Source organism: Leuciscus leuciscus, assembly GCF_965113295.1.
Source record: "Leuciscus leuciscus genome assembly, chromosome: 20".
Lineage (NCBI taxonomy): Eukaryota > Metazoa > Chordata > Actinopteri > Cypriniformes > Leuciscidae > Leuciscus > Leuciscus leuciscus.
The window spans coordinates 31,431,024-31,575,202 of NC_138744.1; the positions used below are offsets into that span (position 1 = coordinate 31,431,024).

A 144,179-nucleotide genomic window follows, 5' to 3' on the forward strand; every position below is an offset into this window, starting at 1 on the left:
AGTGATTGCAAAACGCTATTGCTTTTTGCAATTGTTTAAATATGCAGAAAAAGCTGCAGCAGAGGGAAAGATTTTTAGTGAATAATGACTTAAATTTCAGTTTGTTCGTCTACTATATGATAGAGCTTCACAATTACTTGTTAAAAGATCGTGATCTCGATTCAAACAGCCACGTGATCTTATTTCTAAATGACAATGATTCTGAGCAGTTGCCATGTATCGGTACGAAACAGCTTCACCAGCAGTATTTTCAACCACACATTATTAATACTTCTGCTACAATAATTTATATGATCACAGAAGTACTGGGATTAAAGTTTAAAGTTTGGATATATACACTGATGTCTATGGTCGGTAGCAAACTTGATTTATGCTTCAAATAAAGATTGTATTGATTAAATCATTACACCAGAAGGTGGCGACAAATGACTGTTACAACAATGTATTTGTCATTGGATTATTCATTTGTGATTTGTTCAAGTGCAGATTCATCCAGTAATGAAACAAGTGAAGTCTTTATGCGCAAATCATTGAAGCATTCAGTCAAAAAAAAAAAAAAAAAATACAAAAAAATAATAATAATCAATTTAATGAAATATTTTTTAAAAAAGACTACAGCATTTCACATTTTGTCTGATCCTCTAGTAAATTCCATGTTATTTTGTTTAGTTTTCTATTGAGAATCTTGATCTCTATTTTAAACAAATAAATACTGTAAATGTATCCAGAATTGTGCAGCTCTACTATATGAGTTCAGAAATCTTGAAATATAGTATTGTGACATAGCAAATATAGGCTACTTGTATGGTAATTTTATGTTTTTGTTTGTTACTATGAACTGTCATTGAACAGGAAAGAGCTCCTTGAAGAATCTTCCTTTTCTGTTGGATAGGAAAAACAGCGTACAGGTTTTGAACTTAAATTTTCTTTTTTTTTCTTTTTCAGCTTTACTAAGAATCTCATTGCTATTTGTTCTCATGCGGTTTGAAATGGGGTCAGAGAACCAAACGGCAGCTCTATTCTGTGCGAGTGAAATGTGAGTGAATGACCCACTTGCTAAACTGCTCATGTTTCTTCAACACTCGCTGGCTTACAAACCTGGGTCCAGCAGAGAAGGGCACAAACGCATGAGGTGATCTCTTAGCAGAGTTCTCCGGCAGAAATCTCAATGGATCAAATACCTGTGGACAACATAACATTTTAAATACATGTACAGAATTCTAAAGTAGAGTTATATACACAGACTTTAAAAACACATGAAATGTACTTGTTTTGTTCTCTTATATTTATGTTTTCTTTTGATGAAGTAAATATTACAAACTTAAAATGATTAAGGTTAAATATGGTTGTGTTCTGATTGTGAGTATTTTGATTATATTAAAGTGGGGTCCGATAGTATGAGACCAAAATCTGTGATGTAACTCTTAAAAGCCTGTCATTGATCATGTGACTGTTTGTACACAAGATGCATCTTAAATCATGCTGGAGAACATGATCATCAGGTTTTGTTCATCTAGCTCCAGTGCTGCTTTCATTAAAGTCCCCCTGTAGTCTATAATTGTATCCCTTAAAACTCATCTTTGATCACCAAAATTACATATTTAAAAAAAAATGTCCTTGTAAAAATGTCTTCATGCCTTAGGAGTTGTTTACACGACACTGTTGTCAATTAAAAACGGAAAACTTTTGATGCGTTTTAGCCGTTCGTTTACACGACAATGGCGTTTTGGGTGCCCGAAAACGCAAAGTTTGAAAACGGGTTCAAAGTGCAAGTTTTTGAAAACTTCTATTAGATTGCAAATCTCTGAAGACGATGACGTCATGCACATGCATATTACATGTTCAGTCTATAGTGTTTCATAGCCATCTAATGGCCTGGCAGCAGAATACACGGGTTTTATTCGTTTTCGCGGATCCGTGTGAATGAGGATCGTTTTGACAATGGTGTCATCTGTATGTGGAAAACTCAAAGCAAAAAACGTCTCCGTTTTAAGCATATCGTTGTCGTGTAAACGTACCCTTAAAATAGCTTGAATGTAACTCTACACCCTTGCCTCATTTAGTATACGCAGATGAATATGTAAATGAGCCCCGCCTCCACTCCCTCACTCAGCTCAGAGATCCACTCGTTGACGATCACACGTTGATCTGATTGGTTACAAGGTAGTTTGTGACGTCAGAAACACCAGCGATTTCAAACCGTGTTTTTGAGACTGTCTTTGGTTCACTGCAGTTTTAAGGAGAAAATACTCAGCAATGGTGTTGACATGAATTTTCACATGGTTTGTCTTAAAGCATATTAAAAACATGTCTAGACAACATTAAAAAATTTCACCACAGGGGGACTTTAAAACAAAAGACAGGCACACTAGACAGAGACATTCTCAATTAAATTCTTGTCCTTTTTCAACAAATCAGATTATGCTGTTAAAATCATTTGCATTGAAAAATAAAAATGCAAATAGAGCACTTCACGATTTATCTCAAGCATTTGGACCCCATTTAATTTCTCACTCAATATGTTATGTTTTGTAGTGAGCGATGCATTGCATATTTCAGATGTAAAGAAAGCACTCATACATATGGATTCTCCCAAACTGTGGCATTCAAGTGGATCCCATAAATGCTAACTGCAATGGTACAACCTATGGAAGAGTAAACAGTGTTTTAAGGCATGCAGATACTGTATGTATTTAGCCAGTTTTGTGATGAGCTGATAATGTTCAGTGTCATACTGCATATACCAAGCAACTGAACAACAAGCAGCTAGATTAATGTTTGAACAGATGTTCTCTGAGTTAGAGGTCATTGTGTCTGTTTACAAGTGAACTAGGTTTAAAGCAGTAGGCAATTTTTCAACCGTCATACCTACTGTTGGCCAAAACAAGCCATGTCCATGTTGGCTGTTCTTTCTTCACATACAGTGCTGCAGTTTTGTGTCTGTTGCTTTGGCATAACTATTTGGCCTCTTTTTGGACCATTAATAAAATTATTCAACCAAAAATGTAAATATCTTTTGTAAAAAAATGTAAAAAACAAATATCTTCTTGCAATAAAACTGGGTGGTGACCAAGTGACTGGCATGCTTTAAAAGGACAAAAAAAGTACCATAAAATGCCATAAAAGTACTATACAAGTAGTATATGACTTGTGCACTTGCCTTCTTTAGTCTTCTGATAGCCATTGTGTGAGGAACAGACTGAAACATTGGCCATTATTCATTAAAAATCACAGTACTTAGAGGTAATTAATTAGAGGTGCTAAAGACATTGCCTTTCGTGTGCATTGTGAACGTACCAGGTTTAGATCTGTGGAGGTGAATGAGATTTGTATTATGGACACACTAGGAGAGCTGTTATGGCTTTAACAAACTTGGAATCAGGCACACAAGTCATATGGACTACTATGAAGATACCTTTATGGTATTTGGAGTTTGACAGTCACTGGGTGATCACAGAATTACCTTTAGGTACAGTCCGTCCATCAAAGAAAGTCATGGGTTTAGTCAACTTTCGTGAAATTCCCGGCACAGGAGGGCAAAGCCGCAGAGATTCTTTAATACACATTGTGGTATAAGGAATTTTATTGAGGTCTTCCCTGAAACAGAAGGAGAGAGACGCAGTCTCAGAGAAACAGATGGTGTATAATGCATTTCCAAAGAAATTAAGTCATAATAAGGAAATGTAATGAGTTGATTTGCTATGAAAATAGCATAGCTGAGCTAAAGCTGCTAATATCGTATTTGTACTGTAAAATTTTTATTCTTTAAATCTAAATTCTAGCAAAATTCTTGACATATTTGTTACTAGGGGCCATATCATACACCCGGCGCAATGCAGCACCAAGCACGACACAAGTGTGTTTGAAATACATAACTTGTTTCAGCCCGACGCATATATCATTTTCACGTCCTGCACCATGTTGTTTAAATAGCAAATGCATTTGCGCCTATTTATGCGTCCATGGGCTGCTGGTCTGAAAACAAGGTGTGTTCAGGCACATTGTTGTCGCGTTGCTATTTTGAGGCAACTGAAATAGACTGAGCCATTGACCAACAAAAACTTGGTCAAAGGTTAAACGCATTTTTTTTTTGTGGTTTATTTAAAGAGCGCGTTAGTAATGCTTGCGTACACTTTGCTTATTACAGACACAGGGATGCGCAACAACACACAAACATTTTTAAAAATGAAAAATAAAAGGATTACAATGTAAAAGATTCATATTGTGTATATAAAGATATGGTGGGATCCGGCTTGTCCCGTAGATGGTCTGCTTGCGCTTTAACCTTGCGCATGAGCAGATCTGTTTAAGCGTTCAGCCTTTCCGCTTGCAAATTCCACCATGTAAATAGCGAATCCGCCATGGCGCGAGCGCAACTAGCTTTTAAAGGGAATGAGAGATGAGACTTTGATTGGTTTATTTCACGTTACGCCCAGAACACACCCATTACTCATTAAGAGAATAGGGACAACCCTTTAAGACCATGCCCTTGCCGACCATTCTTCCCGTCGTTAAACTAGTGGATTCGGATGCGCCCTCAGTGCACTTGCGCTGTGCGCTATAGACCATGCGCTTAGATCGTTAAAATGGGCCCCATGACTGTTTAATTGAGTGAATTTTTTATTTTAACTTCCAATAATTATGAAAACATTTTAACATTTCATTACTTTATGTAATTTCTGTTGCAGTTAAACAGTATAGCATTACTAGATAGACTTACATGAAAAACTAAAGCGTTGCTTATTTCATTTGTATCTTTTTTCTATTGTGTTTGTCATATTGTGTGTAATTTTCTTCTTTGTTTTTTATTGTTATGACTGACTTTTCATTTGTCTTCAAAAACGGAGGACTTTTTTACCTACATTAGTTGGCCTAGTATTAGTTTCTGCTCTGATATAGAATTTTTTTATTAGGTTGCTTGTGAGCGTCCTGCTACTGGTTGCCTACTAACTAACGTTTAAGAGATAACATTCACAGATGTTACTCGATGTTGTAGACAACAAATCAGTTTTCTTGCAAAAGTCCAGATTTTTGCCAAAATGGAGCAGCCCTTTTTGTTACTGTGACAGACCTACATTTCCAATCATACCACTATTAACAAACCAGGATCCAACTCTTCCTACACTTGACTCAACATGAGTCGAGTGATGACAGTATGACAGTACCAATCCAGCGTGTCTTTTCCATCCAGAGCTTGTAAGATCTCCTCCCGGCATTTCTCCTGGTGCTCAGGGTTACATGCCAGATTGTAGAAGATCCAAGATATTCCACTGGCTGTAGTGTCATGGCCTTCAAACATGAATGTGTCCACTTCAGCCCTGATATCCTCATCTGACAAACCCTGCTGATACTCATCCTGAGACCGACACACAACATGACAATCTGTTATAATAATAATACAACGGTACTATGCAATAGGTAACAACATTTCAGCCATGAAGGATTTTGATTAAGTCAGAATATAAGAATTGTGTAAGTGCTTGGGAATATCATACTCGGGCAGACAGAAGAATATCCAAAAAGTCCAAATATCGTTTGTTTTTAACAATGCCCTGTTCCTTCTCAATCTTCAAAACTTCCTTCCTCTTTCTGATAACTTCCGCTAAAAAAAAAATGATAGGAAATTGATAAGACATTAGAGTTTTGCTCGTTTAAGTCCTACACTTCCTTTCAAAAGTTTAAGGCTGCATTTATTTGATCAAAAATACAGTAATATTGTGAAATATTTTTACAATTTAAAATAACTGTTTTTAATTTGAATATATTTGAATTTTCAGCATCGTTACTCCAGCTTTTAGTGTCACATAATCTTTCAGAAATCATTCTAATATGATGATTTGCTGCTTAAGAAACATTTCTGATTATTATCAATGTTAAAAACAGTTGTGCTGCCTTATATAAATGTGGAAACTGTGGTACTTTTTTCAGAATTCTTTGACAACAAAAAGAATCTTTTTGTAGCATTATAAATGTCTTTTCTGTCACTTTTGATCAATTTAATGCATCCTTGCAGCATAAAAGTTTTTTTTTTTTAAATAATATAATAAAAAAATAACTTTTGTTTGAACATTAAGGCCCCGATATACGAAATCAAAGATCAAACAGGTGAAGTTCGAACTTCTTTTTACCCCAAAGCGAAGAAGGAAAAATAACTTTGTTGTGAGTATATCGGGGCCTGTAGTGTATATTTTGGTTTATCTAAGATATATAGCAGGTATGGACAAAAAAATAGCCCATGAGCAGGCACATTCTGAGAAATGGATCTGTTTCAAACAGGTTTCCTGAACTGGTTTCCCAGTCTTTCATTAGTTAGCCAAACAGATGGACTGGCAAGACTGCTCAAATCAACAAGCAAGTTTTGAAGGAAGGGTGTAGTGTAGCACTAAATGTTGAGCCCCCTATAGTCCATTTGGGTCAGAGAGAAAATGCATAATGTTTTTTCTTTTCTTTTTTTTAGACAGTAATGCAAAGCCATATTATAAAATTTCCAGAGCCTCATAAAATTCAGAGGAACAGTTACGATAATGGTTTCAGATTCAAATGTAAATATTACATTACATCTGCTGTGGGGTTCCTGCGGGCCTGCTCATGATGGACATGACTGTAGCTTGTCAAAGAAACAACACCTGTATGATTGTGTGCTATGCCAGCTGCCTTCCTGAATTTGTATCCATGTGGACTGAGATGAAATATGGCCTTGCTGTGGTATGGAAAAACTCTGAACCTGAGGTTCACCAGGTGGCAGAGGTCAAACACTGCCTGGGTGTACGGGTTGGTTCCACTGCAATGAGATCAGGGAGATTTTACTAAAAGGAATTGGATACGTACAAACGGACGAGGTAAAAGAGTATTTACTCACCTGTCTGTCTGACAGTTGCTGTTACAGCTGAACGCACATTTCATGATGCTGTCCAGGGTCATGAGACTTACATGCTTAAACAGTTCAAATGACTCTTCTGATTTGGCATAACCTTCAAACTTATCCTAAAAAACAGAAAATTTTATTTTCATTTAAAGTGTATCATTCTATGTCACTAGTATCACCAAACAATAAGGAATTACAAAACGAATTACTGTTATGTTCCAAGAACCATCAAGTTATGAAAATGTTATTTCTGAATGTTCTCTGAATGTTTAAAAAGTAACACTTTATAATAACGTTCAGTTGTAAGTCATTTATAAGTGGTTAGTTAATGATGAACTAATCATTTACAAAACATTCATAAATGATTAGCAAGTGATATACTAACATTTTATGTATGTTTTGTAAATTCCGTTACAAGTCATTTACAAGTGATTAGTAAATGATTAACTAATAATTTACGAAACATGACTATGTGTTCATAAATGATTAATAAGTGAAGTTAAAGGGTTAGTTCACCCAAAAATGAATAAGAGAATACAATGCTGAATAAAGTCGTAGTTTTTGTTATTTTTGGACCAAAATGTATTTTCGATGCTTCAAATTCTAACTAACCCACTGATGTCACATGGACTACTTTGATGATGTCTGTATTACCTTTCTGGACATGGACAGTATACCATACATACATTTTCAATGGAGGGACAGAAAGCTCTCGGACTAAATCTAAAATGTCTTAAACTGTGTTCCGAAGATGAACGGAGGTCTTACGGGCTTGGAACGACATGAGGGTGAGTCATTAATGACATAATTTTCATTTTTGGGTGAACTAACCCTTTAATTATTGTAGATGTTTTGTAGATTCAGTTATAAGTCATTTACAATTGATTAGTTAATGATAAACTAATCATTTACAAAACATGAATATGCGTTTCATAAATGTTTAATAAATTATGTTGTTTTTTTATATATACATGTAGCAATTAGAGGGTGCAGAAAGTGTTGTAAATGCCTTGTAAACACGTACAGATCATTTGTAACAGGTAAGTAACAGTGTTCAACACAATGATGTGTAAACGCATGAATAAATCATTTACAACACTTTCTGCATCCCCTAATCTAAAGTGTAAACTATTCATCACTTGTAAATGTGTTACACATCATTAGTAGATTACCACTTCAAGAATCAATAAGGCATAAGATCAACGAATCTTATCTACGAATGATGTGTAACACATTTACAAGTGATGAATAGTTTACACTTTAGATTAGGGGATGCAGAAAGTGTTGTAAATGATTTATTCATGCGTTTACACATAATCTATAACAGGTGTTGAACACTGTAGTGTGCACTGCAGTGTAAGTGCTGACTGGTGAGGGTATAGACAGCTGTCTTCTCTGAAACACATGGAGTCTTTAACCACTGTGCACCTGATGTGAGCAAAACATACAAAAAAAAATTAACAATTTATTAAACATTTATGTAATGCAGTCATGTTTTGTAAATGATTAGTTAATCATTAACTAATCAAATGTAAATGACTTATAACTGAATCTGCAAAACATACATAAAATAATGAACATATCACTTAATAATCATTTATTATTATACTATCAAATAATAATTTGACTATCAAAGTCAAAGTCAATTTGACTATCAAAGCATAGTCATGTTTTGTAAATGATTAGTTAATCATTTACTAATCACTTGTAAATGACGTTTTATAACGTTATTATAAAGTTGGTACTAATGTTCTGAGAACATTGTTAATTCGATTCAATTCACTTTTTTTTTATTATGTGTGACACAATACGTATCGTTTCAAAGAAGCTTTACAGAAAATGCATGTAATGTGTCCACATTACAATTTAGAGTGATCTGTTATCAGAGGTGACTGTCCAAGTTATGTATTTCAGAAATGAACATATACAAATCACGCAGTTATCCAACAATGTATTCATTTAAGGCTGAAACCATGAGCTCATGAAGTAAAAATATCAACTTCTAACACACATTCAAATAACATTACTCGAAGAACGTTAGCCAAAGTTCTGAGAACATTCCCTGTTAGCTGGGAAAAAAAACCTTAGTAAATCACCTTGCGTGATTCATTTAAATACTCTCCTCCAATAAATCTTGCATCTGAAAGGAAAACTCCTACAAATGCACGTGTAATAAGGTCAGCCGTAAAAATAACCCTGTCCACGCCTTTTCAGTGCTCATTTTTCACTGCGTGTCTTTAGTAAATCCTAAAAGTAATTTTTTTAACAGCAAAAGAGGGTTTATGCAGGAGCTGTTAGTAAATCTAGCCCAAAAATACACACTCAACAAGTGCCTTAAACGTACAAGCATGACTTCGGTTGAATCAGAAATAAGTTTCACATAAGGCTTCAAAACATCATAATGGAAACCAGGAGTGAGGAGTCGTCTATGCCGAAACCATTTCTGTCCAGCAGACACAAGCAAGCCATCGCCTGAGGAGACAGTGAAGAGTTAAGTGATAACAGGGTGTTTCTTTAACTAAAAGACACTTTTATGTTACTTTATGGGTAGATTCTTATTAAAACTGTTTTTACACTACTTTTCAAAAGCTGTTTATGTATAGATTTCATTGTTTTACCTTTGTTCCAAACCCAGAGACAAAATGTGAAAAATAATCCGTTTTTTTGTTGAATTACAACTATCCTACAGATGTCGCAGAATTTTTGCCACAAGTAATATTTTTTCCTAATAAAGTTTGTTTATTTGTTTGCCAAGGGGACAACATTGTCAGTCAAGTGCTTGATATGGAAAATGCAGTTTTTAAATAAAATCTTTTCACATTTGACAATAAGCATGAACATATTATTTAATTGTGTAAATTTAAGATACATAAAATGGTTAAAATACAAAAAAAATATTTAATGAGACTGCCATTTTATTCTAAAACTAAAACAGAGTGTCTATTTACATCAAATGCAAATAGTCAGCCTTGTTGGCAGAGGCTATTTACACTACTGTAACTCCATCCACCATTGTCTGATTAAGCCAGACAAAATTACAAAAGACATCCCGCTGATAGCAGGATTGGGTGGCGTTGGCTTTTGACTCGATCGACCCGAGTTTGAATCTGCCTTTTTCCAAACTCTTTCTTCTCTCTTGGATTTTCCCATCGCATTTCAGCTCCGAGAGGCGTTTATTTGAAAAAATATATATATTCAAAAAGTGGACATAAAGAGCCAAATGGGTATTTAATAGCGGGATTAAAGTGTTTAACGGGTAGGGTTAGGGGTAGCTTTAGGAACAGTAATGTCCCAATAAGTCTGTTTATGATTTTAATAAATATAATCATATACACTGAATATGTTGTTATTACTGCATACTGTTTTATAATATACTACAATACACTAATGAGAAAATAGTAGGCCTATCTGACACTATATGCACTAAGTATAAATAGCATCTCACAAGTATTTACACTTAGTGCAAAAAAAATATTTAATTTTATACTTATTTAATAAAATGTCATGTCTGCCACAGACTCAATGGTGACTCAATGGTGACTTGAGATGGTGAAAATTACATTTGTTTATGACAGAAAAACTGACAAAAACAGAATTCTAACATGGTATCTGTATATAGACTGTTGGACATTGTTAGTCAATAAAGTAAACTAGTAAAATCCAAGGGTCCCATAATTGAAGAAACACCCAATAATAACCTATTGAACAATGGTCTTTTATGTAAATTATCTTTTGTGTAATCTTACCTAACCAAGGGATGAAAAACTTATATGCATAGTCATCTTTGGGTTCTGTCAAAAAAGCAAAATTAGGTCATATAAAAATGCTTGTTTTGGTTATTAATTAAATCTTAAATGTATCATTCAAACAATCAATCAAAGATCAGCACCTGTTGTGGTGAGAATGGTCTTCGCATATGATGGGTGGTGGATATTCAAAATGGACAGTGATGGGCCAAACCACAGTGGAAAAGCAAATGGATACTGTTTACTCCACCTCATAATCTTTTCCAAATCATGTCCATCCTGGTGAAACTATAAAAAAAAGTTCATACAACTGTTATCAACATTACCCTCTAAAGTTATTAATTTCACGTGAATTCTTCCAATTCCTGCTGAAGAATGTGAGTGCAATACAAGGCTCTTCTGTTTTTTTGCCTTACAATATAACAATGTAATTGTTTAACTGCAGTGAATAGACAACGGCTCAGGCATGAGGTTACCGTCCTCGGAAGATAAGGAGGTCAAATACAGAGGACTTTTTATTCATACATTTTGTAATATTCATGAATTTATCTTTTTAAAATTTAAAATAAACTGGACGTTTTCTGAACGCTCAGAGGACGATCAGAAATAAAGTTTTCAGTAACACTAGTCCGTCTTTAATTAATAACTTCACAGGAACAAATCAGCAACACACTATTAATATTCTAGTATTAACTAATAAGACACTCTGATTAACGAATTAGTAAGTAATAGCACTCAGTTGAATGAGGTAGTTTACTATTAGCTAATCAATAACTACTATTTTGTCATACCTGCCAGATGACTACTAAGAACTAATACAGGTTCATAATTAATGTGAATAATGCATAATTAATTCTAAATTGAAGATCATGGTAACCCACTAGTAATGACTCAAGAAGGAATTAGCCTACTAATGATTTGGATCAGTATTCTAAAGTGAAGATCATGGTAACCCACTACTAATGACTCAAGCCTTACCAAATCCATCAGAAGGAATAACTATTCAAAACATTACAAAAACCTCAAAAGTAGGGCAGCACAGTATATCGAAATATTGCAAATATATATATCACGATATGCATATTGCAACAACAGCTTGTAATAACTGGGGTATGAACAAAAGACAAAGAGAAAATCACTCACTGCTCTTGGCTGAATAACTTTTGTAGCTTTAATAAGAATCAATATTTATTTAATTCATACAGTGAAAACTAAGCAGTGTTTTATTTTTACATTTGATTATTCAGTTTCTGTTGTTAAATAAACCTAATGTAGAATAACCTGAAACCCTAAACCCCTGTGGTTTACACTGATGTTAAAATATAACACTTCTTTACTACAGTAAAACACTGCTGTTCACTTTCAGAAGTTGTAGGGATGTTTTCTTGTCACCAAAAGAATGTGAAACACGTATGTAGGTCATTTAATTTAAAATATATTTTAAAGATTAAGTTTATTTTACACACTTTACTCAAAAGCTTACAATCACTTTAGAATACCGTTCCAAATCATTAGTTATTCCTTCTGAAGAATTTGGTAATACTAACTTGAGTCTATATGATCTTCACATTAGAATGAATTACAAATTGTGCTTTATTCACATTAATAATTAACCTGCAGTGCTTAGTAGTCCTCTGGCAGGTATGAAAAAATTGTTGTTATTGATTAGCTAATAGTGAACTAGCCTACCTCCTTCGACTAAGCACTATAACTAATTCGTTAATCAGAGTTAATAGTTGTTACTAGAGTGTTAATTGCGTTACTCATTTGTTCCTGTGTATTCATTAATGACGGAACAGTATTCTAAAGAGTTCCCAAGATTTAATATCTTAGAAACAACCTTAGAACATATGTTTGTTAGCAAGGTAACGTTAGTTGATGAGATATAGTTATTCATTCATAGCTGTAACGTTAGTTGTTTACCTCCTTGACGTGTCCGAAGAGCCAGTGTGCAGGTGGTCCTGGAAAAGGCTCCATAGTTCGCATCCCCCTTCTCTTCATTAACAATAATCTAACCACTATCACCAAACACACAAGCAATGCGAGTGCAAAGACATGATTCACTGAGAGAGCTTCCAAATTCAACGGGAAAATCCAGTAGAGCTGCATGATATGAGCTGAGCTGTCAGTCAGTCTCGCTCTGGCTCTTCTGTGGTCATTGAACTTGATATGGGAAAGAGGAAGTGATGAGGAAAGAGGGACGGACTTTCTGCTGATGGACACAACAAACAACCTGTATACAACAAATCAACAATTTCATCAGGTTTTCTGATAGCTAGGTGTTGTTACACTGTGAAAAAAATTCAGGCCAAAAACAAAACAAAAAAACACCCAAACATTCAAACAAAAAAAGTGTGTTAGTGTTGTAACAGTTAAACGGTTCATGATCTGAAAAGGTTAAATGGTCCTGAAAAACACACTTTTACTGTTTGTGGTCAAGAATGTGCGCATTGGAAACGAATGGGAAGCGAATTTTATCTAGTGGAAACTTTTGGTACTGCGCCCAAACAAAATCTCACTGAAAGCAATTTTTTTTTTAGATATCATGCTCAAATTTGGAACACAGCTTGTTTAGATTTATGGCTTTGATTTTGTCAAGAAAAGTTTTAAGAAAATATATATTACATATACAAATAGTATTTTTGTGCATTTTTCACAATAATAAAATTCAACTTCTATAACTTTTTTTTGCATTTATGACAGTTTAAGTTGGAAATTTCATTTTCAGGTCTATATATGCTAAAAAAGTGATTAATAATAATAAATGAATCATATAACTAGTCCATAAATGTAATTTAGTTACAGAAAAATCTAAATATAAAAATGCAAAATATGAAATAAAAAAATCGAACTAAAATATAGTACATTCATTTCACTGAAATAAAAAATAAAAATAAAAAATCTGTCATTTTTGATAGCCACGTAAGCAGCACCAGAGGGTTAAGCCATTAACGATTATTATATAACGCTTCTCAGATCAGACCTTCTTATATAATCAAATTGAATGATATTATGGGTGTTACACATTGTACAATTTTATAATGTTTGTTAATACTACTGATTAAAAAGGCAAAGTGTTATCAGAATGAATTGGCAGGTTGTTTAGTTAGTTCATTCGCAGTGGACAGAAGATAAAGATAAAAAGTTTAACAGCGGTGCAAAGAGTAATATTTGGCTTATAAAAAGGCCACTAGAATCTGTGGTGTGTTTCAGCAGGTTCAAACATTTTCTGTAAATGTGTAATATTTTAAAAACCTGATAAATCATCAGTTATGCACGAAAACTTTTGTGCACAGGTTTTATACACAAATATGAGTACCTGAACATCTCATTTTGTGGTCTATAAGAGAAAGTCATGTTTTAAACGACACTTGGATGTGCATTTGTAATTAAAATGTTAAAAGTATATTTAAAAAATAATATTGTTTAATATTTTAATATTTAGCATTTTGTGCTATAACAACTAAATCAGTCCATTTATTTCCTAAAATAACACATTGGCTGATGCATCATCATCGAACACATGCTAAACTTTAAAGTAAATTTCAAGTCATTATGTTTTAATAATCTTTTGTCATGTTTTACAAATGACACTTATTTTGATGTGTTGACTAACATACTAAAAACATTTAAAGTACTTGATTATAATTTTAATAATATTGATATTGTAAGAATTTATTTTCCTTCTAAGACAAAAGCTGAAATAAAACTCACCCTACAATAAAGCAATAAAACGCACCCTGGACAGAAGATCGCAAAGAAAGAGCACAGGACATTGTCTCGTCCAAACTTTTCTCCTTCCTTATCTCTGCATCCCCCTCTCCCTCCTCAAGTCACTAAAAGTTCACTGAAAATGTCTATATATGATGTATCTTGTGAATCTAGTGTTTTTCCTTTTCATGTTTGGTATCATTTTCAATGTCTCAGTGCGATTGGTAAAATGGTCTTAATTTCATTGCAGTCATTGGTATTATGAGAAAGATTGAAAACTTGGGAGAATTCTGTCCTCCTCTTTGGGTGGTGTCTCTTCAAGATATCTGATAATTCTCTCCTCTCCCTCAAAACCAGGTGTTACCCAAGGGGGTACATGAATTGACCCAAAACAACTCTCAAATATCTGTAGCCTACAACCCTTTTGTTCTGGTCTGGGTTTTTAAGGGTAAGTGGCAGAGCAGACTGGGGGAACCTGTAACCAGGAAAACCCCCACACAGTGCTGTGTCAGTGTTTTACCAAGTCACACGTGGAACACACTCACACAACACTGCATGTCTCTGTCAGGAATGCATTGCTTAGGCTACTCTTAGAGTCATGATACATTTTTACCTGACAAATAAAATGTTATATTTGAATTATTCTGCATTATTCTGAAATCATTATTCGTAGTATAGATTAGTCTGGTGTTTTTGCAAAACTATTCCAGGATAGATCAAACCGAAGGCACTAATGAATTGGAGCATGGAGCACATCATTAAGGAGACCTTACGATTTCTGACAATCACTAACTTAAGCACGTTGCATCTTGCGACTATTAAAAAAAATACACCTTTTGTTTTGAGTAAGCATAGGGTGACCGAGGTGTTGTGTGATATCTCTGTGCCCAAGTAGCAGTGCTTCGCCTGTGCTTCATCCCAATATAGTCCCATGTCAATATCTGCCTAGGAAATCACCTAGTCTTAATCTTTATTGTTATTTGTACTCGTTGTGAATACACAGGCCACAAGAAGTAATTCGTTTATTTTTATTTTTTATTTATCACTTTTACTCACGACATGCTAGCTGGCAACAAAGGATTCCATTCATTATGCTAAGCTAAGCTAGCGGCGGCGCTGCCAAACTAAAATAATGCATGAGACAAAAATAAGTTTGCCCACTATCTAAATGTAGGAAAGACGGTGGTGTGTTCCTTTAAGAGTAAAAATGTTTGCACTGCATCCTCTTGACTATTTCAGAAATGGCTACTTTTGTGATCGTGAGCGCACATTCGCGACGTGGCGTCTCAAAGCGATACCGGGTCCATAATGAATGAATAATTGAAAATATGGGATACCCAGAATCAAATATCTAAATTAAATCATAATCAATATTTATGATTATTTTCAAATAAGAAACTTGATCTACATTTGATTATCATTTGAAATTGGAGTCAGATTAAGCAGAGCTAAAGTAATATTGAAATTAAATTATAATAAATTAAGTGAACTTCACTGGAGCGCTGAAAAGACCGTTGGACTCCGTCTTTGGGCCAATGGGTGGTCTTTACAACATTATTCAATTTATGTTGACAAAACATTTAAAGTTAATACATTTTAAATGTACTACATTGCAACTTCATCTTAACAAATGTGTTATTACAAATATGAGTACATCACATACTGTCACATGTATTTTCTGATTGTCCCTGTGTTTTGGTTTGACCTAGTTTCCTTTTTTATCAGTTTTCCCGCCACTTGTTTGTTATTATGGTTCCTGATTAGTCCTCACCTGTCTGTTTTTCTGTTGATTGCCAGCCGTGTGTATTTAATCCCTCAGTCTTGCATTGATGCTGATATTGTTATGCTGGTGTGTTACTCTGTTCCCTTGTTCATAAAAATTCTTTGCTTTCATTTACTTTCGTCTTTTAGATTATATACACAGCAAGTGTGACACATACATGTTTCAACAGAAATGACATTAAAGTATATTTTAGTTTACCATTAATGATTGTCGTCAGTACATTCGTCAGTACACTTTACCCAAAAACAATAGAAGTAATTATGATTATAATTATATTTTATCAGTAATAATTGCTCTTTTTAAAAGTCTCCTGAAGTGTACTTCTTTAAAAGACAGATTGAAAACAGATAACAATTCTTTATTCAGCCTTCAAATAAACATTTCCCCTCCATCTTGTCTGTCCACTGCTCACCGTCGGCATTTCTTGCTCTCTGTTAAGAAAAGAAGAGTGTGAGTTTGTGCATTATCTGACACACGAAAGCAATTCAGAAACCTCCAATATGGCAGAGAATTCAGCTGAACCGTTCAGTTGACCGTCCACTCACATGAAGCAGCACTGAAGTTATCCTCTCTTCTCTCCTTCCAGCTGATGATTTTCTGGATGTTCTGGCGTCCAGGATTCTCTATGATCATGTGATACGTCTGCATCATGCCAAGTGCACGGGCACTGCCCGCACACACCTGAGCCTTCTGCAGCTTGGGCACTGATGCCAGATTACATGCAATCTCATATGCACGTTCAAAATGAACACAAGCTCCATCATACTGCTTCTATGTAAACAAATAAGCACAGACAAACACTTGTTATACGAATACTATAGATCTCGACACACTACAAACACTTCTGTCTAGATAGGCAGCTCACTAGGTTTTAGAGCAGTGTTTATGACTTCTTAACTCATATGTAGATTTAAGCAATTGCAAAATTTCTTAGTTGAAGTTATCAAGCCAAGCTTCTGTCTTACTCTAGAGTTGAGGATGGTTCCTAGACACATGCAGGCTTTCTCGAGGTTTCTGTCCTGTTTGCTGTTTAGAGAAATCTCAGCAAACTTCTCCAAATATTCTGTTGCTTCTGTTAGTTTGCCTTCACTGGAACATACAAACACACTTAAAGGTACAATATGCAAGATTTTTTGCCGCTAGAGGGCGCTACATTCCAAACAACAACAACAACGGCGTAGCTTGATGACGATGTGAAGGAGCGTGGAATGATGGGAACTGTCGTTTTAAATTCCACTGTGGATGTAAATCAGTCAGACAGGAATCAAAAAATCATGTTCATGGATGAGGCTAAGTTCTATTTTTATAAATGTTGCGTTTAATTACATGCTTTTTGTGGCGAGGGGGACGTGGTTCAGCGCGGTCTGAAACGGGAGAGAGAGAGAGAAACGAGACGAGCGTCCAAGTAGGTCAAGTGCAAATGACGAACACCTGTGTCTTATTGCAGTGATCGGCGTGGAGAGACCGCTTATAAGCCGCGCGCTGGAACGAGAAAGAGACTGGAGAGAAAATTGGACGCAGAGGAAGAAAACCGGTGGATCCGAGCTCTCATTTTTTAACTGTTTTGTGCCGTCGCGGTTGCCACAGTGAATGCGCGTTGTGCACGACTTTTGTTTGTTTTGTTTTATTTTAATAAAGTACGAGCCCCAGTCACGTCGACCCCTGTCTTCTTCCTTCCTGGCTCTTCAACCTCATCACACTTTTATTTCATTAAAATGAATGAACTGCAAGAAAAGTATGGTTTAATACTATATTGGTTATCATAGATGTTACTGTATATGTCGAATTCATTGTTGTGATAACGCGGCGCAGTATTACGTGTGTTATGTATAACACATGCTATATTTATTTACATTGCCATAAACACCAGATAAACAATGTCAATAAACTAATGTTAAACACAAATTCCTTACATAAACATAACTATTACCGAATGCTACATGTGGAAAATATCAAATTAAGGATGCTTTGTTGACAGAACCAGCTGCAATCGGTAAAGAATAATTGTGTTCCATAATGACAGCACGAAACAAGCTAACGTTTGTTGCTTGATAGACGCTACAACTACAACTTCCGCATTTGTCCAGGACTCCACGCAGTACGAGCGGAAACCGGGGGTAACGCGGATATGACGCAATTGACTGGCGACTCCCAGCTCCCCCCTGCTCTAACGCCCCGTTTCCTTGGTTAAAATCGCAATTTTCTCACGATTTAAAAATAGTTGGAAACATTTGGGATATTGTAAGTAATCAACTTAACAAAATATATAACACTGGCAATGAGATTTGGGGATATTTTAATGCAAAATTGTTACATATTGTACCTTTAAGTCATAGAAAGAAAAGGGGGCCGATTAGTCATTGTAGATTTATAGATATACACATTCAGCAAGCAAGAACATATAGCTGCAAGCAGCAATTATTAGGGTCCAAGTACCATTAACCGTTTTTAATTGACTAAATACCAGTGACTAACAAGTCAATCAATTAAACCCACATATTTACATTCACCATGCAGTTACATACAGTTTTATTACTGTTTATCACTGTTATACTGCCACCTTCTGGCTAAAGTCCATTCCTTATATATACTAGCAGTCAAAAGCATAGGCACTTTCTCATTCTAAATTCTGCTTTCAATCCCTCCTCTGTTCCTTCTCTGCTAATGTCTCTACTGCTAAAATTACTTACTACCACAACAAAATGAACAATTCCTCTGATTCTCGCATGCTTTTCAAAACCTTCTCCTCTCTTCTTAAACCCTCCTCCTCCTCCTCCTCCATCAAACCTAACAGCTGACGACTTTGCAACATTCTTCATAAATAAAACCACCAGAGATGGGGGACTCGAGTCACATGACTTGACTCGAGTCAGACTCGAGTCGCAAATTTAAGGACTTGAGACTTGCTTGACTAAATTAAGAAAATGACTCGACTTGACTTTGACTTGAGATCCAATGACTCGAGACTTGACTTGACTTGAACTGTATGACTCGAGAATGACTTGATATACATTTTTATATAAATCATCGCAACATCAATTGATGAACAAAATGAAAGCAACGGAACCATTGACGCCAGTCATCAGATTCTGCGCGATTGCGTGACGCTGCACAAGCACAGGAAAAACATACATCACGGTGAGCGCGCTAAATACAATAACATCTCCCAGCATCGTTTCTTTTTGGATATAAACACTAAAATTGACCATATTCATACAAGATGATTTGCTGTACGCATAATAACTGGCAAGGGATATCGGACGACCATCACAACCTCGAACAGTCGAACTTTATTCACCACGTCTAAAAGTAAGCTATGGCTTGTTTAACCTGTTTGTTATAGTTAATTTGACTATCGTTAAATCTAGAGAGAATATTGGTCAAAACAGCATGCCTCTTTATACACAATTATGTTTTCAAATGTAGCTTAATGTTGTCAATATTCAAATGATAATGGCATATGTTTTGTATAACATTTGCCACATTTCTTTCAAATCATGCTTTAAAGCCAAATATGTCGTTCTTTCCAATGACGAAAAACAACATTCAAAACTGTTAATGTTTTGTGTGTTTTATGTTTCTCTTAAAGCAGGGTTAGATGTTATCAGGGGGTTGGGGGCAAAATGCCAGCAGAATTAATATGCACCCAAAATTCAAAATGTGGTGGAAAAATTGCCCTAGTATGAGTTATTTTTATAATTAGCCATTTAGCCTATAACATATGATATTAAAAAATATTTCCAGAATATTGGCTCGATTGCAAATGTGATAATGATTTTATAAAACAGTTCAGTAAACAAAGAGTGAATATTGTGATGTGACATTTTAGACATAATATTCCAAATATTCTCTGTTTTTGCTCTATTCCTCCAATGACAATAGTTCCAAACGAGCCACAGAAAGAGTTATGCGTATTTGTGATTCAGTGACCTATAGTTGCTTAGTTCCAGAACGAATCTGCCGTTTTAAACAAATCAGTTGAATGAATGCTTGTATGACTCGTACATTAAGACGGTGATTTGGCGCCACCTATTGGCGGTTTTAACTTCATAATTAAAAATATATAACTTGTATAAAGGGGATGCCAGTTTGAAGAATGCCATTTGGTGGCATAGGAACCATTATACTTGAATTGTGAATTGTTTAATACATTTTAATGGTCTTCTGCAATGTTTGAGGCATATTTATTTTTTCATGCTTTAATGTTGGCCTAATTTCAGTTACATTTAAATTTTAGGCTATGTAGTTTGATTTTTTTATTTTTATTTTTATTTTTTTTATTGTAGTAACCACTCAGCTGTATGTGGAAATGCATATTTAAAAAAAATGTTGCAAATAAAACCATGGTCCACAACTTCTGTAGTTTTAACTTATTTTAATATATAAATTCAGTGAAATCATCAAACGTTTGTATGACTTGCCAGTGACTTGTGACCCAAGCTATGACTTGACTTGACTTGCTTGACATAAAGCAGTGACTTGACTTGACTTGCTTTTCACAAAATTGACTTGGACTTGCTTGAGACTTGAAGGTTAAAGACTTGAGACTTGCTTGTGACTTGCACATGTGTGACTTACTCCCACCTCTGAAAACCACCATCAGCGGCCAATTCTTTCACGCCACATTTGACACACACATCTTAACAGTAAACACACACATTCTCCCCTCCTTCTCTCCGCTCTCGGAAGCAGAAGTCTCAAAACTCATCCTTTTTTAATCATCCGCTTGATCCTATCCCCCCTCATCTCCTTCAAGCCATTTCTTCTTCAGTTGTACCCACACTCATTCACTTCATCAACACCTCTCTTCACACTGGTACTTTTCCCACAGCATTTCAGCAGGCTCGGATAACCCCACTGCTTAAGAAACCCAATCTAAATCCAGCACATCTATCTATAAATTACAGAAACGTCTGTCTGTCTGTCAGTCAGTGTGTCTGTATGTCTGTTATTCGCATATCTCAGCCCCAAGAAGGTTTGTGGTTTAAAAATAAACATTGTGACATAAACACTCAGTCAGCTACACTGTTTACTTCAGAATATTATTCAAACTGTTTGCTCAAGCGTAGCATTTTTTCGGAGTTCACTGTGTAGCCTGCTCCCTGAATCGTCGCGCTTATTCATTTGTGGATGTTAACTGAATCTGTAAGTCACCTACAATAATAATAATAATAATAATTCATTACATTTTTTATATAGCGCTTTTCTCGGTACTCAAAACGCTTTACATAGAAGGGGGGAATCTCCTCAACCACCACCAATGTGCAGCATCCACTTGGATGATGCGACGGCAGCCATATTGCGCCAGAACGCCCACCACACACCAGCTTACTGGTGGAGAGGAGACAGTAGCCCCGTTTACATGCACACTTTTTTGCTATTCTGATTGAGATTGTTCTGATTGACGGATTCCGGTTGACTGTTTACATGGGATGTTATCTAAACCGATCTGGTGTTTACATGTGCTGACGCTTTCAATCGAAATCATTTTGTGACATGCGCACACAGCTTGTCTGCTGGATCTGGAAGCTCATTATTTCCCACGTTTTCAATCCTGTCAAGATGGTGCATCACTTAATCGTCGCGTTAGTTGTAGGCATTAACCGCGTTTCCACTGTCGGGCCAGGCTAACCGTGCCCAAAATCTGCTGCGTTTCCACTGTCGGGCCAGAAGCTCCACAGCGCTTCACTAAAACACGCCCGTAACACGCCTCTCTGGAACAACGTCACACAAACTCATAATTTCACCAACAAAATGGAAGTTTTATCAGAAAACTGATCAGAAAGAAATCACTGGAAACAGCGTGATCGCAAAACAAGAGCGACCGTTTGCTTATTCAGTCGCGTCTGTTTCTGTTTATTTGGTAGCCTACAGGACATAATTACATCACATTTAGAAAGAATTATCATTTCTACAAATATGCCACCAAAAATATGACCTGAGGAGCTTTAGCACTCTCTCCCAGAAGGATACAGATTTTCAGTCAAAGAAAAAGAGGATAGTCCGAGACATAGGCTACTGACAGATCAAATAAAAACAGGATTATGATAACTTATATGATTTGTCTGATTTCTTCAAGCGTTCATATTTACCATGTTTACTATGGTAATGGTTAGCGTGCATCGTTTTTTTTGCATCGGGTATAAATATTACCTTATAAGGTGATCAGAATCCACATCGAATCACAAACAGAAGGCATTATGTTAGCTGACAGAATTATCTGGCGCAAAACCAGGCATGCGCAGAAAGACGTACACTCAAAGTAATCGGATCAGCTCGTTTACATGGTGTAATCTTTCGTTTGATCGGTTCATGAAAAGGTTTATTCCACCCCCTTCAATCCGACTGAATTTTCAATCGGTTTGAGCATTTTTATTCCGATTGAGGTGTTGACATGGAACATTTTCATTCTGATTGGACTTTTAAACTGGTTATAATCGGAATGCAATGCTACATGTAAACGGGGCTAGTGATGAAGCCAATCAGTATATGAGGATGATTAGGAGGCCATGATGGACAGAGGCCACTGGGCAAATTTGGCCAGGATGCCGGGGTTACACCCCTACTCTTTCGAAAGACATCCTGGGATTTTTAATGACCACAGAGAGTCAGGACCTCGGTTTTACGTCTCATCCGAAGGACGATGCTCTTTTGGCAGTATAGTGTCCCCATCACTATACTGGGGCATTAGGACCCACACAGACCACAGGGTGAGCACCCCCTGCTGGCCTCACTAACACCTCTTCCAGCAGCAACCTGGTTTTCTCAGGAGGCCTCCCATCCAGGTTCTAACCAGGCTCAGCCCTGCTTAGCTTCAGTGGGCAACCAGTCTTGGGCTACAGGGTGACATGGCTGCTGGCTGAATGACCTACGCTGTTTACTTCTGTATATTATAACTATCTATAAATTACGGGAACGTCTTTCTGTCTGTGTGTGTGTGTGTGTGTTATTCACATATCACTCGAACCGTTTGTCAGATGGATTTAAAAATTGGCAGGTGTCTTACTACGGGCATGAGTAAGTGCAGTGCCAAGTTTGACGTTGTTTGGATTAGAAATGCAAATTATATAGTTAAATATATATCGGTAAAAGAAGCACACACTGGCTTTTGCCGCTCTAGCCGCTGGCCACTCCCCCTCTCACACACACACTGAGTGAGCACAGCTGGCCCCTCCCCCTCTCACACACACACTGAGTGAGCACAGCTGGCCCCTCCCCCTCTCACACACAGTGAGCACAGCCCAGGACCAGAGACAGAGAGGGTCAAAGAAAGCAGCGGAGCTCGAATCGTGTAGTTCAATTTTCCACATTTATTGTATGTCATTATGTCAGTATCAGTATGTGCTTTCTACCATGCACAAATAAAAATGTCACTGAACTTTTGCTGTGTAATTGTAACAATGAGCACTCAAATATACCAAACCAACAATTACTAAAAACACACGGGCACTTTGCACTGCTCCCTGAATCGACGCGCTTATTCATTTGTGGATGTTAACTGCATCTGTAAGTCAGCTATGCTGTTTACTTCTGAATATTTTATTTCCTTCTGGTGCGCTTAACGTTATCGCTACTGTGTAATAGTAGCCTATGCTATTCACCAACTAAACATATCCTATTCAATGCGTTCACAGTCTCTTTCACGGGCATCATTTTCAGTAGCCTATTCACAAACTGTTTGCTCAAGCATAGCGTTTTCTCGGAGTTCACTGTGTGCTTTCTACCATGCACAAATAAAAATGTCACTGAACTTTTGCTGTGCAATTGAACACAATGAGCACTCAAACACACCAAACCAACAATTACTAAAAACACACACAAAAACTGATTTTACACGGGCACTTTGCACTTGTCTAGAAAATTACAGACCGGTATCCCTTCTTCCATTCATAGCTAAAACACTTGAACGAGTCGTCTTCAACAAAGTCTCTATCTTTCTCACACAGAACAACCTCCTGAACAACAACCAGTCTGGTTTCAAAAGCGGTCACTCAACTGAGACTGCCCTGCTCTCGGTTACTGAAGCTCTGAGACTGGGAAGAGCAGCTTCTAAATCCTCAGTTCTCATCCTGCTGGATCTGTCTGCTGCGTTTCACACAGTTAACCATCAGATCCTCCTATCAATCCTCAAGACAAAGGGCATCTCAGGAACTGCACTCCAATGTCTATTAATAAAAAAAAAAATTTAAAAAAAAAACACCTTGCTACGTGTCCTGTGTTAGACTAACTGGGACTGGTCACAGCACATGCATATTACTGCTCTATTGTTCGTTTGATTGCTTCTATTGCTCTCCTCATTCGTAAGTCGCATATATACATGGATTTTGCTGACAGCACAATCAACACCATTTTTGAACAAGGAGGGACATAACAACTCTGAACAGCAGCAGATACATTTACATTTTAGATACAAATACATTTGTATTTTTACATTACATTTATTTTTGTAGAAATGTGTTACATGTACACTGAAAATTATTGTCAAGGAAGAACAATAGGATAATGTGTAAGAAGATATGTACTGTATGTGTTAGAGAAATAAGCAATAGAGCATGTAAAAATTAACAAGCAACTGAGAATTTTCAGTTTACATGTAACACATTGATGCAAAAATAAATGTACTGTATAAATACAAATGTTCAATTTCTTTTTGTGTACAACAGTATTGACTTTTCTCAATCAATTTGTACCTACTGTCTGAATCTGTATTTAAAATTCTCAGTGTGAAACACAGACAAAACTGACATTCTTGTATTGTATAGAAAGCAGTTAGTGTCAACAAAAAAGTAGGAAAAAACCCCATGAAATTTGCATAACAAATATTTCCATGGCTCAGGCGATGACAAAAACACTTTTTATTTTGGTGCCATTGGCCAATTTATTGACACAATAAATAGGTTTTGAAGCATGAATTAAATGTTTTGGGTGAGTTACTACATTCAATACTACGTTCTGATCTTCAAGCAAATAGTTGTGACACTTATAGTTTAGAGAATGTTAAGACTGTTTTGAAATAAAAAAAAACAAAAAAAACTGAGCACTACCAGAACAATTCACTGGCCAGGGGTATTGATCTCAAAGTTTAAATCAGGCAAAAAAACAAAACAAAATTTTTTTTTAGTTAATAATATTTATTTATTTAAATATAATATGATGGACATTATTTTGGATAAGATAGATATGTTGACTGGGGCATGCAGCAGTGAATCTGGATATAACACCTAACTACAGTACATGCATGTCTGTACGCGGCACTCTCAACAAAATGGATAAGTACAAAATCAAATTCATGAATATTACATCATTTTAACACTATTAAAACTTTTAGTTACTGAAACAATCGTTGTCAGAATACACTTGTCTGTTAACAATGAGTTGACAGTTTGAACGTTCTTGTTCACTTTTATTTATTCTGAAGATCTGAGGTGAATTGTTGTTTTCAGTACGGCTATAAAAGACACAAAAATTATATTAAAACTCACACAGGCGCTTTTAACATTAAATAAAGCATATAAACAGTAGCCTACCTGAGATTATCATACTTTCTGTTCTCCGCGATGTCGCAGGAATAGAAACCGTTTCTAAAATAGAATCGTCGCGTGTTGCCGTCGTGGCTGGTTAGGACAAAAATTCTGATTAACATAGAAAAGATACATTTTATCGCGTGTCGCGTGTAGTTAGGACACGTTGTAAGGCCGCATTTTCATTACATTGTTCAAGTGACACAATTCAGATTTTTTTTCCTCCCATTATGGCACAGATCAGAAATGACCTGAGAATGTGTAAGCAGAAAAAAAGCACATGGTTTCAGGCCTCATTCATATGTGGAAATAAATTTGATATGAATCGGACACGTGCGTCTGGCATGTAATGCTGGGTACACACCAAAAGATAATCGGGCTGATTTTGGGCCGATTTCCCCCCTTCCGAGAATCCTAGCTATTTCCCGATTATCTTGATGGTTCAACAGATTAGCTAATCAGATTTTCACTTGGTGTGATGTGTGTTAAGAGTGTCCGAACCTGCTCGGAAGAACGTCGGAGCCGCCCCGATCGCAAATCGTAAATATTCAACATGTTTAATACTTACGATCAGAAATCCTGATGTGTGGGGGGTTCAGTAAGGTTCTATAGAGGGATTAAATAACTTTTTCTAAAGAGACAATAAGTCCAATAAAGAATAAATAAAGACAATAAAGAATTAATATATTTCTGTATAAAAGGTTATATATAATGGTGGGAACAATGGGTTTTTTCACGTAAATTTTCGGTGAAAATCATTCCAAACACTATCATCGCAATTTCTTCCTGCATATCATCCGCCATGCTTATTCTGAAGTCTCGCGAGATTTCGCGAGATTTCCTGTGTTCACAGTCGAGACTCTGGTTGAAAATCTGTTTGTGTCTGTTCAAAAATCACACACTATAGGAGCAAAAAGCTTAAATCTAGGATTTTTTGTCCTCATGTTTGTGGTCTAACACATTTTGAAAATCTTATAAGATGTAAAAAAATCTTTTTAAATATTCCTCTGTCAATGCGAGTCATACTGTACGTCATTGAAAAAGCGACATGGGCAAAAAACACAATGGAGGACAAAGTCTCAACCCAATGTTTTGCTGACCTTTAAAGATCAGCAAATACAAAGCTTGTATTATCTACATCCATTGCAAATCACGCCATTTTTACTTCCTTTTCAGCCTAAGCTTTTCCAGGTCGGTGCATCTACCTTGGGTTGTTATATAGTGTAAATGCAGAAATCAGAGTTGAGTTACTTTTAAAAGAAGATGTAAGCTGGTTAGTCATCTAATCGGAATTGGGCATCAAGACCTGCAGTGTAAATGAGGCCTGGTCATGAAATATAATCATAAAAGTCCACATATCTAATTGTCTGCTCTATCACATTCTTCATTTAGGAAGTTTCACATTATACCATTTACATTTCTGCATTCGACTTTTATCCACTGCAAATTTAATCCCATTCTATGTATACAGTACTTGCATTGTGTGATTGTGTATATATGACTACATATGAAAGTGTGTGCATCTACCTCTCCAGAGATTTGGCAATGGCTTCAAATGCTCTTCCCAGGCTGTCTGTATTTTCAAGAGCTGTGGAGATCTCAATACACACGCTAAAAAGCTGACACAAGCAACAAAAACCTCAAAGATCAAATAATTCAGAATGAACAAACAGAGTTTGTGAGTGCTGTAGTCTATACGGACCTGTTTAGCAGTCTTCTGGTCTCCTGTGCTCTGATAAGCCAGGCCCAGTCGATAGGCTGCCTCTCCTTCTGATCCTCGGTCTCCCGCTAGAAGTCAGCAGGAATCGAAACAAAGGGTGTGAGTGAGTCAACTGTGCTTTAAGGGACATGTGCTTTTATTGCTGGAGTTCTGAAGTGACTGTATTGTTGGTTGAAGTGGAAATTAGTGTTGCTGCCCCAACGTTATTCTGGACTGCACAACTGGCCAAACTTTTTATATAAAACACGTCATTCTAATTTTATAAGGAATCGCTAATTATGAACATTCAGAAGGAGGAGTGAAGTGGGTGTGCATACACTCTTTAGCCATCTCATAGGCCTTGTTGAACATCTTAATGGCGTCTGCATAGTGTTGGTCCTGAAGCAGTGTCTGTGCCAGCAGTGTATACACCCTCTGAAGCTCCTCACACGAGCGTGAGTGATGCATGCGCCCGCTGGTGTCCTGCCATGCCCGGCCCATGGTCAGGTGGTAGAGGGCCTCATAATGCTCTCGTGCCGGCTCAAGCTGACCTGCAACACACATGCACAGCATGATACAATTAATCAGTAAAGCATTTGAGAATCGTCAGTCATTTTTTTTATGCCTAGCATTTCCTCTCTTTTTCTTCTGTTTTTCTCTCCACAATCAAAAGAAAGACATAAGAAACTATATTTAGTCTATCTTAGGATCAGAAAGATTTGTTTGCAGTGTGACTTGTAATATTATGTTCATAACAATTTGGGTTGTTTATAACAATCCCCAAATATTTTTTTATTTTATATAAAAAATAAAACTTGCTTATTTTAGTCCTTGTGGACAGACAGACAGACAGACAGACAGACAGACAGACAGACAGATAGATAGATAGATAGATAGATAGACAGACAGACAGACAGACAGACAGACAGACAGACAGACAGACAGACAGATAGATAGAACTTGCACTTTGAAACATTTTTTAAAGTTTGCATTCTAAGGCCATAAAAACACCTTTGTCGTGTAAATGAACAGCCAGAACGCATTAAAAGTTTTCTGTTTTCAGTTAAAAACGGTGTCGTGTAAACGGCCCCTAAATTAACAAGTAATGATTTTTACAACAGAAATGAATCATCACTGAACTTACTTAAACTGGACAATCACTTTCTTCTAGAGCTGCTGTACAGCCAAAACAATCTTTGTTGCATTAATTTCCTGTTATCACTGTAAAGCTGCTTTGAAACAATCTGCATTGTAAAAAGCGCTATATAAATAAAGGTGACTTGACTGCCATATATTGAAGGACTGTTGTGTGTTACCCTTCTCTAAATACACTTGGCCCATGTGTAAGTTGGCCTCAGCCTCTCTTTTGCCAGAGTCCATTTTGAATTTGCAAGCTGAATGGAGAGCCAGCTGAAAGAAATGATGCTTCAGCCATTCGTCCTCCGGCTCAGAGAAAAACCTGGCCAAAAACACATGGTCCTCATACACCTCTGCATACTGTCCTAGAGCAGGAAAGACAGAGATGCAGATGATTTCAGAAAATATCCATATTTTATAGGGGAAGAGAGCCAATGTACATTTACTGATGATATATATTTAGATATAAGCATGCTCAAGAGGATATCTAATATGATATTTTAGCAAAAGTAACAACTGTTACATACTGTTTAGTTGTACTGTTTTAAAGTTAAGAAGATTGAGTAAACTCCCAGCTGTCATCAGATTTTTAAAATTTTTTAGAATAGGCCTATATAAAGTAGGCCTACATCTGATTGAATAAGCCTTTAATGTCATTTATTACCCCTAAATTTAATGCCTCTTTAAAATTATGCATCACATTAATTTGTACATTAAATGAATTACAGTGACTGAACAATCAAATCACATAATCAAAGAAACAGGCTACATTTAAAAATATTGACAATAAATATAAATTCAGAATGACCACTCAAATATAGGTTATGTTTGCAAAGATGTTTCCATTTTTTATTATTAAATTTAGAAATCTATATTACAAAACAGTTACAACTCAACCTAATGATACGTAATTACCGGCTCTTTCTGCGGTCTCAGCCCGGATGAGGTGGTGTTGTATTGTCTGTAGTTTGTGTGGATGTTTCTCCGCTTCCTTCCAGCGCTGCAGAAGCGCAAATAGCTCCGCAAACGAGCGGTGAAAGCCCTCGCGCAGCACCACCACACACACATTCTGACGCAAAGGCTTCCTGAATCTGAAGAGATACGGCAAACGTGAAATCATTAATGAATATTTACAAAAAATGAGGGAAATTTACAAAAAAATGTTTTATTGAAACTAAACAGGGCAGGGGTGGGTATAGCATGAGAGAAGAATTAAACTTTAAAAAGCTTAAAATAAGAACAACTCTAAAAAGTATGTGCATCATGTTTTGTGGGGTGAGGTTGTGGAATGGTTTGGAGCCGGTGTTAAAACATTGTACAAACATTAAACAGTTTAAAAAGTTATATAAAAACACTTTATTAAAATGATTGTGAGTGTGGGTTATAATAATACTGATTGCATTGGGATATGTGAATATAGCGTGAAGGGTTGTTTGGTGCTAAATGTAAAAATTTGGTTGCTGTTAAAAATTACGATTTTTATCTTGCTATGAATATAAAATGATGCATAGAGAGAGACAGAGAGAGAGAGAGAGAGAGAGAGAGAGAGAGATCAGCCACTCTAAAAATGAGCTCCTGAAAAATTATAAAAGATTGAGCCAAAAAGTGAGACAGAGAGTGAGATAACGACAACAAACAAGAACAAACAACAGAGGAACAACTTGGATTCGGGTAAATACAGATTTTTTTTACTAGAAAATACATTTTAATAAAAGAAAGAAGACTTGAACCTGTGGATTAGCATCTGGCTACTGGATCACCACTCTAACAGCTTACTGGAGTTTTCCCTCCAAAACGTGAAAGGCTTTTTTAAAGGAACTACAGCTGAAAAACTTTACACAATTTTTGATCTTCAGCTACTAAACGGAGAGATGAGCTTTATCTGGCAAAAACCTTTAACAAAAACTGTATATCTTGACTTTATTCTGGTAAAATCTCTCATTACAAGCTAAAAGCTAAGTTAGCTGCAGCTTTGGCTCAGTGCCCAGCCCGATCACCATGGCAACCCCAGCGCAGACAGAGTGCAGGGAGGTGCTTTACCCAGAGAAGTGCAGAAGTGTACAGGCCAGAAAAAAACACAAAGAAAAAACTCTCAGAGACAACCCTGATCTTCTGTATGCTGACTACATTCAACTCAATGGGAGAAGAATCAAGATCAACCTTATCATCTACACCACCTTGATAAATGCATGGAAATCAGCCATCTGTGAGGAATTCAAGAACATTTTTAAAGAAGGAATCGGTCGAGGTGGGAGATTAACTATATGCAAAGATGAAATGCTGGACACAGACAACCCAATCCTCACCATAACCTACTATACCAAAGGCACCTTCCTTCTGCAAGGCAATGAGGCAAGCCTGAACTCATTCGAGGAGATCTTCCCCCTGCTGAAGGCCAGAGTAGAGGAGGAGAGAGACGAGCCTCATGCAAACAGCACAGACTCTGAGGAGGAAGGCCCAGCGATTCTTTCACCTTCATCATCGGACCGTCGACTGAGAGACAGTTTAGCTTTGCTGGAACTGGACTTCACTGAATTCAGAGAACACACTCAAGTTAAACTCTCAGACACACGCAACACAAACATCTCCATCCAAGAGCTCAAAGATGAGCTCAGGCAGCTGAAGACAGACACCAACTCCTCCATCACTGAACTCCACAGAGCTCTCAGAGAACTGCAAGGAGAAAACCAGACTCTCCGCGCACAGATATGCAAGCTAGAGGAGGACAACGAGAGAAAAGAAGAGAACTTCTCCAGACAGCTGCAAGAAATGAGAGAGCAGTTCCAGAAAAACACAGAAGACAACACACTTCACCACAGTACAGCTCCTACTACAGACTACACAAACACAGACAGCGAGCCTGCCACACACACACAGACACCTGCTGAAACACAACCCTCCCCCGCCCACCCTCCAGAACCTGATCCAGATGTTCTCCTCCTCATGGACTCTAATGGGAAGTTCTTGGATCCACAGAAACTCTTCCCACATCAGAAAGTCTCTGCAAAACGATGCAGCACAACTGGCCACGCCCTCCAGATCATCAGAGACTTCACAGGACACCCCTCATGTATCATAATCCACACTGGGACCAATGACCTTCACTCGCTGCGCAACAACACTGCTGATGCGGTCAGAAAAATGGCAGAAATCACCAGCAAAAAGTTCCCAGAATCCCGGATCATTATCTCCACACTTCTCCCACGACATGACACACCACCACACATCATCCACAACATCAACACTGAAATCTCCCGTAGATGCTCTGCACTGCCAAACGTGCACCTGGTCCACCACCACCACATCGGCCTCCAACACCTGTACGATGGACTCCACCTGCACAGAGATGCAGTGCGCATTTTTGCAAGGACCCTTAAAGATGCTGCCCTGGGCCGCACCCCATCATCACCAAGACATCTGCTTCCGACTCCAGAACACTACCGGCCCATTCACCACTTCATGCCCAGACACAACCCCCCGACCCCAGCGAGGAATCACCCCTACATGCCCAGACACAACCCCCTGACCCCGGCGAGGAGAGACGTCGACTGGACGAGCTTCTCACATCATCCACCACATCCACACCCACCTATGGCTCACTACACACCTGTAAACCTGCAGTCACCAACCCCACATCCACCTGCTGGCCATCAAGTCCCCATTAGCAAGAAGAAACCAAGAAACCCCCCACACCCGGATAAACCCCTCCATCCGAGAGCACAGAGCTACGCTGAAGCTTTAGCCCGGCCCCCCGCTCCACCCACCACCTCCAGCTCCACACCTGGCAGCGAACTGAGCCAGATCCGAGAGATGCTGCACACACTGTGTAACCAGCTCCTGAACAGATAAGAACACACACAGTGCTCTACTGAGAAAAAAAAAAAAAAGAAAGAAAAAAAAGTGCACTAATGTAAAATGTTTCACATGTATGTTTTCACATGTAGCTTCACCTTATCTTCTCTCTGTCTCACCAAATAGGTTTTTCTTTTAGAATACAAATGCGTTCATTTCAAATAAGTTGCTGGAATATTCAGGGTCTTCACTCTTCAACATTTGGTTCTAAAAGCACAGACCCTGAATTTCTAAAAAATATAGAAGATGTTGATATCATAATCCTCACTGAAACCTGGTGTCGAAATGATGCGCTCACCTACTGTCCCTCAGGCTATTATGAAGTAATTGTGCCCTCAGTCAAGATAAGTACAGTCCATCGTGGACGAGACTCAGGAGGAATCCTGGTGTGGTACAGGGAGGATCTGGCCAAACACATTTCCACCATTACAGTTGGGAAATTTCATTGCTGGTTAAAATTAAACCAAATTGGCATTTCAGCTACAGACACATATCTCTGTGCCATCTACATTCCCCCAGCGGAGTCCCCTTACCATGATGAGGAATACCTCAACAACATCCACACAGAAATCAGCCGTTTCCAGGCCCAGGGAAACGTGCTGCTGTGTGGAGACTTTAATGCCAGAACTGGATCTGAACCTGATGTCACAGATCCAAAGGGCAATGAATATGTCTTTGGCCAAAATCCCCCGAGTCTCACAAGAAAACTTCCACCGAGAAACAACCTTGATCAAACAGTAAATAAAAGCGGTAGAGAGTTGGTGCAGCTCTGCCGAGCTTCAGGCCTGTACATACTGAATGGCCGGATCAGAGGGGACTCTTTAGGGAGGTTCACGTGTTGTTCAGGTCTTGGAGCTAGTGTAGTTGACTATGCCATCACTGACATGGACCCTTCCTCCTTCAATGCATTCACTGTCAAACAGCAAACTCCGCTTTCTGACCATAACCAAACTAACATCTATATAAAAACACATCACACACCAGAACAAAACAGACCGGAAACCTGCCAAATGTATCCGGTCCAGCAGAGATACAGATGGGCTCCAGACAGCGCAGACAAATTTGTGCAAGCCCTCAGCTCTGAAGAACTAAAAAATCGAATAAATACATTTATTAATAAGAAATTCAAAACAACTAAAGATGGTGTTAATTCGGCTACAAACGAAATAAATTACATATTTAAAAAAGCAGCACATAAAAGTGAATTGAAAAAGAAAGGCAAAAAATACACAAAAAATACTCCAAAAGAGGAAAAATGGTTTGACTCAGAATGCAAAACATTAAGAAAACAACTTAGGAAATTATCAAATCTGAAACATAAAGAACCAAACAACACTGAGATAAGAACTGAATACTTTTCTAAACTAAAAATATATAAAGACACAATTAGAGTGAAAAAGCAACACCATCTGACCAAAAGTATAGAAGAATTAGAGCATTCAATAAATCAGAATCAGTTCTGGGATATGTGGAACAATCTGAGCACAACAAAACCACAAGACCTACCAATACAAGATGGAGAAATTTGGACAAATCATTTTGAAAACTTATATAAAGAAATCCCATCAAACCAACTTAATGATAACTATAATCTGATCAAACAAAATCTACAAACTCTTGAAGAGACAATTAAAAATAATCAAAATCCACTTGACTTCCCAATTACACATGAAGAATTGACAAACAAACTCAAAAGCCAAAAAGGAAAGAAATCTTGTGGTCCTGACAGCATTCTAGGAGAGATGCTGAAACACAGCACACCTGAGCTGCAGGCGGCCGTGCTCAAACTGTTCAACATTGTACTTACTTCAGGCTGTTTTCCTGACATCTGGAGCCAAGGACTTATTACCCCAATTCATAAGAGTGGAGATAAATTGGACCCTAATAATTTCAGAGGCATTTGTGTGAGCAGTAATCTGGGGAAGTTATTTAGCAGTATTTTAAACAATAGAATTGTAAGCTTCCTTAACGAACACAATGTCCTGAGCTCGAGTCAGATTGGCTTCGTTCCAAATCACAGAACTACTGACCACATTTACACCCTACACACCCTAATCAATAAACACGTAAAACAGACCAAAAACGGAAAAATATTTGCATGCTTTGTCGATTTCAAAAAAGCATTTGATTCTATTTGGCACAACGGATTATATTATAAACTTTTACAAAGTGGTGTAGGGGGTAAAGTTTATGACACTATAAAATCAATGTATTCGAACAACAAATGTGCAATACGAATTGGCAACAAACACACAGAATTCTTCACCCAGAAAAGGGGAGTGCGGCAGGGCTGTAGCCTGAGTCCAACGCTGTTCAACATCTACATTAATGAACTAGCGGTGCAGCTGGAACAGTCTACAGGCCCTGGACTCACTCTACAGGACAGGAGCATCAAGCTCTTACTGTACGCAGACGACCTGGTGCTGCTATCACCCACTGCACAGGGACTACAGCAGCACCTGGACCTGCTGGAGAACTACTGCCAGAACTGGGCCCTGGCAGTCAACCTCACCAAGACCAATATTATGGTCTTTCAGAAGAAGCCCAGATGTCAGGAACACAGATACCAGTTCAGCCTAGGCAGCACCGCCCTAGAGCACACGATGCAGTACACTTACCTCGGCCTGGTCATCACACACACACACACACACTTACCTCGGCCTGGTCATCACTGCATCGGGGAGTTTCAGTATGGCAGTGAATGCTCTCAAAGATAAAGCTCGAAGAGCTCTGTACGCAATTAAGAAAAAATTCCAAAGAATTGAATTACCGATTCCAATCTGGTGTAAAATCTTCGATAGTGTAATTCAGCCCATTGCGCTGTATGGAAGTGAGGTTTGGGGTCCACTCAGTGATCAGAGCTACACTAGATGGGACAGGCATCCAACAGAAGCCCTACATACTGAATTCTGCAAAATTATTCTAAAACTACAAAGGAAAACACCCAATAATGCATGTAGGGCAGAATTAGGCCGATTCCCATTGATTATTAATATGCAAAAAAGATCCCTCAAATTCTGGATGCATTTAAAATCAAGTCCCACAGAATCGCTACATTTTAAAGCACTACAAACCCAAGAACTGAACCCCGAAAAGAGTCTCCTCAGTCAGCTGGTTCTGAGACTCACTAACCGGACTAACCCTACTAACCCTAACCAGTCTCAGACCAGCACTGCTTCTCACACTAACATCAGAATAAACCAAATTACCAAACAGTCTAAAAATACATATCTGGAACATTGGGATCAGGAAACTAAAACACAAAGTAAATTACAATTCTATCGAAATCTGAAATCAAATTATGAATTGGAAGAATATCTCCAGAGTGTGAGAGACACAAAGCAGAGACGGATCCTGAGCAAGTGCAGGCTGAGTGAACACAGTCTCGCCATTGAGACGGGCAGACACAGGAAGAGCTGGTTACCCCGAGAGCAGAGGGTGTGTGTTCACTGTAGGACAGGAGAGATCGAGACAGAGACGCACTTCCTCCTCCACTGTCACAAATACAGTTCAATAAGAGACCTCTACTTTAGCAAACTCACTAACGTAATACAGAACTTTACAGCCATGACTGAAGTAGATCAGATAAAGATCCTGCTAGGAGAGGGACAGACAGCAGCACTGGCTGCCAGATACGTGTGTGTGTGCCACAGCCTGAGAGACAGCAGGTGAATGTGTGTGTAATATGTGTGTCTGACCTCAGTGTGTTTCCCTACTGTCCACCACAGTGACCCTCAGTGATATGTGTGTGTGTGTATATGTTAAAACACTGTGGTATAAAATGTTTCCGATACTATAATTTGTATATATGTTAAAACACTATGGTGTAAAATGTTTACAGATATTATAATTTGTTACACTGTTAATTTGTACAATTAATTTAAGTAGTACATTTAGATTTAAGTTATGTTGTAAAATTTTATTATTTTGATGTCTTTTACAAGCTTTGGCAATATTGTAACATGTACAGTCATGCCAATAAAGCAATTTTGAATTGAATTGAATTGAGAGAGAGAGAGAGAGAGAGAGAGAGAGAGAGAGAGAGAGAGAGAGAGAGAGAGAGAGAGAGAACATACAGTTATGACGTGATAAATAGCCATGATTATGACTATGAAATAAAAGTAAAAATTATGACAAAAAGTCATAGCCTAATAATGACATACTAAGTCATAAAAATTATGACTTTCTATGTCATATGACTTTTTATGTCATAAGACTTTGTCAGGTTCCGACATTTTATGTAATCATTTAGATAATTTAATGTTATAATTATTACATTTTCAGTACTTTTTTATGTCTTAATTGTGAATACGTCGTAATTGTGAAATTGTGAATTGTCATAATTTCGACTTTTCGTCTCATAAATATAACTTAGTATGTCATAATTTCGATGATCTAATTTCGATTTACTGAATTATTTTATGATTTTTATGTGGTGGAAATGGGCTTCTATAACAATCAGGGTATCTTCCGTCCATTTCATTTCCTATTTGAAATGAAATAAGCAGAAACGAGAAACGGCGCCTTTATTCGTTTTTTCCAAAAAACGGAAAAACGAGATTTTGGCTTGATTTTTCGTCATAACTCTTCTTTTAGACAATACGCTCAGTTTTGGACAAGGGGTGGTTATTGCAAATACTGTAATGCAAAACTGCTGATGGTGGTGGGTACCGCGATGATGGTAAATAAAATTGCACTGTAACTGTAGCTAATCATAGCCTGTTCTTTGGCAGTTGGGTCTGTTCGAGGTCGGATCACGTTCTCACCACAAACGAACCGCTCCAGAGTTCGTTTGAAAGCGTACCGCTTTTGGTGCGCACCCGAGTGCGATTGCTGCATTCACACCTGCCCAAGCGAACCGCACCAAGGGGGAAAACGAACTCTAGTGCGATTCAACAGAACTAAATGAGGCAGGTGTGAAAGAAGTAAGAACCCTTAGATTTTCTAGTTGTTGGAAATACTGTTAACCCTATGGTTTTTTTCTTGATATTTTGTGACTTTCTCATTTATCATGACGAACATGCAAAGTTTCAACATGCTGATGTGTTTTGACATAGCCTATACAAACAAAATTACTATAGTAGCCAATGGCGATTCTAGGGGGTGGCCTGGGGTGGCCGGTGCCACCCCTGAAAGCTCATTGGCCACCCCTGCGGCCACCCCAGATCTGATAGGTAGGTCAAGTTCGTCAACACAAGAAACGAGAAATGTTGTCAATCAGTGATGACAGCTGATCAACTGATTTAGGGCCAGTTTCACATTTTTAACTAACACAGGAACGGTCGTACTGAGACTGTGAGAGCTGATTTCTGCTCAGCGGACGTTTGGCCATGCAGGTCAGATGACCCATGAGATAAGAGCACGCGCGCTGCTGGTCCGTGAAACAAGAGGACGTCACACAGTTGCAACAATACAACAACGATAAAAACGCTGGAATCAGTCGATTGAGAGGTATGGTCGGGACCCAACGCAACAGAGTGCGGCACGGGAATATAGATCTGATGGCCGAGTGCGGGCGCGGGCGGTAATGCACTCGTGTGTCGATTCGCGGGAGTCGGGACTCCCGCAAAATAGAATGATCTATAAATTGAACAAATAAAAACAAATAAATTGTCATTCATCTGTTGCACAAAAGCAACAAGAACAACTAAAACAAAATAGAAACTATTTACAGGCCAGAGTCTCTATTTATAACATGTTTGCAGCGTTGAACAATGTAACCAATCACAGACATATGTGTTGATTTCTTGAACGCAATGGCCAATCAGATGCATTTAAGATAGAATCCCCTCATCGCTCAAAATGGACTTTTTGTTCAGTGCTGAATTCTGCATACTGGCAAATCATCTATTATATCAAACAAAGTGTAGATAATATGAAAGATTAATTATGCTGCCAGTTTCATTGATAATAACAGAGATTTGTGAGATGGCGATGAACTGAGATGTCAGCTTTTTAGGAATTATTAAGTGAGAAATCCGTCCCGCGCAGGTCTCTAATGTAGACTTTAAAAACAAACCACTAACATTATATTTACATTAACAGTAGCCTAGGCTGCAATCTAGTGTATGTAAACCTTTTTGCAGATAAACACAAATGCATTTTCGGACAAGTTAATGGCCAAGTTAATTGAGTAAATAATATCCCCCACTATGGCAATTAATAACAGACTATAGTAAACACATTTCCTAAATAGGCCTGTGACTATATCTTACATTTTATGAAATAGTACCATTATTTAAAAATAAAGTTTGCACTTTGTTACTATTATTAAAATCCTCTATTTCCTCTAATCTAGATCCAACTCCTCCCACCTTACATATAAGAGTTTAAAGGTTTACATAACATTACTTTATAGTATATATGGCCACCCCACTCTAGTTTTGTGTCCCATCTTGGCCACCCCAGTAAAAATGTCCTGGATACGCCACTGATAGTAGCCTAGGCTACGTTCCTGATGTTCACGGGCCAATTTGACCCAAACATTTTAACACTCTAATGCAACTGTAGGCTACTGACCCAAAATAATAAAATTGCTTGGTTATATTTTGTTATTTTGTTTGTTTTTTTACAACCTTATGAAGCTAAAATGAGCTTTTCCACACTTATTTTAATACAGAAAAATATTTTGTCAGCCACAGATGGTAAAAATGAGCCATCATTTATTTTTTCAATCTACCTGAAATAATATTAAACCTTTGTTTGTTGGTATTTTGTGACTTTTTTTCATTTATCATCATGATCATGCATGCAAAGTTTCTACATGCTGATGTGTGTTGACATACAAACAAAATTACTATTACATTTGTGATGTTCCCGCCCGGGTCAATTTGTCCCTCAGCTATTAAAATGCAACTGTACGGACACATGTGTTTGTATGACAGGGCACTTCAACTCCAGTTCTAAAGTGCAAGTGTCTAAAAGTGATCTAACCCTATCCAAACACACTTGAAAAAGCTAAATCACGTTGTTCAGAATTAATTGCAAATTACAGATGAAAATCTTTGTCAGACAAATAAGCTCTCATTTCTATATTCAAGATATCTGAAATACCTAGCTTTTAACCTTTTATGATTTTCAAAGGCAGCTTTACAGAGCCAATAAATGAATAAAAAACATTTATTTGATGTATGTTTTTGTTATGTTTTGTTTCTCACTCCCATGTGAGTGAATAATGAGCTTTCCCACAATTTTGCTTAGTGTGGCACAAGACTTTGACATAGACAGCAGGAAAAATGAGCTCCCAAAAATTGACATTTAAATAAGTAATTTCACAGGTTTTTGATGATACTGATACAGATGAAGATGTTTCCGAGTTAGAGGATGCTTCAGAGATTGAGGAAAATGTTGTTGAAGATACAGAAAATGAATGAAACTAGGGAAACTAGGGAACTATGTCTATAGGAAACTAAAGGGAAAGTTAACTTAGGAAAAGTCAACATTATTTTCATACAGCTACATTGAATTGTTCAGTTATGATGTTATAAGCATAAAATGTATAAGAAAAAATGAAAACGTAAAAAAAAAAAATGATGCAAAAAAAGTCAGTAGGCCTACACTGTTTATAAAAAGAAAACGGTTTTAAAAAATGGTTAAAAAAAACAATTTGACCAAATTTGTCAATTGGACCCGCTCCGTAAGTAGCCTACACGGAAATCGAACAGTGCACGAGGGTAGGCTACGTTCAGCATATAGCGCTTATTTTAGATTTTTTTAATGTTTGACAACATCTTCCTCCACTCTTTGAACAATTTTAATTAACATTAGCCTATTCGTTATTAACAAGGAGAATAAGACGGATGAGATAACACAAGTAAATGAAAGACCTATGGATTAACCTTTCAAACGAATGCGGTTCATTGTTATTTTTTAATGAAAACACAACCACAATAAAATAGTAGGCTACAATAAATAAAAATAAAAAACTCCTGCATAGTATTAAACTTGAATTAACAAAACGATTAAGACAGAATAACAACAGCATAGGCTAACAAATAAATAAAATATATTTGGAAATGTCCCTTTAAAATGAACACTGTTATTAAAACTTTTTGTTGTTGTTTTCAAAGACAAACTCACTTCTTTACTAACAAAATCTTGCGCTTTTTCCTCCGCTATCGTCCTGTCAATCATCTCGCTCTCGCAGCTATGATTAGCTACAGTTACAGTACAATTTTATTTACCATCATCGCGGTACCCACCACCATCAGCAGTTTTGCATTACAGTATTTGCAATAACCACCCCTTGTCCAAAACTGAGCGTATTGTCTAAAAGAAGAGTTATGACTGCTGCATATGTGCTTCACCACACAGATTTAACTCCGCACAGCTAATAAAACCATCTGGGTGCAGATTAATATTTAATATTTCTGATATATAAATATTTCTCTGAAACGCGTTAAGTTGCACATAAGTAAGCCCAGGACCTGCCCTGAACAGTTTAATATGCGGTACGCAGAGCCATAGGACTATTATTTTGTTGAATAAACCTGGGGAACTACCGATGACGTCACATGCTCAGATTTTCTTGACCAATCGGCTGACAGGGGCGCCTCATGACCGTCCACATGTGCAAAACGAATTTTTAAGTCATTTATTCGTTTTTTGCCCGTGAACTAAAAAACGAAAAATCAAGCCGAAATCTCGTTTTTTCGTTTTTTGGAAAAAACGAATAAAGGCGCCGTTTCTCGTTTCTGCTTATTTCATTTCAAATAGGAAATGAAATGGACGGAAGATACCCTGATTTATAACACACATGACTTCTTACTTCATATCAGAAATAAGGTAAAGAAATATCTTTTAAACTCATTCACCGATTTTATCCAGCTAATCATTATTTACAAAAAATTAAAAAAGATATACATTTAAACTGTACTTTCTGAAATAATTATCACAGAACCACCTTGCATTTATTTTGGCATTGTAATTGTTCTGTTATACTGTGTTGTAAGGTACAGAACTTTATTAATGAATATATTCAGTGTTCAAAACCAGTCTCTCTCTTATGGGAAAATGCACTCTTTGGTTTCACAGATTATCCTGAAGAAGATGAAAAATGCTTTTACTTCATTAATTAACTTATACTTTTGACCAAATTTTATATTGATAAATGCAAGTTTACCAATCGGAAACCCAATTTTATGAGTTTGTTGACTGAAGTAAGGCTGTATGTAAACAGTATTAGAGAGTATCTGAATAAGAAAGCTGTCAAGACATCTAAAAATCTATGTAAAAGATTTTTAGGCATGTAAAAATCTGTGAGCTTTACAAAATATTTATTTGATATTTGTATACCTGAATGCACCTTTATTCTGATGTTTATATTATTATCCCATGGCACCCTTTTCTTTTTCTTTTCTTTTTTATATTGCTTTTTTTTATTGTTATTTTTTTCTATTGTATGCATAAGGTTTAATAGGCTACTTATATTTGTACTTAATGTATGTTGCTTTAATAAAAAAAGAAGAAGAAGAAGAAGAAGAAGAAGAAGAAGAAGAAGAAGAAGAAGAAGAAGAAAAGCATCATTAGCATGACTTCTTACTGCGCAATCTCGTGCTCGGTGAGGATCTGTGTTTTCTCTTCAGCAGGATCGATGGGATTCTCCTTCATCCATTCCCGGAAGGACCTAAACTTAATAATAAAAAAAGTCTGCATCTCGTTGGAAGTCAAAACGTGTCAGGTCAGTGAAGTTAATAATCAGAACTTACTTGGATGTTGGTGTTTTCCTGTGTTTATGTGGATTATGAATGTCTGGGAGAAGAGGAGTCCTCGAGCCGCGAGCCACTGCTGAAGACATGCTGCCTGCAGGTTACTATTACACATGTGAAAACAAGTTATAATTACTTACATTCCGCTAATGGCAGTTAACAACAATTCTGTGACAACAAATGATTTAAAACTGACACGAGTAAGTTCACTACGAAAAGTTAGCAGCGATTTACCTCTTTGTCAGATTTGTGACCTCTGTAACTTGTTAACGTTAAGAGAAAGGAGTTCCGTTTCCATGGCGACTAAACTGACTACTTCCGCTCAACTGTCTGTCTATCATTTTTATTTTGTGAGGAAAAATTTAGCACTAAGCATAATTAGAACAATTTATTGACTTGCACTGATTTTGGACGTTGTTGGTTAAGAAACCACAATTTACTTTAAAATTCCCTGACATTGATTTCCAGGTTCCTCATGAGCATAAGAATCCTGAAAATAATGATTTATTCTTCTTATTAAAATTACATAATACACTTAAATAATATCTAAATGTGAAATAATATAGCCTATATAAAAAAATAAATTAAAAAAATCCAGAAAAGCACTAAATGTTTACAAAAGATGGAATGATTTGTGGTCGTTAAATGTAAGTGTAAACACAGAAATGTATAGGCTACAGCATATTGTTTCATAACCATAACTGGACCCAACTTTGTATCCATAAATCTTGAGACTTATATTATTATAGAAGTGCATCCACATTTTCATGAGCCATATTAACAATTTTGGAACTTGGTTACCACACGGGGTCGCTGTATACTCAGTAATAATGCGTGTATGTTTATTCAACTTTTAATTAAAATTTTTTTTTTTTTTTTTTGTTGTTACTGTATGTCTCAGTAATATATCATTAACCCCCTGAGGTCTACGGTATCGCCGGCGATACCAGCTCGCTTTTTTTTTATTAGTGTAAAAGAAACTCATAAATACTCTGTTGACTTTGATTTTCCATAGGAGTTTCATACATCAATCGATTCTGTTAAATGTGTATTATTTTTGTGTATACTCACAATAAAAACAAAGTGTTGTGCTTTTTGCCAAATAAAGAAAAATAAACACGAAGCGAGTTCTGCCTTCTCTCTGCCAGTGAAGTCCATTCTGAAACGCGTCCGAAAATTAACAATAACTCAGCGAATACTCAGTCAAACAGACATACAGACAGACAGGCATGAAGCTTGAATTCTCTTCTTTTAAATGAAGTCATTTATATAAAAAAACAATTATTCTCATCTTGTGAAATCTGTATTAAAAGAGAGCGATTCCAGTCGAGCTCATCTCATCTCATTACGTTATAATCGGCCCCGCCCACGGAGAGCGCGCGCTATTCAAACGCAAATGGCTGGGGCAATCCTGTGAACGCCCCCATCAGCTCGAGAAAACACACACGTTTATTTAGATCATTGTTTACACCGTCTTGCAGCGCTGTGAGGAATAATACTAATCGAAAATGTCCCTCAGAAGTGCGGGTATATCGAGGAGCGAGCTGAGGAATACAAGTAAGTTTTTTCCTTCTCACGTGAATTTCTTCACGTGGGTTTCTGTTTATGAATGAATAAACGGCATGAATGCGCGCTGTTTACCACAGCTGGCAAAGACAGTTTAAATTTAAATCGCGTGTGTGAATGAATGATGATGTTTTAGCAAACTGTATTGCTATACTGAGATAAGTAAACATCGACTGAATGTTGAAATAAAATGTAGGCTATTTGTATAAGCAACGTATTAAACTGCAAATTAACAATATGCCCTAATATTTCATGAAAACAACGTTACAGTCAGACGAAATATGAAAGACAACATTTTGTTTAGTAGATTTGGGTACAGTTTTTACTGTAGAATATACTGCCACATCAAATAAGCTTTTGTTTAGCCATTTCTATATATAAAATACGATTTTTGTCAAAAATAAAGTCATCAACTAAGATGTTAGCTGTGTTCCAATGTTGGTTATATTCAAACTAATGAATACATAGATAAAATGTAGGGCCTATAATCATTTTTTTTTTACAAAGAAAGAGTACACTTGAAATATTGTTGAAATTGTAATTATTGTTGTAATTGTAACCATTTTAATAAAATAGCAAAACATATTTACAAGATAGATGTAAGCAAAATCTTAAATGGTCAATATAAGTCTTCTTCTAAATATATCTTTTGTCCTTTCATTGTGGCTCAGTCAGTGTCACACCTGAGTGAATGGCTCATCATTATGCAGAGTGGGTGTATTCTAAGGTGTAAACCACTCCTCGTTCACGCCCCCTCGCATATTGGCTTTCCAAGCAAAACCTGTTTTACATCAATTTAAATCAATGTATGGTTTTATGTGAACGATAAAGCAAGACTATTTTCACATAATTTTGAAGAAAAAACTATAGGCGACGACATCCATAAGTCAAAAGTCTTATTGCCACATATTTAGTATGTGTTTTGTGGTCTTATTTCAAAAATTTTAATTTTTAGTTTTTTCGATAACCACGCATAAACATTATTCTCTCAAAAATGAAAACATGTACATACATGTGGCTCACATATTATTGTAGTCCTGTTTGTGCTATATAGAGTGAATTTACACCTTTGCCATTAATATGTTTATAAGCAACTGAAAAAAGCACAAATGTCAGGGCATGTCAGAACACCCCCAGGGCCCAAAAAAACGCTCAGACTCCAGAGGGTTAATAGTAATAATGTATAATTATATTAATTAAAATGCCATAGTAATTATATATTACTACATCCGCGCTCGCACCGTATGTCTACTCTTTTGTCGCGCAGGAGACTGACTGGAATATTTACCTCAGAATTGACCTCATGTTTATTTCTGCTTATTCAGGTAGAGGAAGTACACAAACACACATATATGAATGATTAATAGTTAATAGTGTCATCATATATGTTTAAATTAATACTAAACATATTAATGCCTAGATTGCCTACATAAATATACGTTTTTTTTTTATAATGGTGCCATGAACAGGCTAATTGGCTTGGTAATTTTTGAGTAAACAAGACTAACGATTCTTGCTCTTAAGGTGTTGCCACCTAAAACTTGGATTAAATATTCAAATTGTATTAGAGATGTTTTTATGTCGATGTGAAACCAAGCAATAGGCGCTGCCTGTATGGATGGCAGTGCTTTTAACAACAATTGCAACGACAACAACACTAAGCAACACAATATACCATTAGTGATTTTAATGTATCTTTATTTATCTTCTAAAGTAATTAATTTTTTTTCTTTCTTGTATCACAGCTGGACAGGACACCAACATGTTTCAGCGTTTCTGAAAAACATAAGACTTGGTAAGTTTGTTTAATTCCTAGGAATCAAAACGACCTTTTCAATTAATAAGTTCAAATTTTTTCAGGGTTTACATTTGTCTGGATTTGTCATCCAGACCAATTTCTTTTCAGGTAAAGTGAGCCACCTGGTCTGGTTAAGTGGGCCATCCCTGATTTATAAAAACACATGATTTATTAACACATATTAACAAACATTTTCCACAACACATTTAACAAACCCAAAAGCATATGATGAGTAAAATTCATCCGTTCACTTAAATGCATGTGTAAAATTCAAAACATCTGATAGAACATGTTGTTTTGACATCAAATATGATGAAATCTGAATATCAGAGTATTCAGATATCAGACTATGGATGAAAATGAACTCTACACCATATTAAAAGGGGACTACAACACATGCAACTACAAATAGGCTAACAAAAATTCAATAAGAGGAACATCTAAAATGGTAACCATACTGAGAACTTTTTTCTGTCTGTTTTCTCTAAACTCTTTAAATGAACTTAAATTGTGTCCATATTTTAAAGCGTTAGATATTCTGCATCTACATTTTGCTCCTCTCATCTTTTCTTCACTCTACAGATTGAACTTAATGCCTCGTCTTATTTTCTGCTCTTTCTTTTCTTTCTTCCATCTCTGACTTGAATTTCCTAATGACACACTCATTTCTGTTTCCTAAAAAGGTAGATTATACATGTCAACTATAAAATAACCGGTGAATGTCAATTTATTTAATGAATTTGAGTTTAATTACTGAAGGTTAAAGGTCACCCACTTTACCTGAATCCCACTTTACCTGAATCTAACACAATTAGCCAAAGTGGGCCAGCAATATTTAAACACCTTACAAGAAAACGAACACATTTTAAACATTTTATTCTTTGCATTTTATTCCCCTGTTAACTGTAGTAACAAACAAAACAGGAACTGTTACAGTAATATTTGTTTACATTTAGTGAGCAACCTTATAATTTAGAAAATAAAATCTTATGTCAGAGGGTTTTCTACCTTTAACCATTGTCATGCTCTGAAAGTGAAAACCCATTGAGCACAGTACAATCAAACTTAAACGGCCCACTTGACCTGATGGCCCACTTTACCTGCATTCACCCTAACTGTCAAATTTAAAGGCAGGGTAGGTGATCTTCACATCCTGATACCAATCACTAAGTTAAGTGGTCTAAATGTATTGTCTGTGGAAGGCATAGGACCATAAAATGTTCGTCCAATCATTGCATTCAGTCACCGAGCACTGCAACAGAAACAGCAGCCACCTTTTACAGTTCCTCCTGAACCAAAACACAGAGCTTATGCTGTGTGAACGACATACTGTAATTTGAAAGAGATGGAAACCTGTGACGTTATAATCGAAGCGGTTCATGACTCTAATTTATGCGTTTCAATGGCAGCACTATCAACACCGAAATGAAACTGCAGCAGTCAGATGGTACAGGTTAGGGCTCTTTTAGTTCTTTATGTTCATTATTATTGTAATATTATGTACTTTGAGACATGAGGTAGTTTAACGCCGTCTCTCATCTCGTGACGCTTTGCAGACTCTGCTGTGAACGCACTGTGTTCATGTGTTTTGAAGGAGGCATGAGGGTGGGATCTCATGCTTTCAAAGCTAGCTTGCTATTGTTAGCCGCTCTGAAAATTGCCTACCCTACCTTTAATGCATCACATGAATCAAAGAAAGATTTGTCACCATAAAACTAGGGATGGGCATTCGATTAAATTTTCTTAGTCGATCGTCGGGAGAATTAACGATCGACTATCGATTAATCATTAATATTTTTATATTGAAATTAATTATTTCTTTAACTTTTTATAAATTAAAAATGCAATGAAAATACAAAAATACAGTTTGTTTGTCCTCGATGAGATCTTTATTACAAGAAGATCAACTTGTGGCAGTGAAACTGGACGTTCGGTAGACTTGAAGATTCCTGCGGTGCTCTAAACCAGCGGAACCTGCAGCTGCGAGCCGGCGTTCTTAAACAGAGACCCATGGCCACTTCATCCGTTTTCTGTGATCGGATAGCTACCCGGTCGTGAAAAGACCAAATCTAAATGCCCTCCGAAACACATTCGAGACGGATTTAAATCCGATCGCTCACTTCAGGAGGAGATCTGAGACGCATTCCAGACGAAACTGGACAAGAGTAAATGCATCTGGTTGTTGAAACCACATATGTAAATTTGACTTATCCCAAAAATGATAAGAAATAAACGTGTGAGAGCGTGTTATAGGCTATATGTCATGTTATATCCAGATATGACGACGCTACTTCAACACACATCACCACAGATGAGCATCTATTCATCAAGCCAACGTGCTAACTATCGCAAATCAAAGTCATTCATCAACACACAATCATCTTCATTAAAAGTAAAGAACCGAAATGATCTTACCAGGGCTGTTGCCGCAATATCTTGTTGCGGTCTTTGATTTAGAAATTTTCGCTGATGATCAATAAAATGCAGCTCATATCAGTTGCTTTCGATGACGTGCAACAATTTAAATATGCATATAGCGCGGGAATTCAAGATCGTATTTATATCCGTTTTGCAAAAACACATTTATGTGACCAGGTGTAAATGGAATCGTTTTGATAAATCAGATAGCTATCCGATCTGAGAAAATGCATGAAGTTCCCATAGAACTTCTGCACCAGTCTACTGATTTCTGTTGAGAAAGATAAGCATGTTGACATGATCTGGGATCAGACGCGACCGCAACCTGGTGACAGCCAGTCCAGCCGCCGAAAACACCCGCTCTGAGGGGACTGACGTTGCCGGGATGCACAGGTACTTCCGCGCTAAAATTAATTCCATTGCTTCAAGACTCACACTACGCAACGCAACCTGCATTAGTTTAATCGATAACAAATAAACGTGATCGACGAAATTCTTAACGATCAATTATCGATCGTCGATTAATCATGCCCATCCCTACATAAAACCACTCTGTGACAAAGATCACATGCCTGTAAACATCAGATCATCAAGCAAGAAAATGCAATTTAAGAAAACACACAATTACAAGCACAATTTTTGCAGGCCCTGACAATTATACAATCCAGCATATGGTTACCAAAACCATCTTGTCTTTCTTTTCGTGAAGTCATCCACCACTTCATTGAAACTGAACTCTTTTAAGAGTTCGGACTCAATGGCCATAAGCGATAGAGAGTTGAGACGTTCTTGGCACATTCTTGTTCTTAGTTTGTTTTTTAACTCAAGATATTTTAGAAAATGAGTGCTCTCCCTTGCAGTTCGTAACTGGCAGTGTTAGAAAAAGTCTTAACGCAGTGTACTCGTTCAGGAAAAGGGAATTTTTTGTTTATTTTGCATGAATGATCTGAAATGGGCCAGTTTTTCTGCTAGGCTCTTATCCAAATCTAGCAGGTACGAGGCTGAGAGCGAGTCGGCACTTGCCGTAATGTCAAAGTTTTCGGGCATGAAAAGAACACCAAACAGCACCGTCAGGTGTTTGTAAGCCTCCAAACAATGTTGAAGACAGGATGTGAGCATTGTCACGGTATGCAGAGAGAGAGAGAATCCAAAAGGCGAAAAGCAGGTGAAATAACTCTTTAAAGGGTAACTTAACCCTAAACCAACTTGTTTAGTTAATGATCTGTAAGAATGGGGCTTTATTAGTGCTGTTCATTGATTCGAGTAACTTTTTTGACATTTGGGTATAAAGTGTTTTAATTTGACAATATATGGTGTAAAAACGTCTGAGTGCTGCCCTCTTCAGGTTGAACGGTGGCTACTGCAGTTTAATTTTCCTATTGGATGTTTGCGGTGGCAAGTGACGTAAGCGGTGGCAGGTGACGTAAGCAGGTTCCAGCTCACCACGCCCCTGGTACTAGCTCACCACGCCCTTGTTATGAGCTAGCGTTATCTGTATTTAGTAGAGTGGTCAGGAGGGTACGTAGATGTAGTGTTGCTGGTTGCAACAGCACTGCTGGACTGCATAGCTTTCCAGCAGACTTGGAAATTCGGCGCCAGTGTTTACATGCACTTGGCCTGGAAGACCGTGAGTGTGAAACCTGCATTTTACGCGGGATTGCTTCTCCAACGCAATAGAGGTGGAAATGGGCTTCTCCACACAGCTCGCGCTGAAAAGCGACGCAGTGCCAAACGCTGCTAGCTTCTACTCCTGCATGGACTCCACTGCAGCGGCGTCTTGATGTGAGTGATCATATATATTTTAATCACAATTTATGGTTAGGCTAAAGTTAATCCTCTGGGGTCGACAAACGTGTCGGCCATAGCGGCTTTGCCTTATTTCTATTAAAGGGTATTTTGCTGGATTTTTTCACATAGCAGCAAAATATGAATATGCTTACAGAGAGCGCGCGCTATTGACATCAACTCGATAAAACTCATCAGATGCATGTACTTTACGTCGTCTTGCGACCCTGTGAGCAAACTCTCCATTTAAGAGAGTTTGACAGCACATCTCTCAGGTGCTCGCCCTCCCGCTCACGGTTCGTCCTCTCCATCTCCGCTTGGGTCTGCCCACTTTTCTAGCATTTTTCAAATATTGCCAGTGGGTGGAGTCAGGCTCTGACCAGGGGTTTAGTTACCCTTTAATAGAAATAAGGCAAAGCCGCTATGGCCGGTCAACAAAGGATGTTCACAATAAAAATATTCCAGTAGAGACTGTGAGATGCTCAAGCGGCAGGTCAGGAAGGCTTGTGTGAAGCGAGACCAGGAATGCTGGTGAGGCGTCGGACCATCTGCAACTCTCCACGGCAGGAAACTGGGCAAAGCACAAATCAGGTAACATACAACAGATAATAACCAGACAGCGAAGGACAGACAGGACTGGACTGGACTGAACTAATATTCTGTAGATAGAACACAATAGTCAGTAACATACGTGACGGACAATAATAATCCGACGGAGAAGAGGAGGAAGAGAGAGCTAGAAATAGAGAGACTAATGACAGGAGATAGAGAGCAGGTGTGAGGATGAGAGAACGAGGAACAGCTGATGGGGATGAGTGAGTGATAATGGGTGTGTAAGAGAGAGCAGATGAGAGCAAGAGAAATAGGAACAGAGAGAAGCCTGCAGATGGAGACAGAGAGAGAAAAGAGAAAAGAACCAGGATCATGACAAGCATGTCCATGATGACATTGAATGTCTCTACTCTAAATGTATTCCTTGCATCATGCAGCACATCTGGTTCTGCACTTTCGTCTGCCATCGTTTTGTGCTTTGTACACTGAGAAACACATTCATGCCTGAATTAATTGACTGAACAAATTATTATTTTTTTTAAACTACCAGCTACTTTGCAACTATCAACAGTGTTGGTGCCAACCAAATTTAATGAATGGGCTGCACATGGCACAAAATGGATTAAGGGATTTCTCCATGTTAAGGTGTGCTTGAACCCCTTTATACTTCCCCGACATGATAAATCAATGATAAATGTGACAGTGCCCTTTCTCTTCCACCCAAACTTTCTGATATGTTCAGCTAAAAATGGATCACCCAGACCCTACATTTACAACTTTTAAAACTAAATAAACATTAAAATTCTACAAGTTGTTGTTGCCTCACAGGTCATGAATCATATTTCATTTTAGGTTAATAACAATTATAATCTGCAACTGAACAACTGGAACAAAATATTAGCCGATATAAGCTTAATGCAGGTATGATAGGATATAAACAGATATGTTTAACAGAAACTAGTGATGCACCGATGTGAAAATTGTGGCCGATACCGATAACCGATATTAATATTGCTGTTATGGCCGATACCGATATTTACCGATGTCGATATCTCTGTATAGAAAACAAATTTGAATGATTATCAAATAAAGAGCTATTTTCCAAAACACATTTTTTTTTTTTTTAAATGACTGATATTGGGCACCTTTACCTGTGTGCAAAATATGTCACATACGACACGCATGCATTATACTGCATTGCATACAGTAATGTGTGCTGCACTGTCAAAAATGTCTAACCCTCCCAAATCAAAAATTTCAAGTGAGTGATAACATCTAAATTTTTCAATTGGCCCAAGTGAAATTCTTGTTGCAATAGTCTGTTAACATTGGCTCAATGAGAAATAATACGTCAGACTAATTGAAAAATTTAGATGTTATCGGTCACTTGAAATTTTTGACTTGGGGATGTAATTTTTTTTACAGTGTGGTCAACTTGTCTAAAATTAAGAAACCCTTAGAAAACAGTAAAAAAACAAAACAAAACAGGAACATTGTGTAAAATTAAGATAGGCTACTTTATTTATTATTCCAATATCCAAATATGATACTAAAAAATACCACAGGGAAAAGGGCTTCTATTTGTGACGTGCTGTCTTTGCGTTTGAACATTGCACATTTTAAACAGGACACTCATTAACTGAATAAATGTTAGCCAATACAAACATATTTATAGAAAACAGTTGACAATGAATAGACAGGAGTCCAATAATAGCATAACGAATCATTCTAAAAATAATAACAAGTAGCCTAGGCTATAAGACGAATCCGACATGGGCTGTGTTAACAGTAAAACGTCCGTCATTTAACGAATTTTAAAAACACGGATGGATAATACAAAATACTTTCTGATATTTTGACAGAAAAAAAACAAGCAAGAACAAAATTTTAACTTAGCCCGTCAATTTTTCATTTTACAATTATCTTCTCTCTCTGTGTGTGCGCGTGTCCGTGTTTGTGAGAGAGAGAGCTCGCGCAGCACTGATACAACGGTAGCCTACTTTACGAACGCACGCGTTAGTTTTCATACAAAATAAATATGTAACATAATTAGGTAGGCTACTTTAGTTATTATTAATACAATAACGTAACACATGAAGGCTACGTTTCTCAACACTGAGAATGAATCAATAAACGCCTGTTTCTCCACTCGCGCTTATCAGTAATCCACAAATCACACGTGCTGTCACTTTTGAGAAAAATCTAATTCGAACGGGTATCAAATATCAAGCAATATATTCAAATATCTACGAGTCAAAAAACGATCAGTCAAAAATGTGTCATGAAGAGGAAAAAAACATAAGTCGCACTGGACTGCGTTAACAATGTTACGGACGGGACAGTTGACGTGAGCGCTCTGAAAGCGCCACTAAGACTGCTTCAAAACTTTCACAGAGACCTCAAACAGAAAGCACAAAAAGCCTGTCTTTAAATTTAATTTTGTTTTGTATTAATTGTATCTTAATTTTTATAAATGTTTCATCAACCAATTGCCTGGAACCGAAATCTACCTGCCTCACAGACCGGAGACATATATAGAAAGCTTGAAATGTCTATTTTTAAACAGAACAATTCAAAACGAAAGAAAACAGACTGTTCTCTGCTTATGTCATCTGTATGAAATGTGTATTTCTCTCAGGCACGTTCACTACTGCTAAGATCGAGTCAGCATCGTTAACTTCATCTTCAACTTCACACGTCAAATATCGGCCTGTTCACATCGGCCATATTTTGACATCGGAACGATACCGATGTGTAAAAAAATGACCATATCGGCCGATATTATATCGGCGGCCGATATATCGTGCACCACTAACAGAAACAGTTATAACAGAAATGCAGACAAAAAACAAACAAAAAAACTGATCTACTCAAACATCTTCAGCTTCAGCTTTTGGACTCTGTCTGACAGCCTTTGTCCTTCCAGATTCAGAAACAGCTTTTGAAAGACCTTTATGCTGCAGGTTGGATGGGGACCTCAAATCCAGAGCATAAATTATGCCCATAAGCAAAGTGATGGCACACAGCACAGTCTACCTCTACTTCCTCAATTACAGTGGTCACTTCTTTTGGTGGTTGGACCACATAGATCCCTAGGACCCTCTCCTCTTTTGCTTTCTCAGTCTGCTCACAGGCCTTGATGTTACAGAGCACAAGAAACACAAACATTGTGTGTGTGTGATGGTCAAAACATCCCACTAAGCATTGCATCACAAAGAGAAACACTGAGGGCTGGGGCAGAATTAGGGGGTATTTTTCAGGGGCAAGATGTAAGAAGTTCAGAATAGGTATTACACTACCAAACAGAACACTTTGTGAAGACAGCTGACTCCCTATCATGTACATCACAGGTTTTCAAGCCCTGGGTCGTGAGACTTCAAAAATGGGTCGCTGTGATGATTTAAGGATAATGTTCCAAAAATAAATAAATTAAATTGGTAACACTTTACAATAAGGTTCCTTTATTAAACATTAGTTAATGTATTAACTAACATGAACTAACAATGAGCAATACATTTATTACTGTTTTTGTTCATCTTTGTTAATGTTAGTTAATAAAAATAAACCTGTTCATTGTTTGTTCATGTTAGTTCACAGTGCATTAACTAATGTTAACAAGATTTTAATAAAGTATTAGTAAATGTTGAAATTAACATTAACAAAGATGAACAAATGCTGTATAAGTGCAGTTCATTATTAGTTAATGTTAACTAATGTAGTTAACTAATGAACCTTATTGTAAAGTGTTAATTAAATTTTAATTGTAACAACAAATTGGCTAATACTAATAAGAAGAGCAACAACTTTGAATAGAAACGCACTGAAATACGTCATTCAACTAAACGCAAAATAAATGACCTCTGTCACCTGACCCACGTACATGCAATCATTCAACTTTTTTGTGTGTGGTCAAGGGCATCAGTGAAACTATCACAAAACTTCCAAAAGCAGAGGTAATTAACCCTCGCTGTGTACAAAGATGATCAAATACATTTTTCTCTCAATGTTAGGACTATAGTAGTGGATCATCTTGGATCTGTATAAGAAATTATGCGTCTGTTAAAACAAGCACTCTTGACAGTTTTTGAATGGATCACATTGCAATTCAATTTTGATGTGGGATGTAGTTTTTTAGTCTGTTTTAAAAACATTGAGGAGTCCTCATTCGCGCGTGTCGGTGATGTCGCAAGTGTTAGGCTATGTGGTGATGTCGTTATGAATTTAGGCAAGGCAAATTAATTGAAATTTTTTTTGGTGTGGTTAGCTTTCACACTGCCTTTTTTGCAAGTGAACCAAAATTTATAAACAAAACCACACTTGTGCTAAGGTCTTCCATTCATTGGACAAAAATTCTCAAGCAGGGAAAAGCAGAAAGTACAAAAACAGGCAATTTATGAAGAAACTTATGAGCTTCATTATATACGATGTTGTAATTAGTATTTTGCGAAGACGAATATGTGCTGCAAGATGGTTGTGGCGGAGAGAGCATGCTCTTAACTGATAAAGTTAAGAGTGCAGACCAAATTTCTTTGAGGCTCCGCAACTCCTAACAACTCCAATTTTGTCCGCAAGCTGCCATGCCAAAAGTGCAAACTGTCAACAAACATTTGTCCTCATCCCATAATGCACAGCGCAGCTGACTATGGCAGCTGGTTTAGTCCAAAAATGCGCAGTTCTTTGGCAGTTGGGTCTGCTCGAGGTCGGATCACGTTCTCACCACAAATGAACCGCTCCAGAGTTCGTTTGAGAGGTGGTCTCGGTCCGCTTGTTTGGTCCGCTTTTGGTGCACACCAGTGATGCGCGGGTCAATGTATAAACAACCCGCACCCGACCGACGTTTTCAACTAACCCGCCCGAAACTCGGACCGCAAAAAAAGAAACAGAAAATATTGTACCCGACCCGCTTCCTGACCCGCATTTTTTTTAAGTAATGATTATGAATGTGTCTAAATTAGCAAGAAGACATTTAATTGTTTAGTAATAAACTGGTGTTTTCTGTGTCTCTGCAAAGATGAAGTTTGCGATGCGGACTCGCCATGAACGCCAGAGAGAAATGCACATTTCATATGGAAGAGAGTAGCCTATTTATTTTGGTTTGAATATTTTCGTTTAAAAGTAGACATTTCAAGCTTTCTGTAATATATAGCCTATATTTCTCAAATCTGTGAGGCACAAGCTGAGTTTCGGCGCCCTCCAGTTCACATGCAATGCAAGTGATCGTGCCGACGCCTTATTACATTGTCTGCTATATATTTGCTTCTTATGTATTAAATACGGGCAATTGATTGATAAAACATTGATCAAAATTAAGATACAATTTATACAAAACGAAAATCTTTTAAAAAGAGTTTTCTATAAAACAAAACTTAATGAAGTCGTCAAAATCATGTTTTACAAAAAACAGCGCCGTAGGAGGGCGCCAGCGCCTCTGCCTTTCAGCGCCTCTGCCTCGCGAGTGGATGATAGCCCTGAAGACGCCTAGCAATGATATACCTTTAGTGGTAGTATACCTTTAGTTAAGTTATACCTTAAGAGTCTTCGTAGCGCGCTAAGAGACAACGTTATCGGAAAATGCAGCCCAGGTATGATGCGTATGATGCGTAATGGAGATTCCAAAGCGCTCTTCTTTGGTCAGAACCATGGAGAGCGATCGCGGATTTACTTTTAACAATGCAACAAAATATTTAAAGAGCATCAAGCTATTAAAATCTATATTATGTATACGCACATATAACATAACAGTAGGCTATATTAGTCAATATTTTTTATTAGGTTAAGCAGTGATTGGATAACGTTTTTTTATTATTTTATTTTATTTAACGTTTTTAATTGAAGGCCCACCCACAATTGGCCTGGCCCATCCAAAACTGGCGGCCCATCATTTTCCATTTCAGCTGTCTAGATGCATATTATTGATGAATGCGATGTTTGAAGGTCTCACAAGCACAAAATGCAGGCATAGAATATGTTAATAACATTTTTATTAACGCATTTTAGACGAACAAAAACAGGTAGGCTAAGCCAAAGACTGAGGCTACAATATCCATAAATAAATGTTCACAAATACCATTGAAAGTAAAACTGAAAACTGAAACACACAGTAAACTTAACCTGGGCTTAAAAAGAAGGTTAAAGGGTGCCACTTGTTGGTAAAAAAAAAAAAAAAAAAAGTAGCCTAATACAAGATAAACGCAAAATATGCATTTGTATAAGAAAATAAAATGGGCTGCATTGTTTAGCCTACACAAATATACCCATAAAACTAACACAGGAACCTAAATCAGATACAGTAAGCCTAACTTGGGCTTAAAAGGGCTATAAGGTGGCCTAAAACAGAAGATTAGCCTACTTATTTTTAGCTTTCCTCGCGCTGTGTAGAAATAATATTGAATCAACCGTCCCTGGGTTGAGACGGTTTCTTCTTGCCTCTATGACACGACCTGCGGAGCTGAATGTGCGCTCACTGGCTGCACTTGATGCTGGAACGCAGAGGATCCTCCTTGCCAGTGCACGAAGCCTCGGGAAGGTGGGTGCTTGTCTCTCCCAAAATTCAAGCAACCGGTCCTCGTCACAGTCATCCAGCGTAAAGTGTGCAGCACAGTAACGCTCCAATTCGTTCGTCAGGCCCACATCAGCGGCATCATCGGCCCATTCAGCGAAGTCCACTCTAGGTCTTTTCTCTCTCTGACTTTCGTTAGTGACGTCTATGGAAGGTAAAATAGCACTTGTCAATAATGTCATTTACCAGCATTAAATTGAAATATCCCATTCATCATTAATAACGCAGCCACTTACCCTCGCCTGTAGATGTCTGTGGTGCTGTAGTGCTTGAAGTCTCAGGAGAGTCCGCGGCTTCAAGAGACACAGGGTATATGAGGTTGCCAACGACTCTGTGGAGATTTTTCCTTTCAGTCTCGGTCATCATTTTGAGACTTTTGTAGCGGGGGCAGAGGAATAGGGCGATTTTGTGCGTGTCTGTGAGGATTAACTTTTGATGGAGTAGAGAAAGTGCGCGCGTACGGAGCAAAGCCATGTACTCTGGGTCTCCAAAGACTGGTCTGCAGTGTGCGCTCAGATTGTAAAACCACAGCATCACTAAATACAGTGTCGGGTAGTCCTCTCCCTGCAACTCCTCAGATGCTTTCTTGAAAGGCTCCAAGAAATCTATCACGGTTGTGAGCGTGTTTTGATATATGCCTTCCATGCGCTCTGACTGCCCCCTGCTTTCGAGTAGCTCGTTAATTTCCCTGTATTGCTTGCTCACAGATTTAAGCATGTCAATTTTGCTATTCCAACGAGTCTCACAATCTTGGACTAAGCCATATGGGAGAGCTGTGCTTGCACTGGCTTTTTTAAGATATTTGACAATGCCCTTGCACGCGTCAATCATCTCCGTTACCTCCTCAATGTCAGATCCACTGAACGTATGTTTCAGAATTGTGTTCAGAACATGGGCTGCACATGGTATCCAGTGATAATTTTTTAGGGCAGCTTTAATGTTAGAGCCCTGGTCACTCACGAGCACCACTTGATCAAATGAGATCCCGTAAGAACACAGCTGCTCATTAATCTGTTCGTGGATGTTGATTGCTGTTTTGGGCAATGTGGAATCGAATTCCACTGTGCACATAACACGGCTTGCCAGCTTCCAATCCTCTGTGATATAATGGCACGTTAAGACAGTGTAGGACCTTCTGTTAAAATCATCAGTCCACATATCAGTCGTTATTGCAACCCCTCCATTGTCACGCACCGCTGACTTCAGAACCTCGGATAAGGCTTCTTTCTCGACCATGGCCTGTTTTTTAGCTCGATCACAGACTGTCTGCCTATGAGGAAGCACTCCATTTGCGTCGACTGAGCCATAACGTGCTCCAATGTTGATGAGACCCTGGGCCACTTTCGTAAAACCTTCCCCCGAAACAATATCAAAGGGGCGCAGGTCTGTGCAACAAAAGTCCACACAATTATCCACAAATTTACTCTTCACTTGAAGAGGAATTTTCGTGTGGTCAGGGCGCATAAAAGCATCTATAGTTTGTGGCCTGGGTTGGCCTGACGCTGCTCTATTCGGCTGTGATGGCTTACCGGGGCCGCACTTGTGACGCGCCATGTTGGTCGTGCCAGTTTTGTGGCTATCAAATGTGTAGATAGCATCGCAAGAAGTACACATGACAAAGCCAGCACGTTGGTCATCATCTTTTATTACTTCGGCAAATGTCTCCCACACTTTGCTTTTTCTGTTTGTGTATTTGCGGAGCTTCCACTCCCCAGTCTTCACCTTTTCTTTTGCCGCCTCCATCTCTACCTGCAGACTGAGCTCGTGCGTCATCTTCGCGCCAGTTATTCAGCCAATAAAGTGTAGGCCTATGTATTTCAAAATTGTGTCTAGAACTATATAAATTACAAAGGTTTAATTGGCATCTTTATTTCAAACGACCCGACCGACCGCGACCCGAATATCATTAAAAATATTTTTGGATGACTCGTAACCGCGGGTAACCGCGGGTGACCGCAGGCACCCGCTCATTTCGGATCAACCCGCGCATCACTGGTGCACACCCGAGTGCGATTGCTGCATTCACTGCATGCCCAAACGAATCGCACCAAGGGGATCAAACAAACTCTAGTGCGATTCAACTGAACTAAATGAGGCAGGTGTGAAAGCACCCTAACATGTGGTCTATTGGTTTTGTCGTCCTGCTTGTATGGGAAATTCTGGATTAAGGAACTTAGGGTGCCCAGAGTGAAATACTTCTTTGAAATAACAAGATTAAAGCACTTTACTAGCTCCACCGGAACAATACCCTCAAGCAAATCGTGAGCAATATCAGGAGGATAACCTGAATGGGCAAAGCTTTCAGAAAGAATACACCTTCTTTTAACTCAACATGTGCTTTATGAATATTTCTTTTTCGAAGAGGGAAAGTACCAGATTTTACATCTTTACACTGAATCTCGGATTTTTGTGCTGTACAGAATCTGCATATGTAATGCCCAGAAACACTCTCAACAAAGCCAGCTAAGCCATGGGCTCCAGGATTGTCTGCTACCACAGACTGGACTGTGCCTTTGAAAGAGTCACCGAGCTGAGAGATGAAAACACTGACGTGTTCCAATGTATAAGATAGCTAGATAAATGGAAGACACTGCAGAATTTGAACCTGCCAACAAATCATTCAGAATCAAGAAGACGCCACACAGTTTATTTTTTGCATGATGTTCCAAGAGGGTTACAAATCTCAAAATCATCTACATATAGTGTAATTGAAATTCGCAATTCGTCACTAAAGAGAATTTTTTTTTCTTTAAAGTACTGCCCTATAATACTTGTACTCTTGTTAATGTTTTGTGAGATATCCGTTTTTTTGTTCTTGGCCTTTTACAATGTTTGCAAGTGTTAGACAAAATCTGCTGCAAGGACTGGAGTAAAGGAACACACTGAAAGGTCCTTTTTTTTTTTTTTTACATCCAGAATGAACTCAACAGGCTCCACAACACGGAAATGTTCTTTGTAAATATAGCTTTCGCTTAAAGTATTGAAGGGTTACAAATTTTAAGAATCTATTTCAGATATGCTTCCTTACATAACATCACAGTGAAGATTACTGATTTTAGCATTTGAGGTTTTAATTTAGATTCCAATATAAACTGAGAAAGTTTAGCAGCTGTTATGATGATTATATCAAGAGATTTCCTGCCAGTCCTGTTTCTCTAAATGAGTCAATTCCTGAGACTCTCACCCTCACCCTTTGTCCTTATGCATTTCCTGACCAGTAAGCTCAATGTACAGCTGTGCTTTTGTCTCTATGATAATGTTAATGTATGGGCGATCTAGTCAGGCTGATTGGATCACTGTTATGCTGATGAGATCAGAGCTGCGGAAATTCTGGTAACGAGCTGACGCCTATATTGTATTTGCATATTTTGTAAAAAGAAGGTCTCCACCCCCAAAAGTCCCTCCTCCTAAAATGCCTATAAGATACCATGTACCGTTACATACTTTAGATAATGTTGGAAGTACTGCAGCCATGTACAGCGGAGTTCTCAATAAAGAATAACTTCTGTTGAACGCGATCCCAACTGTCTCCTGGTCTCTGCTTCGATAAAAGAAAACTTTCCAACAGTATGTAGCAAGGAGACCTTTCTTTCCTATAGCTTTACCTAATGGATTTAATTCACACACAACAGTAGCAAGCTCACTAATAATCACATCATCAATCTGCAAATTTAGAGAATACACCAGTAATAATACCTTTGGTCACAGGTACAGATGCGGAGCTCAGCAAGTAGTTAATTTCAACTAAAACTTCATCAACAGCCACAGAACATTTGCGAGTCTTAAGATGGAAGCAACTCCCAGCTCTATTAATTTGGGCAGGACCTCAAAAATTTCACTACAATTTGCTGTATCTGAAAGTGTATCATAGCCTACATTTTCTAACCCTTATTAGTAGCACAACCTTCTGAGGGCTCTGGCAGTAAACGTAATAACAGTAAACCAAATAACTTCAGCTTTAAAGTCTTTTAAGGTGTAACTGCTGTGTTTCCTGTTTCTGTGTGAATTATAAGTGCCGCACACATTAGTTTGAAATGTACATCCTACAAATGCACAAGGCACAGTCTCATGTCGCTTCAGATGAGCACGGATATGAAGGAAATATTCTCTTACTGTTGAAAATTCCTTACATTTACAAAGCTGACACTGGAAATTAGATTAATCAGATGACTTTGGAGTACACTGTAAAAAATAAATAGTAAACGTAACAAATCAAATTTGGTTAATTAATAAATGTAAATTTTATTTAAATTGTTCAGGCGCCAGACAAGTCAAAACTTTTCAAGTAAAAAAAAAAAAAAAAATGTAATAAGTTTCAGCTTCCCAGAAAATAGCTCAAACCACCGATTCACAAAATTAATTCCTTCCAATACCCACAATAACACAGAATAGGGTCTTAAATGACACATTCACAAATTGATGGGTTTCATGTCAAAACATTTTTATTTAAGAAAACATTTTATACCAAAAAAAAAAAAACAGTTACACAGTTCACTTTTCACACAGCGTTTGTATTTTTTCTTTCCCTCAAATAACAAAAGAATTCATGAAAACAAACAATAAGGAGATTGCTGCTCAAGTTCAGTTCAAGTTTGATTTCACCCACAAAAACAGAGAGTAGGCCTACTTGATTCACAAATGTCTTAAATAAAAAAAAAATAAAAAAAAAATTTTTTAACTCAGTTTTTCATATTACATTCGTATTACAACCAAAAGAAAGAATGGTAAAAAACAAGAACGAAAAATAAATAATCAAACAAGCGTTTGGCGTGTGGTGTAATGTGTAATGAGTGTGTATGTGTTGACTGCGTGAAGCAGTCTGTGTAGCGGCCCACACCAAAGCAAATTTAATGCCGGGGAAAGAGTTTGGAGACTAGGCGTGGGGTTAAAAGATGATGGACATCAAGACTAATACCTGAGGCATGCGAAACAGGCTGGATTATGTTGCACCAGGCAGGCGAACCATGCAGAGCTCAATTCCTCCGTCATTGGACGATCGCTCCCAGTCAGCGCATACACAGACTCCAGCAACGACTGCCTTTAGGTAGCGTGTGTCCCACTCGGATAACCTACACATTTGTTTTTTCCTGCTCTTCCTCTTCAGTTTCTCTCTCTCTTTTATATTAAATTTCCTCTTAACTTACTCATTGGTTTCTGCCCATTAGGAAAAGTGAAAAAGCCGGTATGGATTTCTTCCAAATCGCCACAAGTTGTCTCAGCAATAATGTTTTAGTTCTTCTCAGTAAAATTAATTTGGTTAGCCAACGTAAATTTGTTCGTTCATGCAATGTTGCAATGATTGTCGTATTTGGCTAATAAATATATTCTTGTCACAGCAACTGAAACAACAATTACTGATGTTGAGGTAATATTTTTTTTTCTGTTTCCTGGATGGAAAAAAATGTAATTTGTAAAATAAAGCGTCACCACACTATCCTTTTTTTAATAGTGATTTTACATCTATACACAAATGACAAACATGGACTTATTCCTTTATCAGTTTATTTCAGTTGTAAACACGTGCAAAACTTCAGTGCTTGTTTGTAACCAACAATAAAATGCAGTATTTTTTTGTGTCCTGACAATGTAAAATCTTAACCTTTTCAAAACATTGAATCAACAGGAAACACTGGTCCAATTATGCCTCACCAACAACCATTTGTTTTTATAAAAGGAAGAACATGCAAGGTGTACCCACACTCCAGATTTGGTATGCAAACTGTTCGTCTTTGTTGGTGACAAGGTACTGTATGCCACCACACTGTTCCATTTTCACTTATAGCAGTTTGTTTTTAAGAGAATGCACACGTTGGGTAGGGGTGCAACGGATCAAAAAACTCACGGTTCGGAACGTTTCTCGGATCAGAGTCACGAATCGGATCATTTTTCGGATCAGAAAAAAAAAAAAGACAAGACAAATAAACATAAGTTCTGTCTTTTTGTTTATTAACACTTTTAAATTATTAAATTAAAATATATAAAATCAACTTAAAGTGCACAAGGCATAATATCTTCTTTTTAACATAATTAATGAAAAACAACTTAAAGTGCAACATAAAAAGGAATATCTCCTTCCTTTAAACATGGACCAATGACCATTAATAAAAAACAACTTAAAGTGCAACATAAGAAGGCACATCATCTTCCTTGAAACATGGATAGTGAAATAAAGCCTATGTCCACATCATCAAAGAAGGATAAAAGAAAGAAAGCAAAGCATACCTGAGCTTATAATAACAAATTCTTTTTCAAAAAGACAAGGATGTCTACATTGTCTGGGGAGAGTGTGGACCTCTTTGCAGTCACTATGTCCCCTGCTGTTGAGAACACTCTCTCGGAAGGAACTGAAGAGCCTGGCACAGATAGATAGCATCTTGCCATCTTGGCAATATGAGGGTATTTACACTCATTACTTTTCCACCATGTCAGTGGATCACCATCCACTGTAATGCCGCTTGCTGCCAGGTAGGATGCCACCTCCTCTTTGATGATGTCAGCAGAAGTCTTGCTGTCCATGTCTTTGCTGGCAAAGGTCTCTCCAAAAAGCTCTGCCATCGCCGACTTCTTTTGTGGAGGAGATGTGTCCAAGTTTGCTCCTGTTGGCTCTGCAGCTTGACCCTGCAGTTGATTAATTAAACCTATTATTTATTTTCATGTTTCACATAGACATGAAAAATGTGGCAATAACATTTAATAAAAGCCATTATTACTGAAAATAAAAAATTTATTTAGATTTAAATTTATCATTTTTAAATAATATTATTTTTCTTTACCTCATCACAGTCTTCAGTGCCCAGACTGCTCACAATCTCAGTGGTGAGGTCACTGTATGTCCTCTGGCGTAGGGCAGGGTCCATGTGAGACAGGGACTTGAACCTCGGATCCAGGGCAGTAGATCTGTGAAGGTAGTCCTGTAGAGTAGGGGGTGAAGTGTATCTGGGCTCCAGGTCCTCTCTAATGGCAATCTTGACATCTCGAGTGATGGTGCTGTCTTCCACACTTGGAGCCATGGATTGTAGAATCCTTGTTTTCAGCGGCAGGATCATTGACACAGATGGTGAAGTTTCAGTGCTCAGCAGAGATGTAACAGTTTTGAGGGGTTTAAGCACCTGGAGGACCTCCTCTGCCACTCTCACATCATCATCAGACAGGGTGATGATGTCTTTGATATTTTTCTTCAGGGTCTTGTCGGTCAATGCAGAGTATATAGCTGCCTGCTGCTCCAGATAACGCTCTAACATATCATAAGTGGAGTTCCACCTTGTTGGGACATCATGTATGAGCTTATGAGTAGGCAGCTTCAGCATTTCTTGCTTTGTCTTAAGCACATGAGCAGCTGTTGTGCTTCGGTGGAAGTAGGAAACCACCTTCCTGATCCTCCCAAGGAGGCGGTCCATCCTATTGACTGAGATTCTCTTCTGTGATGCCAAATTCACTACATGTGCAAAGCACCCTATCTGTGGGCCCAGTCCTGCCTCATTCACTGCATTTATTAGATTTTTGGCATTATCAGTTGTGACTGGGATATTAGTACTGGGCCTCTTTATCTTCCATTCCTCCACTGCTTGTGTCAGTACCTGCGCAAGATGAGTGCCTGTGTGACTCTCGTAGAGGGGGCGTGTCTGCAGCACCGGACTTCTCATCTCCCAGTCTGCTGTGATGAAGTGAGCGGTTATCGTCACATAGCTCTGCGTTCCCCTGGACGTCCACCCGTCTGTCGTGAGCGCAACAGAGGATGCTCGGGATAGTTCATCCACAACTTTTTTCTTCTCCTGCTCATAAAGATCTGGCACAATCTTTTCGCTGAAGTGGGTGCGCGACGGAATGTCGTAACGTGGCTCAAGCACTTTCAGCATGTGTTTAAAGCCCTCGTTTTGCACAACCGAATATGGCCTCATATCTGCACCTATAAACACACCGATAGCGTTTGTGATGGCTTTAGCCCGGTCTGATTGTGCAACAAGGGGCTGCTTAAATGCCGCGGTGATAAGCGGTTGTTGAGCAGCCTTCGTCGTTTTCACTCCTGTCAGTAAAACACCGGGGTGATGTCGCTTCAAATGCGTGGCCATGCTTGATGTGTTTCCACTGTCATATTGCTTTCTTGTGCCACAGTGCCTACACACCGTCACGGTTTTATCCACTAACCTCTTTCCTTCATCATTGTATTTGACAGGGAAGCCAAAATGCTCCCATACAGGTGATTTAAATGACGCGGGGCGTTCAAGCTCCTCCGTTCCTCCGCTCGCCATGATCACACTGTGTGTGGACTGAACATGCGCAGAACTTTTTTTTTTTTTCAGAAATCAATCCGCGGATCACATGTGTGCCGAACCGAAGATATTGATCCGAACGGATCACGGATCAATGATGATCCGTTGCACCACTAACGTTGGGTGCATCCAGACCCTAGCTCCATGAACACAGTCTGAATGGTATCAAAAGTGTACTTAAGGTTTTTAGGATAGGAAAAGTTGAGAGCATAGAGAAGGCCAAACAGGTATGCCAGAGCAGTAGAGGGATCAGGGAGACCTTCCAGAACAACAACCTCCTCCAGTTCAACAGCAATGTTCTGGATCATTGGTGTGGTTGTTTGGGTGTTATCTTCCAACACATAGAGACCCCTTTTTTCCCATCTTCAGTTTCCTGTGAAAAATATATTTTAGTTTAAAATTCAAGTTGTAGTTTTGTAGTGGTAGATAGTTTTATAATGTGAAATCATTAATCAAAAGTGAATATTATAAAAAAAAAACAGACAACACATAAAGAATGGCAAGACCAGATCTAGAACAAGTAAATAATAAGCAGAAAACACCAAATCTGGAAACGGTTTAAACTAGTGGTGTCCAATCCTGCTCTATGGGTCACTGTGCTGCTGAGTTTAGCTTTAACTTCAATTAAATATATCTCAACCAGATAATCAAGATTACTAGAAACTTCCAGGTAGTTTGGAGCTACACTCTGCAGGACATTGACCCTACATGAGCAGGTTTGGACATCCCTGCTTTAAATGGTTAGTTTACCCCAAAATAAAATTTTTCATAATTTACTCACCCTCATGTCGATGCAAACCTGTAAGACCTTCGTTCACCTTCAAAACAGAAATGAAGATATTTTAAATGAAATCAGAGCTTTCTGTCCCTCCATTGACAGCCTATGCCACTACCACTTTCAAGGCCCAGAAAGTAGTAAAGACATCATTAAAGTAACTCATGCTTTTTTTGCATGGGCTTTAAGTATGGCTCAAAAGACTCTTCCATGATGTGAAAGTACATGGGCAGTCTGTGTATATACAAGATCAATATTTACACCCATAATTCCCATGAATTAATCTGATATGTTTTAGCAACTCGTACCTACTAATTCCCACTGATATATCACAATCTGTGCAGGTCCACATTCACATCTCTACAAAACAAGGGAAAAAACAGGTTTCAAAAACTCAATACAAATTAAGGAAATAACAAAAATAATTAATATTCTAGGAATCAATGAGTATCAACACTGAACACCGAACAGAGTCCTGAAACACTAAGACTCATTAAGACTCTTATGGCAGAGCTGTTGTATTGAATAGCATTAAATTGTCAGGTATAGATAATGGAGTGATGACTATGTGTAGCCTGCGAATAATTAAGGTCAAAATTCAGTACAAAGTACCTTTGTTTCTGATCTCTATCAGCTTGCTGTGGTGCTTGTTCAAGGAAGCCAGGAATCACGTTTGAAGTGGAACAGTTGTTATTCTTATAAATTCAGCTTTGATCTTTCAGAATTGATCATAAAAAAAAAAAAAGAATTGTAAGTAAATACAGCTGTGTGGTGTGTGAGTTCTTGAGTTTGACTACAACTCTTCCACTTCTGATTCCTTTGCCACAATGTCCTGTCTTCGCAGTGAAAAAGTCTTGTCCATTTTGGCCTTTACCACTGCACGGTTGTTTCGCTTCTTTACATTTTCTCTCATTTTCCAATTTGTCTGGGGTCTCTAAATATTTGTTTTGTGTTAACCCTCTGAGGTCGAGAAACGCGCCGACGCGTTTTGCTGGATTTTTTTCACATAGCAGCAACATAAACTTAAATTACTCCGTCATTTATGGTTATACAGAAAAAAGAAATCTAAAAAAATTATCTGTGATATTTCTACTTTTGTATGTGTCCACTTACAATCAAATCAAAACATTGTGCTTTTGTAAAATAAAGAAAATAAACAGGGTGTGCGTTCTGCCTCTCCGTCGCGGTGAACTTTTTTTTCTTGAGCACGTCTATAAACTGAAACAAAACTCAGTGAATACTTCTCACACATTTATGAGCCATATACCTTTATACACATTTAAGTGTGTACTTTTAAATGATCAGATTCAAACTGAAAACAAATATTCTCTGTTTAAGTAATTTGTATAAAACCAACAGGATGTCCAGTATCTCAAACGCTTGCTAATTACTTTTTAATTCGACACGCCCACTCGCGCAAAAGAGATTCACATGCAAATCTCCACATGGAACGCGAACGCCCTCGTTACCTCAAACACAAAACACCAAAACACTTCACAAGTCTCTGCTTTTTGTCGAGTTTGGAAGACACGTCTGAGCTTACATTGGATTTACCCCCAGAAGAAGAAGAACGCGATTTGAAGACAAGAAAGATGTAAGGTAAGAAATTCTTACTTATTAGTTTATGGTATTGTTGCATAAACTTCACATTGCAGTTGAACTGTTGCTAGATATATGGTGAATATTATACTATTTAGACTACATATTTTGGAGCGCGCTGTGGGTTTGAGTATCATATTTTGGAGCGCGCTGTGGGTTTTAATGTATCATATTTTGGAGCGCGATTGCGTTTGAAAGGAAAAATGCACCAAACATTAGGCTTTATGTTTTTACTATTATCTCATTTCATATCATCATAACGAATGGAAACATTTGAAGTAACATATGATAATCAATATATTTTTCTCTAGTGTAGTTGTTCTTGAAATCTTTTGGAAGATTTAATTTATTGTTATTATTATTTTATGCAGCACTGCGTAGCCTATGCCTACAAGGCACAACTAACCTGGTGTTCATTATATATTGTTGGAAACGTGTGTGTGTGTGTGTGTATTCTGTGAATTTTAAAAATAAATTTTAACCAGAAAAATCTAAAATCTATTCCCAAAATCGTGCAGCCCTATAGTTTCTCTTGATATCAGTATGTTCACAGTTTTTTCTTTTTTTCTTTCTTTCAGGGACCAGATGCAACTGAGTCCTGCTGACTTCAACATTCACATGAGTCTCTGTACATGAACATGGTAAAGTGAAAATCAAACACCTTGGAAATGAAAGGTATGTACAATGTTTTTAGGAATGGCACAAAGGTCTCTGTCTTTGGATCATTGTTTTCAATGTGCTCTTTTGTCATTTGTATTTTTGGATTGGGTTGTGTTGTAAATAAATCCAAACAATCTAAAAGCCATTCTTTTTTAAATCTCCTCATTCTTTGTGCAAGGTTGCTCTGAATGACAGGGCCTGATCGCTCCTAATAGGGCAGTTAGGGGAGTGTCTTTGTCTTTCCCAGGTGTGAAAAGCTTACATATTCATGAGAAGATCACTCCTCTTCGCATATGGCTTTGTCACACAAAACACGTCTTAGAAATTTTAAATCAATATATTGTCTTATCTGAATGAGCAGTCAGGGTGATTTTCACATAGTTTTGGAGCAAATATTCTAGGCTATGTCATACAATTTTCAAAAGTCTTGTGAAGAAATAATCAGTATGGGTTTCATGGCCTTATTTCAGTGAGAATTCTTTTTTGTATTTTCACAAACCACGCATAAATGTCATTATCTCAAAACTACAAACTTTTACATACATGCTGCTGATATATTATTGTAGCAGAGTTTGTGCTAAATACAGTGTAATTAGACTTTAGCCATGAAAATGTCACTAGTAACAGAAAAAAACACAAATGTCAGAGCATGTCAGAACACCTCCAGGGCCCAGAAAACAGCTCAGACCTCAGAGGGTTAACAACCCTGAAACACACAATCAACTGTTTCACTGTTTTTCAGATGCTGAGCTATATGTAGAAAATAGTCTTTCAAAGTGGAATGTGGATTACAATTGCATAAGAGACATTTAAATGTGGCCAGTTCAGTTTGTGAGGAGGGCTGATGACTTCTTGACAAGTGGCTCAAAAGTGTCTTGCAGGTATAAGGACAGTTGAAATGGTGGCATCCATAATGTCTTTGTTCAAGCTTATAATGTTTATAAGGAGCTCAGATCTTCGTGAAACAGAAGTACCACAGTCTTTGCATCTCCACATTCATTGGAAGACTAGGAACTAAAAAAAAAAGAATGGTATATTTGCATTTAATTTATAGAAACAGTTGTTTGTTGTCAATACTTCAGCTGGAAAGTAATGTCTTTTAAAGCAAGAAGTTGTTAATTTCATATACTAGTTCACAGAGTATTTAAATTAAGTGAATAGGTTTTTACTGTGTGATAAACAAAATCCATAGTGATTTATTTTTTTGGCATGATAACAGCAATCATTCTTTAACTTTAATTTTTTCTGCTGAACAAAAAAGAAGATATTTTGAAAAATGTTGGTAACCAAACAGTTGATGGACCCCACTGACTTCCATAGTAGGAAAAAAAAAATACTATGGAAGTCAGTGGGGTCCATCAACTGTTTGGTTACCGACATTTTTCAAAATATCTTCTTTTTTGTTCAGCAGAAAAAAATAATTCATACAGGTTTGAAACAACTTGAGGGTGAGTAAATGATGACAGAATTAAAATTTTTTGGGTGAACTATCCCTTTAAGTTAGCAAGGATACCTCTGTGGTAATTTCAAAGCTGTTCTCTAGTGTTAGTCATTCCTATTTAAAAATGCATTAAAATAATGTTCACAGTTGTTTACTATGGGACTCACCAAATTTAGCAATAAGGCCAAAATTGTGAAATTTCCGGGAAATAAAATCAAACCTGTAAAATAAAAAAAGGAAAAGGTGAGATTTCACATTTTAGTTTCTTGTTGGGGCAGTTAGCACTATTTATAATAATCACTATACAGACTGTAATTATTAATTAGACCTTAGACATACTGATGGTATTGAACTATACTGCATTATTCTGACAGGTGAAACAATGGATTATGAATTCTTCCTCTTCAATCAGAACTCATTTTCTAATTCAATAGGTTCAGGTTCAGGTTCAGGTTTATTGATATAGCCCATTTCATACACAGAACGGTAACCCAATGTGCTTTACATCAATACATTTCATTCATGCAAAACTGTCAATCGCCTAGTATCAATCCCACCCTCTTTTGCTAATCTGAATGGATTCTCTGTTTGGAGGGTGTCGCTGGTAGAGGGACACATAACTGTTAGTGAAAAGTGACCGGGGTGCCTTTTATCAGATTCAGACATGAAGCCGAACATTTGAATTGCCTTCGGATTCTTAAAAAGGGGTGCATGTCTGAAATGGCTTTAGACAAAATGGTTTTATTAGGCTAGCTGCGTTAGTCAGTGTTGCCGGTGTTACTGATCGAGCCTTTGCCGTTGCTGCACCAAAACGTTGGAACAGCTTACCTGCTTTTATTAGAATTGCCACTACACTTCATGAGTTTAAAGCTAAACTCAAAACCTACTATTTTTCTCTGGCTTATAATTGTAGCTGATTTGTGCGGTGTCTGGTATGTTCTGTGTTTTGTCCTGTATTCTTATGTAGTAAATGATGTTAATGCCAATGTTTTGTGCAATAATGTACAGCACCTTGGTCAACAATCGTTGTTTTTAGTGGTGCTATATAAATAAAGTTGAGTTGAGTTGAGTTACTGGTGTTCAGCCGCAACACTTGCCCACCGCGGCACGGCAAAACTGTCGTTTTGATTTTTTCACAAAAATCATATAGTTCAGTTAGAGAACAAACACTGCAATTAAAAACTGAACTTGTCTGCTCAATGCAGGGTAAGCCGAATGAGGTTTCGCTGCACAGATCAGCAGCAGGAGTCAGATTTCACCTTATTTCGCCCACTTCATCTCACTGACTGACAAAATGATGGCAGAAGATTTAGTTTCAAAACAAAATGTAATAGTGCCTATTTAAGCGAGTTTGTCATTGTAATGTTTTGTTGTTGTGTTTTTCATTACAAATAATAATGAATCCATAATTCAAGCAATTGTCACCCCTGAATTGGCACTAATTTGAAAGTGAAGGTAAAATTTGCACAGGTATTCACTGTGCTTGACCACTGGCACGGAGACTGCACATACAATTGTTTTTATATCTCTGTTTGTTCGTTGGTATTTATGTTGGCTTGTTGAATGTATATAGGCCTATTGTTATATGAATAATTCTGTAGTGCTAGGGAACTGTCAACTTGTGTAAGTTGAATGAGAACAAAGATGAACAAAAATCGTATGGGTTTGGAACAATTAATGAGGAATTAATGACAATTTTGGGTGAACTATCCTGCTGAAATTCTGCTTCAACAGGTTGTTTACTTACCATGACTAATTAAACATCTCACTGGCTCATAAAAAATCCATCCGTCACCTGGCTGGAGGTGATTATCTCTCTTTAGTGGAGCATGGTGGCCATGATCATTTGTCACCATGAAGCCAGTTGTGGGGGACTATTTCAGTGCCACCATTTTTATGAAATCCGTAAAAAAAAAAATCAAATTCCGTTTTTTATTTTAATTTTTAGCCTTTTCGGATTTGCTTGTTCTCTTTTCACTTCTAACCAGTATTGACCTTTAAAAATTCAGTTACACAATCTCTCAATTCAGCTTTTTTATTTAAACTGTTAATATATTCAGCAAAGCACATAAAATTCTCCAAAATTCAGCCAAACCTTCAACAAATCTCTGGCCAAAAATAACAGTAACATGAAGGTAACAGTTACAAGGTAGGATTGATGAATATTAAATTAAAGATTAAATTAGCCTTTAAATAATTTTTCAGAAAAGGTTTTATAAAAAGATAAACCTCACATAAGCCTTTAAATAATTTTTATAAAAAGAATGAGTCAAAAAAGATAAATTACTGACATTTACAAAAACAATGCACATTAGCTTATCTTTTATTATTAATAGTAAAATTCGGTCCGATTTTCCCGTGGCGTCTGTTGTTGCTATGCAACCATGCACTGCGCTCTCCACATCGACAAAGAAAGTTTTAGTAGCTAATAGATTTCCACCACCGAAAAACACTTGCTGTAGCTCTGCTACAAAATTTATTTACGGAGAAGAGAAAAACACCGTTTGTGGTGCACTCCCATCCTTTATGTTGACTGAGCTTTCAATGTTGTTACGGAAAGGGTGAAGTTGATATGTTGGTTCTTGTCACAGCGGTGCGCTTGCCACATTCTGAAAAGTTGAGGCGTTTTCATCTCGCTGCGCCTGGAAAAAATGAGCGCGTCGCTTCAATTATGAGCGCGCTTGCCGCGCGCCTACATTTGAAATAACGAACTTGAGCGCGCAAAAGACACAACATGTGAACAGCCCCTTGACGAGCTAGTTACCTCCAATCAGGCCATAGACAGTAAAAGATACGCAGCAAGAAGAAACACTAGTGGTTCACGCTTGCGCGCATACTAAAAAAGCGCACTGTTTGCATCCCTGTATATTAACCCTCTGAGGTCTGAGCTGTTTTCTGGCCCTGGAGGTGTTCTGACATGCTCTGACATTTGTGCTTATTTCTGTTACTTGTGACATTGTCATGGCTAAAGTCTTATTACACTGTATTTAGCACAAACTCTGCTACAATAATATATCAGCAGCATGTATGTAAAAGTTTGTAGTTTTGAGATAATGACATTTATGCGTGGTTTGTGATAATACAAAAAAAAAATGTCACTGAAATACACTGTTAGACTTTTCTGTAATTTCTACAGTTATTTACTTTAAATCCCCCAGTATTATACTGCTATTTCTCTTTACAGTAAATAACTGTGATTCCAATTGCATCATGGGAATTTTCTGTGACGTCTAACACCACATACAGAGACTTACTGTATTTTTTAAATTGGCTGTATACTACTGTATTTGACGTAACTGCCTCTCTGGCTGGCACCATTCCACCGTGCTTTTTATTTCCTAATTTTTGCCTTACACCACGTGTCTACAACGCTATAATAGCCAGAGGCTGTCTATATTGGACACATTGAAGCGACCGGACCTTTAAATGCAAACCTGTTTATCCCTTGTAAGAACTAGTGCGAGCGCTTGGACTCGTATCGGACTACGTCTGAAATATAACGGCCGCGGCGCATCACTACACTGTCTGGGATTTGTCGTGTCGCGTCAGACAGACATCCAGTGTAGGTAATGGGGTCTGTCTTTTGTTGGATCGCGACGTTCGTGTCTGGCCCGGGGAAGAGACGGAATTCACTTCACCGAGAGAGAGATCAGCAAGCAAGGTAAAAAAAACAAAAAAAAAAACCATTCTGTGTATGTTGACAGGATTGTGCCCAGTTTAACGTATGTTATAACGTTAACGTTAGCCTAACGTTACTCGTCGTCAACATGGCGGTAACGATCACCATGGTAAACTGAGCTAACGTTTCATTTTACACACTTTGTTAGATTATTGAATTGTCGAGTTAAAATATGCCAACGAGCAACGCGTTTACATTAACAATAAATGTGAATAAACTAATGTGAAATTCTGTTTATATCTTAATGTTGGCCTACTGATGAGAACCTTTATAGTTTTAGCATTAGTTTGCAAACTATACCATATTATAGTTTTTTTTTTTTATGGAATTTAATATTTACTTCCATTTTTGTGTTTAAAGGCAACTGCAACAAAGCGCCAATTCGCGCCAGTGACTTCCAGCAAGATTCCAGAGGTAGGCCAGCCCATTTGTGATATATTTTGAGATAAGTTTGCTGAAATGATTAGCATACACTATGTGAAAATTGCTTTTGAGCCACTGGTGCAGACTAGGTAGCTAACAATATCTTATAAAATCTCTATAAAATTGGCTAACTTTATATCAAATAAGTGACCTTTGCATTATGTCTAACTTTATTACACAGCAAATGAACCAATCAGAAGATGGACCATTGTCTTTGTTCAGTCTCACCAGATTAAATGTATCCAGGTAAGCACTGCAGTAAAACTCTCACTAAGACCAAATCTAGCATTCTAAACAACTTAAGTTTATATTTTTGCATTATTTTTATATTTTATTAGCCAGCGACTCTACCATTGCAGTTCCACCTGACTAGGAAGGTCCTAATATCAGCGCACAGGTGGGTTAACTACTGTAGGAAGGAGAACGATCATCACACAGTGATTTCTTGCATGTATCTTACTGTGTATTTGTCTCAAACAGGTACTCCTTCACTGCAGACAAGCTGAAATGGGCTAAAATCATCTATTTCAGTCGTTCAACTTCTTTCTATGCATCTCAGCATTTTTGGACAGAATTTAGGATTTGTAAGTATTAAAATTTAATCTGGCATAATTTAATTTAGTTCTTTTGTATGCTATTTATTGACAAAAGCTGTTTACAAATATATATTCTTAAGTTTTTGTGAAAATAATCATAAAAATTAACAAAAAAGGAGGTTAAAAATAATGTGACACTAATATTCTCTCTCTCTCTCTCTCTCTCTCTCTCTCTCTCTCTCTCTCACATATAGTGTTGGAACCGGGATCTCCTCTGAAGGACTGAGTACATTTGTGTTTGTGGGCACGCATGCAGACCAGGGAACACTCTGATGTTGTCAATCAAGTTCTGAACAGGAACCAATCTTTGGAGAAGTTCATTTATTCACAAAGGTGGACAAAAACATTGTGTTGGCTTTTTAAAGATTATTTTGATGACTTTTACTCCTATGCTGTAGAAAAGATGGAGTAGACAGTCAGACATTGATAATAATAATAAATGTTTCTTGAGCATCAAAGAGACTTCTTTCAAAAACATTACGCCACTTAAATACTTCTTTTGGCCACCAGTGTACATGAATCCAACACATTTTTGGAAATAAGTGAAATTATTTTTAAGGTGGGGTTATGTATCTTGTATTGTGAAAAGAACTGTGTTTTGTCCTGTTTTGGACATTTCCTTTTTGAATGCTTAATGTATTTATATTCTGCAGTTTTATGAATGTAATGGTTGATATTTCATTATAATACTTGTATAAGCTAAACAACCAATGACTCTACATTCATTTAGTCAAATGCTAATGTTTTGTTTATGATTTTATGTATGTTTTCAAAAATGTTTGCAGTGAAGGACAGCACATAATGTGTTAATTTAACACGTTTACACATCTTTGTGCTAACCTCTCTGACATATTTACTTTGTTAAAATCATTAACACAATGAATGAGTTAAAATTAACACAAAAAATGTTGTCTCTAAACTTACCCATTAATGTGTAAAAATTTCACACATCATTTCCAGCATTGGCATGTTTATTTTGTGATATATATGAAATGTTTTAAATAAAAAAATGGTATTTTGTGATAACTTTGTCTAATTGGTTTGTATGAAAGTAGTACTTATGTAGGATAAAAATAAAATTAATCATATATCAAAATTATCAAATCTAATTTATATTTAGTACAAATAAAAATAATTACAGTAGTGTACTGATTAGCTTAGTTTTTACAGTAATGCACTGTACTGATTAGCTTCGTTTTTACAGTAATGCACTGTATTACACAAAACTGAAATACGGTTTGGTACTGTAACTCTTAATTACAGTAACTTACTGGCAACAGTGTTGCCAGTAAGTTACTGTAAAAAACCCTTGAAAAGTCTAACAGTGTAAGGCCATGAAACCCATACTGATTATTTCTTCACAAGACTTTTGAAAATTGTATGACATACCCTAGAATATTTGCTCCAAAACTATGTGAAAATCACCCTGACTGCTCATTCAGATAAGACAATATATTGATTTAAAATTTCTAAGACGTGTTTTGTGTGAAGAGCCATATGCGAAGAGGCGTGATCATCTCATGAATATGTAAGCCTTCAACACCTGAGAAAGACAAAGACACTCCCCTAACTGCCCTATTAGGAGCTATCAGGCCCTGTCATTCAGAGCAACCTTGCACAAAGAATGAGGAGATTTAAAAAAGAATGCCTTTTAGATTGTTTGGATTTATTTACAACACAACATAATCCAAAAATACACAACAAATGACAAAAGAGCACATTGAAAACAATGATCCAAAGACAGAGACCTTTGTGCCATTCCTAAAAACATTGTACATACCTTTCATTTCCAAGGTGTTTGATTTTCACTTTACCATGTTCATGTACAGAGACTCATGTGAATGTTGAAGTCAGCAGGACTCAGTTGCATCTGGTCCCTGAAAGAAAAGAAAAAACTGTGAACATACTGGTATCAAGAGAAACTAGGCCTGCACGATTTTGGGAATACATTTTAGATTTTTCTGGTTAAAATTGCTTTTTAAAATTCACAGAATACACACACACACACACACAAATGTTTCCAACAATATATCATATAATGAACACCATGTTTGTTGTGCCTTGTAGGCATACGCTATGTGCAGTACTGCATAAAATAATTATAACAATAACCTATAGCAGCCTATAAATCTTCCAAAAGATTTCAGTAACAATGCTAGAGAAAAATATATTGATTATCTTATGTTACTTCAAATGTTTCCATTCGTTATGATGATATGAAATGAGATAATAGTAAAAACATAAAGCCTAATGTTTGGTGCATTTTTCCTTTCAAACGCAATCGCCCCAAAATATGATACATTCAAACCCACAGCGCGCTCCAAAATATGATACATTCAAACCCACAGCGCGCTCCAAAATATGATACATTAAAACCCACAGCGCGCTCCAAAATATGATACTCAAACCCACAGCGCGCTCCAAAATATGATACATTCAAACCCACAGCGCGCTCCAAAATATGATACATTCAAACTCACAGCGCGCTCCAAAATATGATACATTCAAACGCACAGCACGCTCCAAAATATGATACATTCAAATGCACAGCGCGCTCCAAAATATGATACATTCAAACCCACAGCGCGCTCCAAAATATGATACATTCAAACGCCATCGCGCTCCAAAATATTAAACATTATGGTTATACATATCTATGTTTGAGCAGATTTCCACAAACAGTATTTAACAGTAAACACGGTTCTAAATAGTATAATATTCACCATATATCTAGCAACAGTTCAACTGCAATGTGAAGTTTATGCAACAATACCATAAACTAATAAGTACGAATTTCTTACCTTACATCTTTCTTGTCTTCAAATCGCATTCTTCTTCTTCTGGGGGTAAATCCAATGTAAGCTCAGACGTGTCTTCCAAACTCGACGAAAAGCAGAGACTTGTGAAGTTTTTTGGTGTTTTGTGTTTGAGGTAACGAGGGCGTTCGCGTCCCATGTGGACGATTTGCATGTGAATCACTTTTGCGCGAGTGGCCGTGGTCGAATTAAAAGTAATTAGCAAGCGTTTGAGATACTGGACATCCTGTTGGTTTTATACAAATTACTTAAACAGAGAATATTTGTTTTCAGTTTGAATCCGATCATTTAAAAGTACACACTTAAATGTGTATAAAGGTATATGGCTCATAAATGTGTGACAAGTATTCGCTGAGTTTTGTTTCAGTTTATAGACGTGCTCAAGAAAAAAAAGTTCACCGCGACGGAGAGGCAGAACGCACACCCTGTTTATTTTCTTTATTTTACAAAAGCACAATGTTTTGATTTGATTGTAAGTGGACACATACAAAAGTAGAAATATCACAGATTCTTTTTTTATATTTCTTTTTTCTGTATAACCATAAATGACGGAGTAATTTAAGTTTATTGTACTGCAATGTGAAGAAAATCCAGCAAAACGCGGGGGCGCGTTTGCCGACCTCAGAGGGTTAACTGTATTGACAGATGTCTCTCTATATGGCTCTGGGTTTAGGTAGATACCTTTCTACGTTTGTTGTTTTAAACTGAAAAAATGAGAAGGAAGTAAAAAAAAATCGTTTATTTAATATGTCAACAAAATATATGCAAATTCCGCGCGTATAAGAGAATTCCGTTTTCATGTGTAAATTCCGTGATTCCGTCCGCGTTTTCCGCATCACGGAAATCATAGGTCCCTACATTTTTAAATTGAACAATGCACCATTGCTGCTTGTTTTCCATTTTGATACCTTGAGAAAAGAAAGCAAAGATGGCAAATGAAGAGATTGAAGATAAAATCCAAGAATGTACTGCACTCAATGTATTCTAACTGTCCAACTCATCCACACCATAAACCATATTTTCCATAAGTGTTGTAAAATATTTATCAACATGTTTTTTACTCAGTACATGAACAATTCTGGAAAATATGGTTTGTTAAAATAAAAATGCCCACGACTGTAAATTTACCATATGTGATGCGATCTGGGAAAACCCACCACATGGTGAAATTTGACCTATTACAGGTTTTGATATCATATGGAAGCTGGTATCAAGCCCTTTCCAATTCTGTTTTTATTTTTATCATAGCTTGTTGGTAGCAAAAGTTATGTTTATCTGAAGTCGGCCGATCACTATGACTTTCTGGAACGGAATTTTGAGAAAAACAGGTTTAATTAACTGTCACCGTCACGCTTGGCACTCTTTTTTTTAAACAGGATTGGCGCGAAATGCGCACTAATACACATTCACTGTACATGTTATGTGGTTTATTTTATAGGTAAACTATCTTTGTAGTGTTAAGAGACGGACAGGTGTAGGATATACGGCGATTGTTTTTTTATTTTATTTTTTACCTCTGCCGGGCGTTAGAGAAAATGGTCGCATAGAATGCATTAGAGAAAGAGAGTATTTTCAGCTTGACACTATCGCTGTTTTTCTGCACTAAACATGGGAATTTTGCCAAGATATTTTCAGAGATAAGAGAAAAGATGTTATAGGATAATAATTTAATGAAAAAATTTTTTTGACAAAAAACTGACATTCAAACTATTTTGGAATTTACTGAAAACGGCCAGCGTGACATCCGATAGGTTTTCCCAGATCGCATCACATATTAACACCACAAAAGACCAATAATCACAAATGACAAAATAACAGGGTATTACCAACAGGAAAGCAACAATAAACCTTTACCTCACTTCATATGAAGCATAGGCATTGCAATAAAGCCATTTTTATCAGGATAGAGGACACATTTATTTGGGATGTATGCCAGTCTGCTTACACCAAGATTGTCATGCATCTGCCAGACCTTGTAACACCCTATGAATGAAGACATGCAGGGATATGAAAAGTATGACTCCTGATGTTGGAATTTTTTATACAGTACAAATATCTGTTCTTCCACCTTAACTATATTCTTAACAAGAGCAATTGCATCTCCGACCTGTATGCAGTTATCTCCTTCCTGTGTGAATAATGTATATTTATATGTAGTAACTTTTTTGTGTTGTTCAGCTAAGCTAAACTGAGGAGGCAATGGGCCATCAAAATGGAGGCTATGTAAAGTGCACTCTTTGAATGGGACTGGGATGTGCACAGATTTCAGATATTATTTTTACTACCTGCTGCAATGGTAAATGTGGCTCACGTAACATGCTTGCACTGTCCTAGATAATTCTCAAAAGGAAAACCAGACACATTATCCAGAGGCTCAAAACGCCTGTACTCATCTGCAAGGTGTATTACTTGGTGTATGGTGAACACAATTTTATTCCTGCCATAAAGCTCTCCAAAATGGTTCACAAAGGAGACAAGTCAACCATGGCATAAGAGGTGCCAGGAGAGAGAAGAAAACACATCCCAATGGAAAACAACATGAAATGATCATACAGCTCACTTGGAATGCTGTTTCTGAGTACAATAGGCCCTGTATACAACATGAATGAGCGAAGCTCAGTGGCTTTCCATCGATCAATCTCTGTCAGTGACCTGTGCTTACGGTTAAATTCAACAGGTGTGTAGGGCTGGTCCGAATACCATTTTTTTGAGCTTCGAAGCTTCGGTAGTAATTAACATCGAATATTCGAAGCTTCGGAGAGAGGGTGCTGAACATATTCTTCTCTCTAATAAAGGCAGGAATCTCTATGTATCTGTATGTCCGTTTGCATTTTTATTATTTCGAGAACCGTTCATCCAATCGACTTCACAAGGGAGTGCAGTGTTGCATTTGGTGCAATATAGATGGACACGCGAGACGCGACACGCAACACATTCCGAATTAATAAACTTTTAGTAAACTACAGAACAGCGCGAGCGGGAAGCGGCGCACGTACCTCACGCGGGCAGGGCTTATATGCTCCGAGAACGGACACTGCACTAGTGATATAAAACGCACACACACAGGTCTGTTAAATTAAGCAATACTTTTAAGGTAGTCTAATATTTTTCTTACTAACAAATTACTGACACAGTAAAGGGTAGATTTAAATAAAGAAAAACGAAATTTAAATAAAGAAAAACGAAATTTAAATAAAGAAAAACGAAAACGAAATTTAAATAAAGAAAAACGAAAACGAAATTTAAATAAAGAAAAACGAAAACGAAATTTAAATAAAGAAAAACGAAATTTAAATAAAGAAAAACGAAATTGTTAAATTAAAAACGAGATTAATTTAGATTGATAATACCGGGTAAAAAGGCCAATACATTTTGTTTCTATTATTCTATTTTCCACAATGTCAAAGCAATGCAGCTTAACCCAAAACACAAGCTCAGGCATGCACTTCGGTCCATACAAACTCCGCTGCGCACTAGCCAGAGAACGCTCCCGTTGCTGGAACACGTCGGTTCTATTTCTAGCATCGAGCCGCGCCTGAGACGCGTGTCTCACGCAGGCAGTGTGCAAACTCCAACCTGTTAACATGGGGACATGCAGCTGAGACACTCACGCCACGCAGCCAGTGTGTCGCCGGCCTTATTCAAGCGCGAATGAGAACCGTTTCGCGGGGGATCCCAGGTGTGCAAAAAAAAAAAAAAAAAAAGAATATTCGAATGTCAAATTTTCTAATCGAATACCAACCCACCGAACGAATATTCGAATTTTCGAATATTCGGGTCCAGCCCTACAGGTGTGTAGGAACGGAGCATCATAAGTTTTGTAGAAATTTCATTTATGGTTTGAGTAGATAATCCTCTTGTCCACATATACAGTAGCTTCCTAGTGACACCTAAACAGCAAAGGTGCATATAGTCTAATGGAAACATTGAGACCATTTTTACAATGCCACTTAAAGGAGGAAGCTTCTGTCTTAAAGCCCATGTTGCAGGTTTTTTTTATTTTTTTTTATTAATATAACCTTGTATGAAAATACCATATGAAAAGTAAATGCAGGATTAAAAATTGTTTTGCAAGACATAAGGGCACAAATTTAATAGAAAACGTGACAGTTTCCTTGACCGTGTTGAAAAACCGCTTTTTTTCACCATCGCGTCATATGACGCCACATGAGGTAGTCGTTTGGCTCTGCGTTCGCGCTCAGTGCAGAGATAGGTTGGTATTCAGTTGGAGCGGTCATGATTCAGTGTGTTTTCGGTGCTTATTGTATTTCAATTAATCATCGTCGTGGTAAATGATTGTGAATTATGGCCTGTCAGGACATCGAGTCCACAGGTTTCCGAATAAAAGGACGGTGCGATCTTCCGTGCCTGTGTGCGTTTTGTGCCGGGTAAGAGACGGGACTTCACTTCTGCTTCTGCTTTGAAAAACGCGGTAGTGTGTAGCGTTCACTATAGACCGGATGATTATAATCCCGGCGATATGTGGACACTGTCCCGGCTCCTTCATCGGGTCGCCTGCGGTGACGGTCCGCCATCAGCATGTGGTTCGGCCGCCGGCGGGAAACATGACGCTCACGGATCCGTCAGACATTGTACATCTGTTTTACAAAATGTGCCTTGTCTTAATTTAATTAATTAACATATCCTACATAAACTTGTAATGTACTGCATTTATGTGTTTGTTATTAGTCTGCAGAAGACACTATTATTATTATTATTATAAATATAATATATTATGTTCTATAATTCATTTTCAATCTGTAAAAACCGACTTTAATGTTTGTGTTGGCTGTTTCTACATATCAAGTTTTTGTACAGTAAGACAGTTGTGATTGTGATAATTTTTTTTATTCATCGTCACCAAATGGGTCAATTCAAAGCCTTTATAAAGTCCCCCTTCCTCTGGAAACTGTCTCCTAGTGGCTGACACACATAACACATGCAGGTAAGGGTCTAAGTACTAGCTTTGCTATTGCCTGATACATGATGATAATAATCTGTACAGTATTATGATCTGAGCATAGTGTTGTACATATCGTCGGCTAACGTGAATACATCTATAAGCTAACACTGTTCTCTCGCCCTGTTCTCCTCACACCACAACTCACAGTTGTTCTGTCTAACCCTGGCCTGTCCTTCTCACTTGGCTTCATTTCAGGCTCATAATTATATGATATCATCATATATATGAATTATATATATATATATATATATATATATATATATATATATATATATATCATACGACATACGAGTAAACATTTAGACTACAATTCCCCCAGCTTTCCGAGCTGTCATGGCGATCCATTGCTTTCCTATTGTTTACTTTGACCGCTCTACCTCATGTTACGTCACTTCCGGTTCGGCGGTTTTCAAATGCGGAAGTAAAAATTTCTCACAAAAACGACTCCAGAAGCCTAAATAGCGTTTTATAAGTATATGTTTATATTTAAATATAGTTCCTACATTATTTTTCTATACATTGGCTTACTGGGTACTCTAACCTGCAACATGGGCTTTAAGTGATGTTCATCATCAAGTATTGCATCAAAGTCTTCATCAGTTTGTTTTGAATTTGTTTCAGGGTATGTCATCTTGTTTTTCCACTCCCCTACTTGCCAGCATTTGTCACACCCAGCATAACCATTGTGAGCCTTAGTATTCTTAACAAATGCACGAGCATGTGCATCACACACAAATGAAGAGACAATGACTTGAAACTTTCTACCGTTGTAATTTATGCCATTAGTCAGCAAGTGTGTCAAATCTTTAACAAAAGTGCTTAAGTATTCAAACACTTTTTGGCTTGCTAATTCCACAAAACAGACCATCAATAAACGGGGACATACTGTAATCACAATTGATTAAAGCTAGAATTGGCCAAAACTGAACCTTGGAGCTTCTAAAAAGAGGAAGCCCGTCAATATTGAATTGAAGCTTTAGTTTTCATTTGCTGGCAAGGTCAAACATTTCAAATGGGACAGCAGTCCCTTTGCCAAGCATAAGTGGTAGTATTCTCCTCCCTCCATTTTGGTAGTAGGCACATCAACTTGACTCCTATGGACTGTCCTTGCATCTTTTGGGAGTTGGGGGTGAAAAACCCTCAGAATACTCAGAAGTGCTGTTAATGAAACAAGTGACACAGAGAAAGTTGTGGCCCAATATCTCAAACTCCGTAAGAGAAAATCATCTGTAGCCCGCCCGCCGACTCTATACACGATGTGATTGGCCTGACTAGAGTTTGGTTTTTCCAGTTCGAAAGCCAACAGAGAGTTGCTAGACCACCCTTGCTGCTAAATAAAATTTGCTGCCGCTAGGGTGCATCTAGATTTCTAGGCTACCACTCCAGAGCTCCGTCCACAAGGAAACTGTATGCCTTGAAGTGGAGATTATTAATTTCCTGGTGTGGAGAGCACCAGCTGGACCCGGTTAACTGCCCAGTCGGTGCAGTGCTGAAGTTCCTGCAGGAGTGCTTCTCCACAGGGTTATCTCCCTCCACACTGAAAGTGTCGTGGCGGCCTTAGCTGCTTACCATGTCCCTTTGAGTGGAGTATCTTTGGGGAGACACCCATTAATAACCTGTTTCCTTCGTGGCACTTTGAGGCTGAGGCCAGCAGTCTGCACGAGGGTGCCGACATGAGACTTGGCCGTTGTACTAGAAGGCCTTTCCCTAGATCCGTTCGAGCCCATTGAAGAAGTTTCTGAGAAATGCCTTACTCAAAAAACTATCTTTCTTGCTATTTCGTCTCTCAAGATAATTTGAGACATTCAAGCACTTTCGGTATCTCCCTCGTGCCTGGAATTTGCTCCTGGTATGGTAAAGGTTTTTCTTCACCCTAAGACCAGGTTACGTTCCTAAGGTACCTACTAATACTGGAAGACCTATAGTACTGCAGGCCTTCTGTCCTCCTCCGGACGTCAGACCAAGAGAAACTTATGTGTTCTACCCAGTTAGGGCTTTAGATTCTTACGTCCACAGAACTGTGGAGAAAGTCTGAACACTGTTCTTTGCTTTGGAGTACCCAGAAAGGGGTGCCTGGCATCTAAGCAGAGGATGAGCAGAGGATGACTTGCTTTTATGGCGGCGTGGGTATTAGCGTTCCCACAGCGTTTCGACGCAGCTCGAGTTCCCTTGAAAGGGAACGTCTCGGTTACGTATGTAACCTTGGTTACATATGTCACCCTGCCATACTCCCGGCATGCCCGTGATCAACTTGCTTCAGCGTATCAGAAGCTGACGCTGTTTGGTTCAGGTGTGCTTTATAGTTTCGTTCCGTCACGCTATTGGACTGATTTAATACGTGCTTCACGGCGCAATCACACGTTCCCACAGCGTTTCGACGCAGCATCTCATTCCCTCTTCAGGGAACCAGGGCTACATGCGTAACCGAGACGTTTTCTCATCCTAATTTTACAAATTGCAAGTTACAAAACACAGCGCTGACTGACTCTGATCACGGCTGGGTATTCTCCGATCTACTCGGGTAGGCTATTACACAGACCCGGGACCCTAAGTAATAGATTGGGACCCGACCCGGACCTGGCTTGCCATTTAAAATATAGATCTGAACCCGTTCGGGTCCCGGGTCCTCAGTGCAGACCTCTAGGCTCATCCTCAGCTGTCACCCCCACGGACTGATGCATAACGCAGATAAAATTGTAAACATTACAGGAGTTTCGAAGTCTTCATCTGATTAGACAAAAGGGAACTGGAGCGCTGCTGGTATCCCTTGTATCCTCTGGTGCTCATGGAAGGGTTAAATGTTCATGAAAAAGAATTTGGAAAAAAATCCAGGTCCAGGCACTCAGTAGGATGCAAAAGTTAAAAAGCCTTTATTATTTGAAAGGGCTAAAGCATTAAAACACCAACGTGTATCGGCCCACTGGCCTTCATCAGAGTGTTGGTCTTCATCTGATTAGTTGAATTTTACAGGATTTCCAGGAGACGTGTGTTTCGCGTTCTTTAATGCTCTGCCTGGAAACGAAATCGGTGTGACGCCAAACCCCCCTCCCCCATAGAAGATGTAAGCCGTGTTTACAACTGTGACAATTAACGTTTGTCAGGATTAACTAAACACTGGATTTTCAAAAGTATGTTAAATGTGGCTCAATTGTTCCGGTAAACTAGCACAACTTTCTTGAATTAATCATTTATTAGATGCACGCCGATCTGTTATGATCATAGCGACATCGACTTTACATTTTCACGCCCCTAAACATAACACAGAACAAAATGAACTGGGATTGGTTACTTTACATGTCAGTCAGATGGCCTCTGGGTGGTCCTTGGACAATGAGATTGTGATGGAGTCCATGCCTTCTGCCGTCATTTTGAATGTCTGGCTACGAGAGACTAAGGGGCCATTTACACTACACTGTTTTCAAATAAAAACAAAAAAACTGGCCGTTCATTTACATGACAATGGCATTTTGGGTGTCTGAAAATGCTAACTTTTGAAAACTGGTTTCAAAATGCAAGTTTTTGAAACTGATATCGTTATTGGAAATGATATAGTGTAATATAGTGTAAACTACAAAAAAATATTAATCGAATTGAATCATAGCGCTCTGTAAAAAATGCATTTATGCGCAGGTGCCTAGTCTTTACAAAGTGACGTCGCCAACTACTGACCTGGAAAAATAATACAGCGTTTTTAGTCGTTTTCGAGGATCTGTGTCAACGGGGATCGTTTTGAAAACGTTGTCATCTGTACAAAGAAAAAAAAAACATTGTTTTTGTGTAAAATGTACCCTAAATAGACAGGAGAATCATTGTCATTTAGGAACAAGATCGTGTGAGTGTTTGAATCGAGATTGCGATCTTTTAACAATTAATCGTGCAGCTCTAATTTAAGTATTGTCTTGGTACCGAAGTACCGGTACTTTTGACAGCCCTACCTATAAGTAGTGTGGTATTCCGCCATGTTTCTTACTGACACGCCCCCAACTCGTAAACTTGGGACTTAAAGAAATTATTGAGCTTCCCACATATTTACTGTCTTTGACTACCACAAAACCGATCTCTAAACTTAACTGTATCCCTCTGTAAAAGCAAAAGTTTTTCGCAATTCAACATGAACATAATAAATAACAATTTACTTGACTTTTTTAATGCAAGTACATACTGTAGTAGTAAACAATAACTAATATAAAGTTGCACTACAATTCTCAACTCATAATATTATATATATGCTCCAATGATAGCCTTTATTCTGTGGATTTCAAGTGCTCCAATTAAGTTTAGAGACTTAATTATTCCCTGCAAATGTATGCACTGTCACTTCACAGAATTTCACAGGTTAAATTATTGAGAGCTAGGCAGCATAAAAAACTTCTTCAATCACAAGATTATTTAATCCCTGTGTAGTCAAAGTCAGTTTTTATCATCGCCCTAATTTTTTTATGGATTATATTACAAGCTGAATTGTCACATTTAGTTTAATTAGTGGATAATTTAAACTTAGCTGGCTCTCCACCCTTGTCACCCTGGGAGAAAAAAGAAAAAGAAATCTGAAAGCATCACTTCCCTGTTTTTTCATTCAGGTTTAATTCCAAACCATGTGATTTATTCAGTTTGGTATGTGTGTTCGAGTGTGAGGGTGGGTTGAAGGCAAAGAGGGCTATGATTTCACCCCTTTGGTCACCTGTGGAGAATGCCCCAGGATGAGAAAATAAAGACTAGCCGTGGATTGGCTGTGCATTAGTGAACCCACTATGTGACCACTTTCACAAGCTCCACCCATCATGCCACCCTAGAAGGTCTTTCAGTGTGTGAGCTCTGCAGCCATTCAATGGTCTGATGGCTGAATAATGTGGTGGAAAAGAGGATTATCATTGCTGAATGTGCACCGTTTTGGTTGTAAAATGTATGTAAAGACATGCTTGCAGAGATGAGCATCCCTGACTACAATGTATGTGAAAGGTCTTTATTTTAAGGCAAAGGGTAAATTAAAAATCTAAATTGTAAATAAAATATTGGATTACCCTTTACAAGAAAAACTTTCGCGTTAAATTTAACGTGTTTCTTTATTTGTGAAGAAATTTCTGAGTGAAAACAGTTTCAAAGTAAATCCTGCACAATTGTGGAATGAGCAAGCCAAGAATTTTTTTTATAAAAATGATTTATATTTCAGGGCATTCTATGGCAAAAAACAACAAACAATTTATATTAGCAGGAAATTATACAACTACAGTATAACTCCATGACAGATATAAACTTCATAAACACATTATATTAAGTTTTTTCCACCCAAGAAAATATCGACAACCTTAATCATGTTCGACAGCTATATAACAGTACCTTGGTGATTTTAGTTAAATTACAACAACAATATTTGATACACCACAGAAAAACAATGTGGTAAAGCACTTGTAAGGCATAAAAACATGATCAACAAAATAAATATGTAGTAACAGGACCGATAGGGTGAGTGGCAGTACCGTCAACTCTTTGTAAACTCTCTCACACTGACCTGGGCCATCCTTATTTTTTTGTCCCTGTATTCTCATTAACCGTTCTCTCTGCAAAGAATTTGTGTCTGATCTCCCACAAAATCTCAGCGCCTCATTACTAATGTATTACAGCATGTACAAAGGCATATTAGTTCAAAGTTTTGGGCTGACCTCGTCTTTGTTTCAGAGTCCAGGTGATTCTGGGTGCCCCTTTTGTTCAGGGGTTCCAGTGTGTGCCAAGAAGACTGGGTAGATTTCCATAGGCAGCTGACCCATGAGCATGGGACCTAATACAAAGCAGGATTTATGAGGCCGTGGAGAGGAGACGGGACAGAGCAAGCCCTGGACGAGGGTTCACTGGACATACAGAGGGTTCACTTGCAGATTATTCAAAAAAAAAGAAAAGACAACAAATATAATTAGGCTTAATCAAGTTGTATTTATAAATTTGATTTATCAGAAAAAAATATTAATGGTAAATTGTTCATTAAAAACAATATTTTGATGCAAAATAAAACAGTAGTAAGTAGGGCTGGGTATTAACACAAATTTCACAATTCGATTCGATTTCGATTCACAAGCTTGCAATTCGATTCGATTTAGATTCTGATTCGATTCAGTATTGATAATTTTGGATATCAGGTACAATACATGGCAAATTTTCTCAAGGAAAACAAATCTCTTAACTAATGCTGTAAACTATGGGAGTCAGTTGTAGCCTACTAGGCTTCATTAGCCAACTATAATATTGAAGGTAAAAATTAACTGATTTGTATACAAACACTTAAATTACACCCAACTTTGTGCCACAAAAAAAGCATATGAACAAATGATATGTTCCAGCATATAACCAAAATAGAATTAACTATGCAATTTCAATTATACTTTTCCTTTCAGAACTTTGAACACTGGATGTGCTTTATTGCCTTAATAGATGTTGTAAACCATTAGGGGGAGACATTAGCCTGTTAGATGTAAGAAAGATGGTATAGTCATTAACCCTAACTTTTACAGTACTTTGTATGTACAGTAAATGTATGCATTTTACACCACTTTACACTGTAAAGCCATACTTTACCTTTTTATACTGTACATTGATATTTTAAAAAGTTAGTTTTATAATTGTAGTTTACAGTGGATCCCACAAAATCTTTACTGCACCTTAAAGAGGTCTGTATTTGATTACATGCAAGAGATACAACTTAGAGTTGTCATGTTCTTATATCAGCACTGAAAAGAGCTTACAGTTTCTTTCAGCTATTGCTGTGGTTTCACATCTGACAGCTGTATTCACTACAGCTGTACCATTTTACAGAACAAACGCTTGCATCAGCCTCTTTCCACACGTGTAAGATTTTACTACAAAGTAACCCATTGGTATAATATGCTTTTAACCTGTTTTACTTGAGTCAGCATGTCATAACAGCGTTTACAGGTGACTCTTAAAAACAAATTGAATTGGTTTGCAGCTAATTAGATTGGTGATTTGTATATTTTTACATAACGAAATTGTCTCTCTTGTGGACAGTGACATAATATGATCTAGTGTTTCACAATCCTGCCTCTCTGACCCTTCCCAGTACAGCCCAGTGCTGCAGAGCTGCTAATAACAGATCAGATAAAGTCAAATATTTTTTATTTATTTATTCAGTGACACAAAAAAGTGCCTGGACATTTAACCCACCCATGTATATAAATCATGTGTGAGTGTCTTTGCAGTAGATACCAAATTTATCCGTGCACATCATCATTATTATTTTTTAATTCAGATTTGCTCGTAATCTTTAATCAAAATAACTTAACCTCCCTTTCTTGCAGCAACATCTTCAACAACATGACGTGTTTACTGGTGCGAGGGCAGGGCAACCTGTCACTCACATGAGATCCACCAATAGTAGTGGTACAACGGATCACAAAACTCAGGGTTCGGATCATATTACGGTTTTTGAGTCACGGATCGGATCATTTTTCAGATCAGGAAAAAAAAAAAGAATAAAATAAATAAATAAAAAGACAAATGTAACTTTGCTTCCCATTTATTACATAATGAACACTTAAGTACTTTGATACTCCTAACTCCTAACGGTAATAAAGTTCAAATATTATTAAAGACAAATGAACAGAAACAAATAATAACACAAATTAAAACATAGATAAATACTATAGAACAGTTATAAATAGTTATGTCTAACAGCAGTCTGCATGCATATTGTTCACTGTGAGAATTAAATATAGATAAATCATTGTTAAAGTTGTGTTTTGTTGTTTGACAATTAATGACGAAGTAGTTCTTTATAGGCTGCAGTCAGTAAATGCACGAATGCACGGAACCAATATGGTGAAACACATCCGATTTCTTTCTCAACTTTACGGTCACTTAAAGACATAACCAACTGTATACAAGAATACTTGTCGAGACGGACATTTTGAGAGAATTTTGTGAGTGTATGTGTCCATTCAAGCTCAAGGAGTCGCGAAACAGAGCTTGATTATGTGTTTGCGTGCCATCTGAGAGGCACCTCAGTAAGCGTGTGTGCTTTGAGTGTGTGTGCACTTTCCCTAATGGTTAAATGCAATTAATCCGCGAATCACATGCGTTCGGAACCGTGGGTCCTGGTTCGTATGGATCATGGATCCATTGCACCCCTAACCAATAGCATATCACAACCATCCACTTAATCTGCAGAAGCCGTTTCACTCGGATGTACGTCTACCGTCACTTTATAGAAGGTAGCACAACCACAATTGTCAAGCAAAACATTTCCCAGAAAGAAGTTTGTTGTAGCTAACAGAAGTTTGTTCTTTTGTCTAAATGATAAAACAATAGATTTTGTTAAATGGGGTTTCTCTAAATTTTGTACAGTTTGACATTTAGAAAAGTTTGATGAATTTTGTATTGTGACATAATATTTGTTTTTCCAACAAAAGTGTGTTGAATTACGGAGTTACATTGTAGCTGTATCATTTTGTTTAAAGAAAAAAAAAAACTGAAAAAACAAACAAAAATAGTATAATTTAATCAAAAATATTTCTAGCAAATATAAAAGTATATTTATATATATACTAAAATTATATACAAAATAATTATTTTGTGGAAGGGCGAGTAAAAGTTAAGTACCAGACAGTAGAGAAATTACTTTTTTTTTTTTGAGCCCTACAATGTACAAAAACATTACCTATAGTTGACTATGCATATTATGCTGGGGTAGGAAAATGTATTATAGCAACAACAACAACAAAAAAACACCTTAAAATGCAGATATATGAATATACTTGGGTCTGGTTTCGGCAGTCAAGACGCGTTAAAAACGGACGTGTGCAAGAAGACTCATCCGGAGTGTAGCGAATCAACTCAAATGAGGGGAATTAATAATCAACAATTAATCATACTGGTTATGTGCCATTATTACCTACACATTTTAAATCGCCCAAAAAAGGAATACATAGCCCGTATATTTGTATCTCTGTATATAGATAATTAACCACAACGAATTATGATTAATTATAAATATACAGATAGGCTATAGATCAAATTTAAGAATAACCTACAAAATTAATTCCACATTGAATAATCCGTTCGTCCACCGAACCGACCATATGATCTTCTTATCAACTCTCAGGGAGTATTATTATACTTATAAACTCTCAAGAAAGGCCATTCTTCTGGCCATGAAGCATAACCTTCTTGTTCTATAAGATTACTAACCTGTAGGCTAATCAACAATGTAAAGCTTGTAGCTTAAGATCACACATTTAAGAGGCTTTGTTCGATGAGCAGCAGACAGAGACAATCAAGTGTATAATGTGTTTTTAATAAATGAAACTATAAACATACAACTACATTTAACAAAGAATATATAGACTCACCTAAAGGATTATTACCTGTTCAATTTCTCATGTCCAATCACATGGCAGTTGCTACAACAGCAGAAGACCCCACCGGGTACCACTCATCTCCACTACAAATAGGAAAAAGAGGCTACAATTTGCACGAGCTCACCAAAATTGGACCGTTGAAGACTGGAAAAATGTTGCCTGGTCTGATGAGTCTCGATTTCTGTTGAGACATTCAGATGGTAGAGTCAGAATTTGGCGTAAACAGAATGAGAACATGGATCCATCATGCCTTGTTACCACTGTGCAGGCTGGTGGTGGTGGTGTAATGGTGTGGGGGATGTTTTCTTGGCACACTTCAGGCACCTTAGTGCCAATTGGGCATCGTTTAAATGCCACGGCCTACCTGAGCATTGTTTCTGACCATGTCCATCCCTTTATGACCACCATGTACCCATCCTCTGATGGCTACTTCCAGCAGGATAATGTCACAAAGCTCGAATCATTTCAAATTGGTTTCTTGAACATGACAATGAGTTCACGGGTACTAAAATGGCCCCCACAGTCACCAGATCTCAACCCAATAGAGCATCTTTGGGATGTGGTGGAACGGGAGCTTCGTGCCCTGGATGTACATCCCACAAATCTCCATCAACTGCAAGATGCTATCCTATCAATATGGGCCAACATTTCTAAAGAATGCTTTCAGCACCTTGTTGAATCAATGCCACGTAGAATTAAGGCAGTTCTGAAGGCTAAAGGGGGTCAAATACAGTATTAGTATGGTGTTCCTAATAATCCTTTAGGTGAGTGTATATAAACAGTAACGAAAGTAAAGAAAGAAAGTAAAGAAAGAAAGTAAAGAAAGAAAGAAAGAAAGAAAGAAAGAAAGAAAGAAAGAAAGAGAAAGAAAGAAAGAAAGAAAGAAAGAAAGAAAGAAAGAAAGAGCAGATCACAGAATGGCAAAATATCACAAACAGACCTTTGAGAGCCAGCAAAGAATCAAATCACCTTAAAGACAACCTTAAACGCATTTAAATCTCAATAGAAATAATACTTTCATGGGACTTTGTTGCTGAGCGAGAATGCGTGTGTGTGAGTGTCAGTCCTTGGTGTGTCTGTTAGTTGGAAGCGTTCTTTCGGTTCTCCAGAGTGCGTGTCATCCGCGGGAAGTTCAAACGGTTTACTTGTAAGCGGAGTTGACAGAAACTCAGTTTAAGTCCATTTCACTTGTAGATAGAAATGAATGAGCACGAGACTAAAACGAGGTAAGACATAAAACAAAACTCGGAGAGAGAACAAACTTAGATAGACAAAACAAACCTGAAGAAAACAAAAGCTTGAAGAGAGAACTTGAAGATCGAAAACATGAAGAGAGCGAGATGAGCACCGTCATCTTCCTAAAAGAGAATCTTAGTCCAACCTTTACTGGGTGAACGACCAATAGAATTCAGAAACTTTGAGCGGGAGAGAGTTCCTTTGTCTCCTCTTGACAGCCTAATTTGCATGGTTTATGGCGGTGTTAGAATTCATCATTTCTTCTCCAAAAGATGGTAAACATAGTATAATACATTTTATGGTAACCTACTATATATATTTAGCTTAGGCAAACCGAGAGGTTTAATTCGGTACCAAGATTGATATGTCCGGAAGATACAAACTTAGAGAGACATTCTTATTCTTTAAAATAAGCACTTAGAGTTCAACTAACACAACTAGAAAGTCATAACCAGGCTAATATGAGGGGGGAAACATACATGCATACAGGAATATATCATATACATTTTAGAATTACTTATATTCAATGTTTAAAAAGAATGATGAAATGAATGTTTGTGTATGTGTATTGGGCATCTCGGAGAGGGTTCTTCCTGCCACCTGGACTTCTTGCTTGCCGAGAATGGGCGAGTTGAACTGATTACGATCTGTTTGAAGCTCACAACGGAGTTTGGAGGTGTTTCTGTTAAATTTCCTCCAGGACACAAACGTGTCAAAGGGAGAAATTCTATTCAGAGTCATTGGCGCTAAGCTGTGATTTACATGATATGAGTCAATGGGTTAAAAGCTTTCTGAATTTTAGAATGAGTAAGTCATTGTGATTTTGTCCATACGCTACAGGAGTTTTAAATCATCAATCTGTGACACGTTCAGTGACGTGAGCTGCATTTACGTGGGGGATAGAAATGGTGGCTAGCAAACAAAAACAGTCTCTAGCGGTATTTTTGATCATTGCTTCGAAAAAAACAAAGACGATGTGTGGAGCAAGTGGTGGATTGCTGTTGTCTCACTAATTGTGTCATCAGGTTCGGTGCTCCTATTGGTTTTTGATTTGTCTGTTGTCGTAGGAGAGGCCGCACTGCAGGACTGTGCATCAAATCTTCTGACACTGCCAGAATATCGTGGGAGGTACAATTTTATCGCAGTGTCCATTAATCGGCTGTTGGTGAACATTTCAAACCAACGATGAAAGACTTTTAGCCTAAGATCCAAGGAATCTTTTAGAATTCACTAAATTTGTCTCAGACGGCTAAAATCTTACGGTGTTTACACAAACAAAAGAAAGCAGTTCATTTTTAAAATCACTTTATGCAGTATGTAATTGGCATACATTCGATTCATTCATTCAGTCATCAGCTTTCTCCTCAACGACATGCTGCTGTAACGATTTGAGAATTATTTAACTGTTTTTGCTCCCTGTCGTTTTGTTTTATTTGGTGTTTAATTCATTACGGGATCCTTCGTACGTCTAACTCCAGAATTCCCATAAGCATTTATGCACATGCGCACTCTTCAAAAACGGTTTGCGAATGTTCGTTGGAGATATAGTTTTGGGGAAAAGCCAAACCGTCAAGCTATGTTGGTAATCTTGCGACCATATATGGCTAATTAAAAGCAATCAACTAGCCCTTTTGAAAGAAAGCGAGACTTTTGCCAGAGTTGCACAGATAACTCATTGAGCAAATTGTGAATGTTTGTCAGGGGTGTGATCTACACGAGACTGGTGATTGGACTGTTTGTTGTGACTGACAAGTAGATGGGGGTTTGCTTGCACAATGGGTTTTGGACTGAAACAATAAACACGTAATGAAGGTTGAGCAACTGCTCAGTAGGCTGTGTTCTCATGAAACTCTGTCCATCATACAGCCTTTTAGTTCCTCTGAGATGCCCCCTGCACCCTGTGCTGAGTCATCATCTCTGGTCAGTCCAAGACTCTGTCATCACTATGATGTTTTGAAGACTATAACAATAACAGGCTGATCTCTCGATGATTGCACACAGTGGGGTAATTAAAGCTTTGAAGGCTCTTTCATGTTATGGTGATGTACTGTAGGGCTTGACATTGTTGCACGGCTGTCATGAGAATATTAAAAAGCTGCCTGTTACTGGAGGCTCATATTGTACAGTAATCACATCTTGTCATATTGTAAAGATGTGTTTATTTTTTTTTTTTTATACACGTTTCTATGATCTACTTAGGCTTAAGATGCTTTTAAGATGCAGCCCAGCTTGTTAAAACATACAACATTAATAAACAGGAGCACATAAAATGTATGTAAACGTATGTAAGCATCACCGCACTGCACAAGGTATTTTTGAATCGGATTGAAAAAAATGATTGGAAAGCGTTACATGCTTATTTTTTTTCCTGGAAATCAGATTTTTTTTATGTCTACACCAATTTTTTGTTTTTCAATCGGATCAAAATTTCAATCGGATCAATTGAGGTGTTTATAAAAATGTCGTTTGATGGCTCAATCGAATTATAAATGGATAATATTTGGGTGCATGTAAACATAGATTCAACCGATTTGTTCAAATGGCTGATTCTTTTAGGAACAAAGCAAGTGATTGTCTTCCGTCTTTGAGTCATTGAATCATTCACTTCAACTTTTCGTTTAAAAACAGATTCATTCAGTAATAAAACACTGCTGCACATATCGCACAGAACTAATGTGTCAGACAGAATTTTTTTATTTTATAAAAATAATATATATATTAGGGCTGGACAATAATTCAATATCAATATCGCGACATCATTTTTTTCAATAACGGTGATATGATTTTTAAACACATTTCCGATATTTCAATATACATTACAGGCATGGGCTACTTTTACGTTTTCATTTTTACTGCGTGATAAATATAAGCAGCACGGCAAACAACGGCCAGGATTTTCAGGCCGTCGAATACCTTGGTCTAAAGCGGGCCAGCTCCGGCTAGAGGAGAGGTTACGAACAGAGGCAGAGTTTACCTGAGTCTGGAGACAGCAGCGCCGGATGATTCTGTCAGCTAACAGCTAAGCATTAAAGACTTTTAAAATAATTTACCTCAAAACTCACTTTCATGTCTTATTGCCTTCTATTTGTGATCCGATGTGGATTCTGATCACCGTATAAGGTAGAAATATTTATACCCGATGCAAAAGACTATGCACGCTAACCATTACCAACATGGTAAACATGAACGCTTGAAGAAGTCAGACAAATCATAATGGCTATCACAATCATGTTTTTATTTGATCTGTCAGTAGCCTACTGACAGTCTCCGGTCTCTTTATCCCGGACTATCATAAAATAAAGCAGCTTTTTTTTGGGAGCTTCCTCTTTTTCTCTGACTGAAAATATCTGTAGCCTACTGGGAGTCGAGAGTGCTAAAGCTCCTCAGGTCGTATTTTTGGTGGCATATTTGTAGAAATTATCATTCTTTCTAAATGTGATGTAGCCTAAATATGTCCTGTAACTTCCAAATAAACAGAAACAGCCTCGACTGAATAAGTAAGTAAGTGTCTTTTTCTTTTGTGAAATAGACCTAACGTTAGCCTAATTTATTCATTATTAATTTACTAATTTATGTGACTAATGTGCAATTTTGACAAATTAATTCATTGTGATCAATGTATCACTTTTTATTGTAAACCTGTGGTAAATCATTGATGCTTGGGTTTTAAATATTCAAGTAAACAACAAAAATGCCAGCAAACGGTCGCCTTTATCACGTTCGTTTTGCGATCACGCTGTTTCCAGTGATTTCTTTCTGATTCGTTTTCTGATAAAACTTCCATTTGTTGGTGAAAAAATGGGTTAGTGTGACGTTGTTCCAGAGAGGCGTGTTACGGGCGTGTTTTAGGTAAGCACTGCAGAGCTTCTGGCCCGACAGTGGAAACGCTGCAGATTTTGGGCCCGGTGCTACTGGCCCGAGGCTATTAGCCCGGCACAGCCCGTTTAAAGCCCTGGCTCGCTCTGGCCCGAAAGTGGAAACGCAGCTATTCAGATTCATCAATTGAAATGAATTCAGGGTGTCATGAACACTCAAAATGTCCCTCAGCAACATGTGCTTTTTGTTGTTGCTCACTTTTTTATTATTTTTTTTTTAGCAACTCTGAGCACTTTTCATATTCTTTATCCTGGCTGAAGCACTTTTTTCAATCTATAAGAATAATATAATCAACCTATGTTAGCCTATAGTTTAAAGTTAAAGATATTAATATTAATAAGTTGAGTCTTATTATTATTATTTGACAGTGATTTCACATTTCTTGTTTGTATGAAGGCTAAATACAAATACAATATTAACAATAATTTATTTGTATCATTTTTATTTCTAAAATATTATATAGTTTTATAGGAGGAGGTTTCGGAGACTTGGCAAATACATTTTTCAGAAGTTTGTAGGTACAGGACATTCATTGTGGTCGTTCTTGGCAGTTTTTCCTGAGGCTTTTATATTGTTCATATCGATATTGGAATTATAACGTATCGACCGAAATTAAGAAATATAACGTGATATAAATTTTGGCCATACCGTCCAGCCCTATATTAATTTTATATATAAAATAATTTTATATCATTAAGCAGGTCAGGCAAAAGGGAGCAAATGCAAACTTAAGTGTATATGGTCATGTGTGCACAGAAGAACATCTGCATTTGTTATTCATACAAATTTAATGTACAAAGCGGTTGTACAAGTGGTTTACAAAAACACAGCTTATTACCCCTGGTGTATATTTTCATTCACATGGTGAAGTATACCTCAGTGCACTACAAATCAATGACATCAGCAATATACCACTCCCCCCACCTTCATCAACAGAGCTGATAAGAATGACTGTGTATAATTGATTAGTCCCTGCAGTGCGTGTCCGCACCTATCCGCTCTCCGCACGGAGCTCACATGAAGATGGGGTCAGCTTGTTCTTCTTGGAAGCAGATGTAATGTTCTTTCCTGGGGAGGAGACAGCATGAGCTCGGGCAGCACGCCAGGAACACCTCACAGTGTTTCGGTCCCATGTCCCTGCCCTCTGTGCATGGCTGCACTCTGAAAGTGTTATGGTTATGTTTTCACTTTTACAATTCAAATGTAGAACAAAAATTGCATCTGAAGTAGTGTACCGCGAAAAGTTGCACATGTCAAGTTGTTCAGCTTTGAAAAAAACAAAAAAACATCTCTCAGACATGTGTGTTCTGTTTCATTCTGTTGCTGTCTGTCCCCAGCTGCTTTTGAAAGTGAGAGCATGTTCTGTGCAGACAGTCCCTGCTCTCAATAAGTATGGTTTGTGATGCTGAATGTGACAGTAGCTGTGGGTGTTTATTGTGGATTTGCAAAATCATGAAAGTGTTACTTCCAGCCTGAATTGACATTTTGTATTGCACTAAATTCATTCATAATATATATATATATATATAATTAAATATATTTATGTAACCATAATGAATACTTTTGGATGAATCAAATACTCTTTTATTTTGGAATGAAATTGCAAATAAACTGTTATATTTTAGCTTCTTCAAAGTAGCATATTTTTACTACATTACTAGATTAATCTGGACATTTAAATTAATGAGGTGCATTCTGGGATGCTTTTAAACAGTATTGAATATCTACTATATTTTGAAGCTTGGTTGCTTTTCCTTCACTATCTGCTCCAAAAATAAGTTATGTTATAGTTAAAAATTGTTTTAAATCTAGGCCTGGTTTCACAGGCAGGCCTTAGGCCTAAATTAAGCCAGGATTAGGCCTTAGTTCAATAAGGACATTTATAAACGTGCCCTAGAAAAAAACAAAAACAAAAACACCTCTGTGTTTTTTTTTCGTTTTTTTTTTCGTCTTCTGGTGTGCATCTTGAGACAAAACAATGGCAGTGACATTTTAAGATATGTCAGTGCTAATTGCTTTCAGTTAAAACCGCTCCAACATGCATTTTAGTCTGGGACTAGTTTCAAGCATTTCCAGTGCGCTTTCAAATCAAATGTGTTTATTTTATTTGTTGATACCTATACAACATATGTATATTACAAAAATCTTTAATAGTTTCTCCTACAACACCCAATCTAGTTACATATGCCAAACAGCATGCTCAAAGACAAGGGGTCATAAACTTTCCCTCCAAAAGTTTAAGTTACCATTGGTTCATTCTGCAGAAGCTAAAAGGCCACTATCACAGTGACCCTCTTCTTTCTTCCTTCTGGTTGCTGTTTGTGTGAAAAGGACTGGAGACATCCAAGCAAATCTCCGGCCTTTGCCCCGGGGGGCAGCCCTGTTATATCTTCCCTGGTCTGGAGAGAGGACTCTCTCAACCACAACTGAGTCAAATTAACACAGCTGAAGTAGATCTTCACTCAACCCTGGAGAACTGCAACTTCAACACCATCGAACTACTAAACCATCAAGACTTTCTTCTGAGACTGCATCTGGACGCACGTTCAATGGCGAAAGTATTTCAATTAGGCTATTTTTAACTAACTAAACAGAGGTTTAGTGTAAGCTGTATACCCCTTGTTAACAAGGTGCTTTGAACTAAGAAACTGATGGTTCTGTTCTGGCGGTTATCTGACTTTTCTATAGCTTCATTCCCCTTTCTCCGTTTCGGCTTCATTCAGTCACTTTCACTTTCCATTTTACCCATGTGTGATTGTGTGTATGTGTTTGTTTTGGTTAGTTTTGTGCTTGTGATGTTGTTATAACTTTTGTGCACATTCATGTGAGGTTTGATTCTGTAAATCCCTTTAACAATGCAATCACAGCTACATGCTCAGAAGCTTTCTTAGAGTTGATAGACAAACAGGTTAATTGATTGTACCTACAACTTCCTCAAGTTAATTCTATTAGCTTATCCAAATATTTATAATTAATTATGAGTTATAATTAATTATTCATATTTCCTTTTTGAGCTAATTTGCTACACTGCTTAATATTTTTGTGATAATTTTTTTTCAGGATTCTTGGATGTTCAAAAGAACAGCATTTATTTGAAATAGAAATCTTTTGTAACATTATGAATGTCTTTACTGTCACTTTTGATCAATTTAATGTGCCCTTGCTGAATAAAAGTATTAATTTTCAAAAAAAAAAAAAAAAAAAAAATCTTGTTTATCTCAAACTTTTGAATGGTAGTGTTTCATAGTTCCCTATCTGTTACTCACTTCTACATTGTGTCAGAGTCCCAAACACCTGATACTTCCGTAAAGGCTAATGAGAATTGACGAGTGGAATTTGTATAAGGGTATAAAAGGAGGCGTTTTGCTCCACTCATTCAGATTTGTTCTTTGGAGCCGAGAAGACGTGTCTGTGATTCTCTCTCCATTCACTTCTGCCATTTCAGCGGTTCTCTCTCCCACACGCACCATTGAGTATAAGAGAGTTCCCCTGGGTGCTCTAGAAAGAGAAATGTCCAAAAGAGAATATTCTCTAGCAAGAGAATCTCTCCATAAAAGAGAAAATGTCCTAAAAGAGCTGGTGAAAACGTCTTTTTAAGAATGCCTTTTCGCCTGTGTATTTCTGAATGCCTGTATCCATCAGAAGGCGCCAATCGCTGCATCAGTTATTTGGGCCATAACCATGCTGAGGCAGATTTTGTGGATGGTGTATGCACTCCTTGTGAGAGTGTTACGGTTATGACTTTACTGCTTTTTAAAGTTGCTCCCCATCCTGGTCCTTCTGCCGCTAGGCATCTTTTACTGCCAGAGCATGCTTTGCAGGTTCTTCCATTCTCAGTACCCTTGATAGCTGGGCTGCCAGGCAATACTCTGATGTTGAGCGGGTAATCGCGGTGCAACTGTGCTGCAAAACGTGGCCACCATCCAAAGCATGAAAGTTCACGTCGTCCATGACAGCAAGAACTTGCAGCGCTGCTGGACAGGCTTCCTCCACCCTGCATTCCATGGACATGCAAAAGGGTGGTCCCGACCCAGCACTCATTTTTGCCTTATGGGCATCGAAGGTCACAGTGCTGGCATTTGGTCTGGCGATGTCCACCTTGGTGCAAAACTGTGCATTTCTTTTGTTTGTTTACTGTTTTCTTTGGCTGTCTTTGTTTTTTAAACAATCATCACAATGGCTACATACAGCATGGAAACCCTATACAACATCGGCAAGAAGAACTTCACTGAACTTTACAACTGAGAAATTCTACAGTGAACTTCGTAGGGGTGGCACGGTTCACAAAACCCACGGTTCGGTTCGTATCACGGTTTTAGGGTCACGGTTTTCGGTTCTGTACGGTTCTTGTTGTTGTTTTTTCTTTTAATCTTTAACACTCCAAAAATGTACTTCAGCATATGATATATAGCTGAATTATCTAATTATTAATTAATTTATTTCATAAATGGGGTGTGTTCGCAAAACGCAGCTTCTCATTTCCCGTGGGCTGTGTCGGACAGTTATTTGTCACCACTTTTTGCCAGGGTTGATATTATGTCCCAGCACGGATGTACCAATACAAATAAATAAAACATTTCCAGTTAACTAGCAAAGTATTCGTTTCGTTCGTTTGTTAAATAAGAAGCAATCTAGCGCTGAAATGTGTTTTTTTTAATCAAGTGATCAAAGTGCTCGTTGCCGTTGCGATCAGTGGCGCTGATACAGTGTTCTCGTGGCTCGCGCACACACCGCAGCGGCCGCACGTACATTCTTCACTCAGACGCGCGCTTCAGTCCGTTGAGGAGACTCTAGGCTACTCTATTCGTTCCGATGAAATCACAAAACAAAATTCATACAAATCTGTCCCTGCTTGATATACAACCGCTGATAAACATAATCGGTTTTGATGAAAAAGAAAAATATATACGAGTGCAGATTAGAACTCAGAACCTTTGACACGCTTGGCAAGTTCTGCCACTGGACCATTAAAGTACATACCGGTACGTGGAACAGTCGATCTATGTAGCCTATTTATTCACGTGAAAAAAACAACATATAGCCTAGTGGAGTTGATCTCATTAAATGTCTAAGTAAACCCAGTGTACTATTTAAATCGATTGCTGGACATTGTAATGTTATTCTACATTTGTCTGATTTATGATTTAGCATTGTATTAGCAGTAGCACGGGCACAAGGCTACATTGCGCATGCGTCGAACCGTGCGAACCGCGCGACGCACACACGCACCGAACCGAGACAAGCGAACCGAACGGTTCGGATGTTTTTTCATGTACCGTGCCACCCCTAGAACTTCGCCATAATCTGGAATTGGCCCTGTTAGAAGAGCCAGACAAGCATGGCATTCAACAACCAGCAAGCCCTAGCTCCCCGGCCTCACCTAAGTGGACACACCGCTTGAGAAGAAAGCAAAAACGGTGTGCACAGAAACAAATGCGGCAAGCACAGAGGCACCCAGCCAAGGCTAAAGACTAACCCCACTAAACCAGCTGTCCCATTGCTATTCTTATCCAACATGAGGTCACTTGACAATAAAATGGTTTTATTAAAGACTCAGACTGAACACCCAACAGGAAATGCTGCTCTCTGATTTTGGCTGAGACGTGGCTTAATAACAACATTCCCGACTCTGCTGTTCAACTGATCGGACTCATTTGTTTACGCACCGACAGAACCTTAGAGCCTTGGAAGATTAAAGGAGGGGGACTGTGTGTATATGTGAACACAGGTTGGTGTACGAATACTCAGGGTGTGTTCAAACTTGTAGTTCGGTTCTCTTGGTATAATGTATATTTTGCGTCGGAATTTGTTGAACATCCGTAAAATTCTGTGTGATGGGCCAATTGTATGTTTGTACAGTGGCAGCCTAAAAAACCATCCACTACCCCCACCTTCACCATTCAGATCATATATGAATGAATGAATGAATTAGGCATTTATGTAGCCCTTTCATATGTACTACTGTACACCCAAAGCGCTTTTACAAGCAAATCAGGAGATCTATCCTCAACCACCACTAGTATATTTTGTGGTGCTAATCCCCATTTACAATCCATTGAAGAAACATGAGAAATTATCCACTAAGAACATCAAAAATGTCCAGAGGGTGTGAGCTCAGCTATTGATGACTGCTTTGATTGTACTGACTGGAACGTGTTCAAAGAGGATGCTACACGCAACGGTCACACTGACCTAGAGAAATACGCATCATCCGTCACTGGATACATCGTTAAGTGTGTAGATGATGTTGTGCTCACTAGGATTATTACTATGGCCCGACCAAAGGCCCTGGCTAAATGTTAAAGTTCATTCACTGCTCAAAGCCCATGATGAAGCCTTTAGATCGAGTGGCAGCGAGGATCAACCTCACCTGCGGCATCAAAGCAGACAAAAAAATCATATGCCTCCAGAATTAAAAAAATTCGATTCCGTAACAATGTGAAAGGCATTCTACGTGCCACTGACTTTAGGCTGAAAAACCACCTTGCACATCACATGACCACAACGCCGATCTGTCACTGCACTTCAGTCTTTGGACAAACTTTGCATTTCTATTGGCAGAGGTTCCCTTAGAACACGTGTCAAGGCGTGTTATAAAAAAATGAGATGCATCCAACACAAGCTGGGGCACTGTATGCAACTGACATGCAGTCTCAGGACCCTGGACAGGGCCCCGGATGTGTTGGCACATCAACTGCCTCGAGTTGCTGGCAGTACTGCTGGCTCTGCAGAGGTTTTGACCCCTACTCCAGGGCAAGCACCTGTTGCTCCAGATGGACAACACTGTGACAATGGCATATATAAATTGCCAGGGCGGCATACACTCACGTTGCATGTTACAAGTCGCCTGCCATCTCCTCCTTTGGTGTCAGCAATGACTGAAGTCACTACAAGCCACTCACATCCCAGGCGAGCTCAATCGTGCAGCAGACGCATTCTCGTGATGAGTGACGCTTTGAGGAGAGTGGAGACTCCATCCCCAAGTGGTTCAGCTGATTTGGAGTCGATTCGGCAAAGCACAGGGAGATATGTTTGCTTCCCAGGAATCCTCACACTGCCTACTATGTTACTCTCTGACTGGGGCTCTGCTCTGCACGTATGCACTGGCACACAGCTGGAAACAGCTGGCCCTGGGGTCTACGCAAATATAAGTTTCCCCCAGCGAGCCTGTTTGCACAGGTTCTGTGCACACAGCTGGACAGTTGGCCCTGGGGCCTACGCAAATATATGTTTTCCCCAGTCAGCCTGTTTGCACAGGTGCTGGGCAAAATCAGGGTAAATGGAGAGCAAGTCTGTCTGGTTACGCCTTTCTGGCCCAACCAAACTTTGTTTGCTGAGCTCACGCTCCTTGCGACCGTCCCTCCCTGTCAAATTCTCCTGAGGAAGGACCTCCTTTCTCAGAGGCAGAGCACAATCTGGCATGTAAGCTCAGACCTCTTGAACATCCACGTCTGGCCCCAAGGTGGGATGCAGAAGACCTGAGTAGATTATCTCAAGTCAGAGCCCCCCTCCCTTCGAGGCGGCAGTTTGATTGAAGTGGTGACTTAGCTAGTTGGTTTTCTTAAAAAAAAAACAGCTTGGTGCTTTCCTTTCTGCATGAAAGGTTGGAGAGGCAGTTATCCCCCCTCCACTTTGAAGGAATGTGCTATAGCAGCACATTAATGTAGTGGAGAGTAGGTCCTTAGGGAAGCATGACCTGATCATTAGGCTCCTCAGAGGCTCAAGGAGGTTAAATCCTCAGAGGCCACGCCTAATTCCCTCTTGGGACCTCTCCTTGGTGCCACTTGCCCTGCAGAGAGCCCTGTTTGAGCCCTTGGAGTTAGTCAAGCTTAGTGCCCTCTCTTTGAAGATGGCCCTCCTGACCGTGCTCACCTCCGTTAATAGGGCAAGAGACCTACAAGTGCTCGCTGGTAACGAAATGTGCCTCAAGTCCAGCCTGGCATACTCTCATGTTGTCCTGAGACCCCGGCCCAGCTAGGTGCCCATAGTACCCCCTACCTCTTTTAGGGATCAAGTGGTGAACTTGTAAGTACTCACTCATGTAGAGACAGACCCAGCCTTATCCTCGGTGTGTCCATCACGCACCTGGCGCATTTATTTGGACTGATTCTCAGGAGCAGCTTTCTGTCTGTTTCAGGGGTGTTTAGGGGTGTCGCATCCTCCTGGACATCAATGAATGGTGCCTCTCTAACAGACATCTGTAGAGAGGGAGGCTGGCTACACCCAATACCTTTGCGAGATTTTACAATCTCTGGGTTTAGCTAGTTTTGTCCCGAGAGTTATCAAGTACGAACAACTATATTTTTGACAAACTGGCCTGGAGTAGCGTTTGCACACTGTGCCTTTCCCCTCCTTGAGGTGATGATATGCGTTTTTCTGCAGAAGAATTTGCTGCCAGGCCCGTTACTCATGCTATGCCTGAAAGGCCTTGTATTTGGGCTAAGTGCTCCATATGTGCTGATTCTCTGATGGTAAACACATATGATGTATATGTTCGGTTTTGGTTCAGTTTGCATGTTGGTAAACCCTGTGTCTTCCCAGTCACTGTTGGTGTAGAGTTTCTCCCTTCTCAGGCAGAATCCACCACAGGGATTTCTTTCCATGTGTGATACTTCCCGTTCGGTAAGTCCATGTGATATATTGTCCACATGCTAATCTCCCTTCAGGGAGGATGTGTGTCACCGTAGGATCCTTTTTTCTGCATAGGAAAAAAGAATAGTTTCCCCAGCACAAACTCCTGGTCTGCACAGCTGTACGTTTTTATCCTTTATTTTAAAAAAGGTACGCAGCAGCTTGCCAACATCTGAAGCGCCAAACCTCGTAACACGGTTCAGCGGGTTATGGTGTTTTCCATAGAGACCCCTAGTGTCACTACATCGACACAACGTCGAAGTGAGTGACAGATAGGGAACATCTTAGTTACTAATGTAACCTCCATTCCCTGATGGACGGAACAAGACATTTGAGTCCTGCCACAACACTGAACTACCCACTACAATGGCCGGAACACTGTCTCGGCTCCTCATCACTGGATGAGTAGAGCAAGCTGCCTGCTTTTATACCCATATGTCTAGTGGAATGGCATGCAAATTCCACTCACCAATTCTCATTGGCCTTTTCTGAAGTATAAGAGGTGTTTGGGCCTCCCAAGTGCGACCCCTATTGTCATTACATCAACACAATGTCTCGTTTCCTCCATCAGAGAACGAAGCTAACAACAGTAACCAAGACGTTTTCACAACAATAAGCAGCAAAAACATGAAGCAGTTTTCAAAATTGATAATAAGAAAAGTTTCTTGAGCAGCAAATCAGCATATTAGAATGATTTCTGAAGGATCATGTGACACTGAAGACTGGAGTAATTACTCTGAAAATTCAGATTTGACATCCCAAGAATAAATGACATATTTAAAAATATTTTTTAAATGTACGCAATACCCAACATTGAAAAGAAGTCTCAAGATGCCAAGATCTCAGAGCTCAGCTCCAGCAGCTTTCAAGGGACTTTGCTCAACAAGTTGTGACAGCTAGAAGTACAGAGAATGTTGCAGAGTCTGAAAGGAAGGCTGATCTCGGTGAAGAGGCTACAGAGATGGGCAAAGAGACAAGTTATGCAAGCCAAATGTGATGCAAGAAGTATACTGTTTGGTGAAGACTTGGTCCGCATCACTCATGCAGGGAAGATAAGGTTCAAAGCCCTGCTATCAAAAAGCAGACTGCTCAGAGGAAAAACAGCCCGCAACCTCTCTCCATGCTCTCCAGAGGAAACACAGTCAGACACGCTGCTTCTGTAGAGAGGGCAAACAGCCGTCCATAAGGATGTTGAGAGACTTCCTGCTTACCAGAGTTGTGCACCATTTAGTATTGAATCGAAAATGGCTTTTAAACAGCAATTCAAATGTAAGGAAGTTGAATTAGAATAAAAAATAAGACATGTATGACTACAATTTTAACTAGAAGAGCAAAGTTTGTCTAGACTGAATGGTGGAATAACAATGTTGGCTTAAGAAGCCTTGAAGTTTGAAGGTTTAGATCTTAGGGACAGATGTTTCAAATCCCACCTTAAGAAATTTGGATTTTAAATTTGTTTTATCATATTTAATTACCTTTTGTGTACCTGAATGGAAGAACACTTAATTTAACACACATGCATTACCTGTGCTGAATTTCTGTGAATTATAATTTAGTAAATTCCTTTTTCTGTCATACTATACCAATTTAAATTTAAATACCACCACTTTTGTGTTGTGGCCAATTCATTTCAAATTCACTTTTAATTTAATTGAAAGAGAGACAAGTATTCAATTCTGGATTTTGCACAGCCCTCTGCTTACTGAGAGAAATTTGAAAAGTTGAAATTATCATCTCACTCAATTGTTTTTACTTTTTATTTATTGATGGATGTAAACCAAGAGATAAGGTCAATCCTATCAAATGCAAAGTTTGGCATTGGTGCAAAAACAATAGCTTCATATTATGTGAAAGCTAAAACCAAATATTTCCTTATGCATCATCTAATGTATGAGCTACAATGCCGCTGTATAATGTCTGGCATACATACACTTGTGACTTTACATTAGAACAGTTTTAGATTAAAGTACATTAATTATATATCACACTGCATTAAACACTACATGGAAACACCTACACCAGACATAAATGGAGTGTTGTGATTCAAAAAACTATTACATTTATGTATATAACTGCTTCTATTGCTTTCCTCATTTGTAAGTCGCTTTGGATAAAAATGCGTCTGCTAAATGATTAAATGTAAATGTAATGTATATGAAACACAATATGCAGATTTTACTATAGTTTTCTGTTTGACATCACAGATCTATAGGATTGAACAATTTACCAGGTGACACATTTCTAGCATCACACATTATATGCTGTCATCTTGCCCGGCCATAGGTTCATTGATGTATATAAAAAATAAAAATAAAAAAAACAGTGGGACGTACTGGTGTTTGTTGGTAGAATTAACACACATCAAGTTACTATGTGAACCATGACCCATTAGGTGGGTTTGCAAGAAAAGACATCTCCCTCCTGTGGTTGCACTAATGATTTGTTTAAGCAATGTGAACAAAGAAAATGAAAACAAAATTAAGCTCTATTTAGGGGAAAGATGCTGATACATTTGGAAAGATAAAACAAACCTTGGAAAACATGCAGGCACTTTGGAAATCAGCTGGACGCATCTTACCAGTGCTGGAGACACTAAAGCCTTGTAGTGGAGCGATCGGCTGAAGTGATTTTCCCAAGAGGCCTTCAGAAAGTTTTATGTTTTATAAAGTTTAAAAATGCTATATTTAAAATACATATAAAAACAAATCTGGATTATGCTGTAACCCGCTTGTTAGTGTTTATCAAGCTGTGCCACACAGAATCAACGCTCGTAGAACTTACAAAGTTCCACACAAACTTCGCCCTTTTGCATCTTCATTGATTAAATATTTTGGCTAATTTATGAAACAATTTAATTTCACCATGCTTAAATTAATTCAGCAGATTTTACACAGATAATATGACACAGATTCCATTTGGCTTGGGTAAAAAGCAATAACATGCTGTTTGCTTGCCTTTCTTTTGCTTCCAACCACAGCTAAAATTTATTCCATTTCTTCCCCAAACATATAAGACAATAACAATTGGTGAAGGTGTACACGTGAATGGATAAAGCTACAGTAACGTCTTCAGCTAGTCAGCTTGAGATCCTTCTCATCTAAACTGGTTATATCTCTTAAGCCTAGCAGTGAATGTTTTTTGAGCAGTAAAATAACCATCATCCGCACAGTCATGCAGCGCCGAAATACAACCAGAACAATGTTCTTCTGACAGTAAAAAATTAATCTGTATTTTTGGAGCATTAACAATCAGCTGCATTTTTGAAGAGCGCGCATATGCATAGATGGATAATGAAAAAGTTTTGGGAAAAAGTCATGACTAGCTAGTTTATTTTTCCATTGATGGTACTATGGTGGTAAAGCGGCGAGTTACATCATTGTGTGGGAATGCAGCCCCGGTTAGAGCTATTTAGTGGTAGTAAAAAACAAGTGTTTTTGATGTCATGTGTTGGCAAACTAGGAATGTGTACATAGTGTACAAAGGTACATAGTTTCAAAATTGACAGTAAGGTTGTCTGAACGACCAGATCTATCAGGTGCATTTCTTACTGATGTATTCATGGTTCTTTTTCGTTCTTTGCTTAGGGGTAAAAAGAAGTTTGAAATACCTTTTCAGCAGTATACTGTTAGCAAGCATCCTGACGCTAAGTGTGCTGTTTAGATATGTTATATATATATGCTCGCTTTCCTCTCAATAACACCATAAACACAAAAAAAATGACAGCGGTGAGAAAACAGCAGTTAAGAAAGCATCTGATCATAGTAATGTGGATATGTTTGCACCGGCTCTGGAATTCAGCCCCCCAGTAAAGTAATGTCAGGTTTATTTAAATAGCACTTTATACAATGGATTAAAGCAAGAGGCTTTACAGTATTAAACATGTAAAATGGTGTCAATGTCCCTTTCAATTAAAATTACAACTTAAATTTCTACTATAAAGCAGCTCTCCAGTGTGTTCATGTTTTTACTCTCATCTGATCTCGACAGAATGAACAAAAGAAATGGAAATTCCACATCAAAGAAAGGAGAGCCTCAGAGTCACACCTACCTATTACTTAATCGCCACGAACCAATGGTAGTTCAAAGGTGCTTACCAGACAGAGCAAACTTTTCAGAAAACTCCAGATACAAACAAACTTTGTTTTGGTCTGATTTTGTTCAAAATAACGTTACACCAGTTCGTCCTCCAATTTCACTTGAAGTATACCTTTAGGGGCCGTTTACATAGGACAGTGCACTGTGGGAGTGTTACATTGTGGCGGATACTAACCCAGTGGTTAAGGCTCTGGACTGTTAAGTTTGCAAATTTGAGTCCATAAACTGGAGAGATACGGCTATTTGAAAATGAAAATAATTTTAATTCAGGTTGCTTCATTGGGCCACTGATCCTGCAGCTGTGCTGAAAGTTTAATTGAAAACACAAGTTAATGACTGCTTAGAATAAATAACAGCGTACATGTCTTATTGTCTAAGATACAGTTTCCTTGTTTAACCCCTAGAGGGAAGTGGATCTTAATGTCATGTTTTGGTTGTTTTGTTTTTATAGATTATTGTCATTCATAAGAGGACTCCCTCCATTAGTTGACACAGCGGCAGAGACAAAACAACTTGCTTTGTGGGTGAGTATTGTCAGGGAGCTTATAAATTATCTAATGCATATAAGCCCTGAAAGCCCACCGGTCTCTTGCATCATAGCCACTCAATTACAATAATGATCATTAAACGTGCATCATAAAGACTCCAACATTACTCATGTCATGCAGTCATCCAAGTTAAATCTTATTAAATCTTATTTATTTTGCTAAATCATTCTACTTCTGTTTTTTTTAAAGAGCCAGTGCCGTAAAACTGCTTATTCTCGGAATGCTCCCTTATGAATACTCTCGAAAGGCTCCAAATGTATGCTTGTGGTAATAAGCTCTGAAAAGTGTAAAACACACAACCCTAGGGTGTTTGAACTGCTGTATATGCTCTGTCGAGTATGAACTGTAAACTAGAACTCCGTACACTCTAAATGAAGAGTGATAGGCAGTGTAGCGTGGTAATACAATCCAGAACATCGAGTTAAGGCCATCAACAGTGTTAACAACTGTAGCGAAACTGCACTGATGTAATTTTGCCTTGGGAAAACTCATATCTGCAGGAATTAGGTTTGACAGGAAGAGAACAAAAACACAATTAGCCTGACTTTAGAGTTAAAAGTTATTTCACTTATAAGCACTTTAAATCAATTATTGAGTAAAAATGTCACATTTAGATACATGTGATGCTATCTCTTATGCCCGGTACACATTGTATGATTTTGGGCTGTCCCAGACGAAAGATTACAAATTGTGGCGATTTCTGTGGTCGAGGCTCCTAAACGCTGGTCCTACGTCGTACAGTTAGAGAGGTTCAAAGACGGTCTTGCGACCAAAGATAGCCAGCGATCATTTTCTGACAGTGTCAGAACTCTAGCATGATCATCTCATAGTGTTTGCAACTATGAACTACAGTACTTCCACTGACTAGCCAATAAAAACGCAACATGAAATGGTGTATTGATCGACGGGACATGGCGCTAAAACTTAAAACTTACCTCAAGCTCCATTTGCAAGATTGGCATGCCAAGTTGGCCTCTTTTCCTAAGCCATGACCACATCCATATTCTCCTCTTTCGCTTCCTCCACTTTTTTTTCCTCTCACATAAAAACCACAATTGCCAAAGGCCGATTCATCTTGCTCTTTTTGTTTACTAGTAGCGCATCCTGATGACATTTTATTCTTCTATACTACTGTACCTTGCATCGTAGCCTACGATTCAGAAGGTGTCATCATCATACAGTCTACATAAATGTCATACCCAAGTTTATTAGATCCATGTTGTACAGTGTGATTTGTAGTGATCGAAATCGCACAGTCTGTAGCAGGCATTTGATAATCGTTTAGCTACATGGGCAGTAAAGTAGGTTTTCTAAGGCTGCTCTTTTATTTTGGTCAATACTGTAATCACGATTATTTAACACAATTACGTGTGGGCCATATAACCAAAACCGTATTTGAGTATAGTGATAGCGATTTACAGTATATCAAGTATATATTTGTTGGAAATAAAGTTTTTTTTGTCAGTTTCAATACCACAGCAGAATACTAGGCTAAATAATGTAAATAAAAAGTCCTCAAAAAATGTATTGAAAATAAGTGAATAGTCGGTAATAGAAACAATAAGACAAAAACAATAGAAAAGATACAAGTGAAACAAACAGTGCTTTGTTTTTCAAGCAAGTCCACAAGTATTCAGGTAACAGCCTACTACAGAAATTGAATAATCAAATGTAAAATGAAATGCAGCATAGTCTTCACTGCAAGAATTAAACTTTCATTGATTTTTATTAAAGCTACAAAAGTCATTCAGTTAAGAGCAGTGAGTGATTTACCTTTTTGTTGTTTAATTAACAGGAGACAGCAGGTATATTAGGCTGCTGTCACTTTAAGAACTAATGCGTGGATCCAATACACTGATATACATTCTATTTTCTTCCAGCTGTGTACGTTCACTTAAGACCCCAATTGAGTTTACGTGAATACTCACCAAGCCCAGTATGTTGACATATTTTGTGTGTATTTGACCATTTAGGTGTGCAACCGAAGCTCAAAGTCAAAAACTGCCCATAACTGCTGGTCTAGGATCAGTTTTCTCTGTAATAATAGCATACTGGCAAAACAGATTTGGCAAACGATCCAGTGCGTATTTGTGTTTGTGCTCTGGAGAACGTCAAAGGTTTCAAGTTTATGTGTTTTTGCAGTGTTGAGCAATGTAACCAATCACAATCGTCTCTGTTGATTTCTTGGTTCATCCATTAAATATTTGAAATAACCAACAGCAGATTTTAAATGTTTTGTAACTGGTTGCAGACAGTACATTTGAGCCACGCGTCTCGCAGCCCCGCATTTTGAGGAAGGAAGGAGAGCCCTGGATGTTTTCTTTAGATGCTGCTGCATGGACGTTACATTAAATTGAACAGTGCTGCTGTGGTAGGCTTGTGCCATTTTGGTTTTACAGATTTATTCGGTTTCTGTTAAAAAAATTCTTCATATTTTTGAAATAACGGCTGATGTTCAGCATGCCCGGGAGCCGCCATCATTAGGGAACAAACAGTTGTCACGGAACAGTTAACGTGAGACGAGGATACAGATGCAGAGGAAATTTATTAGTGACAGTCCAAATGTCAGTCCATCTGGCGGCCAGGGCGGAGACTTTCCCTCGGGCGACCAGGGCGGAGACTTTCCCTCGGGCGACCAGGGCGGAGACGACCCTTCGGGCGGCCACGGCGCTGGAGACGACCCGTCGGGCGGCCACGGCGCTGGAGACGACCCCTCGGGCGGCCACGGCGCTGGAGACGACCCCTCGGGCGGCCACGGCGCTGGAGACGACCCCTCGGGCGGCCACGGCGCTGGAGACGACCCCTCGGGCGGCCACGGCGCTGGAGACGACCCCTCGGGCGGCCACGGCGCTGGAGACGACCCCTCGGGCGGCCACGGCGCTGGAGACGACCCCTCGGGCGGCCACGGCGCTGGAGACGACCCCTCGGGCGGCCACGGCGCTGGAGACGACCCCTCGGGCGGCCACGGCGCTGGAGACGACCCCTCGGGCGGCCACGGCGCTGGAACTGACACCTCGGGCGGCCACGGCGCTGGAACTGACACCACCGGCTCAGGAACTGGAACTGACACCACCGGCTCAGGAACTGGAACTGACACCACCGGCTCAGGAACTGGAACTGACACCACCGGCTCAGGAACTGGAACTGACACCACCGGCTCAGGAACTGGAACTGACACCACCGGCTCAGGAACTGGAACTGACACCACCGGCTCAGGAACTGGAACAGACACCACCGGCTCAGGAACTGGAACAGACACCACCGGCTCAGGAACTGGAACTGACACCACCGGCTCAGGAACTGGAAAAGACACCACCGGCTCAGGAACTGGAAAAGACACCACCGGCTCAGGAACTGGAACTGACACCACCGGCTCAGGAACTGGAACTGACACCACCGGCTCAGGAACAGACACCACCGGCTCAGGAACTGGAACTGGGACCACCGGAACTGGCATGGAGGAAGTCTTCCTTCTCCGTTTCAGGACCACCGGAACTGGGACCACAGGAACTGGGACCACCGGACTCGGGACCACCGGACTCGGGACCACCGGAACAGGAACCACCGAACCCGGGTCCACCGGAACTGTCACGGAGGGGTTCTTCCCTCTCCTTCGTTTCGGAACCAGCGGTGAAGGCTTTCCTTTCTGCTGACTGCCGTCTGCCGTGGTCCTCTCCTCCTCCATAGTCCTTTGAGCGCACCTGGCAAAATACTCCAGTGAAGAAATAGAGGATCCTTTCTCCTCTCCTTGAGGAACAATCTCACTCCGCTGTATCCACATTTAGGCTGGTTCGTTCTGTCACGAAACAGTTAACGAGAAACTCGGACAAACGAACCAGCACAGGACTACAAACACAGGGAGGCTAAATAGGGGAACAAACAAGGAGAGTAACGAGACAGACAGGTGGGACAAATAAACCAATAATCAGTTAACAAGATGGGAGGGGCTAGACAATAGACAGGAGCACATGGCCCAAAACAACAAAACACCCATGTGCAGCACAAGACAGGACAGGCATGTGACAACAGTGCGATGAATCGACGCATTCCATACAAATCGACAAATTTATTGACAAGTTTAGTTTAATCTACTAGTTTTGCGTGGTGAGTATATTCTGAGCTCTGCACTCTCGCAAATCCTCTCATAATAACAAACAAAAAAGTGTATACATTATGTGAACTAGACGTGCAGACATCTTCATTTATTATAACAGAACTTTGTGAGATTGCGATGGTGACAGCTTTTTAGTGATTATAGAGGGAGCACTTTGTGCACTTTCTGCCATGCCAAATCCTGCAGACAGTATGCTTGATTTTATGTTAAAATTAAAAGTGGTTGGTGAACATAGACGCTTTAATAACAAATGAATGAGGAGCTTATCTGCTGGGCTGTGTAGTATGGAAGCTTGTTTCCGCCACAAAAAAAATAAAAAAATAAAAAAATAAATTGCGACTTTTTATCTCACAATTCGGACTTTTTTTCTCAGAATTGCGAGATATGAAGTCAGAATTGTGAGATATAAAGTCGCAATTCTGAGAAATAAATTCGCAATTGCAAGATATAAAGTCAGAATTCTGAGAAAAAAAGTCAGAATTGCGTGATATAAAGTCAGAATTGCGAGATATAAAGTCAGAATTGTGTGTTATAAAGTCAGAATTGCGTGAAATAAAGTCGCAATTGCGTGTTATAAAGTCAGAATTGCGAGATATAAAGTCAGAATTGTGTGTTATAAAGTCAGAATTGCGTGAAATAAAGTCGCAATTGCGTGTTATAAAGTCAGAATTGTGTGTTATAAAGTCAGAATTGCGTGAAATAAAGTCGCAATTGCGTGTTATAAAGTCAGAATTGCGAGAAATAAAATCAGAATTCTGACTTTTTTTCTCGCAATTGCGACTTTATATCACGCAATTCTGACTTTATTTCACGCAATTCTGACTTTATATCACGCAATTCTGACTTTTTTTCTCCGAATTCTGACTTTATATCTCGCAATTGCGACTTTATTTCTCAGAATTGCGACTTTATATCTCACAATTCTGACTTAATATCTCGCAATTCTGAGAAAAAAAGTCCGAATTGTGAGATAAAAAGTCGCAATTTATTTATTTTATTTTTTTCTGTGGCGGAAACAAGCTTCTATAGTGTAGGTTGTGTAACGACATGCAAATTAAAACTATTACAAGGAAATGAATGTGTTAAAGGGGAAGCGCATCTCCTTAGCCTTACCCTGGAGTTGGTTCACCCTCCGCCTATGATCGAGGTAGAGACATCCTTTTGTTCTGGCCATGGAATGTGAAGTCGTAGCCTCAAGTCCGCTCTTTTTTTGTGTCATTAATTCAGTTTCTGATAATCGCAGGGTGCTATGGTCACGCAGGTTTGTTTACACAATAAACTCCAGGACTTCACATCGCATGGCCACGGCATAAGGATGTCATTACCTTGACAAAATTATCTTGTGGCCACCACATATTATCATGTTCCCACGAATTAACATCTCGTGGCCACGACAAAACTGAGTGAATCGAACATGTCCCCTACTTTTTTTAATAGAGGGTATGCATGTGACAACACCATTGGCCAGAGTGACTGTTACTCCCACTGAGTGGCAAAAAGACTGCAAAAAGAGTGACAGCATTGGTTTTCAGTGTAAATGCCATTCATACTGATTGTACAAATACATTTTACAAGAAATCTAAGGTATATTTTTACAGACAGGTCAAAAGCTATAGAAAAGAGAAGCAAATAGATCACTGCAATTTATAGAAACAACTGGACTCCAGCGAAACGTGGATTTGCAGTTATCATTTTGTGTCAATATATTGAATTTTGGGGTAAAATCCTACCCTATATATTGTATTGCCAACTCATTAATTAAATATTTACCATCGTATAATCTGCATAATTGGATGTTGTTAAATAAACAGTGACAAAAACTAAATTTCAGGGCTGAACGATATATAACATTGATATAAGTGATCACCTGGGTTTAGACCTACCTATATTGTATTTATATAAAGCGTTCACAGGAAATTTTGCTTTATGCATTTCCCTGGCGTCAAAATCAGGCACATATAAATGTCAGGAAACACGATAAGTTGTAAGGCACACTATCAAGACCAACCTTTGGTTTAAGCTGATAATCGTTTGTTTTACTCACGTTTTCACAGTTTCCCCATTTAAATCCAGTCATGCATCAGGCTCTTTTGCCACTCAGTCCGGCTGAGGGGGCGTGTTCCAGCGGGAAAATGACATCAATGCATACCCTCTATATCAAGCACATCCCATTTTTGCTTTTTATCCTCAAAGCTTCACAGTCATTACCTTTTTGTGGGTTCAACATTTCATTCGGTAACATAAGGCAGTTTTGATTTATATGCTGTTGAATGTTGTATGATCACATTAGCTAACTTGTGTGTTAGCAATCTTCTATGCACTTCTGGTTTATGCAGATGATCTTTTATATAACAGTGATATAATATAACCGTATAAGAGTGAAAACAGGGATTGCCAGGAAAACTCATCAGTGGCGGAGAAGCATTGTATCATAAATGACAGAATTGGAATTACACTAAACAAAATTATAAACGCAACACTTTTGTTTTTGCCCCCATTTTTCATGAGCTGAACTCAAATATCTAAGTACATTTTCTACGTACACAAAAGTCCTATTTCTCTCAAATATTGTTCACAAATCTGTCTAAATCTGTGTTAGTGAGCACTTCTCCTTTGCCGAGATAATCCATCCGCCTCACAGGTGTGGCATATCAAGATGCTGATTAGACAGCATGATTATTGTACAGGTGTGCCCTAGGCTGGCCACAATAAAAGGCCACTCTAAAATGTGCAGTTTTACTGTATTGGGGGGTAAAACTGTGGTAAATCCGCACTTTGGAGAGGTATTCTCTTCACGGATGAATCCCGGTTTTCACTGTACAGGGTAGATGGCAGACAGCGTGTATGGTGTCGTGCGGGTGAGCGCTTTGCTGATGTCAACGTTGTGGATCGAGTGGCCCATGGTGGCCCCCCAATACAGTAAAACTGCACATTTTAGAGTGGCCTTTTATTGTGGCCAGCCTAAGGCACACCTGTGCAATAATCATGCTGTCTAATCAGCATCTTGATATGCCACACCTGTGACGTGGATGGATTATCTCGGCAAAGGAGAAATGCTCACTAACACAGATTTACACCGATCTGTGAGCAATATTTGAGAGAAATAAGCCTTTTGTGTATGCAGAAAAAGTCTTAGATCTTTGAGTTCAGCTCATGAAAAATGGTTGCAAAAACAAAAGTGTTGCGTTTATAATTTTGTTCAGTGTAGATGAAATTTGGAGTGCTTTTTTTTTTTAGGGCTGGGTTGACGATATTGATTAATCAATTTTGGACTCTTTTAATCAATATTCTTTTGTGCTTTGTATATTTATGCTTAGAGTATCCCCATGTTATCTTTGTAATGTGTTCTAATTAGGGGTGTAACGATACGCGTATTCATATCGAACCGTTCGTTGGACCATTTTTTCTGCCGACCAAAATTTCGTTATTTCAAATGAAGGCGCGTCGCGGGTGGCAATCGCGCTCATAGAGGCTGGCGCGACCACAACATCAACTGGCAAATGCAATGTAAGGAACGAAACTGAGCTACTCTTATTGTGTTCGTGTGGACCGTTTATCAGTTTTGACCTGTGAAGCGGGAGTCGCGAGCCCAATACGCGAGCCTGATCAAGCAACACCACACAGCGCTAAGAGATCCAGACCAGTAAAGAAAGCATTTGAATTTCAAATGCTTTTTGAATTCGCCACTGAAGTAATAACATCGCTGCGAGATCTAGTGAGAAACATGCACATTTCTCTGTTATTAACGGATCAAACAGCGCTGACGTGGAAACCAGGAAGAAACATTGTGCCATGAATGAACTGGCCGGTGTCCACAGATCAGCAACATTCACCATGGATTTACTGTAGTAACACCAGAGCCGATCAGCCCTATACGCACACTACGCAAGGTGCGTAGGGCCCCGCAAATTACTCAAGGCCCCGCCTCCCCTCGTGTCAAAGCGCGTCAATCAATGTTTACAATATCGATGAGAAAATGAAGCGGAACTATCTTTCTGGTCACGAAAAGAGAGAGAAAAAAACACCATGAGAGTTAATTGCGGCAACAGTTATCAGGTAGACTTGTGTGCTCTCCTCTCAAAGTTTGATGTCAGCAAACAGTAGGCTAAAGTTAAGTTGCTGTGCGTTGATTTATTATGTTTAATAAACGACAAAGGACAACGGTGTTTGTTTATAAACTGCAGCTCGGAAAAGATAACCGCGTCGCGCGTTAACATGCGATCATATGAACGTGCATGAAATGAAACGCGCACTTTCCAGCAGAAACATCTGTTGTGAGTTGGGACCAGTACAATATGGGCGTGATGGCACTCCTCATTATAGTTTTAAAACAAGACGATGATTATCTAGTCGCTAAGTCAAGGTTTAGTTACAACTCTGCACTAATGCAATATGGAAAGCAATGTATTGACATTGACTATATTGATAGGCTCCATTGAATTTAAAATGTTGATTGGCTGGAGATTCTGGTCAATATGGATGCACATCCCTCAGTAAATAATAACCATCAAGAATCAATAGTATCAAGAATTACTTTTATCATTTAAAAACACAGTGACATGCTATGGCGCCATTTTAGCTTTTATTCATTCACAGGATATGCATTTTTGATATCAATAATTCAATTTGTACTATTTAAAATGTGAATTCTTGATATTAAGAATTAACTTTTTACTAGTAACAATGTCTGATATCAGGAATTACATTTTCACTAGAACTAGTTAAAGGAGGGATTGTAGTGGGAACACTGGGGTGTCAGGTGTGACTGTGTGGCAATGGCAAATAGTTCATGGCTCACGGGTCAGGTATGAGGGCCCCTAAACAGAATTTTGCTTAGGGCCCCAGGGAGGTCAGGATCGGCTCTGAGTAACACTAACTGCAAGGTATGGAAGTTTGTCAGGAATAGTGGGCTATAATGCTTTCAAGTAACATTACGTCTGTTTTATTTTGACATTATGAATACAATTGCTGCCCTCAAATGTTAATCTGAACTAAAATAATCCTTTGTTTATAACTAGCCTACTGCTACAATATTACATTTCATTTTGTCCAAGGAGCTGTTTTGTTTTATATGCTCATAAGAAGAGTCAAGTATAGCTCCATTATTGCTCAGTAAAAAAAGCAACAAAAAAATAAAATAAAATAAATCATACTTTATGATGTTAGTTTCATTAAATAAAACAATAATAAAAAAAAAATTAATTCAAGGAAATTTCTCTGGCATTTATTTATTTTTGCTGTAGCCTATGGAAAACGTACCGAACCGTACCGAACCGTGACACAAGTGTATCGTATCGAACCGTGAATTTTGTGAACCGTTACACCCCTAGTTCTAATGCAATGTGTTTTAATGTGATGCAGCCTACGTAGGAAGTAGACAACAAGACAACTACACTAGGTTTTGGGACAGACAAATAGTGTCTTGCATGATTTATGGTTTAGGCCTAGATGGCCTAAAATGCCCTTAGCTCTGAACCGAGTTACAATTGACCTGATATACACATAGATGCCATCTGGCAAATTCTCTTCATGGTTCTTTATTAGTTATTCCCAGCATTTTATAAAGGTCAAGTTCTTTGATGCAGTTCCCTCCAATTACTCTGGAAAGGGTTTGTCTTCAAAATGATTTTCACCTGTTCTCCAGATGTATCTTAGTATGTATCCTCCCCCACCACTGACACAGACACATCAGCACACAAACAGAATCCTCAAACGATCAAGATGTACAATGCACATCATGAAATTAGATGTTTTCTATATCATACCAGCATTGTGGACAGACAAAAGAACAAAAATGCTTTCACTTCTCCACCGTAATGACTTTATCCAGGGCATTGTAGGCAAGCAAATTTGAGAGACAGCCATAATGACATGCTCTATGAGGTGAGATTTGATTTGGACTGATGGCAGAGACAAAGCTGATGTGACCCAGCTGGGACAGAATGGCTTAACTGTCACATTGAGGAGGTTTTCACAATCAATATTCGTCATTGTCAGACTAATGAATGGTTTGAGCAGGACAGGGAGACCTGATGCTTGATTGCAGCCCTGATTGAATTTGACACCTCTGGTGCCTAGTAAATAATTGTGGAGGTCTGAAACCATAATTTGACCTGTATACAAATCTATGCAACTCTCGCTCTCTTTTACATCACTGCAATAAATTGTTAAGAAAGCAGTTATACTGTAACATACCATGCATATTCAAACATGTAGGTCTTTTGTTTGCTCTCATTTTGATTTGGATTCATCTAACCTGAGGTTTATTATGAATTGCTAGAATCATAATGAATAATTGTAATATACTCTTAAAAATCCTGAGTTGAAAACAACCCCATTTGTGTCATTTTGGCAACCCAGTGCTGCTAATTTCCTTTAACCCTAAAACTCAAAATACAGGGGAAATACCTGTGTAAAAATATACAGAAAATCCATTGGGCCATATATATTTTTTACAGTGTGAAACAAAATTGCTTTAAAATGGCTTTTTCAATTAACATTTTTGAATAAATCACATTTCAGGCCACATTTGGCTAGTTATTTTGTATATTTTTTCCTCCCCATTGTAATAGGCACACTTTGGCCAAGAAACACACAGACTGAAAGCAGTGAATAAACTTTGTACTAAAGCCAATCAACTTGATTGATTATAATGAAAGACTATGTACTATTCTACTCTGCAAAATGCAGAAGTGTGACAGGAGTTTTTAGCCCTGTGTTTGTGAATTGGCCTGAAAGTAACTGTTTGTGCTTGTGTAGAATGTCATTGGGTGAACCTTACAGAAAAAAAAAAAAAAAAGTGCATTGATGACTGCAGAAGGAAAGGAAGAGGACGATGAAACAAACAGAAGCGAGTCTTAGTTTATCTAAGCTTTTCCATTTTTTGGACCATTGTGTACTGTTGCAATCCTGCTGGATTTTTTGCACAACAAAAGACGGAGAACGCTTATTACAGTCTGTTAGTCACCTTGTGCCTGTACACCAACTGCTGCTTTTGTATATAAAATACATGAATACTTCAATACCTCCATATTTCTTGTATTCTGTTTGCAGTATTTTGTAATTGATGATGATAATCCATCTGACAGACGTCTGACATTTGACTGTTGTCATCTTTTTTCAGGGTTTTCTGGCATGAGTGGCTCGGTTTAAAACACTGCATGCTAAAAGTTTTAAAAATGCTTTCAAAATGCAGCTTGAGACCCCTGCACCATGTTCCATTATATTTGTGCTCTATCCAGCAACTATGGGCCAGTTTACACCTGGTCACTTCACATGTAATCGGTTATCCAGTTACACTTGGCCACATAAATGTGTCTCCGCAAAATTAATATAAATTAGATCTTCAAGTTCCGCACTATATGCAAGTTCAATGGAGTTCATGTCAACGAAAGCAACAGATATGAGTGGCATTTTATTTATTAATTTTTACTCAGCTACTCATCTGCCGTGGGCCATATCTGTGGCGATGCATGTTAAACAACTGTGCTCTCAGCCCGCCTGCCCTCCAGTTGTTGGACATTATGTTGTGCGCTGCGGATAGGTTAGATCTGCCGTGGAAACGCGAGAAGCGTGCTCCCTCACGCGGCCACCTCGATTTTTTTTTCTCTGGGCATAATCCACCAGCTCATACGAGTCTTCCTTTTTCCCCAGATATTTACACTGAGGTGCAGAGATCTTGGAAAAAGCCATCAATCGGTCGAGCTATGGCAGCCATAGTGGCGACGGAGAGACATCTCTGGGTGAACCTGGCTGACATCGGGGAGAGGAAGAAATCCTTCCTCCTCGATGCGCCGGTTTTGCCTTACGGAAGTTTCGGGAGGCTTGTTAGAACATGGTGTCAGACTCGGCTTGAGGCCTCCGCTCACCTGAGCTCTGCCTAACAGCGTTAAGAGTTGTAGGTTCTGTTAGCCTCCTTGGGGCTATCTTAGTGTGAACGTGGATAAGCCTCCCCTCGCTTCGAGAGGCGTTGAAGCTTACGTTCTTAGAGCTCAGTAGCAGCGGTATTGAGTATCAGACTCGCCCCCGTGCAGAGTATCTCTTTTCTTGGTATGGAGTTGGATTCGGTCGCACAGACAGCGTGCCTCAAAGAGGAACGCGCTCAGTCGGTGCTGAACTGCTTGAGCACGTTCAAAGGCAGGACGGCGGTCCCACTGAAATATTTTCAGAGGCTCCTAGGGCATATGGCAGCAGCAACAGTGGTTACTCTGCTCGGGCTGCTCCATATGAGACCGCTTCAGCACTGGCTTCACGGCCGAGTCCCGAGATGGGCGTGGCATCATGGCACTCACCGGGTGACAATAACACCGGCGTGCCGCCAAACCTTCAGCCCGTGGTCAGACCCCTCGTTGTCCAGGCATGCTGTGGTATTCACAGATGCCTCTGCCACCGGCTGGGGTGCAACGTACAACGGGCATGCAGTGTCAGGGGTGTGGATGCACATCAACTGCCTCGAGTTGCGGTAATATGCATTTCCCCCCAGTAAGCCTACTTGCGCAGACACTGTGCAAAGTCAAGTCAAGTCAAGTCAAGTCAAGTTTATTTGTATAGCGCTTTTCACAATACAGATTGTATCAAAGCAGCTTCACAGTATTACATTTAAATAATACAACAAAGTTTGTTTCAAGAGGAATTTATTGATTGATAAAATTAAATTAAATATCCCCAAAATATCCCCAACTGAGCAAGCCAAAGGCAACAGTGGCAAGGAACCGAAAAACTCCATCAAGTGACCTAATGGTGTCCTAAAACTCCATCAGGTGACCTAATGGAGAAAAAAAAACCTTGGGAGAACCCAGGCTCAGTCGGGGGCCAGTTCTCCTCTGGCATTTATGAGCTAGAGGCCGGATTGTAGTTTGAACTGTGGGATTATATGAATGCCTGGCTGAAGAGATGCGACTTTAATCTAGTTTTAAACTGGGAGAGCGAGTCTGAGCAACGAACAGTATCAGGAAGACTATTCCAGAGTTTTGGAGCCAAATGTGAAAATGCTCTCCCTCCTTTGGTGGTTCTGAATATCCTAGGTATGACCAAAAGCCTTGAATTTAGTGATCTTAAAGAGCGCGATGGATTATAGGGCGATAGAAGATCCGTTAAATAGACAGGAGCTAAGCCGTTTAGGGCTTTATAAGTCAGTAGCAATACCTTGTAATTAATACGGAACTTTATAGGTAACCAATGCAGTGATGATAAAATCGGTGTTATATGATCATATTTTCTTGATCTCGTAAGAACTCTAGCGGCGGCATTTTGGACTAACTGTAGCTTGTTTATTGAGGATGCAGGACAACCAGCTAATAAGGCATTACAGTAATCCAGTCTCGAGGTCTTGAATGCATGAACTAACTTTTCTGCATCAGAAACTGATAGCATATTACGTAGCTTAGCAATGTTTCTAAGGTGGAAAAAGGCTGTTTTTGTAACATATGAAATATGATTTTCAAAAGACAGGTTGCAATCGAGTATAACACCCAGGTCTTTTACTGTAGCGGATAAAGTAACAGGACATCCTATGATGTTAAAGTTGTATTGTGCGAGGTTTTGTGGGCGGTTTTTTGAACCGATAAGTATTACCTCTGTCTTGTCTGGATTTAATAAAAGAAAATTACGCATCATCCAATCTTTATTATCTTTAACACACTCTGTCAATTTGGAAAATTTAGCGTTTTCATCCGGCCTTGATGAAATATATATTTGAGTGTCATCAGCATAACAATGGAAACTAATTCCATGTTTCCTTATAATATTTCCAAGTGGCATCATATATATTGAAAATAACAGAGGGCCTAACACAGATCCCTGCGGCACTCCATAGTTTACTGGAGTTATGATCGATTTTTCTCCATTTAAATAGACAAAATGGTAGCGGTCAGATAGGTATGATTTGAACCAGCTTTGTGCTTGTCCTTGAACACCAGTATAATTTTGTAGTCGATCTAAGAGTATTGTGTGATCTATAGTATCGAACGCAGCACTAAGATCAAGTAAAACTAGTATTGAGATACAGCCTTGGTCAGAAGCTAAAAGTAAATCATTTGTGATTTTAACGAGCGCAGTTTCAGTGCTATGATGCGGTCTGAATCCAGACTGAAACTTTTCATAGATATCATTTTGTTGCAAGAAAGAGCCCAGTTGAGCGGACACCACTTTTTCTAATATTTTAGACATAAATGGAAGATTTGAAATGGGTCTATAATTTGCTAGATTATTATGATCTAATTGTGGTTTCTTAATGAGAGGTTTTATAACTGCCAGTTTAAATGTTCTTGGAACATGACCTAGAGATAAAGACGAGTTAATAATATTGAGGAGAGGCTCTTCCACTACAGGTAACACTTCTTTCAGTAGTTTAGTTGGTATAGGATCTAATAAACATGTTGTTGTTTTAGATGAAGTGATAAGTTTATTTAACTCTTTTTGTTCTATAGTTGTAAAGCACTGTAATTGTTCTTGCGGGGTGATAATTGAAGCTGAATTATAAGGCGCGATTGAAGATTGAACGTTTACAATTGTGGTTCTGATGCTTTCTATTTTCTCAGTGAAGAAGTTCATGAAATCATTACTACTGAACTGTAACGGGATATTTTGTTCGGGTGACGTCTGTTTATTTGTTAGTTTAGCCACGGTGTTAAATAAAAACCTTGGATTATTTTGGTTGTTTTCTATTAGTTTGTGGAGGTGCTCAGCCCTGGCCGCTTTTAGGGCCTTTTTATAACGTGACATACTGTCTTTCCACGCGATTCTAAAGACCTCTAAATTAGTTTGTTTCCATTTACGCTCTAAAATACGGGTTTCTCTCTTTAAAACATGCGTAGTATTGTTATACCATGGTGCTTTATTTTTCTCTCTGACCTTTTTTAATTTAATAGGTGCAACCACATCCAATGTTCTAGAGAGAATGGTGCTCATAGTGCTAGTTAGTTCTTCTAGTTCATCTGTTTGTTTGGGTTCAGGCAGCAGCTGAGACAAATTAGATAAGCAATTTGAGAAATTATCTATGGTGGATGGAAGGATTGTTCTGCCTGGTCGATAACGCGGCGCTGCATGACATATTACAGCAGTACGTAATATGCAAGTTACCATGTAGTGATCAGTGACTTCATCACTTTGTGGAATGATATCTATATCGGTTGGATCGGTTCCATGTGATATAATTAAATCAAGTGTATGATTAAGACGATGTGTTGGTCCGATGACGTTTTGCTTGACCCCAAATGAATTTAATAAATCTGTAAACGCAGCTCCTAACGCATCATTTGGATTATCTACGTGTATGTTAAAATCTCCAACAATTAATGCTTTATCGACATTGACTAATAGGTCTGAGAGAAAATCTGCAAACTCTTTTAGGAAATCAGCGTAAGGCCCTGGCGGTCTATATACGGTAGCCAAGGCTAGAGATAATAGTGATCTTTTTCTAACATCTAAGAGCGTAACATTTAGTACAAGTACTTCAAATGAAATAAACTTATAACCCGTTTTCTGAGTAACATTTAGAATATCTCTATAAATGGTTGCAACACCTCCGCCACGACCAATCAGACGGGGCTCTTGCTTATAACAGTATCCAGGAGGAGTAGACTCATTAATACCGAAATAATCATTTTGGTTTAAGCCAGGTTTCAGTAAGGCAAAGTACATCGAAGCTATTATCTGTGACTATTTCATTTACAATAACTGCCTTAGGTGTGAGTGATCTAATGTTTAGAAGACCTACAGAAATAGTTTTTGTTTACTAATAGCAACATTTTCTGTTCTAATAACAATTAGATTTTTCCTAGATCCTGCATTAGATTTATTATTTGATCTCACTAAACGAGGAATAGACACGGTTTCTATGCAATGTTCTACACTAGTATTTATATCAGTTGAATTGGTGCAGCAGAGACTATGATTTGGACTTTTGGTTACTAGTCAAAGGGTATTTAACATTTTGGAGATGTTATCTGACAGAAGAGCCGCTCCAAATCTGCTTGGGTGTAAGCCATCAGCACGGAAAAGCCTAGGACGCTCCCAAAACAGATTCCAATTATTTACAAAGAGCAGTTTCTGCTCATTGCACCATGACATTAACCATTCATTTAGCGCAAATAATCTGCTGAACTTTTCATGCCCTAGTCGGTACGTGGGAAGCGGTCCTGACACAATGATCGTTGTTTCAGGCGATGTGCTGCGTACCGTATCGAATAGATTCCTGAAGTCTTTCTTCAGAATCTCCGTCTGGCGCAGCCTGATGTCGTTCACTCCCGCGTGCAGGACCACAGTTCCGACGCGCTCGTCACCGTTCAGGATCTCGGGAACGCGAGCAGCGATTTCAGAAACACGAGCACCAGGAAAGCAGTGACTTTGCACCTTACTTTTACCTAACGTAGCGTGTACATGCCGAACGATGGAATCGCCGATGATCACAGCATCGTGTTCTGTTTCGCGTAGAGGGGAGAAGCGGTTTTGTGTGGATAACTCGAAAACCGGGAGGGTCGGAGAAAGTCTTGGTCTAAACCTGACTCGCGTCTTCCGCTGCGGAACCACCCAGGCTTCGTGGTGACGTGTTGGAGCCGGAGTGAACGAGACCATGGCTGATTGCGACCGATGCTGAGGAACGCACGGAGTAGACGCGGTCGGAGTCAGCTGGTTAGTAACGTTAAACACTGATTTGTGTGCATCGGCACGTGATGTTTCAAGAGCCAAACACCGGTCTCTCAGCTCGGCCTGTCTCAATAAAAGGTTGTGGATCTGTTTCTCAACAGCTTCCAGCTCAGACTGCAGTGCGTGCAGCTCAAATGTGTCCTCACCTGCACCAAACGGTAGACTACTTACATCTGATATATTCGCCATTTTAACAGATGGACAGTGAGTTAGCAACGAAGCTACCAGTGATGCTATCAATATTAATAAGTCTGCTCAACAGTCCGCGTTGTAACTGAGGTTTTTTAGTGTTTTTTTTTTTTTTTAGTGGTAGGGGTGTAGAGTAGACGCACGATAGGCGAAAAAAAAATTAAAAATGTTTGTTTACAAGTGAGTGTGGAGAAGACGCGTTCAGCCGTGATCCACGGACGTAACCTTTAAGAGTATGCAGCGTTGGATCACTAATAGGCTTGAGACGCGTCTGCTCAACAGTCCGCGTTGTAACAATGAGGTTTGAGCAGTAGTGCTTCTCAGTGAGGAAAAGTAGAAAATCTTCGTTGTAAGCGAGTTTAAAGAGAAAAATCAAGAATTATAAATCAAATCGATAGAGCTCCAAAAACAACAACGCATTCAGACGCGACGCATGATAATAACAGGACAAGACATTACTCACCGTGTTTGTTGAGTGATTCTTACTCAACTGAGCTTTTATGAACTCAAAGGCGCGAGAGAAAATAAATAAATAAAAATAGCTGAGCGCACGGGTGGCGCTAACAGGCTAGCGAATTACCAGCGTGTTGTGTTAGTAGTAACGGAAGCCAGCGATGTTGGGTAAGCTGTATTTAGTAGGAGTATAAACAACTAGAAATTGTAGTAAATGATGGTTCAAAACAAGGAAATACGAGGCTAATACGAGGCTAATACGAGGCTAATACGGAGCTTACAGCACCGAAGCAGACAAACTCACAGCAGACAGCGAGGCAGACAGGAGCTCCAAAGTCAGGGAGGACGAGGAGCAGGTCCTTCTGGTGGCTCCCTATTGGCCCACCCGGTCCCTCCCTGGCCCATTCCTCTGAGGAAGGACCCTCTGACTCAGAGACAGGGCACCCTATGGCACCCGCGTCCGGACCTCTGGAAACTCCATGTCTGGTCCCTGGATGGGACACGGAGGTTCTAGGTGACTTACCTCCAGAGGTACTTAACACCATCACTTCTGCGCGAGCTCCGTCTAAGAGACGAGCGTACGCCTTGAAGTGGAACCTGTTCGTCGAGTGGTGTTCTTCTCGCCGAGAGGACCCCGAAAGATATTCGATAAGGGTCCGTGCTTTCCTTCTTGCAGCAAGGTTTGGAGCGAAGGCTGTCTCCCTCTACCCTCAAATTACATGCTGCCGCTATTTCAGTGGTGCTTCGAGCACTTCAGGATGCTCCCTTTGAGCCTTTGCAGTCAGCAGACTTAAAGCTTCTCTATTTGAAGACTTTGCTGCTGATTGCACTGGCCTCTATCAAGAGGGTAGGGGACCTGCAAGCATTTTCGGTCGACAAATCGTGCCTAGAGTTCGGGCTGGGTGAGAACCATGTTGTAATGAGACCCCGGCCTGGCTATGTGCCCAAGGTTCCTACCACTCCCTTCAGAGACCAGGTAGTGAACCTGCAAGCGCTGCCCCTGGAGGAGGCAGACCCAGCCCTGGCTTTGCTCTGTCCCGTTCGTGCCCTGCGTCTCTCAGGACCTCAGACCAGTTCTTTGTCTGTTACGGAGGCCAGCAGAAGGGAAATGCTGTCTCCAAGCAGAGGATTGGGATTGTGGATGCCATCGCCTTGGCTTACCAAGCACAAGGCGTGCCCTGCCCGCTCAGGTTGCATGCTCACTCCACGAGAGGTGTTGCATCCTCCTGGGCGCTGGCACGTGGCTCCTCGCTAACAGATATCTGTAGAGCTGCGGGCTGGGCGACACCTAACACGTTCACTAGATTTGATAGCCTACGTGTAGAGCCGGTCTCCTCCCGTGTTCTCACCCTAAACAGGTAGAAACACTGAGAGGCCCAGCTCTGTCAGCTTGCTGCACCCTACTGTGCTCCTTATTTCTCCAGAGTGAAAAACCTTTGAGTCCTCCAATGCCCTCGGCCCGGACATGGCGGAGCGTCCGGTACCGGGCCATTGTCCGTTGAATTCTTAAGAATCGAGTTTAGGCTGGGATCCATATGTGTGACCCTACAGGGATCCCATATGTGTATTCTTCCACGGCTGCTCCTAATCAAAGCCTGTGTCTTTCCCTTGGGCTAAGTCACCTAGTATTCATATGCAGTGCAACCTTCAAGCTAGTCCATATGTATTTTCCAGATAACTCCTCCGAAGAATGTGGCTTCCGCAGTGTTCCCCTTCCCATAGAAAGGGTATGCTTCCCAGTGTTATACAATAATCTCACTGTATGGGTTATCATGGAACAACATTGACAGATACACTCTGTGTAAGCCCTCTCCTATCGTCCTTCCAGACAAGAAGGGATAGAGGCTTGCACAGGGCACTGGATGGTCCTGGATTCCTATTGTTGGTCACGGCGTACGTCGAGCGTGACCAACTGATAGGGAACGCCTCGGTTACGTATGGTAACCCTCATTCCCTGAAGGAGGGAACGGAGACGTACGTCCCATCGCCACATCTGCTGCGACCCGTCTGGGGTGTTTTCTGTAGAAAACAGTAGAATGATCAAGTTTGATGCTTTGTTTTGAGGTGATGAGGGCGTTTACAGGTTTGTGTTCCTTTACGTTGATGATTAACATGTGAATCGCTTGTGCGCACGTGGGTGTGGTCACATTATATATAATGAGCAGAGGCTTGAGAATTACTTAAAGGTTGTATCAGCGATCTCAGAGCTTAGGCTGCCTACAGAGACTCGTTTTTTTGACGGCCTGCTTATGGGGCGGGCAGCTAGCGGATCGTTAGGAAAGATTAGATGAATGTGATCATTTATGTTTGGGCCTGAAATCACTGATACAACTTTTAAACAGAGAATATTTGTTTTTGATTTGTTTTTGATTACTTCTTTTAAAAATAGACACTTCAAGCGTTCTTAAGACATATCTCTCATGTCTGTGTGGCAAGTATTCGCTGAGTTAGAGTTACAGTTTCTGTCGCGTTTCAGAATGGACTTCACACTGAGAGAGATTGCAGAACGTGCATCATGTTTATTTTCTTTATTTGACAAAAATCACAACATTTTGTATTTATTATGAGTGTAAACAAATAAAGCAGACATTTAACAGTTTTGAATTCTATATAACACTTATATGTATGACTAAAATCTACAGTTATTTGAGTCTCTTTCGCACTGATAAGAAAAAAAAAATCGAGGCTATCGCGTTGGCTGACCCCTGGGTGTTAAAGGCCTCCGTCCTCAGGGCTCAGCCTATGCATGCCCAGTTGTTAGGCTTTCTGTTATCCCCTTGGTTGTCGCTGAGAGAGTTATTTACAGGGGCTCTTCAAAGCTCCGCTAGGATTGCATTGTGAGTGGTAGGCCTCTGTGAGCCTCCTTGCAAGATGTCCTGAGCATTGGGTGTTGCAGGCCTCCTCTCATTTTTTGAGAGTAATCAATACTGAGGCCACCGATCCTAGAGCGTGGCTAGATGCTAAGGTAGTATTCTAGGTTGTTAGGCTCACTGGGAGACTCCTTAGCTACTGACCTCAGTGAGTGTTGCTAGGCTTTCTCTCATTAGAAGAGTCATCGTATTGAGGCCTCCACTGTGCTGAGCTTCACAGGCCAGTGTTTAGAGTTTAGCTTCTTTCTGAGCTTTCTCTGAACTGCCCTGGATTTTGTGTTGTAGGCCTCTTGTCGAGGCCTCCACTCTTCAGAGTTGCCTATAGAAGTTCTGAGTGTTGGGCTCTCTTGAGCCTCCTTGGACACTGGCTTGAATATAACTGTAGTTAGGCTTCCAGTTTAAGCCTCCGTTTTTGAGAAACTCCAGTCTATGACTGCTGGTGTTGACCATAGGGATGAAGACTCCTTTAAGTTCTTTGACTTAGCTCAGCCAAAAGGGCACTCATCCCTTCAGCATGGCAGCTTGGGTATTCCGTTCCCCATAGCGACCCCAAGGGGACGCAGCGCAAGTTCCCTTTCAAAAAGGAACGTCTCAGGTTACGCATGTAACCATGGTTCCCTGAGAATAGGGAAGCTGCTTGCTGCCATGCTTCCGGCATTCCTGCAAACGTCTCCTTCAAACAAGAAGTGGATGACGTATTGCACAAGGGGCCCTTTTATACTCTCTGTCTCACCTGTTGTGACGTCATGGCCTGTTGTCTGCCAATGTCAAGTTCATTGTCGTGTTTAGATTTTCACTTCACACACCCGTGACGGGCGTGACGCCCATGGCATTCCCCATAGCGACCCTAAAGGGGACGCAGCGTCTCTGTCCCTATTCTCAGGGAACCATGGTTACATGAGTAGCCTGAGACATTTTGCAGCTTCAATATAAAGTATTTCCTGCCCCCCCAGGGGCATTCTGCATGTTAAAGTGATTTTAATTTCGAACTCATTTTGGGTTCATTTTATCCCAGCAGTATATTTATTTTATTAATGGTTGACTTAAAAAACAGCCCAGCATGTTGGGTTAAAATTTACAGCTCAGCATTGCCTTGCCAAAATGTCCTAAATTAGGTTATTTTTTTACCAAGCATTTTTTAGAGGACAGGGTGAATATTTTGAAAATTAATTTTTCATTCTTGAAAACAAAAATGTTCTCGAATAAATCATTGTGTAGGTTACATGACCTATATGATGTCAGCAAGTGTCATCACTATCTTCCCCATCAGCAATGCACACACAGACTCACATTCGATAATCTCATTGGCCTTGATACAGTGTGTCTGGCATAAGGCACTGATCACAGCTAAACATAAATTAAGGGATGAGATGTTCTCTGTGTCCTAAGTAAAGGCCCTCAGGGTAAGGTTATAGCAGCCAGCCTGCAGTACTCAATCTGTCGCTGTGTCTTTAAATATAACAAAAGGAGCACCACACGCAGAGAGAACACTTGAATGCCCCTGTGGCACCAAGTTATACAAGAGGATATTCAAGAGGATTTCAGAGTTTAAACTAGCCAGGTTGTAGCCTGAGAAAACTGTGTGTTAAATCATTTAGTATGGATAAGGTCAAGGCTAGAAAATATTATGTAATTAATTGCAGTGTTTCCTGTAGAATTCCATATTGAAAATAGACTAACATACTGTACACAGCTTATACAGTAGGAAACAGTACTATTACTGCGAAAACAACAAACATAATTTACAGTGAAGTCTTTTATTTTATTATGTTTAATTCAAACTGCAAGCTCACAACTCAAGTGAAATTTAATTTACTGAAATGCTGTACATTTAGCAGAGCTGAATAGAAGTGTAGGAATCACTGAATTGTCAGTGTGAGGCCACATTGAAGTTAAGCCGAGAGAAAAAAAAAGAGAGATAATTTTCAATAGAAATCAAAGTATTATTTTGTTTGGATGCTACAATTACCTCATAAAGATTTTTCCACACAACTATATGAACCTTTAATGTTATTGTTCCAAACTAGAGCCTTATTGAACTATTTGGCTCCAAACTGTGGTAGTTTTGTGTTCGCAACGTTAATATCATGAGTACAGCAGCTGATTACTATTGTAACTATTTCGACCCAGGAGAAGACACCAGTTTGTAGAGGCCACTGTGTTACTAAAGAATTTGACTTTTTGAACATATAGCAAATATTTACACACACAGAAGAGATGCAAATAATGTAAGCTGATCTCTGAAGGCAATATATTCATATATATTAGTTATTATAAATGCATTATAGAATCTCAGACCTCCTTTTCATACAGTCTCTTGATTTAGCAAAATCAATTCCACAACCAAACTGTGGCATCAAACTGAATCAATCTTGTTTTCTTTCTCATTTTAAGCACAAGTCTAGCATCATTTGGGTAGGTTAATGCGTTAAAAAAGCTGATGCAACTTGAAAACGTTATGTAATTTGTGCCTATATGTATGGAATAAATATAAAGCATCTCATTATTATCTTACATTCTGACAAAATACTGATATTTATTTATTTACAGTGCAAATGTAATTTTCTCTAGGAAACAGGGAAGGAAACTTCAAACTAATGAGACCTTTAGCAGATTCTGACTTTGAAAGGTCAGTAAAATGATCCACTAGTGAATAAAATGTGCAGATGAAAGGTTTGTTTGTGAAATCTTACACAAAAACACAAACACACACATGTTGTGACAACTGGGGGAATGTCTGTCAGTGTTGAGGGATGCGACTGAGATATGAGGGTGAGACAGGGCTGAACAAGACTGACAGTCAGAAGGGAAAAATGCACATACCAATCACCTCAAACATGCTCCTGCTTTCCGCACACTGCTTCTCAATGTGTGATGATGGATCTACTTCAAGCCACATTATCATCTCCTTCCATCCCCCCTCCGCTTTCTCCAGACATCTGCTGACAGTAATAATAGCTTGCCTATCTGCAACATATAGTCTAGTACAGATAATATGGCTTTGCGTAATTGGACCTCGTTTCTCTTTCATCAGGAAACCAAGAGTACTATTGACAAATGATTGCAGAATAAAACTGACTAAATGCTTGATGTGAATGTTGCTCATAGGCTGACTGTATTTTTACGGCATGTATGTCAACAGCCGACCATTGAGATCTGGGACCTGATGTATTAACTGATGTAAAAAAGGCATTTAAATGTGCATACCAACTTTTCTGCATATCGGGATTTATAAAAAATAAATTTAACTTAAATATGTGCGCACCGTCCACACACTTTAGACCGTGCGTCCGCACACATTTACTGGAGTGAGAGAATTAATTAAGTAAACTAATATTATATTCCTCTCTCATTAATGGAGTTAAGCACTAATAAATCAAGAGACTGCATGAAAAGGAGGTCTGAGAATTCATGTGGACAGAAGCCGTTGGGAGTCTGCTCTTTTAGCCCGTTTACCGCAAAACATCTGTTGCACACCGGATTGTTCGCTTAATCGGATGAAACGGCATAGGAAATGGGGGAAGAGAGGTGGTGTTCTGGTGAGATTCAAAAAATCCACCGGAGTCTTTGTCAAATGTTCCGAGTTGTCAGCAGTGGATGACATCAGTCTCTGTTTATCACCAAGCAGACGGTATTCTTCGTACTCCCTTGCAGCAAGGTACTCTTCTCTTCACTATGTTTTCCCGGAGCATCCAAAATCAACGCTCTATTACAGAACAGTGTGCACAAGGTTTCGTGGAGGTGGAGTAAACTTTCATAATCTTAGAGCACTGGAGTTTGTTTCAAATCAGAGATTGTCTATCAACACCTCCCAAAATGTATCTACAGCCAAAAATTGGTAGATGGCTTTAATAAACGCCAGGTCCATCTCAAATAAGACCTTTATATTAAATGATTTTATTTCATCTCGGGAGCTGGACTTTCTGTTTGTGGCTGAAACTTGGCTTAATGATGGTGATCTTGACTATTTATCTGAAACCTCTCCAAGTGACTTTAACTTTTTAAGTACTCCACAGACATCTGGTAGAGGGGGAGCGGTTGCTACTATATTTAATAACCGTTTCAAATGTCGCTTGTTAGCTGTACATGATTATTCTAGTTTTGAGTTGCAGCTGGTTAACGTAGATTTAAACTGTCCAGTTATTTGTGCTCTTATATATAGACCCCCAAAATACAACAAACTGTTTATTCAAGAATTCTCTGAGTTTTTAACCGCAGTTGTGCCGAGTTTTTGAGAGGATTTTAATACTTGGTGATTTTAACTTGCATATTTGTTGCCCTAATCAGTCCATGGTAAAATACTTTTTACATCTTATTGAGTCATTTAATTTCACCCAGTTTGTCTCAAGTCCTACCCATAAACTTGGTCATACTTTGGATTTGATTTTATCTCTGGGTGTTCCTGTCTTGAATATAGATATTGAGGATGCCTGTTTTTCTGATCATAATCCAGTTATTTTCAATTTTTCAGTTTCTAGTTCATCTTTAAATTGTAAGCCTTTAGGCCGGTATGTCCGTTCTATAAAACCTTCAACTAGTGAGTTTTCAAATGCTTATACATTATCTTCAGTACTGCGTACCCCAGGGTCCCTATCTTTTGGTCTGGGTTTAAATGATACAGTGCCAATGTTCAATTCCATCTGTACTGAAATTATGGACACCTTTTAAAATCATAGGTGCAAAATCCAAACCACAGCCATGGCTTAATAATGATACTTGTTGCCTCCGACAAGTGTGGAGGAAAGCAGAGAGGCAATGGAAGAAAGATAAGTTGCAGGTGTCTTATGATATACTGAAGGATGCTATGATTAAATATCAGAAGGCTGCTAAAACTGCAAAAATAAAATACTTATCTGAACTTATTAAGAAGATTACAAATAATCCTAAAGCGTTATTCAAGACAATAGACTCCGTTTTAAATCCTGACATAACAACATGCCTTGATATTACTCAGATAACATGTGATAACTTTTTAGAGTATTTCATTAACAAAATTGATGCTCTTACAGCTAGTATTATACCTTCAGGCCTCATCCTTGATTATGTCATTCCACCCTCATTAGTACATTATTTAAGTGAGTTTAAACCAATTTCATTTCCTGATTTGGTCTGCCAAATGAAGCCCACTCAGTTGGTTTAGATCTTTTGTCAGTAGTGAACTCCAGCTTATTGAGTGGTGTCGTGCCATCCTGCTTCAAGCATGCAGTGGTGCAACCCCTTCTAAAAAAGCCCACCCTGGACTCATCTGATTTAAAGAACTATCGGCCAATCTCAAAATTGTCTTTCCTGTCTCTAATTTTTAGAGAAGGCTGTCTTTCAGCAGCTTTCTACTTATTTAAATGGAAATTGTATTTTTGATATGTTCCTATTGGGATTTAGGGCTCAACACAGTACAGAGTCAGCCCTTCTCAAAGTATCAAATGACTTGTTTTTGGCTGTCGATTCAGGAAAGTGTGCAATTTTAGCTTGAATTGATTTGACTGCTGCGTTTGATACTATAGTACATGTTATACTGTTGGAGCGTCTAAAAGAGTGGGCAGGGATTCAAGGAAAAGCTCTAAATTGGTTTAACTCATATCTATCTGGGAGAACTTTTTCTGTGGAATTAGGAATTTTTTTCTCCTTCTCTAATGAAGTGTGGGGTTCCACAAGGATCGATATTGGGTCCAGTCTTATTTTCTATTTACATGCTTCCATTGGCTGATATTTGTAAGAAACATAATGTATACTATCATCTTTATGCCGATGATACTCAGCTTTATCTACCTACAGTGGGGAGAACAAGTATTTGATACACTGCAGATTTTGCAGGTTTTCCTACTTACAAAGCATGTAGAGGTCTGTAATTTTTATCATAGGTACACTTCAACTGTGAGAGATGGAATCTAAAACAAAAATCCAGAAAATCACATTGTATGATTTTTGTAATAATTAATTTGCATTTTATTGCATGACATAAGTATTTGATCACCTACCAACCAATAAGAATTCCGGCTCTCACAGACCTGTTAGTTTTTCTTTAAGAAGCCCTCCTGTTCTCCACTAATTTCCTGTATTAACTGCACCTGTTTGAACTCGTTACCTGTATAAAAGACACCTGTCCACACACTCAATCAAACAGACTCCAACCTCTCCACAATGGCCAAGACCAGAGAGCTGTGTAAGGACATCAGGGAATAAAATTGTAGACCTGCACAAGGCTGGGATGGGCTACAGGACAATAGGTAAGCAGCTTGGTGAGAAGGCAACAACTGTTGGTGCAATTATTACAAAATTGAAGAAGTTCAAGATGACGGTCAATCTCCCTCGGTCTGGGGCACCATGCAAGATCTCACCTCGTGGGGCATCAATGATCATGAGGAAGGTGAGGGATCAGCCCAGAACTACACGGCAGGACCTGGTCAATGACCTGAAGAGAGCTGGGACCACAGTCTCAAAGAAAACCATTAGTAACACATTACGCCGTCATGGATTAAAATCCTGCAGCGCACGCAAGGTCCCCCTGCTCAAGCCAGCGCATGTCCAGGCCCGTCAGAAGTTTGCCAATGACCATCTGGATGATCCAGAGGAGGAATAGGAGAAGGTCATGTGGTCTGATGAGACAAAAATAGAGCTTTTTGGTCTAAACTCCACTCACCGTGTTTGGAGGAAGAAGGATGAGTACAACCCCAAGAACAGCATCCCAACCGTGAAGCATGGAGGTGGAAACATCATTCTTTGGGGATGCTTTTCTGCAAAGGGGACAGGACAACTGCACCGTATTGAGGGGAGGATGAATGGGGCCATGTATCGCGAGACCTTGGCCAACAACCTCCGTCCCTCAGTAAGAGCAATGAAGATGGGTTGTGGCTGGGTCTTCCAGCATGACAACGACCCGAAACACACAGCCAGGACAACTAAGGAGTGGCTCTGTAAGAAGCATCTCAAGGTCCTGGAGGGGCCTAGCCAGTCTCCAGACCTGAACCCAATAGAAAATATTTGGAGGGAGCTGAAAGTCCGTATTGCCCAGCGACAGCCTCGAAACCTGAAGGATCTCGAGAAGGTCTGTATGGAGGAGTGGGCCAAAATCCCTGCTGCAGTGTGTGCAAACCTGGTCAAGAACTACAGGAAACGTATGATCTCTGTAATTGCAAACAAAGGTTTCTGTACCAAATATTAAGTTCTGCTTTTCTGATGTATCAAATACTTATGTCATGCAATAAAATGCTAATTAATTACTTAAAAATCATACAATGTGATTTTCTGGATTTTTGTTTTAGATTCCATCACTCACAGTTGAAGAGTACCTATGATAAAAATGACAGACTTCTACATGCTTTGTAAGTGGGAAAAACTGTAAAATCGGCAGTGTATCAAATACTTGTTTTCCCCACTGTATAAAAATGGGGGATAATTCATCCTTGCAGTCTCTATTTGATAGAGGCCATGTCCACACTAATACGTTTTTGTTTGAAAACGCATCTTTTTCTCTCCGTTTTGGCCTTCCGTCCACACTGAGACGGCGTTTTTATTAATGAAAACGAAGCTTTTTGAAAACGCACTCCAAAGCGTATACATTTGAAAACGCCGTTTTTGCGTCGTAGTGTGGACTGTGAAACCGGAGGGATTTAAAAACGATGACGTAAATTTAGTCATGTGACGCATATTGTACCAATAGATATTCATGTTTATACCAGTATTGTGCCTGTTATGTGCTATTCACTTTCACACTGTTGCTAAAAAATATTCTACATTGCACACTCTTCATATCACAGTCCTGCAAAGATGACAGAATTTAGCCTACTCACATTTGCTGTCCTGCGGTGATACATGAGAGCAGTCGTGTTTTAGACCAAACATATGGTGTCTGCGTGCGACCTGGACGCATCAGTGAATGGTGAGATATTTGACTAAATAAAATTATCCTGTCAGAAGAATTGCGCGATAACTTCATTATTTATTTTTCCATCTGAATCATATCAGTGAGCTTTTGTGGGGTTTTACACATGCGCAGTAAAGGTGAATTGGGCGTTTTTCAAAAGTTTCTCATCCACACTGAAACGTCCGAAAACGCTTGAAAACGCTAGTGTGGACGGAGAGCGTTTCTAAACGAAAACGCCGTTTTCAAATGTATCCGGATTAATGAAGACGTAGCCTGTTTTAATGATAATAAGGAGTGGATGTCAGATAATTTTCTCCACTTGAATGAATCAAAGACTGAAGTAATAGTGTTTGGCCCTCAGAGTTCTACCAAACATATAATTAATCAATTAGGCCTTTTTAAATCGAAGGTACATAATCAAGCTAGGAGTCTTGGAGTTCTTTTTGATGGCGAGTTAAAGTTTGATAAGCATATAAATTCAGTGGTTAGAGGTAGCTTCTTCCAATTAAGGAATATAGTGAAATTGAAACCTCTTTTGTCTTTTAATGATTTGGAAGTTGTTATGCATGCTTTTATTACGTCCAGATTGGACTATTGTAATTCATTGTATTATGGTATTTCTCATGCATCACTTTCACGTCTGCAGTTGGTTCAAAATGCTGCTGCCAGACTTTTAACCGGGACTAGGAAATATGAGAGTATAACACCTGTACTAGCATCCCTTCACTGGCTTCCAGTCAAATTTAGGATTAAGTATAAGATATTATTATTTGTTTTTAAGGGCTTAAATGGGATGGCACCAAGTTACATTAGTGAACTTCTTCAGCAACATACATCCTCTAGGCCTTTAAGATCTGCACAAAGGTTTCAGCTAACCATTCCTAAGTCTCGACTTAAATCAAAAAGAGACAGGGCCTTCTCTGTTGCAGCTCCTCGTTTATGGAACAGTTTACCCCTCCATGTTAGATCTTGTGCCACCCTTGATGCATTTAAAACATATTTAAAGACTCATCTCTTCTCTCTTGCATTTGCATTTTTAAAATTGTTTTATACTTTGTTTTATAACCTTACATTATATGTGCTGGGCGGTATGTAAAGCACTTTGGCCAACGTGTAGGTTTAAGCCTTATCTGTGAAACCAGGGGAAGTCATTATCAGAAGTTCAACAAAAGTTATATGAGTTAAATGAAATATTTGTAGTGGATGCACTGCTTTTGAAGACTTTTTCTGCAGTTTGAATGTTTTAATGACAGCAAGGAGTGCTAGACGCATTCATAAAAATTTGTCATTAAACTAAATTGCAGAGAAAATATTTCTTGCGAGAACAATGATCAATGATGTGCACTTACGTTTGGTTATAGAATGTCCATTGGCCAGGTCTGATGACAATATTGTACAACCACTGCTGCACGGAGGTGTGCTGTTGATGTTGTGTGCAGGCAGACAGTATCCTAATGATAACTCCTTCTGAGATCTTCCCAACATTATGAAAAATACAATTGTATTTGAAGGATAGAATTTAAGAAAATGTGTTTAGATGTTTTGTTAGTGGCACACTGAGTCAGACAATTGTATTTAAACTGCAAAAAATTTTTAATAAAAATCTGTTTCCAAAAAAATATGTTGTATTAACATCCTAAAACAGTTTACCTTATAGGCAAAATTGCATACATTTGATTTGTTTAAAATCATTAAAAATACTATTTGGCCAGTGTAAAAGAATGAGAATTACTTTTCTCTGAAAAGTATTTTATACAATTTAGCTTTTATGGATATTTTGATCACCTATTTATTATAAAACTAGACAAGTATACTAAATGATTTTTAGCAATGCAATGTGACTGCACAAATAACATGTATAGTCCATGGGCCAGATTTAAAATCCGTAAAAGCAAAATAAACAGGGCAAATTAGCATAAGAGCGCGAAACCAAAAAAGCACCTATGGGAGTGGAAAACCACCATGCTACCACCATGCTTAACCCGGGGTCGACAAACGCGCTGGCGCGTTTTGCTGGATTTTCTTCACATAGCAGCAAAATATACTTAAAATACAGGCATAAGAACTATGAAAAAAATAAACTGTAAAATGTCTACTTTTGTATGTGTCCACTTACAATCGAAACAAAACATTGTGCTTTTGTAAAATAAAGAAAATAAACAGGGGTATGCTTTCTGCCTCTCTGACTCCGTGAACTTTTTTTTCTGGAGCACATCTCTAAACTTAGACAAAACTCAGCGAATACTAGTCACACAGGCATGAGCAATATATCTTTATAAACATTCAAGTGTCTACTTTTAAATTATCTAATTCAAAACAAATACAAATATTATCTGTTTATGTAATCTGTATGAAAAGAGAGAGATGTCAGTCGTTCTCATGGCAACTCATTATCTGTTAATGTGAACAGGCCTATGGAGAGTGAGCGCTATTGAAACGCAAATTATTTTAAAGGGTAACTCTCGCCAAAATGCAACCTAGGGTCTTTTTGTTAATCTACTCGAGGCAAACTTTCGTTTAACCCTCTGAGGTCGAGAAACGCGCCGACGCGTTTTGCTGGATTTTTTTCACATAGCAGCAACATAAACTTAAATTACTCCGTCATTTATGGTTATACAGAAAAAAAGAAATATAAAAAAATAATCTGTGATATTTCTACTTTTGTATGTGTCCACTTACAATCAAATCAAAACATTGTGCTTTTGTAAAATAAAGAAAATAAACAGGGTGTGCGTTCTGCCTCTCCGTTGCGGTGAACTTTTTTTTCTTGAGCACGTCTCTAAACTGAAACAAAACTCTGCGAATACTTCTCACACATTTATGAGCCATATACCTTTATACACATTTAAGTGTGTACTTTTAAATGATCGGATTCGAACTGAAAACAAATATTCTCTGTTTAAGTAATTTGTATAGAACCAACAGGATGTCCAGTATCTCAAACGCTTGCTAATTACTTTTTAATTCGACACGCCCACTCGCGCAAAAGAGATTCACATGCAAATCTCCACATGGGACGCGAACGCCCTCGTTACCTCAAACACAAAACACCAAAACACTTCACAAGTCTCTGCTTTTCGTCGAGTTTGGAAGACACGTCTGAGCTTACATTGGATTTAACTCAGAAGAAGAAGAACGCGATTTGAAGACAAGAAAGATGTAAGGAAAGAAATTCTTACTTATTAGTTTATGGTATTGTTGCATAAACTTCACATTGCAGTTGAACTGTTGCTAGATATATGGTGAATATTATACTATTTAGACCCGTGTTTCCTGTTAAATACTGTTTGTGGATATCTGCTCAAACATAGATATGTATAACCATAATGTTTAATATTTTGGAGCGCGATGGCGTTTGAATGTATCATATTTTGGAGCGCGCTGTGGGTTCTCTTACGAGAGGTCTCTCGTACTTGCGTAAGATATCTTACGCTAGGGGAAAACCTCTTTTCCTCGAGATATTGAAGCCAAAAATTATCCTTAATTTTGCAATAATGTAAAACGCATTGCAGCAGCATGCAGACATGGGCGAGACAGCTCGCGCGCCCATTGGCTGCTCTGCGGCAACTGCACCAGCCTATCGATAGAGGCTCCTCATGACGTCAGAACCAATGAGGGCGCTTCGCGCCCATTACGTCATGTCCCGCCGAAATCGGGTGGGGCCAGGGCTATAAATACGGCCCAGAGAGGCTGGTTTGGTCAGTTTTTCATCTCTTCAGCGGGCCTTCGCATCGCTGGATCCTGAGAGGAAGCCGCGCCGTCTGAGTCAAGCACCCAGCGGGATTAGTGCATCTGAAGCTGCTGGTCGACATCTCGCCGCCTTCAGTCGCCGTTTCTGCTGACGCTTTCCGGCGTACATATCCTTTTCTCTTCTACTGTGTTTTGTGTATGTGTGTGTGTTCGCCGCTGCGACACACACTCTCATTGCACTAAAAGAGCCGGGCGTCTTTTTCAAGACGCCCCTTTCCCCCCCAACCCGCAAAGCTCGCCGGTGCGCCCGCTTGCCTTGCCTGCTTGGAGGATGATACCTGCTCTCCCTCTGTTCGAGCCGCGCAAACCGCGCCGTTCACAGGGGATGTCAGGAGCGGACGGTCACGGGGCTAGCTTTCTCTCTCCCTCTGTTCGAGCCACGCAAAATGCGCCGTTCACAGGGGAGGCTGGAAGCGGACGGTTGGGGTTAGTTTTTCTTTACGTACAAGAAAGCTACCCTGCCTCTGCGCCCCATTCACGCGTCAATCACCAGCGAAAGGAGAAAATAGCGTTTTAGTCCCGCCGAGGCTGGACTGACCTGAAACTTCTCACACATTTCTCAGTTCCCTGATCAGGCGACTGGAAATATAAATATTGCAGCGCCGGCAAGCAAACGCCGAAAAAAACATGTTGACGCTGTTATATGCTCGTGCATCTGAAAGCCTTTGTGTTCCCCCCTGTGGCTCAGTGGCGGAATCTTTGGTTTTTCACACGAGAGACCGGAGTTCGAATCTCAGTCTAACGGCAGATTAATTATGCCTCCAATGCTTCGCTCTGTCAGTTCCCTGAAAGGCGACTGCAGATGTGCATTTTGCAGCCAACGAGCGCGTTGTACAACCCACTCGCCTGCACCCAAACACCGTTTCTATGGTTCCCGTGCGTCACTGGCGAAAGGAGAAAAGAGTGTTAATGTCCCGCTGCGGCCGGGCCGAATTCTATTTCTCATTCCCCTCTGAAGTTCGGGCGACTGGAAATGTCATACTGCAGTGAGCGAGCCTGTTGTAATGCACGCACGCCTGCAAACAAACGCCAGCATGTTGACGCTCTCTGTTTCTATGGTAACTTCTCGCTCGTTCAGTTCCAGTAAATGTGACTGTTCCAATGTATTCTGCAGTAAACAAGTCGGCGACACAGCCCGCTTGCCTGCACACAAACGCCGCTTTACGGCTACCCAGATAAATCCCATAGAGTGTATTTTCTGGTGTTCCGGCCACGGCCGATGGTGTTATGAGTGTAGACAAAATGCCCAGCGCTCATTCCTACACAGAAACACAGCCCGTCACACAGGGCTCGCGCACATGAAATCGACCCAGATCGATTGCGCATTAAATGTGGTAAATGTGCCCACTGCCCAGTGCCCACAAACACTACGTTCTGCATGTCTCAAGGTTTCTGTAAAACGAAACCAACATGCATTCGCTCTGCTCAGGCAGACAATGCTCTCAGTGTTGTAAATGTGCCCGCTATCCCACGCCCACATTCACACATAGACATGACAGGTCTTACGGGACTCGCCCAGCCCTCCCCCTCTCGATTGACCACCGCAGAGGAGTCGAGCGCTGGCAATCTGCCCGCTGTTATCAGCGCGCCCCCTGCCTCAAATGTCATAAGCGCGACGCTTATGTTGCAGCACACTGAAGCCCCTCTGTCGCTGAGCGACCAGAGCGCGCTTCGCATTCAACCCCTAGCCATTCGTGCAAACGCATGGGCAAGGCTACCCGGGGTTTCGAAGTGGGTGCTAGACATTATAGAAAGAGGCTATTCGCTACAGTTCGGTCGACGCCCGCAACGCAAAGCGGCGCGAATCGATACTACGGTGAAAAAGGAAGTAGCACACCTACTTCGGGCCGAAATAGCGAAGTAACTGAGCAAAGGGGCTATAGAACCCCTATCACAAGCTCAGAGCGAAGGGGGCATGTACAGCAGATATTTTCTGGTACCAAAAAAAAAAAAAAAAAAGACGGGGGTCTCAGACCCATTTTAGATCTAAGACGGCTAAACAAAGCACTTCTGAAACGACGGTTCAGAATGCTCACGACCAAGAAAATCCTCTCGCAAATTTGCCAAGGGGACTGGTTCATGTCGATAGATCTGAAAGACGCTTATTTTCAAATACAAATAGCGTCACGTCACAGGCGATTTTTGAGATTCGCCTTCGAGGGCCAGGCATATCAGTTCACAGTCCTGCCATTCGGCCTATCCCTGGCACCTCGCGTATTCACGATGTGCATGGATGCAGCGCTCGCACCCCTCAGGCTCCGAGGCATACGAGTGCTGAATTATTTGGACGATTGGCTGGTTCTAGCTCGATCACAGTCGGAGCCCATAGAACACAGGACCATATTACTCGATTACCTCGAGAATTTAGGTCTCACAGTCAATTGGGCAAAGAGTTCACTGTCTCCCAGTCAGAAAATATCTTTTCTGGGCACAGATCTGGACTCGCTGTCTATGACAGCACAGCTGTCGCCGCAGCGCAGACTAAGTATTCAGCGCATGACAGAGATTTTTCGCCACGGCACTTTAGTCCCGCTCAAAAAGTTTCAAAGGATGCTGGGTCTCATGGCTTCAGCATCCTCAGTGCTTCAGCTGGGTCTGCTTCGCATGCGCCCGCTGCAGTATTGG

General features: G+C 38.9%; 3 protein-coding genes and 2 long non-coding RNA genes across 7 annotated transcripts in view; 3 read left to right on the plus strand and 2 right to left on the minus strand.

The window, feature by feature from the left end:
- The window catches only part of cyp4t8 (cytochrome P450, family 4, subfamily T, polypeptide 8), an 18,237-nt gene extending 5,397 nt beyond the window's left edge, over positions 1-12,840 (minus strand). Inside the window, exons 1-11 of one of the 2 annotated variants that reach the window (XM_082149944.1) lie at positions 12,535-12,840; positions 10,755-10,899; positions 10,612-10,656; positions 9,210-9,337; positions 6,860-6,984; positions 6,627-6,781; positions 5,496-5,602; positions 5,166-5,356; positions 3,464-3,597; positions 2,581-2,645; positions 1,099-1,181 (exon numbers count right to left, since the gene is read on the minus strand). In XM_082149944.1, the coding sequence (XP_082006070.1) occupies positions 1,099-1,181; positions 2,581-2,645; positions 3,464-3,597; positions 5,166-5,356; positions 5,496-5,602; positions 6,627-6,781; positions 6,860-6,984; positions 9,210-9,337; positions 10,612-10,656; positions 10,755-10,899; positions 12,535-12,720 (1,364 nt within the window). In that variant the 5' untranslated portion in view covers positions 12,721-12,840. The other variant, XM_082149943.1, reaches the window with a different exon arrangement.
- Positions 12,841-16,447: 3,607 nt separating this feature from the next.
- On the minus strand, positions 16,448-42,130 carry ttc29 (tetratricopeptide repeat domain 29). 2 transcript variants are annotated; one of them, XM_082150420.1, is made up of 10 exons: positions 42,022-42,130; positions 41,856-41,939; positions 29,378-29,553; positions 28,642-28,827; positions 27,664-27,876; positions 27,329-27,414; positions 27,154-27,245; positions 17,071-17,194; positions 16,651-16,876; positions 16,448-16,536 (listed from the first exon to the last, which is right to left on the minus strand). In XM_082150420.1, coding segments are annotated over exons 1-10 (1,278 nt in total). In that variant the 5' UTR covers positions 42,111-42,130; the 3' UTR covers positions 16,448-16,534. The 2 variants fall into 2 exon arrangements, with proteins under 2 accessions (XP_082006546.1, XP_082006547.1); XM_082150421.1 differs by having other exon boundaries at positions 41,856-41,944; positions 42,022-42,115.
- LOC309484291 lies at positions 41,986-110,560 on the plus strand. The gene is made up of 3 exons (XR_014200826.1): positions 41,986-42,121; positions 45,333-45,382; positions 109,576-110,560. It is a non-coding gene; the product is annotated as an uncharacterized lncRNA (long non-coding RNA).
- Positions 73,416-75,044, plus strand: LOC309484356. Its single transcript, XR_014200856.1, has 5 exons — positions 73,416-73,537; positions 73,728-73,792; positions 73,885-73,943; positions 74,027-74,130; positions 74,337-75,044. It is a non-coding gene; the product is annotated as an uncharacterized lncRNA (long non-coding RNA).
- A 33,035-nt stretch (positions 110,561-143,595) lies between the features above and the next one.
- The window catches only part of LOC309483196 (uncharacterized protein), a 3,304-nt gene continuing 2,720 nt past the window's right edge, over positions 143,596-144,179 (plus strand). The window contains exon 1 of the mRNA XM_082148855.1: positions 143,596-144,179. This exon is cut by the window's right edge and continues 2,664 nt beyond it. Within this exon, the coding sequence (XP_082004981.1) occupies positions 143,634-144,179 (546 nt within the window). The 5' untranslated portion in view covers positions 143,596-143,633.

Excerpts from the sequence above, each read along its gene's own strand:
- ttc29 (XM_082150420.1), bottom strand. The coding sequence starts at position 42,110 with ATGTCTTCAGCAGTGGCTCGCGGCTCGAGGACTCCTCTTCTCCCAGAC. Across the intron at positions 41,940-42,021 it reads AGGAAAACACCAACATCCAA|GTCCTTCCGGGAATGGATGA; the intron begins GTAAGTTCTGAT and ends TATTAAGTTTAG. Across the intron at positions 16,877-17,070 it reads GAACCATCCTCAACTCTAGA|AAGCAGTATGATGGAGCTTG; the intron begins GTAAGACAGAAG and ends TTGTTTACATAG.